The 123,535-nt window shown below is 43.6% G+C and overlaps 1 protein-coding gene and 1 long non-coding RNA gene across 2 annotated transcripts; one reads left to right on the top strand and one right to left on the bottom strand.

Moving 5' to 3' along the window:
- The first annotated feature begins 43,300 nt into the window (after positions 1–43,300).
- PGBD5 (piggyBac transposable element derived 5) lies at positions 43,301–117,076 on the top strand. The gene is made up of 7 exons (XM_055810857.1): positions 43,301–43,978; positions 73,231–73,658; positions 82,590–82,724; positions 94,447–94,627; positions 101,465–101,662; positions 107,512–107,617; positions 109,092–117,076. Exons 1-7 carry the CDS (start codon positions 43,312–43,314, stop codon positions 109,285–109,287), a joined length of 1,911 nt encoding a protein of 636 aa, XP_055666832.1. The 5' UTR covers positions 43,301–43,311; the 3' UTR covers positions 109,288–117,076.
- Positions 117,077–117,182: 106 nt separating this feature from the next.
- LOC114012643 (uncharacterized) lies at positions 117,183–120,844 on the bottom strand. Its single transcript, XR_003555237.2, has 3 exons — positions 119,129–120,844; positions 117,781–117,884; positions 117,183–117,629 (listed from the first exon to the last, which is right to left on the bottom strand). It is a non-coding gene; the product is annotated as an uncharacterized LOC114012643 (long non-coding RNA).
- Positions 120,845–123,535: the final 2,691 nt, after the last annotated feature.

The following is a 123,535-nucleotide window of genomic DNA, read 5'->3' as shown; positions in this document are numbered from 1 at the left end:
CCTGCACCGCAACAAGGTCACTTTAAAAGAGAATGGTCTGGTTTTTCCATTATTTTATACGGTGCCTGACTGGCACTCTGTTGGTAATGTCCACAAGGTCTTGACCAGATTCGGGCAGCTGTTAATTCAAGTAATGTGCACATCACAGAGTCACATGCACACTCAGAAGACAGAATTCTTCAGAAGTCATTTAAAGCATCTTTCTGATGCAGCTATATAAGGAAATGTTATCTGTGCCCTGAAATCACCAAAAATACACTTGTAGACAAAGGACTTGAAGTTGACTCACTGCCAGGGGAAAGGTCTCTCTGCTTTTTATTCAAATATGTGTGAAAAAATAGGCACATCTTGACAGTTTCGAGAACTCCTGATAGAAATGTTGTATGTGTCATTCCTTTTTCATATTTGTCATGCTACAGTTTCCAGTTTATGCACTGGTAGGGGAGCATTGGCATGATTAGTCACTGGAAACCAACCTTTTCAATCTGCTCAGGAAATGTTACTGCCTCTGTATTGAATTTGTTAAATTAACACGTGATGCTCCATAAGTGAGACTCAGCTAATTGCAGTGAGCTGTATAGAGTATGCTTCTAGGATATGTCGCACTCAACTGTGTACACACGTGCTAATCAGCTGATGCTCCTGAGAAGGGTAGGGTTTATAAGCACATGTGCTAAATCATCCACGTGTTCATGTGTTGGTCCTGCAGGTCAAGCACTGTACATCTGATCTATTAATGCTCAGAGGAAATATTCCAGCTTTCCAGACATACAATAGCCTGGTCGGAGCTAGTGAGAAATAATGCCAGCTGCCCAGAAATGATAGGCAAATGTGGAAGATCCTCTTATTCTGCCCAGGCAAAATTTTTGAGTGGAAAGAGATTATATTTGAGACATACGTTTGCCTGAACTACACATAAGGTTGTGAGTCACTGTCATTGTCTAGTACAATTAGAGCTGGAGAAAAAACACAAAGCTATGATTTGCAATCCTCATTCTGTCCTTAGGCTAGCTTTGTCAGATTCTCACTTAGGCTACCAGTTAATTTACACGTGGCAGTAAGCGATTGTGTAAATGGCAAGATGGCAGTAAGTGATGAGCTTATATTTTCTGTTGATTCCACTATTTTCTGCTTGTCCTCTGCCTTGTAAACTTAATGAATGGCTCTTGTCAGGACACTTGTGCAGCCAAGTGCCTTTGTTAAAAAAAAATCTCCCCTGACCTCAGCTACAGTATGGGAATATACTATAATTGCAGATGAAATTTTCAGTCAACTAGTTTTATGGTGCTTTTGGTTTAGATATAGTTTATAACACTTCAAAGGGACCACATATTCAAAAGTCATGTTTGAGGATTCTTAAGAATCAGATCCCTACAAGGTGGATCACATTTAGCATCTGAAAAGCAAGGCAAGCAAAATCATGTGTCGTTTATTAAAAAAGTAGAATGTATCTGTGCTTTACTAGTGGTGTAATTATGTGCACTAGGTTAAGAAAGCTCTTTTTATTAAAAAGAATTTTTAGCATGCACTCTCCTAGGATATAAGCAAAGAAATTAACAATAGAAATTACCTATTCGGTCATTAAGTACATCCCTTCACAGCAGGATAATTGCTGCGCAATAAAGAACACAAATAGCTCAGATAAGCTTAAATTTCTCATGGAGAAGACTGAAGGCAAGATAAGACTTTTTTATACAGATTAAAAGGACTTGCCTTGATGAAGTGGTCAGCGTTTGTTATAAAAAGAAAAGAATCATTGTTTGTTATAAAAATAAAAGAATCATTGTGCCAAGAAGACAATATCCAGCCTGACCCAGTTTCTGAAAAGCAAAAACAGTCTTTTCTGCCGTCTTTTGAGTATATGGTTCCTGTGAGATATGGGAAAGATGTGCTATGGAGGCTGATTAGAAACAGGAGTGCTAAATATCATTTGCTGTTAGGAACTTCTCCTGTTTCTCCCTTACTGATCGATCGGAGTGACTGGCTGTTCTCCACTTTCTGAGCAAATAGACGTGGACCTGTTCTGTAAACCTTGCATGAATGGCATTGGATATATGGTGTACTCTGCTGGGGTTCCCCACACCCATGTTAAATGTAAAGGTGGAAGGCAGGGTGCTGGGGTACACACAACATTACTTGTGGCCCTACTTGCTAAACTACCGGAGCTGACTACCCCTGAGTCACTCTGCTGTGGGGGATCCACCAGTACGAGGGAGGCATTTATGTCAGCTGCTCCCAGTGCTCCCACATGTGCTGCTCGCTGGTAATTTTTATTGCAAGTCTCACAATACAGCACTTGTTTCCTTCAGTTCCTATCGCACTTCTCTTTGCCCTAGCCAAACGGCAGAATGGACAACAGCTGTTCTTCAGTAGCTGGATGAATCCTTGAGGGCACATACAGGGGACAAGGCATAGACATCTGATGGACAATTAGAGAAGTTAGGAGCACTTCCCAGCCTGAGGTCAGAGTCTTACACCTCCCAGATATGAGTGCAGCCGAGAGTTGGGCTGATAGGTGTTTTTGAGAGTGCTGCTGGATGGCTTTCTTTAAAGGATTGTGGCACTGGAGAAGCCTCAGAGCGTACTGTGAACTGCATTCTAGCACGTTTGCATCAGTTAAGAAGAGCAAGAGAGGAAAAACAGAGGAAGAAAGATAATGAAGAAGTCAGAGCAGTCTGAACTTACCCAGTAAATCTATATACAGGTGCTGCGAAGATGCCCAAGAATGCCATGTGAAGCATTTGAAGTAAAAGAAACCACAGGAAAATTAACCTGGAAGAGTTACAGGTCATCCAGGAATGCTGAAGAAAGTGGACGGAATTCAAGTGAAGGTGTCTGAGTCATGGGAGAGACTCACAAGAACACTGAGGCTGTAATACTCTTAAGCCTTTCTGAAGCCCACCTCTAAGTTGTTGCCTTTGAAATTCTTGGCAGTTCTGAGTCATCTGGTGCTCTGCGATTACTATGTCCCTTGCTGTTCACAGCTTGATTCCACTTGACCAGGTACCTCTAGATCTATCTCCATTGCCTGATTGGTTTCATATCCATCTGAAGTTTCATAAGCTGTATTTCACATGGCTATAATAAGTGATTTGCAACTGGATATGTTGTCATCCACAACAATGACATTGTTTGGAAAAGAGAGAATAGAGCCTGGGAGAATTTTCAAGGTTGAGGTACATTTTGGGTAGATATAAATAGACTAAAACTATCATCACACCTGCTTCTCTTCTCTAACAGTCCTCCAGATCACAGGCTTTAAGTGTCACACTCAGCAAGGACAGGAGAATACAAAAGAAAGAAAGAAGTACTGCTGGCAGTGTAAAAAATACAAGGTTTAAATTTATTTCTGGCTCACAGGCCCTAAACCATGACAATTTTGGGCAAGTTGTGAGTTCAACCGTGAAAGCACTGTGGGTCACCTTGCTACCAATATAACTCACTGCTATTTTCTCTCATTGTCTTATAAAGCATGGCAGGTGAGGTTTCATTTCTGCTTTACTGTTCCAGCTCTCCGCAGTTCTGCAACATCCCTCTCCTAAATTTTTTTTTTCTAGTCCCCTCTGTAAATTAAAAATGTTTCCAATTCAGCTTTTGGGTTCTTCTGTTTTTTTTAAGAAGATAGCAGTTGCTACAGAAAGTCTGACTGACAGCTCAGCTGGCCCCACATTCTGTCCTTGGTTTCTAAAAACAAGGAAATTTACTGAATCCCTGAAAGATACTCTGCTAGCTCCCTAGCTAATAGTCAAAAGGACTCGGATGCCTCAAAGCAAATTAATAAGCTGAGATGTCAAAAAAAATCTCTTCTTATCCCAAACAGTGATTGCAACATCCCCATTAATAAAACAAAAGGCCAAGAGTTAGGCTTACAATTAGATCCAGCTTCAGGCGCAAATACTCCAGTGACTGCTGTCACCATGCGCTTACAAGGACCTCGCCATGTGCCACCCTGCCTGGACCTGCATCGCATTAAGCCAGCCCTCTGCAGCAACTGCAGACATGGAGGCTTTAATTCAAGAAAATTGAAGTCCTCTTTCCCTTTGCAGGCAAGGCAGCTTGATGTGCACTGTGGCACAGGATAGTAGTGATGCTGGAGTGACAGATGCGGTGTTGTGGGAGGTGCTGGATTTGCAGCTCCCAGATCTCTTCTGCAGCACCCTGTGCAAAGACTGAGCCCTGCCCTGTAAAAGCACTGGTGAGGCTTGGGAAGCAGGGTATGGCATGGGGTGAAGCACGGGAGGTGAGCAGGTAGAACATGGGATAGGTGGAAAGGATGAAGACAGCCATGGGATGGGCTTTCAGCCTGTGGGGAAAGGTAGATGTGCTTATTTCAGAACAACTTCGAGCCCTGAATCCAAGTTTGGCAGGTGGCCTGGTTTTATTTCAAGCCAGTCTTTATAGTACACGTTCACTCCTCACCAGAGAAGGGGGAGAATTTTCTTCACAACATCTGAGCTGACAGGACCAGCTGGAAGCAGACAGTGTGGGAAAAAGAAGGGAGACTTTGAATAGGTCTTCAACCAGCCTGGTGGATGGCAACAATTTAATTTGTTCCTTCAGCTCAGAGGCTCTGCAGAGAGCAGTGTCTCATCAGCATCCCAATTTGTCTTTATGACCCTAAGGCAGGAATCTCTGTTCACATTTTTTGCATTGACCCCTCAGATTTTTATTTTTTAATTATTTTTTTTTTTTAAGAGAGGGCACAGGAAGTTCCACGTGCTCTAACATTTGCTGTTTGTTATCCTCCATCTCATTCAGATTATGGCTTGCAACTTCTGCAGGCTGGGAAGTCTGCACGATAGTTTCAGTTCACTTGTTAACAGTAATTATTTTTTCCAGCCTCTCTTCTGATGTAAGCTGAATAGCTTGGCCTCTAAGAGATGTAATTAGTGATTCCTGCAGTTTGCTATGGAATGGGGCAATTGCGTCATTAAATTCAAGATAAGTCTTAACTTCGTGTTTCAAGCACTCTTGTAATGTGTTATGCAACAAGGGAATAAATGCTACACAATCCTGTCCTTAAGAACTTTGCCCCAGTTTTTTTCTGCCTCTCCACAGCTTTAATGCAAAGAAAGAAAACACGATTGATTTACCATTGCAGATGAAGGGATTTCAGCTGCCCAGACAGCGTCAGCTGGCATGTAGTCGGCTTGTGTGACATGGGATGAAGCAGCGTAGCTCCCCCTGCTCCCCTCACCCTTTTGGCTATGCAGCAAACAGTATGGACATCATGTGTGCAGCAGCAAAGACGAGACATGATACTCACTCAAGAGAAACAAAAAAAAAACCGCAGTCCCAACTTGCTTGGAAGAAATTGTATCTGGGGAAGTCAGGTCAATCATTCAAGGGTGTTAAGATTTACGGTTTCCTCTCCGCTTGTTTATTGTCTTTTGTGGAAACCCAGTTAGTGCAATAGCAACCCTTGAAAATTTTTAGCATTTACTATCAGTGGATCTGAAATCTCCTAATGTTATTTAAGCCTCATGACACTCCTGTAAAGTAATCATGATGTTATTAATAGGAATACCCATTCCCTACCTCATAGGGAAACGAAGGCACAGAAACTGTAGTGTTATCTGTGTATGGCTGTGCATAGCATAGGTGGTAGAGTGAAGAACTGATCGCTAGTATCATGCAGCTTTACCAGTTCCCTACCTTCCCATTTTATCCCAGGAACAAACTAATTAAAAAAAAATAATAACCAATCACAGGGAGGGAAAAAGAATTTAGTAATATTGAAATTACTGTTTCAAATATTTACTATTTTCATGTTATTAATTCCTCTTCTTTGCAGATAACTAGGGTTGATTTTAAGGTAACAGTTCTTGAAGTTTATGTACAATCCCCTTAAAAATGTCCCTGCTTTGGGACTGTCCTTTCCTCAAAGTCATATGGCAACCCTGTGACAAGGCAGTTGTACCTGCACACAGAAATCCTAACACTGCCGCGATGATTGATAGGACACTGCCACACTGGAGACAGGAGCACATTTTTAACAAATTGCAGTCCCATCTTAGGGGCAGAACTGCATGACACTCAGAAGAAGTGGCAACTACACCAAAACTCATCACTTTTATTTCTGTCTCCTCTGACCTGCAGGCTAATACATAGCTGGATGGGTGTCTCCAGTATTTCTTATCAAACCGTCAGTTGTTCAAACCATATGTTTGCATAACCAGCAAAACACATATAGTCATTCTTGGACTATTCTTTGAAGTGCACTAACATACTTCCATTTTACAGCCCTAAGAATGTTTTACTAGGGCTAGTGCTTTGTCCCTCTGACGTTATCAGAAAGCAGAGAGAGGTGAAAAGAAATTTTCTCTTCTTTCATTAGGTTGCCTTTTCCCACTTACTTTTGTGTAGTGTATCTCTTGCCTACGTACATATTCTGAGGTTGCCTAATTGTCTCTTTTTCCACCCTCTCTTACCTGTTTTCCAACAGTTTTTGCTCCCTTTTCTCCCCGCTCTGCTATTCCAACTCTTCATTTTAACCTTCCAAGAAGAATATCCCAAATATCACAATGGATCCTGTGAATACTGGGCCAGATTTAAAATCCATTTTAACCAAGGGAAATCTGTTAATTTCAGCTATAGACAAAAATAACATAGCAGGAACTGGAGTTTGGCATTTCTGGTGTGTCCTTCCAAAACACAGATCACACATCGGAATTTGGCAGCTCTGTCCCATATGTTGTTTTTTAACTTTACAGGGATATAGTCCATTAGTAGGGCTTGTGCATGTTTCCCCATTTCTGAATTAGCCAGAATTATTTTAATTTTAACATCCAGACTCTCTCAGGAATGTGTCTTATTACGGCAGTATCAGTATTGCCTTGAAGGTAATATCCATTGCATTTTTGGCTTTCTTGGACAAGCTACGTCTTGCCTAAAACCTGGAATCAATTTTTGAAGATGTCCTTTTACACTCCATTAATTTGTTTATCACATTTCATGTATCAGGCATTTAATTCCTCGTTCTTGCTGTGGCCAATAGGCAAGAGAAACACATCATTCCTCTAAAAATTGCTACCATGGGGACCAAGCCCAGCTTCTTACTATGATTTATGGGATATGCATGACTGTACTCAGGTGGCTGATCCTTTGTTTCTCTTCCCCACCACTGCCTGTCCTATTGATGGATGCACATTCTTGGGATCTGTGATGTGAGAAGGACTGTGTGGTGTATCTTTTACCAGCTTTGGTTCACATGATCCTTCTATTCCATCAAGGTTTGCCAAAGAGAAGAAAACAACAGGTGGAAATCTCTGATTGAGCTGGGAGCAGAGGCTGTCCTAGTGACAGCCATGTGAAGAGCAGCTCCTTTTGCATTCCCAGGAAGCTCAGCTACCAGTAAATGTAAATTAGTTCATTAGCATCCCCATTAGTGTTTGACAGTGTGTGATAAAGCTGCACAGAGCACAATTGGGAAGTCAGTCAACAAGCTGGGAGAAATTCAAGTCACTCTGAAGAAGTCTTCCAACAACAGAGCATTGGAGGATACTGCTCCATGGTGTCAACACAAGTTAGTACAACTTTTGCAGGAATGAAAGCGAATGGAGGTCCTACCATGTGTGAAGGAACATGAGGCAAGTATTGCTTGCTTTGGAAAGGTTAGTTGGGGTGCTTTCTTCTTTCTCAATCTCTTCTTTCACCATGTTCCTCAAAGCCACAAACCTCTCATTGATTCCCAACATGAGGCAGTTCCATGGAGAGCACTGATAAAGGCCATGGCCCATCTCTGGCCTTTCCCTCTCTCTTCTTCTTAAGCTAAGGCTTAAGTGAGCAGAGTAGAGTGGTGAGGCATGAATGCAGAGAGATGGTCAGCAGAGCTGGCCCACAGCAGAGCTGGCCCAAGAAGATTATCACAGGGAATGGAAGCATGACTGCCCTGTTTTGGTGGGTTTTGGTCCTGTGGCTGTTGTAAGTTGTCATTTTTCCCTAGGATCAGACATCACTCAGCACAGGTTTCTATGTTCTTATAAAGTCTTCTGTAAAACGACTGGGTAGGGAGTTTTTGAAAGCACAGCTGTAGGGATTATTCAACCATTCATTGCTAATACAGCACTTTCTTACACCTGTATCTTTTATTGCATTAGCATAATTTTGTTACTACAGTAAGTCACTACCCAGTAATATTTCTTCTATTTTTTGTTCTCTTTTATGTGATGGACTGTGTTGCTGATGGAAAAAGCATGTCTCCTTATCTACAATACATAATCTGTGGATTAGCGATCAGTCCTTACAGGCGATATCCTTGGCCACCAGACTAGAAAACAGTCTGGACTTCATTCTTTTCCACAGGGAGGGAAAAGCGTATGATTGCCTTATAGTTCCTCTGTTTCCTAGTACCTGCAAGGCTCCTCTTCTTGCATGGGAGGTGGGCAGGAGCATCGCTTTTGCGTGTGCAGGTGGTTCCACCTTGGACAGATGCTCCATGCCCAGGACGTGGCAGTGAAGATGTGCAGAGGTTGCAGATGACGCCAGCCACTGGCTGGACAGAGCCAGCTTGCACAGGCACTTACAGAAGCCACGCGCCGCCCTCTCTAGTCCAGTAATTCCTCACAAAGCCACCAGGAAAAAGAGCTTAAGAAATACCTGAACCCCGTTCTGGTTGTCACCATTTCCCACTCCTCAAAGGCAGAGGGCATCCCCTTCCAGGTCTTTGCACACATAAACCCAAATCCAAAGGGTGGCGTGCCAAAATCCAGAACTCTTTGGTGTCCCTTTAGGAAAATACAGCTGCTAAAAACACCTCCTCCACAATAGCTACAGATTATTTTGTAGAAGTTATTTTACAGTCATCTAGGGAAATAACTTCTCCATTCATTGACTATTCCAATGACTTTGCAGTTTGTGAGAAGCCTAGGCTGTACTGATTTGAATGATTTGTTACAGTATCCTCACCTCTTTACTTTTAATGAAGTGGCTTGAGAAATTTCTGGTAGGTGTGTTATGGCCATTTTTCCCCAGCGTGGCTTAGGCACTATTTTTCCTGCAGTTTCCTTACTCTGATGAGGAGCATAAATCAACAGCTGGATAGTACTGCACTGGGGATACATCCTTCAAAAATGTGAGAAAGAAGCCAATTACTGTAGAAATTATTTTGGAGAGCCAAAGAAAGCTGCGTTCACATGCCAGGCTTAGCTGTCTTGACAAGTCATTAATATTATGTTGGCAAACCCCTTCTTTTTAATCTATATTTTTTAGTTCAGTGTTCCCATTGATTTTACAGAAGACTAATCTTGGACTAATACAACCTGTGTAAAATCAGGGCACAAAGTGACACAGAAGAAACAATAAAAAGGAGAAGAAACATGAAAGAGCATATTGTGGTAGGGACTGGGTTCCTCTCACTGCCTGTAAGTAAGCCTGCCTGACACTTCCCAGCTAAGACTGCTTTCTGTTGACTGTGATTATAGAACTCTTTAGCTGTTTAGGATGAAACTTGCCTTGCTGGGTGTCTGCCACAAATAGACATCCTCATTATTTTTTTTTTCATTGTTTAATGCCAGCTAAATACTTAATGACAGAAAAGAAACCCTAGGAAGATTTCCCTGATATTCACCATCTGGAACAGAAAAATCCAGAGTGGCATCCTATGAACAAGGACTGTCTAGAAAAGCCTCCTTAATGGATTATGATATATGTGGCTATTGGCATAAGCAAATAGAAAAGCTGTTTCTTTAACGTAAGTAGCAATGCCCTGGTCTTGGAAACCTCAGCCTCATTTAGTCACCCATCCATTTTAAGAGACCTTTTTTTCTCTGATAGTATGTGAGAACTTCTCAGTTTCATAAGGCAGTGCAGTACATCAAATCTATTTTTCTGAAACTGAGGAGAGCAAAGGTGAGCAGCTTTGCCAGTCACGAGGAGGAGAGGCTAAACCTCTATATGTATTTTGACCCTTGCAAGAGGCGGCTGTAGTCAATGTTAGGAGCTGCAAATGCAGCAACATATTTGATTGAGGAGGCAGCCAGTCTTTGCATGCTAACTTTACAAGGTGACTGTTTCTTTGTGCTTTGAGACCAGTGCTCTAAAAGTGCTTTCTGACTTCACCTGTTGATGGTTCAGACCCCATCTCTCCTGTGCAGAAAGATGAATTCCATGAAGACTGCCACCCTAGCCTGAGCCTCTCCATCCCTTTCCTCAGCTGTCACCCCCACTTATGCTTAAGTTCATTAAGGCTCCTGCTCACCCTTCAGTTCAGTCATGTCCACTCTTGGTTCATTGTGAAGGATGAATCCTTCCTGCTTCTGTAAATGCTGCCCACATCTCTTAGCTTTGGCTTCCTCCGTGGAAAGCAAATAACAAAAATTCTTGACCCAGGGATCTGTGATTCATGACCTGCTTTGGCAAAGTGCCTTCAGCTCTGCAACATATGAGAGACCCAGACCTCATTTCCAGTGAGCAGAGAGTAGCTGACGGACCGGTCTGAGGCATGCAACCCAGCAGTAAGCCACAGCCGCTTTAGGGACTGGCCCTCACTTGTCTGAAGTGTTTATGGGTTATAGAAGTGCATAAAGGACATGCTGCTGTAGGAAGAGACGCTCACATCTCAATTTTATTAAAAGCTGAGGAAATTAGCCATGACACAAACAAACTCACTAAAGCACTCGTTTTTCTAAGCATGACTTCTGAAGCTGAAGAGATGCTGAGCTTTTCTCTCTTTTTGCATCCTCAAGGAATTCTTCTGCAACAATTGGAAGTCAAAAAACATCAGGTTTGTCCTTGTATGATGTAGAAAACATTTCCTTTTTGAGTTCTGACGTCCTGGTCAAAGTCACATTTTTCATATGACATACAGTGAGGTAACTTTGCTTGTTTACATACCATTGCCAGTTCTACCAAATCAGCTAAGTAAAGCTGAAAAATCAGTCAGTCATAGCTGGATTCAGAATGCTGGTCTATAAATACACCCTGAGCTGAAATTTCTGTTACTGATAGGAGTGGTAAGAGTTGCCAGATCTTGAATAATTCTATAGCTCTTGCCTTCAAATCTTGATTTGCTATTGAACTTTGGGAAATAAAATCTTTGGAATAGATGGCTTAAAAATATCCATCTGTTACTTTGATTATCTGAATTTACATGTCACCTACTTTTGCATTTTCTTAGGTTTTTTTTGTATTATGGGGTGCCTAGAAGCCTCATCAATTTCCAAGCTTCTGATAGCATTACTTCCAGAAATAGCTGTGGCTTCTTAACGATTTGGGTGAATGGAAGTGAACTGAATGTTGTTTTCATAACAGAGTAGTTGATGAAATTTCCAGACTTCGCAGTACTTCAGAGAGATTGTTCCGCAATTCAGTGATTCAGTAGCAAAGGGGAAGATTAACTTTTCCATCCGATATGACCTGCTCCACCATTCAAAGTCTCATTTCATGATCTTTCACTGCACCCTTTCAAAACACGCTGTACCAGATAGCTTTGGAAAGTAGAGCCAATGCCTTCACACAGACAGTTCCTCTCATTGGATTAAAGATGTGCCTGCCTGATGCTGTGACTAACACTTCCCACCTTATGTTCTGAAATGTAGCATCCTGTTTGGATAATTTCTTGCTTCCTTTTTCTTTCCCCTGTAGTTATGTAAACAGCTTTTGGCCTGTCTCTTACAGTGCTTTTGGCTTGTTGCATTCAGAGCATACCCGTGGCAACAAATACATGTAGCTCATATTTCCTTCTGGTGCCGTCTGCTTTCTACACCCAACACAAAGCCTGGCCTATTAGCAAAATCGTCATTGGGCACGCTCTATTTTTCCTCCACGAGAAGTTGTTGTTCCTCCTAATAGCTAATCTCAATCACATCCATCATGTGACTTGTTTATTTAATGTCTTTCAGTTTATTTATAGCTCATTTGAAATCACCATCAGCTCCTCCCTCATGCCGCAGAAGTGGGTTCACAAAATCACCCTGAGCAGGATGGCTTGCACAGGTGCATATGTTAACCCTGTGTCTAAATATCTGGGCAACGCAAGACCTGAACAAGACTTTTCCTTGGTTAGAATTTGCCTTGGATGGCTCTGCACTGGAAATGCACTTTTTACACTTCCAAATATCATTGCTGTCCGTGTCATCTCTTTGGAGGCTGTACTGATTGCATATTGGAAGTACCTGAGCTGGATGTTGTGTTTACTTCTCTTCATTCAATGTATAAAGGTGCTTTTGGTCAACAGTTTCTGTATATAGCCTTTTTTCCTTAATTCCAGGAGGCTGTCCATACTGAATCAGAACAATGACTCCTCTAACTCGGCACTGTGTCTCTGATACTGGCCAATAGCAGATGCTTAGAAGAAAAAACAAAAAAGGGGCAAATATAAAACAATCTTCCTTCTGTTTCTTGATGCCTCAGCCATTGAAGCATCAACAGCTGGAGTTTTTTTGATCAGGAGGTTTTCTTCACCTCAGAGACTTAACTGGAATGTATGTTAAATAACCCTTGGTCAAATTCTGATTCAATGAATATGCCTAGCATGTTTTCTAACTCATTCATGTTTTAGTCTCCTCAACACCTGTGGCAAAGAGTTCCATGGTTTAACCACCTGCTAGGGGAAAAAGCACTTCTTTTTGTTTTATTTATATTTGCTGCCCCCTGTTTTGTTTTGGTGCACTTTCATTCTTCCAGTATGAGAAACAGTGAAGATCTATTGGCCTCTTCCAAACCATTATAATTTCATAAACCTTAATCATATTTTTGCTCAGTCATCTCTTTTCCAAGTTAAAATTTCTAGGCTATTTCCATAGCTTTGAATGGACTTACTTCCTTTGTCCATATCTTTTCTGAAAAATAAAAAGAAAGAAAATGTTTTTCTCTGAAAAAATAGGGTCACACAGTGTTTTTATCTAATTAATGATGGTTTCTATTTGTGATTCCTGTTCTTTTTTCTCCCAATGTTAATAGCTAAATTAGGCCCCATTCACTTTTATGTCTATTTAGAAGTGTTTTTCCTGTATCTGATACAATGATCTTAACTTTACGTTTCATCTGCCATTTTGCCATGCAGCTATTCAGTATTGTGAAATCCCTCAGCCACTTTTTGCAGTTAGCTTTTGAACTGATTTTACTAAATAATTTTCTATCATCACAAAAAGTTTGTCACCTATGCATGCACCTACTTTTCCTATAATCTCTAACTGTTTCACAAGTTCCAGCACATAACTTTTGGGATTCTTGGTGGTAATTTCTCTTCATTATGAAAAGTAGCCATTTGTTCCTACCCTCTTTCCCCTGCGTCATAAGCAGATTTTAATGACAAGAGCTCCTTCTTTTCCATGTCATGATAACTATATTCCTTTAAGATCTTCCTGTGAGAGCTTACTGCAAGCTCAGAAAGGAGAAGCAGAGCAGGGGTGACCTCTGAGAGCTGGGGATTCAGATTACAGCACCAAAGCATCTGGGTCAACTGGAGGGAGCTAGAGCTGCTGAAGGTCATGACAAAACAGCTGGAGAAAATATTAAGGAAACCTAAAATTAGGTCTGGCTGAGAAAAAAAGGTTAGAGAGGCTAAATGATCAGCTTGCACAGCAAGTTAATTCAGATTAAGCCATGCTATGTGAATGCAAAGGATTATACTAAAATCATGTCACAGAAAAAGCATTAGATGGCTTGAGGGAGAGGCTGTATGTCTTATTCCTATTTGACTGTCAGTTTAAATCCAGATCAGGGCTTTGTTGCTCGAGACCTATTAGCATCTCGTGGCCCATCTGAGTGCAGTATGAATCTATTTGCAAGTGCTAGTCATTCAAACGGGGACAACGCAGAATTTCCTGTGGATGCCTGCTCCATCCCTGGGCCAGTTCTCACGACCAAGCCTGTTAGTGTGTACAGATGGCACTTTGTCCTAAAATGCAATATTAGAAACTGTTCCTCTTTGGGTGGCAATTAATTTAGAGGGGGAATAGCTCTTCAGAGAGATAATGGAGGTGGGTATTTAGTTTGTCCCACAATAAATATTGAAGAGTCAGAGCCCAAAGCTGGTTTTCTCCTCAGTCCGTTACAATGAAGGGTGCCAGCAGAGAAGCCAAAGACTGATTGGGTGGGAGGAAAAAGCTCGTTCCCAGCCCACCAGCAAATCCGTTGCCAATGGCCTTGTACTGGTGACTGAAGATACACAATTTTTGGTTGGTGAGATCTTTCACTCAGCCTACTCTATTTTCTCTTTATGCCATGGCTTACTTCTGACCCAGTCAATTTATACATGTTGTGTCATTTTGAGAGAGGTTGAAAACTGGTTTTGGAAAATATTTGGAGTTGCCTTTTCATTCCCCAATCCTGGCTTTTTGGATGTGCTGTGTGCCCAATCCATCTTTGTAAGGCTGCATGGAGCCTGCTGCCACCAAATTGTCCTTATCAGTAATAAAAGTGTGGTATCTAATCAAATGTATTGTTATTCCCCAGACTTCCATTCACTCAAACTGCTGCTTCTGCAGTGTTTATATATATTTCAAAAAGGCAAGGAAACTAAAATACCACTTGATCTATTTGAAGCAAAGTAATAGCTGACAGGGAACTGGAGTTTATTATAAAAATATGTTTTAGTTGCCTGAGACAGGGCTTTAACCACATATCAGAAAATTCCTTCTTTGCGTGTTGTTATGTGACCAACAGAATTACAGAAAAAAGAGCTAGCATTTGTTTGTAGGGTCTTCTCATGTTTCATCACAGACGTACACCTGGTTCATCACTGAAGGAATGTTTTTGCTGCATGGAAAGACAGAGTTCATTACGGTATGTTGCTGTGCTAGTGTTGACTTTTGTAATGCTGTGCGCACAACCGAAAACTCTTCCAGTTTGGATTATTTTAATTTAAATTTCAGATAACAATGAAAGAAGAAGACTTCCATGTCAGAGGGGGGAGAGAGAGAGAGAGAGAGAGAGTTATTAGCTTGAAAAGTTAAACACACAGAGCCATGAATCTCAGCAGTTGTCTCCATTGCCTGTGTCTAAATTAACAATTTGGACAAGTAGTGAGGTTTTTAAGAGAATTCTGTGATTGTCTCCACTTGGTGGTTTGCTTCACCAAGTGGCATCTGTGGACAGGAACTGGATGTCTTTCAGTGAAAGCAAAATGGGAAGCTCTGCTCCAGCTGTGCACCAAATGGCCTCCCATCATTACTGGGAAACATGAAGGTCTGGAACAGTTATTGGTCCTTGAAACAGCTTTGAACCACACACATGATAGGATCATTGAGTCCAAGATTCCATTGAGTAAAGGTAATTCAAAGTAAACCCTCTCATTTGGGTATAGTGTAGATACAGGAACCTCATCTGATCTGCTCCAATCAGGGCATGAATGAAGTCGGCTGTGGTGCCAATTAGTTTCTGAGGGCTTATAACTTGTCCTCATTTTTCACTGCATTTTTCCTCTTGTCTCAGCTGCGGTTTCATTTCATGAGCACAGCTGTAAGTCTCTTCTGCCTTAGTGGAGTTCTGGGAACTGTGACCTGCCATGCCACCAGTGTCTCACTGAACATGCATGGAAAGCCACAGGACCATCGAAAGCAGGACAGACGGTGACTGTTTTAGAGCTTCTTCAGCACCTGTGCGTGTTCCTCGGTTTAAAAACCAAACTGGTCAGAGTCCGGCTTCATCCTTGCAACTGCTGACAGGTTCTCAAATGGCAGTACTGCAGTCTGGGGCTTCAGAAATTATTAATCTGAGGGATTGTTTGTTCTTGCTGTCCAGCCCTTTAAGATGGAAATATACTATTTTTCAGAGGAGTAATGCTTTCTGTATCACTTTAGAATTCTGGGGAAGGCGTCATTTTTCACTGAAAGTTTTGGGCATTTTAAGATGAATTTCAGTTGAACTCCATTTTGACTCCTGAGCACTCTGTTGTTGCTAGAGGTCACTCAGAGGAGAGGTCTTTGTAAAGCCACAGGATGTTGTTCAGAAGGACAACAGGAGCAGCAGTTCTGAAAACATTTTTTGGCATGAGGAATAAACCCAAAGTTTTAACGAAAGGAAAGTGAAATCTCTCACATTTCCAGCTGCACAGAGCATAATGGCCCATGTCCAGAGCTCCCTGAGAGAAGCAGCGAGCTTTACTTTTACTCAGTGTGTGCCGCGGTGCTCTCAGCTCTCCTTTTAATCTGAAAGTAAGGTACCCTATGACTAATAAGTTTAGCATTGCAAAACACCTTAATTCCTCCTATGCTGTAAAACATAGACATATGTGGTGGGACAACAGTGCAAGAAGTTTTGTTAAAAAAAAAATAAAAATTGGACAAAAGTGTAGTAGTTTCTTTGTGCATGAATGCTCCAGCAAGAAACTAACTGGAGAGAATTTTAACAACAACAGTAGTAATAGTAATACTAATGATGATGGCAAAAACTAAGAAATAGATTTTGCATTTATACAAAGGAAAACTTTATCTAGAAATTTGCTTCCAAAAGTGATATTCTTCCAGTCCAGGGACATGCACTTACTATGTTATATGTATATCTAATTAAATCTAGGCAACAATCATCTAGTTTCAGGTATCTCACATTTTTAATAAACTGTACAAGAATAAAACCCATCTGATAATAGCATAAAGATCTTTCAGGGGCAGGCTTTATTAATCTTTATTCCGTTCAATGAACACTTAGTCACATGAAGAACCCTACTTAAATGAATGAGAGAATAGTGTGGAACTTCTATACCTCCATAGATCATTACGCATAACCAGGAACACATTTTACCAATGTTGTCTCTGTCCCTTCTCTAACCAAAGGCGATGGCTGACTAAGACATTTATAAGGCACATATCCAGATTTGTAAACAATGTCCGAAATGAAGATTTTAAAGTCATTTTCTATTGTTTTTGATCCAATTTTGGAGTGTGCATGGTGAACATGCCTGTTAATTTAAACTTTGTGTTGGTTCCAGCTCTAACATGGAATGCATTCTGCTTATCAATAATGAAATGCTTTCCCTTGCATTAGTGGGAAACTGCCATGTAGTATCAGATTTGCATGGTATAATCCCGAGTCTGTATTTTCTCTCTGACTTTAAGCCCCTCAGAGTTCCCTTAATGACTCAAATGGTCAATATACATTATAGGTTCTGCATTCCTTCATTTAAATAAAAAAAAATATTGTCATTGTTATTGTTATTACATACCATGCTTCCTTCTTCAATATGTTTCCTCATTGACAAGAAGAATGGATGAGGCAGGTTTAACAGAAAATTTCTATAGTCCACAGTTATACAATTATTTGCATCTCTGTTCAGTCCCTGTTGCCCTTGGTATTTTAGATTCAGGGAAGGTAAATGATTAATCATTATGTTGATTACCAAAAAAACCTCAAAAACATAAAAATCCTTTGATTATTTTTAGCATGTCGTAAATTCTTATATTTTGATATTTTTTTCAGCAGAAGTCAAATTCTGCTCAGTACTAACTGCCAATTTCTTTTTTGATTGTAACCATGCAGTTGTTACACTAGTTGTTTGGGGTTTCTTTTTTTGATTCTGGAGAAGTTTATTTACCTGCCTTTTCCTTCATTGATTTGCCTCTGGCATTTCAGGTACTTATCTCAGCAGAATTATTGACTTAAGCTAAGTCAACCACAACAAATATACACAAGGCTGCATACCCACACAGCTATTTCTGCCTGGCATCATACAGAAATGACAAATACTTTTGCCTACTTATGCCAATCACCTGAATTATTCTCACCAATTTGAAGGCTATCATAATTTTTCCTTTCATCAGGTAACTCTAACAACCTCTCCATTGCTGCAACCACAATTTAAACAAGCACACTCACCCTTCTGTGCTCAGACTCAGTTTGAGTGGGTGCTTCTGCTCAGGTGGAGATGTGGGTGGGTGTAAGACTCAAAGATGATTTTTCTGGTAGTCAGTTCTCCTATGTGAGTCAGATTCTACATGGGCCTTGAGAACACAGATTGAAAGGGCCTCCTCTAAATTGATTCTGTACATTTTCTCTACTTTTCCAGCCTGAGGTTGTAGGCAGGTATCTGCAGTGTCTGAGGATGTCATCACTCCAAATGATGCAAAAGTCAGTAGTTAGGAAGGACATTTGAAAGTCTGTGAACTATTATCTCTAAAGAGAGGATTCAAATTTTGTGGCATCCACTCATCAGCACCTACAAAGGACTGCAAATTAATATTAGATATTAATTTTAAAAACTAGCTCAAAATTTGCCCCGAATATCTGTTCCTTAACCATATTTGTGTGCTTTTTTTTTAAACATCCCTGGCAAGAAAAGGAAATCTGATGAAAATGATGATTTTGCCTTCTTGTTTGACTAGCGCATTACCCGTGTTCAAGCCTGGGGGCTGTTCACCATCCGAATTCTGTTGCTCAAAGCCATCTTGATTTTGTGTTTGAAAAACATTTGCAGATGGAGGAAAGAAGCACTTTTCCTGCAGCGAACACCCTTCTCTCTATGCCACTGTCTTGTTTTCTTCACAGTGATTTTTCCTTTTTTTCAGGGACAGACAACATTTCGTGCTGAGCATTACCGTAATGTTTTCTAATAGCACTTTCCATGATTGAAGAGACCGCTGCTGGATTCCTCACAGGCCTGCTTGGTAGCCTTGCAACAAGCTAAAAAAACCCCCTAAATGTAGGGTAAGGAGAGAAATCTGCAAATTGACATAATTCCCCACATTAATAAATATTTCAAGTCATCCCACCAATGCTGTGATTTTCTAAGAATACCCAGAACCTTTCATTAATGACCTCTGCTAATGCCTTTTACTAGCTAGAGTCGTTCCTCTCAGTCACACTAATAGCAACGTGACAGACAGGCCAGTAATGGCGTCGCGGGGACTGCAGCGGCCACAGCCCAGCCGCGGCCTGGCACTGGGGAAAGCGGGCTGGGGAAGCTGCGCCCTTCGCCTTGCAGTGGCCGGGGGGTTGCCGTCAGCCTGGGATGCCTCTGCCAGGGTCGGTCGGCGAGGGAGCGGTGCCCATGGGAGAACAGGGGTAACCCAAGGAAATGGGAAGGCAGGGCAGCCCATCAGCTGCTCTGAATTGTGTGGGGGACCGAGCTCACCCACCGCTGCTTCAGCAGCCAGGAAACTGTGGGAGAAGGTTGTGAAAGCTTCTTTTTCCCCACCTTAGCTGCTGCACTCAGGAATATCATCTGACATTTATACCCAGTGTTTACCTTTGATGCTAATATTTCTGCAGCAACATTTCCCAACAGTACAAGGAACTAGGAGCAAATGTTACCTATGTAACAAAGGTAGAAAACCATCCAGATTTCGGTAATTATCATGCATTCATAATTTCATTCTCTATATACAGACAAGTGTTCTAAACTCTTCTCGTGGAATATTTCTCATACATTTTTCTGGTATCTGTTGAAAATTAAGTAGAACTCCAGGGAGGAAAACACTGCTGCTCTGTTGGATGCTCTGGGACATGTTCATGTGGAGCAGAGAGGGTGGAAGAGGCTGAGGGCTACAACAGCACCCTGAATAGGTTCGTGCAGGGGGCCCTTTGGGACCCCTTTTACTCTTGAGGAGCTCACGCTGCCACTGGCACAGAACTCGCTGCTGGACCCAGCCTCCTCTGTGCACCTGGGAACACAACTCACCCTCATTTCTTTTGGAAGTGCTCCATTTTCAATAGCAAACTGACCAGGGGAGACTTGGGGACCGGTGCTGACACCAGGACCAACAGGTCCACCAACAAGCACACCTATTATCAGCCATTCCCCAAACTACTGTTCCCTCAAGAGAGGCTCTCAGTTAGGTTGTATGCTGTATTCCCCATGCGTGGCCGTTACAGGAGGGTGCTGGTTATTTACTGTCCTTGAGCTGATCCCAAGCGTAATCATATTAGGTCAGCAGTCTGACAGGGACCAACAGTGATCGCCAAGTCCTTGCTTGCAGCAGAAACGTCTCAGCTGCCTGTGCATGCAGGAGACAAACATGATGCTGCTTCTAACATTTTCCAGTACTATCTCTGTCATGCAGGAAAACATTGACAAACAGCTCCAAGTTATGCAATACAAATGCACCTGGTGTGCACCTCATGCTGTAATGCCTTTCATCCATTCACCATACCAGTATCTTTTCAGATGGATGCCAAACAGTGGTTGCAGGGGTGTTTTTTCAAAGAGGATTCTGGTGTGAACATCTTTTCTTGGTTCTCCAAATGAAAAAACATAGATCTATAGCGCAGCATGATCGATTTCCTTCCCCAGCTTACAGTCCTCCAAATAGCTTAGAAGCAAAGAACTTAAAAAACCTAGTAAACTGAGTTTTTCCTCAAACATGCAGTGTTAAGAGAGAAGCTGAAGGAGCAAAGTTTAGTCAAAAGTAATGCAGTACGACAGGTGCTTTTGACAGAGATGTCAGGAATGCCTAACATCAAACCAAGGTGAAGTCAGCTTTGCCTCTGTGTTGCATCTTAAAGGGAGAAAGAGATTTCTAATAGTAAACTGACTGAAGGACATATTTTTCTGCTTTCTCCATACTGAAAAACTTTGGTGCTTTAACGTGTTTTGGGTATAGGCAGGACAGCAGCCAACTCCAGCAAATGACAAGGAACATTAAGGAAGGGTGAGCAATCAGAAACACGGAGCTCACTCTCTTTACTAGCCTGTGGTTCAAAACAGTGGGCCACATCTGCAGCTGATAAAACTAATTTCATTGTAACCCAAGGACAACAGTGGTCCATTTGCTTACAGAATATGCCCAGCACTCCCTCCCAAACATTCTTGAGCAATGCACTAGAGAGTACCACAGACCATCACGTTCATTGCGGCTTTGACTTAATACTTTGTAGTATGCAACATGGACCTCTCAGGCAACAAAAAAGCCAATACAGGACAAATTTTAGAGTTTCAAATGTTCCACTTTCAGTTATATAATCTGACAAAGGTTCTACCTGGAAAACCCACCAAGGTACTAAACGAAAGCAATTTTCTTCTTGATTTTGGGATCAAAAATATTAATGAATTGTTTTTCTTTAAATACTGCCCTTGTTGAAGATTATGTTACCTTGCAGCAGCCTTAATCTGGAGGCTTTATAAAACATTGAGCTGTAGTAGTCCCTCCACTGGGTGAACTCTAAATGTTTAATAAATGTTCATAAACAAACCTCAGCACTTACTCAAGGAACAGAAAAATCATGCTGCTTTCCCAGTTTTACAAACAAGTATGGGATCCTGGATGTGCCAGAGTCAGTGGAAGGACCAGCTCTGGCTGTGAGTCCTGACTGCCTCCACCCCTGCCAGAGGCCAGGTTCCTTACCATTCGTCTTCCTTCATGCTGCTGTGAACCCAGGGGCATTTTGCATCAAAAGAGGGAATCATTTTCACGTGTAGCATTTCACAGAGCAGCGTGCATGATCAGTCCAAATTTGGGTCAGCCTAAACCCATCAACAAACAGTTCTTCACGAATAGGAACATTTCCACTGAAAACTACTGGTATTTTCAAAAAGCTGATCTAATTCCCCTCCAAGTAGATTTAGTGCTTTAGCCCTTGAAAGAGATATTTGCACTCAACCAAGTACAAAAAAGAAAGTTCTTTGCTAGCCACTGCTGAGTAATCCATGCATCTAATTTCTAAAATGATTTATCTTAAATTACACATAGCTGAAGGACTCAGACAGCCGAAGAAATTGTGTTTAAGCTTAAAAACAGAAAGTCAAATTGGGCTGAGACTGAGAAATCAGTTTTCAAAACCCCTCAAAATTAGTCGATCAAAATTGCGCTTGCATGAATTAAATAAGAAAAATAATTTCCTACCGTATAATGGAGTTCCTTGGAGAGTTTCTGATTGGTCAAAATTCATATATTTAGGAAAGGGATTACGTGGAAGTAAACTCTCCTGAAGAGTTCTCAGGCCAAATTTACTCTTGGTAAAAGATGATACAACTCTTTTGCATCAAGGATTTACAGTGGAATGCACCTGTGATGCGTTTGGCCCTTTGAATGAAGCTTTGGACCACCGAGGTAATTTTAAGCAAGCTGATTTCCTATGGAATAATGCTGATTCATTCAAGCTGAAACTGCTTGCAGAAAAGTGCCGGTTCTGACAATTTTTTTGTCATCAAAAATATTTAAAAGTGACTGAAAAAAATTTCAACATAACTAATTTTCTGGTTTCAGCCTATTTCCGTGGTGTTTAGAGTGTTTCCCTATGTTGAAATACAATATATCATTCTTTGAGATAATTGTAAACATTGGGTGGAACTATTTCAAACTTTTTGAAACAAAAAAATTTACACAAATCAAGTTTATCTCTTAATTTGCTCAAAAAAACCTCCCCAAATCCCAGGATTTCACCTCTTCATCTATAGAAAAAAAATGATATTTTTTATTTGCTATGTTTTTCCTAAGAAATGTCTGGGTGAATGTATGTACATCTAGTAACTAAGTTAGCCAGAAACAACAGTTTCAAAACACCAACTAATATATTCATTTATATCTTTCTTTTCTTCCCGAAAGAGCCTGATTAAGTTATGAAAGAAACCAATGTCTTAAAGTTCAGCACCATAAGGAAATTACAGATGGTGAATCAAACCCATGAGAGACTCTCTAACAGAAGGGAATGGGCCTGTAGCTTATAAAAACACAATAAAGGTTAAAAATTCCAGTGTGAATTCTATAAGCTGTTCTCAGCCCTCCAGCAAAAATTAGCAACATGGAAGTTTCTGCAGTTGAAAGCTTCAAGAACAGTCTCAATTTCCACTATTAAATATTAGTATCTGTGGTCATACTGTTCGGTAGCTCCAAAAGGCCTCTCACTGATTAAACATGACCCGTTAATAACAAGTTATTTTTAATGTTGACATGCATCCTCATCTTGGCAATCAGATCGGTTTGTGTCATTCAGCCATCTTCTGTTCCAGGTAGCATCAGGTCACTTCCACCCCCTCATGCACATTGGTGCATTAACCCCCGCTTAAGAACTAGTTATCATAGTTTGCATCTGTCTTCTAGAGGGAAACGGCAGCCTGGAGCGTGTTCTTGCGTTGCAGGTTCAGCATCAATCGGTCCTGAGAACACTAGCTCTAAAATACAGACACCTATATGACAGGCATGTATGACAGTCACGTGTGTGTTCCTGCCATGGCCCACAAGGCAGTACTCATTTCTCTTGACTTAAAAACTAATTTTAGTCACAACTGAGCAACTCCACTAGTATCGCAGAGGTAAGAAAGGAAAGGCATGAATTAATTTCCATTTGTAATTGCCTTCTCACCCTGGCACCTTATGCTACTATATTTTGTATTATGAGTCCATTTGTATACTTGCATTCTCAGCACCTTTAACAAACAGTGACTGCATTCAGCTGTTTGCCTTGTTAGAAACAGCAAGAGGGCAAACAGACAGCACGAGACCATCCCTGCAGGTGGAAAGGACTCCTTCCTGAAGGACCTTGATCCAGCTCCAGTATCCTGTTAAACGTATTGATCAGTGAGCTGCTACCTGAGTTTCAATGCGATCAGATACGATCCTTCCACGGCAGCCTTGTGCCAAGGCTTGATTCGGTTTCCTGAGAGTACAGGTATTTCCCCACCTCCCTGGACTGTCCTCAGCAAGACGGACGATCAGTACTTGCACACTGACAACGCAGTGACAAAATGGCCTCTCGACTCCCTCACTTTCCTTTCCGTAATTTGTTACTGTCCTTGTCTGTTTAGCAATGCATTTTATAGTGGCAGCTGATTCATTCGAGCTTAATAATGCAGCCAAGCTGCCTTCTGGCATTATCCCAGTATAATCACTATAATTCCTTCAGTTTCCAATATAGGTCAAGTTATGCTCGATTCAATAAAATATCATTTTTAAGTAAGCATCATTCATCGTAGGGTGCATTAGTCAGTTTCATTTTGGTAATTGGTCTCTATCATTATTGTTTGGGTTTTTTTCAGATTTTCTTTGCTCTTTAATTCTCTAATCACACAATGGATTATTAAAAAGCTGAATCCCTGTGAAGTAAGATGACCATATACAGCAATTTCTTTGCAGTTCAATTTCCATGCTTTCAGGCTTTAGCATTCATGCTGTCTTGGAGCTGAGCAAAGAAGTGAGGGGTTCCAATTTTCAATTATAGATGGAAAAGGAGCAAGAAAGGGTCTGATTGTAGTCAAATCTGAAATTGAATAGAAGTGGAAATAATTTTAAAAGTACCTGGACTAGCTGAGAAGGTTTAGGGGGTCGAGGGACTGGAAAAATGATATTTTCTTCTGTGGTGTATGATAACTTTTGGAATGTGGCCAACATCACAGATGTTGAAGATGGAGAGAGATAGCTGTAGGTGTATGGGATTATACTTCTCTTATTATTAGATGCGTCTGAGCCCAGACTCCAAAATGACAGACACGCAAGTCAAAGAGATCAGTAATCAACGCATTAAAAAGAAACACTAACAGCTTTTGTTCTTATAAAAGCCTTCATCCTAAAAGGGGCAGCTCTGCCACAGGCAGAGGCTCCTCAGCTGGTGAGGGTCCTAAATGTAAAGACTTCTATTCAGAGGAAGAAGTTTTTCAGAAAGTTCCCAACATCCATAAAACGGATGCACGATAAAAATTGGCTAGAACTTCAGTTTCTTTTGGCACACAATATAAAGTTACAAAAAGAGGTTATATTTTGTATAAAAATTACATTTAATTAAAATAATAAAAACTTAAATTCAGAATTTAAATGAATTTAAATGCTAAGTACTTTATTCTGATATTACTGAAACACTTCAATAATCTGGAAACATTACAAAATATAAATATATTTAGTACATATACTGATAAATGTAATATTCTATGTAGCATAGTATTAATATAAGTGAATGAAAACAAGGCAATCTGAATGACATTATGAAAACAAGACAAACCCAAGCTATTTATGACTGTTCCCTCTTGAACATGTGAAAGAAATTGGCATATTTATATGCAATTTTTAAGGGGGAAATCACATTTTTAGGGGAAATGGTTATATGGATGTTTTTTCAACTAGCTGTGTTTCCAGCAGGCATTTTTAAATAACACTTTGCTCTCTGATGACAGTTGAGAGTTTAGCTTATTCTAAGCAAAGAAATGATTGCTGAAAGTAATTGCGAGTAATTATTACGTATCTTTTATTCTTACTCGTATGTCTGGTGCTCTTTCAGCTCCATAGAGCCAGCAGAAGGAGCGGTGCCTTCCCAGGACAGCAGGTGAAAGATTTTGATCTATGACAACCTTCCTGCTCCTTCCAATAAAATGAACGTTGAGGGGAGGTATCCCTCCTTCTTATGTTCTGCAGGGAAACAACAGTGCATTCTGCCTGTTTTAAAAGTCTCAATCCAAATTGCCATTAATAGGCACAAAAGAAGAAGAAAAAATGAACACATCACAGGTACTCTGCAGCTAAACCTTCACTGTCTTGGGTGCACTGCAGCTGTGGGGCCAAGGTGATCTGAATGACACCAAACCCACCACAAGCACAGATGGAGAATATAGATTAGGCAGTCTTTTATATATGTGTATGTATATATAGGACATCACTGGTATGCTTGGTGAAGCAGACTGATAGTGGTTAGGAGAATATTTTCAGCAGACCAGTTCCATAATTATCTTTTGTAGCTACCTCTTGTCCTGGGCACCATCTCTGGTTAGGTGGAACCCAGTGAGCAGGGAGTGTGCGTGCCTGGGGAGCTCAGAGCTGCGAGCAGTGGTCCCCCCTGACACCAGCACCACTGCTCAGCCTGCCTTTGGCTGTAACGCTTGCCAGGAAGGGAGACATCCTTGCTGTGCCCAGAGGCACATTACATGGTGCAGCAAGACCATGGTCTTCGCTGAGCCAAGGAGGTGCTGGATGGTGTTGGTGAGCATCACATACCTGAGACTGGCTCAGTGGAGTACTGGATCCCACCTGGTAGTGGCTGGGTCTGCAGCCCAACTCTTAATCAGCTTGCTGAGTTGCCGCTCTTAATCTATGGTGGCCAAAATATGGCTGATGGCTGGCTGTAGCTTCACCTCAATTGGCACAGCATGGCAAGGTGAGAGTGACCAGGACCAGACCAGCAGGCAGGGGGGAAGCAGAACTGAATGGTGGGGTGGGAAATGGAGAGCCCAGCTCTGTGGCTGTACGCTGCACCGCTGGCAGAACTGTGCCTGCTGAGAGCAGGGTCTGCTCAGTACAGAGGTGTTTTAGCCAAGCGTGAATTACTGGCCCCTTGGCTCCCAGCATCTCTTCTCCAGATCTGCAGAAGGGACAGGGCTTGTCCGGGTGACCTGGGGGTCTGCAGGGCACTGCTACACTCCGAAGCTGCCTGGTCATCTGAGGGAGGGGAGCGCAGTTCAGCAGGGCTGCTTTCCGAGGAGCAGTGTAACCCTACAGATGTGTAAGGCAAAGTGTACAATAAAGGAACGTATGCTGCCCTGGCTGGGAGGGAGCAAGAAGGGGCTGGCATATCATATCCCCTTCCCACTGACCCCTTCCTCCTCCCTTTACAAGCCAAGGCTGTTTACTGACGTCTTACATGAAAGGAGCAGAGTCCTTCTTCCAAGTCCTACCAATATCTAGGGCAGTAGAAAGAGCTGTCAAGTACAATCGCTCTCCTGAGCCACCACGTCTTCTTGCCTGTATCTGAAAAATAACCCAGCCTGTCAGCATGGCTAGCAAGCCTGCGGATCCGAGCCCTTCCTCCCTTCCCGTGGTGCTCCTGCGGCTCCTGCCTGCCTGCTCTGCATTGCTATCAACAGCTAAGGAGGAAAGGAGTGCGGTGGCAGTGAGGGGGACAAGAAGGAATGGGGACAGAGCAAAGAAGTCATGCAAAGAAATGGGGGTGGATATTTCTGAGCATTAATGATCTCAGCCAGCTCCTGCAGGGGTCTCCTCATAGTATTCTGTCCTTTTTTTTATGGGTATTTCTCACAGTTAGGAAAGAAAGGGTAGTTGGTCATATAAGACATGTGGAGGGCTTTGAACTCTCACAATTCTTCACAAGGAGCAAGGATATAGGCTTTTTCTTAGGACAGGACATGTAACATATCTGGGAGTTGATCTCTTTCAGACTGAAGACGCTGTAGTAAACGCAAGTTGTCTCAGCTCAGCCACCTGCTGAGCTCAAGTCTCCTGCTCTAAGAGAGCTCTTGCAATTTTTCAGGTAAGACTTAGGTTAAGAAGGGGCTGCCTGTTTTTACAGTGGATCACCTCTTCCTTTGTGGGTAGGGCAAGGAGACTAAGGTAGGACAAGTCCTGCATTATGCAGCTGTCTCTGTGCTTGATCCTGTCCCTCTGAGCACAGGAACCCCTGAACAGAGCTGCAGACCTTGTCCTTTTGGCTTTGCTGTTGGGAAAGCATCATTCCTGGCAGTAAAAAGACTGCCAGCATCACCGGGCTGGCACAGAATATGGAGGCTGCCTAGGAGCCTTTGGCACCCATTCTCTAGGGCTTGCACATTGTAAACCCAGGGACCTATTGGTTAGCAATTGAAATCCCAGGGCAGACTGCTTCTCTAACTCTTCCCTACGTTACCCAGGTTATAATTTTCACCATACTTGGATGCTCCTTTGATCCTTTTGTTCAGCCAAATAAGCCTAATAAGATTCTGGGTTCATAGGCCAGAAACATTTGTGTTCATTTCTATGGCGTCACTTGAAATCACTGCTCAGATTTTCTCCAGAAGTCATCCTGTCCCCTAAAATCCCAAAAGACTGTCCACGGTATATTGATCATTGCAAAAAAATGGATGAGAAAAATATTTTAAATTAATGAATTGTCAGACTGTCATAGATGATTCATCCTGGTTTAATTCCATTTACTTCAGTGGACTAACATCAGTGATCATTTGGCCCATACCTTTTGGATCTGTGAAGTAAATAGCTATTAAATTCCATATATGAAGCCAGAGCTGTCAGTGTGCCAAATAAAATTAATACAACTCTTGTCTGATTTGACGTTTTTTCCTGGGTTAGTTTAGAAGACACTTTTGCCACACTGAAGACCAATTCAAGATGATGTGATTTCTTACACTGTTTAAGTCTTTGACATGACTTGAGAGATCTACTCTTCTGGAGTTAATAACTGTTTTATGTAAGTGTGCTGTGATTTCCAAGTGCATCCATGTGGAAGGAAAAAAAAAAAAAGCAAATTCCTCTCTTATCAGAGACAGCAATTAGGGTTGTGAGCTCCTGAACCAGCAGCCACTAGCTTTTAGTTACCTCAGAGGATGACTGAAATCAGAATATGAGAAGGGGTTGCTGTGCAAGAGGTGATTTTAGAAGTAGTCAGGGCATGATTCAAATAAGTGATGTGGAAACAGAGCTGTCTTAAGGAAAAGAAAGCCTTGAACTTCAGACTTGCCCTAGCATTTTATTTTATGCACTCCAATTCATGGAGGCCCAAGAGACTTCATAATTTCTCCAGTATTGTGTAGTGGAGCTTCTGTAAGGGCCAACAGCTTGTTCTGGACTCAGTCAGAGTCCAGGCAGTGCAGGAGATGAAGGCAGAGTTTTTTTGGCTGTTTCACTGCCATTCGTAATAGTATGCATGAGACTAGTACTCCAAGGTATCAGAAAGTTTGTCTATGTATATATATGGTGAAAATGCCTCCTCTGGCAGGGTGACAGGGCACTCCGAAAGGGAAGGAGAAATACCCAGGCTTGCTGGATGCTTTAGCCTGTACCCAACATTTCTTTTGGGTGGACCGTGTGGCCTCAGCACTGTTGCACACTGAGCACACGCCAGCCAGTCCACCCACCCTGAGCAGAGCTCTGCTGAAGCCTGAGGAGCTCCTAGCCACAGCCAGCTACAGGGGCTGCTACACTGGTGCAGTGCTAGTGTTTCTCAGTGCTTAGGGGCAACAAGATCCACCACGTTGCCTTTGTTGTTTCACCAGAGGGAAAGAGGGAAAACTGCTAGCGAGGCACAACAGGTTTTTCTCTTCTGAGGTTTTCTGTCCCTGGTTCTCAGGGGATGCCACCAGCAGACTACAAGGGCCATTTATTATCTCTGTGTGAGACCTCGAGTGAGGTAGTGGGACAAGTCAGATACTCTCCAAACCCTGGGGAAACCTGCTCTAATTCTGCATCATTTCTGGATAACAGCAGGGTGTTTGTTTTTGTATGGAAGAAGCTGCCTCTTTCCACTCTGACCTGTTTATATAAAGGGACAGAATAAACTAGTTTCCAAAGACGCTATTACTACCTAGATTTCTTCAGTGCTGGCTTCTTTCCTCCATTGAAGTCTGCCTTTAATATGCTTTTAAAATCTGCTAAAGAGTACACTAATCACAATTCCCAAATTTTTATTTTTTTTTATAATTCACTGAGTTGGCCATTCTGGAAATTGCTGCATTATGCTAAACAATTATTTTAAAGCAAAGATAGATGGAAAAAAAAAAGATTCATTTCCATAAACCTGTCCATTTTTCTTCAGCCTTTCCAGATATTTTTTTTTTCTTTAGACTTCAAAGTAACCAAGGGTAACTAACTGAATCCAAATCAGTTAGTCAGTGAAAAATAATAAATGAGACAAAGTCAGATCTATAACTAAATTGGGAGAAACTGTCTGGTCTCCATCCTGTTCCTAGTCTAGTAACACTTTTTACTAGTGTAATTGGGAGAAAAACAGGTTAATATAGTCATTTAGGCATTCATGGGGTCAACAGAGAAGTATAAAAATCACTTTGACTGATGGACATCTCCTTGCAAGGGACTGAAATGATTAAACTATTCCGATAGTATAAAGCCAACAGACGTGCACCATAATCCCCTAGGTGCAATAAAGAGTAATAACACTTGGAGCACAGGAATTTTCATATGAAATATTCTAAGACAGAACTGCTGGAAGACTCTTAAGGCAATAATGGCTGTAAATTCATACGTCATTCATTAACAGAGCCAATATATTACATGTAAAGAACCTTCCTGTCACTAAACGTAGAAAAAAATTATTCTTTTCATTCATTTCATCTTTTCACAATTAAAAAAATAACAGGAAAAGGAACTTGGGATTAGTCTTCTAGTTTTGCATTTATTGTTAGCGGTACTCTGTGCTTCGTACAGGCAGCAGTGCAATAATTGAAATGAGGCTGTTTATTCTACCAGCTGCTGACATTCACCCCCTTGCTTCCCCTGCTTCCGAGACTGCACCTGGGCCCCTCTGACAAGTGGTCCCTGGTGCAGCTGTGTGCTGAATAGCTACATCATTTCTTCTTTCACCTTTCCATCTCCTCCTGTCTCCACTGAAACGCCACCATTTGATTATTTTCTGTCCTCATCAGGAATTACACTAAATGCTGTTATTTCTTGTTGATAATGTCTACTTCATCCAAATGTGAAAAGAGAGGTTGTATGGTCCACGTCTTGGTCATCTCTTACCTCTCACACTGCAACTTGCTTCTCTGCAGCTTCCTGTCGTCCAGCTACCTGTTCTGAAGATGGGCTGAGGGAAAAAAAGTCTGTATCATTTATCTTCATATGAATTTATGCATCCTTTTGCCCCTGTTTTTACATTAGATCAAAGCACCTTGGTTCTGAAGTTCTGCATCTCATTATGTTCTAATCAGCAACTATTATTCATCAAAGAGAAATTGGATTTTTTTTCTGGGTAATTCCTGAAGACATCAGTTCAATATTCAGCATCCATGAAAAAGGAAAATAGAAAATAGGAAATTTAAAAAATAATTGGAAATAAAGCCTACCAAGGCCATTAGAGAGATATAGCTACATCCATCTCTGAAAGTTCCTAAGCAGGTGAGAGCTCAAGGCTGGTAGCATGGACAACACTGTCCCTTTAGGTTTTCCTCTAAACTTCTGCTACTAGCCCTCGACAGAGAGAGAATGTAGGCAAGAGACCTTCGATCTGCCCCATCATTATCATTCTTATTTTCTTTCCTTCCCTCTTGCTAGGACCCTGTGTCTTTTGGTCTTCCCCTCCAGCCAGTCACCCTTCCTACCATAAACCTCCCACAGTCTCCACCTCTTTCACAGGAATTCCTGCGTATTCAGTCATCCTGAAAACACACCATGATTAGCCTTATATCTTTAGTGTATGTGTCATAACCTGAACTGAAACATCAACTAATTTTGGAAGGTGTCATCCTTTTCTAACATTTGCAGATTGCTGAGAATGCCATCAGGGATGAAGAATTGTCACTGTATCTCCCAGCTGCATAATGTCATGCCCACATCTCACAGACTTTCTTGTGGCAGCACAGATCAATAGGAAAACAGAAATAGGAGAAAGAAAAAAGAGATGGATGGGTGCACTCTGCATTCAGCATTGATCAAGGGAATGAGTTTTGCTTCTAAATTAATGCAGAAAAACTTAATACAGCGCTGGAGACATCTGAAATCCTGCCCAGCAGAGCCTTCATGGAAAGGAGGCTCCGTGCTCAGGCCAGAGAGTGATGCTCCCGAATGAGGGCATGCCAGTGTGGCCCATCTCCTGTCCTGTGACAGGACATTCATGTGGCATCTGAGCATAAGCACCCTGACACATACCCATCACCCAGTGACAGCACCAATCTCTTAATTAATGTGATGGGCATACATCCAGTCACTGGGAGCCGACTGTCACTGCTGGAACAACTCGTCCAGCCAGCAGCCGGCTCTCCGCTGTGTCTGGAGCCTTTCCGAAAGAACATGGCAGAGCCTTTGTGAAGGAGAAAGTGGCACAGATGAAGTGGATCTTGTCAGTGTCTCACAGGGTCCAGGCTGTGAGCCTGGCAAGCCTGCATTTCTGCGCTGCTCCCTGTGCCGCGCACAAGGTGGAGGAGGGGAAAAACTGCAAACACAAGCACTGACAAATAGGAGCTCCCTCAACACGATCAGCATACATCTCACAGCCTGATAAGGCTAATAGGGCCAGATATTATTGAATCAGTTAGTTACAGCCCCAGATTATCTGACCTAACCTATTGATTGATCTCACTTAGCACCTGCTACGAGCACATATCCGCCTGAACAAGCCCCCATTCACTGATACGGCAAATGATAAATACAGGATGTTTATGTGATGAAGGAGTAGACAGACTTTCCTTAAAACATGAGCACATTTTCCACAACGATGTAAGCACAAGTATATGCCCTTATTCCTCAAGAAGTGCAGATACACAGCCAGCTGTTTTGTCAGTAGCCTTTACTTGCCGTTTTCTCTCAGTGGAATCAATGTCTCTTTACTTAAACCACCAGCCACCAGGTGCCCAGTACTGAGCAGATCTGTTTAACAAGCTTTGCAAAATAAACCTTGCAGAATATATATTTGGAAATACATTTCCAAGACAGCTAAATGCTCAGGTTTTTCTTTTAGCTTTCTGTGTGCATTTGTGTATTTCAAGATCAAGGAGATTTATGGGCTTTGAGCTCACTGAACTAGGAGAAAGGCGACAGTGTTAAAGCCAACAACTGATGATTTGACCTCTGCTCATCTTTGTCGAGTCTGCTTGGAAAAGGGAGTTGAAATTAAACAAAGCTGACTTAAAAGTATAAATCCAGCTACATTCATCATACAGTGCATTTAAGGCTGTGAAATGACTGAACATTCAAAAATAACCCTAGTGAGTGTCCTTGGAAAATAATTGTATCAAATTATTAATCTACACTAAATAAATTGGTTTGACTTGTACTGCAGCTGCCTGCAGCAAATGTCTATTTCACTAAGAAGTTCAAGACTCCAGAGAAATGTGATTTACATACTGATCTTTAAGTACTGCTAAGACTAATTGTCTTTGGGAGGGGGTTATAATTCTGGTGGCATGTTTCTGAGGTACCACCTTGCCAGTAAGTGTTGAAGCTGTTGAAAATGTCTGGGATGCAAAAGTGGTTGAGAAGTTTTCCTGGAGAAGACAGAGGTCCGAGAAGTTACCTAGCAGCAGTACCTGAGGATGGGAAGAAATCATGAACTAGATTTTGCCTTCTGTCTGGAAGGCAAGGACATCATGGGTTATGTAGGGAAACAGAGCCCCAGGAAAGGCAAATTTACCCAGGGGTGGAAAAAGAAGAGAGAAGCTACAAGGACTATAGCCACAGCATAGCCATGGCATTTCTTGATGGCCTGGTGGTTGTTCAGTCCATCTCTGCAAGAAGGGTAAGCTATTACACAGTACAGCTTGTGGAGGAAGGCTGCGTCTACAGAGCAGCGTGACTTCCCCTTTTTAATGGGTAAGGAACTGTAGTCAGAAAAGAATGTCCCTTCTGTAATTGTAGCAATCCACTAATAAGGATGATCAGGGTGAAAATCAGGCCATGCAATCTTTTCTTAAGAGTAATGACTATAAACCCCACGAGGTATTTTTTATGTCTGTCAAGTCAGTTAAACATAATGCACTGATTCCTCATTGCTGCCCAAATAGATACCAGGCTGTGATATTAATTTGTAATTTCTTTTCTATATCTTGAGCAGGAAATTAAGCAGACTGGGACATAACACATGAAGCACTGTCAGATTTACAGCGGTAGCTGGATTTCTGTGAACATTCTGCTAAAAGAGCATGAAAAAAAGTTGGGTTTTCTTTGTCCCTTTTTTGAGAAGGCAGAGAAGGCTGATACCCTGCTGTCAGAGAAGGTACCTGTTCAAATCCAGGCCAATGTGCTGGTGCCTGATCATTGTAGAGTTCTGGCAGCCAGTCGATGCTCTGACCAAAACACAGTGGTGGTACTCCAGACAAACTACAAGTGTCTGACCAGGGACAGAATGAGTACGAAGACTGAAGTGATACCTACAAGCAGTCTCTGCCAATTTAAGAAAAGTAATCCCCGAGCAAAGCCACTAGGAAATGTTCCGAGGTCTGAGGACAGGACTGCTCTGCCACAAAGACCCAGTGAGTAGCGAGTAGCTCCATACCATGGGACAACGCGCTGCAATAAACTGAGATACAAGAAGAAGCGGCTTGTAACTCATATATGTTGGATTTAATGCATAGGTTGGTACTGTCAGGAAGAAGACATGCGATAGCTGGGGCGCTGCTGGCAGCTATGTGCAATGGCGATTTATTCAGTGATTCGCTGTGCGGCGGTGATACGGCACAGATGGGAGAGCGGGGTTCTGGTTTGAGTTAGCTGCAGCTGGTCACCAGCACCGCTTTAATGCCTCTTAGGCCACATCACCTCCATGCAAAAAAAGGTTGGAGCAGGATTCTATCACGTAAGAATGTTTTCACATGTTTTCTTAAGCTAGTGGGGATAGGCTTTTTAAAGAAAATTTTAAGCTTCTCTTGAAAGGTAATCAACCCAGCAAACAACAAGGTTGCCAAACTGTGAAAAAGCAGGGGAGTTTGTTAGGGCATGCCCATCTGAATGAAAGTAACAGGCATTAGCCAAATTACCTAAGCTACATAAAAGCAAAAAGCCAAAGGGAGAATGTAAATCTGACATAAAAGCTGATTTGTATTATTTTTTCATTTTCATAAAATTATTTTCAGCATCACATAGAAGGAACTTCTAAAAATGCATTTCAGTTAATAGTTTTCTCCATCTTGCAGTACCAAGAAATTTGATTTTTGTCTTGACAATGCTTTTTGGAAATGTTCCTCTTTCGAATCCTGACTGCATATCTGGAGAAGAACTGGCATGCAAATGAACCATTTCTGACAGAGGATCGCAAACATTTCTTCCACACGTCTCTTAAATACCCTATTTCTAACAACATTACAAGTTATTTAGAGACTACAGCTTCTGGAATTGATAGCTTCCAGTGGTGCATCTCAGAACAGAAATTCAGAGTGTGCCGAGCCAGCAGTCGCTGATGTGCCCTGAAAAGCCCACTTGATGGGCCAAATCCTGAGAGCTGGGAAGTGTTTGTATGTTTCATTCACTGCTGCAGATGTTCAATTACCCTCAAGAGCAAAGCCCACTTATTTTGTGATATTTGAATTTTCAGCCTTTGCTTGGAAAAAGAAATTATCTCCTACGGGGTAACAGATGTCAAACACAAGGTATTTTTGAGATTAACAATTATTTTTGTTAATGAAAATAGTCTCTCTGGCTTTCTTCTTCCTTGTCCCCTCACACATTTTCAATATTGCTCCCTTTTATGATCAGATTTTGACTTCTGAAGACTTCTTTTGCAGGAGCTAATCAGGAACTGGTCTCTCTCATGGCTGTTATGATTGAACAGAGTGGGTAAACTCCCTGAATTCAATGGTGACTAACAGCCATCTGCCATGCTCTAGGACTAACATTATTCTGTTTTTGTGGGAAGATGTGATTCCAATTCAGATCCTTCAGCAATTCAAATCACCCTATACAGAAGACACTTTTTCTTTTCAGCCTCTTTTTTTTTCTCCTCTGGAGAGAAGTTGAATCACCTAAAAAACGCCATCGAGGGGGCTGCTTTTGACCAAAACATGAATGAATCTGTCTAGTGTCTGATGAAATGCAACAGTGTCAGCCTAAACTTACTTAGTTAACCTGTATGGCTTTGCAAAGACCGACCATCTCAATAGGACTGTAATTGTCTGACAAGTTACTAGCACAAAAAATAGAGGTAAACTCTGATGAGAAGGTTTATCATAGGTTGTTGATGGATTGGAACCTATTTAGATAACACTAATCAATGCATCTTGTCAATTGCCAGATGGGATTCTGTATATCCTGGTGGCTTCAAAGGGCATTTTGGGAAAAGATGCTAAAAACCATTTCAGCATAGAAAAGGAATGTGGTGGTAGATGACAGGGATAAACAACTTGAGGAACTGATTTTGGGCATTGTGGCTCTTCTACCCACTTATGGGCTATGTTTTCTGTCCCCAAGAAGAGGTATTCATAATGTTAGTTTATCTCGGGGGCTGCTTTTCAATAGCATCTTATTTTATGATACTATTATTCTGAAGTTTAATGATTTATTGATAATATTGATAAGGTAATTATTAACTAATCATTAATTACCCAATATTTATTATCAATTATTAATGTTGGTAATATTTAATGATATTACCACTGTACCTCCGTGTTGGAAAGGTGAATTTACAAGCTGATACACAAAAATAATGAGCAAATTCTGCAGCTGAAGAACCCTCTGGTTTGAGCTGCAGTGGGAAGAACGGGAAGACACTGTCGCAGCCTGTAAAACAAATAGCCAGAATATGGCTCTGCCCATGCACCCAGGCAGGCAGGCAGGCGGGTACCTGACTCGGCAGGTGAAGCATCCTTCTAGGAAGGTCTCAAGAATGTGAACTTGGAAATCTGCAGACCAGTGGTAATAAACCAAGGATAGCCATGGCAAAGCAAATGCTATGCAAGACAGCAAACTAGAGGCCAGCCTGGATGGGATCCTGTTCCCTAGTCACCTCCTTCATGTGTTGCCACAACATGGCTTTCTCTGAAAAGGCTTTTATGTTTTTACTGAGCTAATGAACAAATAGGTTAAGACCTGAAACTGTCGGTTACAGCAAACAGGGTTGTAGATGATAGAAATGTGTTTCAATTTTTCATGTTTCAGTGTGTTATTTGCATAGTAAGGCATAAACGTTCTCACAGACCTAACTGTAAGTTGTAGGTCCTGAGGAGCAAAGTTCGTATCACTAGCTTTGGGCAGCATGCCCTGCAAACTTAATGATCCTATAGTGTGTTTTAACAGAATAACTGGCTAAACAAAGAGCCTCCAGATGCTACCACACTCCCAACCAATGCCAGGGACTTTCTACGTTCTACTCTGACGTTTATCAAAAGCTGAACATGGTTTACACTGTGGGGGGCATGGGCTGTTGCAGAGCATTGGCTTAATGACCACAGCCTTTACCAGTGCTCCCACGAGGCTCTGCCTTACTGGATCAGATCTTACTGTGAAGTGTGTGCATGGGGTCAGCCTTTCAAAAAATGCATTTCGAAACCGCATGGTTTTCAATGGAAAAATAAGTGTAGCATTAGAGCACTCTGATTTTTAAGAGACAGCACAGTTCCGTGCTTTTGACCTACTGCACACAGCTTCTGCTCCATGCATGCACCAGAAAGGAAGACGGGGCTTTTGCAGACCGTTGCAGCATACTCTAAGGACCCGCCATAAATTATTGATGAAGTAGTTAATCTTCCATGCATGCATGAACAACACACCTTATCTTTCCCTTTGGAGCTTAGGTGAGACTTGTTCATAATACAGCTTTTGCTAAAAATGTACCATGCATGCACAAAACATGGTTTTCAAAGGCTCTGAAGCCAAGCAAATCAAAAGTCTTCGTCACTGAAACACTCAATTTTTTCTGCTAAATTTTAAATTTCAGCCCACAGCTGTTTCAGCGTTAAAAGTGTCAAAAATCACCTCTTCCATTTATATTATGAGAAAAATATATTTTTTCCCTTTCACTTGAAAACAGCAACTTGCTTTTTCCTTTGAGCTTTGAGTTAACATGATATTTAGGCAATGAAAAATATCAATCCAAGAAATAGAGGGTTCAAACACTATGAAGAAGGTGAAAACAAGAAAGCAAAAAGGAGATATCTAGACAAACGTTGTTATTACTGCCCATGTCCCATGTGATGTAAATATCTGATGAGATTAAAAAGAACCCAGACACACACATATTATCAATGTTACTTCCAACAGGAGAATTATAGTGAAGAGGAGAAAAAGTTCACAACTCCCTGCGTGGAGGGAGTGTATTATGCAGGGCAGTACAGTGACAAATCCAGCCCTACAGAGCTGCTTTTTCCTGTGCTATGCAGCCAGGCACATATAGAAGCCTTTATTGTAAAGCGTGGAGAGCAACGATACACGACTGATTGTGGTTGCATGGAATTCTTCCCTGCAAGGCAGGGACATCACATGGTGATGTGCTGAGAAACAGCCGGATCTGCAATTTCTCCCAGGGATGGGACAGCCCCTCCCCGCCTCTTCCCAGGGGCTTGGGAGGAAACCATACACTGGCTCCAAGTCATCGCTGTTTTCAGTCTTGGTGAAGCCTTTTTTCCCAAGTTTTCCTGTTCATCTGAGGCAGCACGATAATGGAAGAGGGAACTGGTGCCTATTGACCTCATGCTAGATGAACAAAATGACTCTGACTCTACAGACTCCTTATAGGAGGGCGTGGAGATGGAAGACAGTTTGAAATTCAGATTGCAGAACAGGGGATTAGAAAAGAATAATTTTGTAACCTGATTAAATATTATTCTATCTCGAGGTATTTGTGCTGCGAAAAGACCAGGCGCACACCAGGGTTTAGACTGACAAACTCTGCGAAATCGATAGGAAGCGAGGAAGCTGAGGTAGGGGATAGAAATGCCAATATTCTGTTGGATCTGGGCCAGGGTTTGACAGTGTAAATACTGTGCAAAGGTGGCACAAGACCCTTCCTCAAAGAGCGCGATGCCTGACTATGAAGGGTAAGTTACTGAGAAGTGAGAAATACTGGACTTCCCACTACAGGCACAAGGCTTCACTTTTCTTATGCCATTAAATATTCAGCCCCACGGTGTTACAGGGAGGTTCAGCAGACCTGCTCAAACCAGCCCACAATGTTGTGGAGTGGCTGGAAGACAACGGACATGTTATGAGCAATCCAGACCAAGTAACTTTGTTGTAATAGCAGGCCGAGCAGGCCAAAGCTGTAACAAGCTGCAGCTGTTGTGAAGGGAATATGCAGGGCCAAGGGAGACAAAGAAACTGTGTACTGGCAGAGAGGTAAGAGAGTTGGACTATTAAGGAACTGTACATGGGAAAGAGATAAAGGAGTTGGGCTGAAAAATAAGAAAATAGAATGTCGACACAGAATGTAGGTGAGGAGCATGGTTACCACGCTGTGACCAATGAGGGAGTGCAGGAGAGTGAATAGACAAGCAGCTTTAGCCTATTAGCAATCTAGAAACAATGTGTGTGCTTTGTGCTAGTGTATAAATAGCTGTGTATCCCTTAATAAAGTGGCAACAACTTGATCACATTGGTCATATAAGTTGTGTCCAAACCTTCCGCGTCAACACAATGTAGCACGTGTGTCTTCAGTGAGGGGTAACCACCTTCAGAAACACATGGAAGAGCAGCACTAGAAAACCCTTGACACATTGCTAGCTGTCTTTAAACACTGTAAAGGGAAGCAGTGAGAGGAGGAAAGTTAGAAACCTATGATTTGCCATCTTTCCATGGTTCGGTTTCTCAGGCAGAGCCCCTTAGACCATCCCCAGTGAATTTATGGGAGCTACAGAACCACCAAAGCAGGCAAACGTGAAACTGGAGCAGTCTTCCTTAGCAGCCTAACCCAGAAATGAAGCAAGGTCCAGTCGGGCGCCCAGCAGAGGCCACGCTGATCAGGCAGGATCAGGATCAGGGTGCCTTTGGCTGCAGCAGAAGCAGGATGAGGGTTGAAACTGTGCAAAGTGACCACAAAGGACCATCTGACCACTAGTGCTGACACTGCTCAGCATGCTCTGCTGTGCATGATGTGATCGAAAATGCACCTTCCTCAAAATATTTTATCACTTGGTTGAAAAATAATTAAGGAATTGGCCATTGACAGTTGGCCATTGGGGCTGCAAGGGAAGTGTTAAGGACTTTAATGACCTCTCACACAGGATGAGAAGCTCAAGCCTATCATGCTCTTAATCTTGAAGGTTGGCAGGGTCAGAAGGAGCATACAGAAGTGTGGTGAAAATTTATTAAATTGATTACTGTTTATGAAAAAGTCTTTGTTTTTAATTAGGTATCGTTTAACTTGGACAAGTAGCTCTGGGAGCTCAAGGACAACTTTAATGAGGAGGTAGGGTTTGTCCTGAGTCCCCTGAACAAGCAAGATAGGAGCAGGACCATCCAGGCAATGAACACTGTCTGCAGCCGTGTCATGACGGTAACTCCACTGCGCTCGGGCATCTGGCCAATGTCCCTGGCATGTGTTGGCATGTGTGAACCTTACAAATCACAAGATAGTGCACACCTGCTCTTAGCCTGAAAATAAAAGTTTACATACACTAGGTGAGTAAACTATTTTTGTTTTTCGCCGAGTATAAAGGTGGGCAAGCTGCGGGACTGGCCCAGAAGCCTCACCTACAGGTGGATGCACCACATAGGAATTTTCCCAGTTACCGAGAGATTCCTGGCACTGGCTGCAATGGTGCTTCCCAGCTGAAGTGTGGGCCTGGATGATGTTAAGGTGGTAATTGGCGATGTATCTTTTCTTGTCTCTGTAGCACTTTGCAGTAATGATTTTATGCTTCGCTCCCATTGCTCTTTTATCATATTGTGCATAATAACAAATACTGTTTCCTTTTATCGTATTGCATGGTATTTTCCTTTATTATATTGTAATATAATAAACTGCATTTATTCTTATATTTGATTTGGAATTCATTTTTGTTTGGCATCCAGTCAATCAGCAAAACAAGAAGGCACCATTGCTATTGCAATAAAACCAGAAAACTTCAAGGAAAAATAACCCCAAACATTTTATCTGTAGGCAAATTAAAAGTGGATCCACAGATTGCCATGGATACAAAAGTCTGTTTACTCTAGTAGTGTTTTCTAGCAGCTAAACACAAGTATAAGTGATTAAGGAGAAAAACCATCTATGTTTACCTTCTTCCATTAGGTTTATATAATTAGTTCTTTAAGCTGCAAACCACCACTGGTGACCTTTTTCTCAACTGTTCATAAAACCCCAGTGGGCTGATGAGACCATTTTTAGAACCACTTGTTCTGTCTCTGCCTCTCCACAATCATTTGGGATCAAATGACTGCTAGCATGTCATACAGGGCAATTTTCACAACCCAGAACCCTCATTTTGGGTTACAGTAATCCAACCGGTAGTTTGTATGGCTGGTCTGAGAGGAACACATGAACAGCTACATCTTAGACCATAAGGCAAGCCAAAACTGTTGGCACACAGCCCTGTGTGGGACCCTCTACGGTCTTGTCTCAGAAAAGTGATCTTATCTTCCCATGCACGCATGAGAGACTAAAGCAGCCTCTCTGCTTGTGGGACAGGCAGAAGAGCAACTTGTCTTTGATTAGACTAGGCTGAAAGAGGTGAAATTCCATCAACAAAAGGTGTATGGCAGGAGACTCCATCTATAAAATGTCACATTGGATTGGTAACTGCAAGCGTCAGTCCTGCCTCTCTCTCAGTGTAGTGGTGTCTTCCCAGAGCTCTTGTGTCCAACATTCTCTTCCAAAAAGGAAAGCTGAAGCTCTGACATCTGGCATGCCATTAGGAAGGAAGGTCCTGGCAGTGTGCCTTGGCCAGCTGTGATGGGAGCCTGTTTCTGGAGCGAAGCACGCAAGTGTGGGGAGAAAATGTTCTTGATGCAACCAGCAGTAGAGAGGGCTGTATGGGTTTCTTCAGACTCTGAGCTGTTCCCATTTTTACCAGGCACCCATTCTGATAAACCTTTTTCTGTCCTGGACTTCAGAGAAGTCCTTCCTGCTGTGGGTTTTATTGAAAATTAGCAAATTTAAAGACATCTGAGTGTCCATGGACACTTTCATAGAACCTGGATGCTGAGGTGAATTCTGTTTCACCTGGACGGACACCTCCATTCATCCACAAATCAAGTTTATTTCAATGTTTCTAGTACAAAGAACTTGTCAACATCTTTAAAGTTTTGGGGTTTTTTTCAGTCTTAAAAATCATTGTGTGAGAAAGTTGTCACAGAGCATGACTATTTTTTGTTTCATGGGAACAGCATATAAAACAGACAACATTTGAGAAGAATAATCTGTGGGTTTCTACATGCCAATCCAGCAAACAGGACTCATGAAGTTCAAGCTGGTTGCTCATCGTTACCAGCAAGAAAAATTCTGCAACTCCAGTTATGTCTTCCTGTCAGAATATTCTGAAGACACAGGGTGGCATGGATGTGATTAAAGGGATAGCTTGGCATACAGAGCTATGATTTCTGGTGACCAGTGAGGTGAAATGAACTTAGTGTGATGCCCAAGTTACAGGCTACGTTGGCAGAGCTTGCAGTAAAAAATAAAATAAATTTGTACATAAACAGTAATTTTTTAATATAATCAATAAGACACTTAAAAGATTTTTCAAAGTAGAAATACAGCCTAGATCTCACCCCTCAAATTATGCTGAGCTTTTCTGTTTGCTTAAGGATGCACAGGAGATGGATCCTTTTCTCTGGAGCTGGCTGTATGCACTACACAGAACTTGAAAGTTTTAAGGAAGCCATTGCAATTTGAAAATATCTGAATAGAACATAAGATTGGTCTTTTAAATACCTACACGGTCTAGCCTTTATCATATTCCAAGCTGTGGAGTCTTTGAGAATCATCAGAAGGACGTTAATCTTGATTTTTCAAAGACAGAAACATTCAGTATTATAAGATTTGTAAAATCTGTAGCACTAACAAATCTTCAGATCGACCTACACTGAAAGTTTGCATCAAAAAATGCAAATAATATGCCCCCACACAATTGCAATCGAAATTACCGTTTACTTTGAAAGCAGCGCTGTGAAAGGGTAGGCTCGATAGCTGGTATCACTGTCAGCAAGGAGGGAGGCAGGGACTGTCTCCCTAATGAGTGTTTGTACAGTAACCAGCACAGCGGGATGCCAATAGCAATATTAATAAACCTTGATCAGAGATTTCAAACATTCCTGTAACATCAGACAGACCATTCTGACGGCAGCACAATCAGGGGCTTCCGCTGCTCTATGAAATCCTTAGATTACTCCCGGGACACTTCTGAATCACGTTTAACTAACCCAGTCAGGGCACCGCTATTTTCACTTCCCTCATTTTCCTTGTGCCACCATATTGCTTTTAAACCAGCGGCGATTTTGCAGGAACAGTTACTTCACACCACCCTCACCCGAGAAACCCACACACGGCAGGAACTCAGCCCCACAAGCTGCAGGGAGCTCAGCACCGGGTCCAGCGGTGGGACTGAGCCCCACAAGCTGCAGGGCGCTCAGCACCGGGTCCAGCGACGGGCAGGGGCACCACGTCACCCCAGGCCCACGCAAAGCCTCCTTGAAACCCGAGCCTTTGCTTCGGGGGCCGCCCCAGCGCTGGAGCTCGGTGTCCCGCTTTGGGGCAGCGACACCCGGGCTCGCACTGCCGTGCCCCTGCTCACGCTCCCCCACCAGCCGCACGCCACCACGGGCTGCGGTGGCCCTGGCCGCGCCGTCGAGGCGCTGATCCACCCGGCCCCTGCCCCGGCGCTTCTCCTCCCTGGGGAGGCTCGGGGCGGGGGGGCTGCAGCGGGAGCCTGTCCCCCCGTGCTCGGGCGCTGCCGGCGGGCTCGCAAGCACCGAGGTCAGCGCTCCAGCCGCTGCCGCGCTCCAGCGCCGCGGGCGGGGGACCGGGACCCCCCTTCCAGCAGCGGCGCGCAGCGCGCCCCCGCCGCAGCCGGCCGCTGTGGTTTTAAATGGGCGGGGCGGCGGCGGGCGGCGGCGGGCGGCGGGGCGGGCGGTGGGCGGCCCGCGCTGCCCATATAACCCCACCTCCCGGGCGCGGGCCGCCGCCGTAATTGGCTGGATGTGGTACTTGGAGATGTTGAGCTGGCTCCTTCCCCCCATGTCCCTGCACACACACAGGGGCGGGTGGTGCGGGCGGGAGCGGGAGGCAGGGTTCAGCCCCGGCGCTGGCGGGGGTCCCCCCGCTGCCTGCCTGCCCGCCGCCGTGCCCGAGCCGCTCCTGCTGCTGGGCTGCTGCCTGCGGCCGCAGGACCCGGCCGAGCCGGCCCGAGAGGAGCGCGGGCGGCTGCTGGCGGCGGCCGAGATGATGGCGGAGGGCGGCGGCGGGCCGGCGCGGAGGAAGGCGCTGTCGCTGCTGGAGGCGGCCCGCTCCCGCTACGAGAGCCTGCAGATCTCCGACGACGTCTTCGGGGAGTCGGGCCAGGACAGCAGCGGGAACCCCTTCTACAGCACCTCGGCCGACTCCCGCTCCGCCGCCTCTTCCCAGGACGAGGAGGACGACGAGGAGGACGAGGGGCCGGGCCCGCGGGGCAGGGCGGCCCGGCGCCGCGCCCCCAGGGCGGCGGCCACCCCGGCGGAGCGGCGGCGGCAGCGGCAGGGCAGCGGCGGCGGCAGCGCCGTCCCGGGCGGCCCCGGCCCTATGGAGGAGGAGGAGGAGGAAGCGGAGAAGGGGGGCTGGACCCGGTCGCTGCGAGACGTCCCACCCCCTCACTTCAAGGATGGCAGCGGTACGCGGCGGGCGGGCTGCCGGGGCAGGGGCGGCGGGGCCGGCCGGCCCCCGGGAGCGGGGGTGCCCGGAGCGCGGCGCCGAGGCCTGGGTCGCGGCGTGGCCGTGCCCAGCGGCGCCAGGGTTGGGCAGCCGCTGCGGGCCCGGCTTCGGGCTGGGCTGGCGCCCGGCCCCTGGCCTCGGGGCGGGAGGCACCACCCGCCCGGCGCCCTCCCGGGGCGGCCCTGCTGTCGGGCCGCCGGTGCCCAGGGCCGGGCGCGCCGGGGCGGTGAGCGGAGGGCGAGGGGAGGCCGCGCCTGCTTAGTCACAGGCGTCCCCTCCCCGGCGCCGCAGCCGTGCCCCGAGCGCCCGCGGCTACGGGCATCCCTGCGGGAAGCGGGCAGGCGCGCCCCGGAGCGGGGGGTGCTGCTCGGGCCCCCTCTCTGGCTGAGCTCAGGTGTGGTGGGGGGCTCCTCTTCCCTGCTCACAGGTGGGGAAAGCCGCCTGCACTGTGCTGGAGAGCCCTGGGATTCCCTCTGGCTGCAAGGCTTGCAGTGCAGCTGTCCCGAACCTTAACCCTTCTTGCGCGGCTTTTGGCCAGGGTGAATGCCAAGAGCGGTGAGATGCTGTGATGTGACGTACAGCAGCACTGAGACATCCGTGGACTGGCTTGTGTAGCCAGGTGCACCTCTGGTTTGCCTAGGGAGCCATTACACCGTATCTGTCTGCAGGCCTCCGCAACCAAGTTGACTGTACAGCAGGCAAGGCTTTGCAAAAAAAATTAAAAAAAAATAATTAATAGTTATGAAGAGCTGGGATGTGAAATAAAACACTTGCATCGCAGAACAGGGTGTGATGACTGCTGTCATCCTCAACTGAGCTGACAGCTTGCCTGTCATAAGGTTGCTTGTCTTCACTGTTTTGTTCTGGTTTTTGTTAGTGTTTAATTACTTCGTTTTGCTGTTAAAATGTAAATGTAGAAGAGTGCTGCTACACTTGGTGTAGTGTGCTGAAATCTGTACAGTGGGACAGGCAGAAACCTATCTAAGGAAGCAGCTTGGGATTGAGGGAATAAAGGTGGAGCTAGCACTGGAGCCCAGAGAAAGTTCTGTCATGCCTTTGACAGATGTGCAAATAGAACTTGCATCTATCTCTAGAAATAGCTAGACGCTGTAAAATGTTTAAATATCAAGCTGATGTGCCTCTTTAAAGGACTCTTAAGTTTTATTCATGATTCTTATTCATAAGCATATCTAAGATCAGTTTCTGGATCATAGGCTTCATGATGTGATGCTATTTCGGCATCAATTATCACTTAATTTCTCTGCTGACTTATTTCTTCGTGTCATTACTTTATAGTAATATCCATTTTAATGTCGACAGAGCTGGGATTAGTGTTTTAATTCTGGTTTGGAAAAGAATTAAGTTGATGACCTATTAATTCAGGGAATTCATATTTCTTTTGAAATAAAGGAGTCTCTTTAATGGTTGTCAGTCATAGATGCAGGTGTCTCATGAGGAAGGTATATGGGTATTCTTGTGAATATTTCCCCCTAGTAATAGATGGGGAAGAGGCTGCTGCTGCCCTTTCGTTCTGTTGATCATGATAATAGATGCTGCATGCTGTTCATAGCATGCTGATTTGGCTTGGCGGACGTTCAGTTGGTATCATGATTTGATATGTGTGAAACGTGTACCCTCTGTGATATTTTTATTTTCATGACTCAAATTCCAAGCTATGGAAACTACTGCACTGTATATAACTAAGCTCTTATAATTCTAGTTTGTAGAATCAACTGGTTTTAGACCATGCATATACTGTACAAGTATACTTGTACAGGCACCATTGTCACTTCATTGGATGCTGTTCTGACCCAAGAGTTTGATCCATACCTGCTAAGTACCTTCACTGAGGTGAAGACAGCTGTCCCTTGCAGTGACAGCACATGTCTCAGTCACTAATGGAGTACAAGCAAGAGATGCAGGGTCAGACACAGAGCACTAACAAAACTGTATTCTCTGTTCCAGTGTCTTGGATGTAGGAATCCTTTCTTCCTAGGTTCTGAGCTTAACATGAAGAGGTTTTCATGAGACTGAGATGAAACTTATCTCTGGTTAGCATCAAAACTTCAGAGTTTGAGCCTTTTGCTCAAAATCTCAAGAGAAGAATCCTAGTGGCAAGTACTTGACATCATCTGATGCCAGAAGACAAATGTCCTTGTGGACTGAGTCTCATGAGACGTCAATGCTAGAAATACATTCTTGAGTCAGACTGGGATCAAACCTAGTGTCAGGCGGTTTGGTCTGGGAGACTGCCCCTTTATGAAAAGGAAGGTGAGGAGGAGGAAAAGGTTTAGGTCAGTTAATGAGCTAAAGCTCCCAAAAAGGGAATGAAGAGCCACTTAAACTCTTGTGGTCTTTTTAACTACAAGTAGAAAATACTATGTCTTCCTTTTTTATTTTTTTTTTAGTAGATTACTTAATACTGCCTTTCCCTCCCCAGCCTCAATATTCAACTGATGTCTTCAAGTACTGTATCCATCCCTAACTGAAGCTAACTGATACTTCATCTCAAAAAAACACACTGGAGGCCCAGATATGCTGGGAGCTGCTGGCAGTGTTGGATGGTTCAGAATGTCCTCAATCTGCAGTCAGTCACTGTGTGTGTTTGTGGTGACACCTGCCTTGCATGTACGGCAGGTTCTGACAAACTGGGAAAGATCTGGATTGAATTCTGTGTCAGGAGAGAAGTGACAGGATGGCATCACTATGCAACACTGCTGTTTGTGTCACTGCTTTTTATTTTCTGCCCCATCTTCAGGGATCTCCAGTTACTGTTGTTCTGATTCCGTTTAATAAAAATAGTGGGTGCTTAGATTCCCTGGGGGAAAAAAAACCCAGGTTAATAGCTTTAGCTAACTTCCTTTGTGAAAATCCAAAATAGGTGTTAACTTTAACACAGAGGTTAGAACATATGGCTTGCTGGCACTTCGTGTTATTTCCAGTTAAGCTACCCTGCAAAATCATTCTCTTTAGTTGCTGAGAAAAATCCCACCCACATTGTGATGCCCTGATTTTTAAGCTGCTAACTAATGGTGCTGTGTAGTTCTGATTAAAATAGGTTGAGGAAACGAGTGACTGTTGCAAATATCAAAGCAGTAACGTGAGTTCTGAGGTACTGGGATATAAGTAGTGGATGGGAGGTTTTGAAGGCAGTTGCTGAAATGCCTTCCCTTCACAAACCGTGCCTGGCTACAGCAGGTCCATGGGTAGGTCAACACGCATGTTTAAAAGGATGATGGCATCCATGATCAAATGTTGGATCCAGGCATGTTTTGGCATCTCTCTTCTCATGCTCCCCAAACCTCACTGTGAAGGTGAAGCACAACTCATTTGTTGGGAAGTGAACCTACAAATAGATAGGCTTTCTAGGAAAGGGGGTCTGACCTCTGCCCAAACAGTACTTTAATTCTGAAAGAAGGGACAGCTGGCACTCCTCTGGCTTCCCTTCCTCTGAGGGCAGGACAGAGCTAGCTTTGGAAGTGCAGAAAGAATAGGAGAACACACTGCTGCTAGGGTAGGGAAAGCATAACTGAAATGGAGAGAGAGAGTGAGCAACTATTATTAATTCAGTGACAAGATAGTTACGAGTCATAACTCAATGTAAAGCCTTCATTTCTGGTGGCTCCTGCCTCAGACTTAATTGGTATGCTTTTCTTCCATCAAGAGTGGGGTGGCTCTTTCCCTCGTTAGGTCAGCAATTTGGCCAGGAAATGTTCTGTAACAGAAGCCCTGTTGGTTCTGGTCTTTCTTCATGGAGGATCTTAGAAGGTGCAAATACCCTGGTATCGCTGCAGCTTGATGTTCCTGAACTGGGGTAGCTGGTGTTCCCTTCCTAGAGTTCAGTGCTTCCTGTGCCCATACAGTTTAGTGACCAGAAAATTGGATCTTGCATGTAAGATCACTTCTTATTGTTAGGGATAATGTTTTAGGGTGGCAGCAATAGCAGGGAAGCCTGAACAAAAGTAATGCTGAAGTTCTCAAAGTTACAGACAGTCGGTGCTACTGTTGTCTCTATTTTCTGTGCCCTCCAAACCCTGTTCTTCAGCCTAGACACAAGGACAAGATGTTGAGTGTTCTTTGCTTGAAAGAGCATAGCAGCTCTTAAAGTTGCATTTAGAGAGTGTAACTAGCTTTTTATGGATTTCCAGAGTATTTCTCTGAAACACTAAATGTGCTGTAAGTTACCATCTTTGAAGGTAGAACAGCATGCTCTCAGGGAGAAGTTGCATGACCATGTCTAGCAATCAGGCTCTCCTTGTCACCTTGAAAAGGTTTAAATGAATATTTAAATAGGGTTTTTTGGGTGGTTTTCTTTTTAATGAGAATGTTCTTTTCCAGAAAGATGAGGTTATGGGAAACAGTCATTTCTTCTGTCATGACTGCCACATGAGAGATGGTCTGCACAAGGCAGGGTATGTTATGAGAGATGAAATGAGCCTGCATGTTCCAGCTAAAGTCAAGGAAGCAAGGCACAGCTTTTTACATTCCAGGTTGTGACCACCCTCACAGTAAAAAAGGTTTTTCTTATATTTCATCAGAAGTGTCTGTTTGCATGTCATCTGATAAGACTTCACTCTTGACTGGATTTTTTTCAGTAGTATTGTTTTGTTTGTGAATGTTAAATAAGGAAAATGAGTTAATTCCTTCAAATTCGTATGTAGTGAATCATACAATACAATATATATTGATAAAACATGGAGTTGTTCATTTGACCAGTGTTCTAAATAGTTTTAGCAGAGCTAAACAATGCAGTTAAATAGTCAAAGGAGAGGAAAGTGATAAAGATAAGGGGAGAAAGGCTTTTAGCTGTTATTTGAATGGCTGTAATTGTAACTGGGCAGAAAGTTTTGGAAAGTCTTTGCAGGTTGTAGGGGGAGATCCAATGCATATACTGTTCCCAAGAGTGTGGACAGGCAGGTGTGAAGGCAGCATCCCAGCAGCAAGGACCCTGAGGAAGAGCTCTTGGGTTGGCCTGGGCCATGAGAGAGGGCCATAAACATGCCACCATCTAACAGCAGTGGTGATCTTGGTTCAGGTCCTGAACAGAATCTGAAGGCATTAATCATATTACATTGAGATAAGTACTTAAAGATTCCAGAGGTGGAAGAAAAGCTATGAAAGCTACTGAATTGCTTATGGCAGATTCTGCTTCAGAAATATGTTGGCCGAGTTCACTGACTCTGATCAGTGCCACTGATGTGAGTTGTTCTTTCTTAGTTACGTCATCAAAGAACTTAGCTGCTTTTGACTTGCATAACCATGGAAAATACTGGAGGGTGGGGGAGGGAATGCGTATCTATATAATCTGTTCTTGCATTCCAAGCAGACATTACTTACAATGACAGTATCGCTACACTTCTAAGATAGATAAATACATCACAAATGTGTACACTACTACTTTGCAGAGCCTTTATAGGATGACTTTAAGGTTCGAAGCTTTGCTAAATAAGTGAATTATGCAAAGGCTTAATATCTCATACATATTACGAAATCTAAATGTGCTTTTCAGGTGGTCTTACTGGGTTTAGAGCACACTGTCCTGCTTCCGTCATCACTGCAGTGGCTCAAGTGCATCACATGACAACCTTATTGATTCTAACATGTAGTGCAACTTGGCTATCTTCTTTCTTCGGTTGCCCATACCTCTGCTATTAAACATGTGTTTGGGGAATAACCTAGTGTTAATAAGCCTCATGGAAAAAGCTGTTCTTTGCTTTTATACAGAGAACCAGTTTTGGTCAGTACTGGGGACACGGAAGTCTGTAAGCACTGCAGATCAAGGTCTTCTCCATAGACGCTATCTAACCTTTTCAGAGAAAAAGCATACTTGCTCCTAGGTCTGTTGCTCCATAAAATTAGTCTTTTCCCCTTGCTTTGATGGGTTATTTAAAAGAAGTAGATTAGCTCCTACAGCTACTCATGTCCTTTTTGTCAACATCACAGAAAGAGTACAGCAGTTTCTATGTCTGCACACCTTTAAGTCAACCTGGAGAGGAAATTAATCTCTCAGCTGAGTCTAATGAGGATGCTAATAGTGGAGTTGACTTGCTGATTCTCTATAGACTTCTAGGTCACAGGAAACTGTCCTGGATGCCATAGACTTAAATTGGAAATTTCTCTTAGGTGTGCTTGTTCATGCAGGTGTTTTGTTTTCCTCCCACGCTCAAGCTTCCCAAATTTTGGAGTAGATGGATTTAGCAGTTTGGAAGTGCAAGGTGCTTCCCAAAGGGAAGGTAGTCATGGATACAGCTAGACATCTTATCTAGAGATCAGTGGAATATAATCCCTAAAATACCTTATTCTTCTGAATACTGCCAAAATTTGGCCATGTTATTAGAAAACAGGACAGATGGATTCAAAAGGAATGCATGGCTAAGACAAATGCATGAGAATACTAGCATTTGACATTACATTTCCTTATGGCAAGGCATCCTTCCTAGGAGCTTATCCAAGCTCCCACTTCATATTCCTTAAAGAACAGGGTGTTAATTGGTCCCTGGTTCCATCTGAAAATGAATGGACATGTAACTGAATAGGTCTTCTAAAAATGAAACCAGAGCTCCTTGATTGAGGAAGTGCAGGGAAGTAGGCTAGGAAGGCTCCTTAGCTTATTTTGACTTTTTATAAATTACTGCTAGATTATCTCGTGATTTTCTGTAATGACAACTGGTATTAATGGCACATAATAGAAAACATGCTTTCGATTCTGCTTTCTTGGACAGCATGAGGGATTTATATGGCCTGTATTGACAAACTATAATTGCCATTAAGAAGGACAAAGAACAAAACCAAGCAGCTTCTATTCAGCAAGCAACACAAAGCTGTAGCTGCTTAGTTGAAAACTGGGCAAACTGAAGTGTAGTTGATGAGGCACACTGTAAGGATGCAAAAATATGTCAGAGGGATACAGAGGAGAGACAGAAGCAAACAATATCGTGTATGTCTGTATGGATGGGGGGAATTAGCTGTGCATTGGACAGGAAGATTACCGAACTGAGATAAAAGCAAGTCCATCAGCAGGCACAAATGGAAGTGTTATTTCTAGTGAAGAAAAAGCAGCAGAAAGATTTAAAGCAGCTGCTGCTATAACTAAATCATTTCTGATTACGTATGGCAGAGAGGTGGGTGTGTATGAAAGATGAAACTGGAGCAAAAAATGAGAGTATCTTTCTTTTTTTAAGCTACTTATGAAATTCACTGTTGTGGAAAGTCTGACTATCCAGTGTGTATAGTCATCTCTGCTTTTTTTGAAAGGTAGATACTGGCTAACTTCCCAGTGGGTAGCACTTGTAGGTGCGCAGTCTGGGGTCAGCATGTAGCTGTGGGCATGTGGCTGTTCCCATTGATGTCATGGTGCTGTCTGCTGCTGGATGTACCCTGCTAATACATGGCTTGGGCAGTGGTCATCTTGTCAGTTCATGCCCAGAAAAACTACTTTGAAGAGGTTATATGTGTTAAAACTCATCCATGTATGCACTTAATGCTTATGGCTTTTGGGAGGGGGATCTAGTTTTACTTTGCTCCAGTAGAGGGAAAACAGTTCAACTGGACTGCAAGGCAAGAGGTGGCCAGCCTTCCCCAGAGGGCAGTGGGGGAGTTCATAAACCTTCACGTGCTGCGGTGGCCTAGCAAAAACCAAGGACCTTTGGTTTGGGATGAGAGATTCCCAGGATGATCTTGAAAAATGTTAAGATGCTCTTATATTTGCCATGCTGTATATATTGCATTATGGATATTAATACATATGTGCATATACATTCTTATCTGGCCTTTCAAAGGGCTTCTTGCTTGCTGGACTGTGTTCCTGAATGGGATCACTACATGAGAAGACCTCCTAAAACCGAAGACTTTTCCTTATCTCTTAGCCATCATAGTTATTCCTCACTTAGAAACTTGTCCTCTTATGTAGTTATTGGTTGGTTTGAGATGAAATAAAATACAGTGTCTGAAGGTTTATACCTGTGAGATCTGCATTAATTTCTTCTTGTCTTTGGCTTTGAGATTAAAAGAACTTAAGCACTAAGACCTGGAGTGCATCTGAGTGATCTGTAGCTATTTGTATGGTGCTAACACTGCTGCAGCCGGTCTCAGCCCCTTCTTTTAAGGGTAGGGAAAGGAGGCAGCTTTGAGCATGTCACGAATCTCCCCCATTGAGAAATGAAGAATGATGGATTTTGGAGTAAATGACATCCTGCTTTTTCCACTTGACAGGGTTGTGCTTGGTAAATAAGGAATGACCTTCTCAAAAAAGACCTTTCTTCATCTGCTTCTGTACTACTGGGTAATGACTCACACTTAAACTGACATCAGAGATGGTCTAAAGCAGCTTGTCAAACCTGTGCCCTGTGGGGTCCGGGGCTCCCTGTGGGCTGGGTGTCATGGGGACTCCCCGTGGGGGTCTGTCAGAGCCAGGCTTGGCAGCCAGGGCCTGTCCAACCGCCAGAGCCAGGACAGTTGTGGCCGAGGGTGGTGAGGCAGCCCTGGTCACCGCACACCTCCTGAAGGACAGGCTGAGGCCAGGTCAGGATGCGGCCCGCAGCTGGGCAGGGCCTGGCAGTCAGCTAGCCAGCCGTGGTGGTGCCCCTGGGGCACTGGCAGCAGGTCCTTGACACAAACTCTCTGGCAAAGGCCATGACTTTCTGTAATGTCTTTTCCACAAAAAAAAAAGGTGTTGAGAAGGAATTTGGCAGTGCTCAATGGGGCTGCTTTTCGGGCCCACTTCCCAGTGGCTCTTGTCTCTCTTTACCCTGTCCCTACAGCCTGGGCTGTTGGTAGCCAGCCCTCTCGTCAGCCATGGAGAGCCTGACTGCCTCCGGGAGTGACTGGGAGAGGGTGCTGTCATCTTGATACCTTTCTTTCTCTAGTACCTAAAGGAGGCCTGCAAGCAGGCTGGAGAGGTGCTTTTTGCAATGGTGTGTAGCGATGGGACAAAGGGTAATGTCTTTAAACTGTAAGAGGGTAGATTAAGATTGGGCATTAGGAAGAAGTTCTTCACTGTGAGGGTGGTGAGGCGCTGGAACAGGCTGCCCAGAGCAGCTGTGGATGATGCCCCATCCCTGGAAGTGTCCAAAGCCAGGTTGGACAGGGCTTTGAGCAACCTGCTGGAGTTGCCATGGGAGGATAGTTGGAAGTAGATGGTCTTTAAGGTACCTTCCAACCCGAACCATTCTATGATCCTATTTCATAGGTGCCCTGCAAGTTCTTTTCGGTTCAAATTACTTTGGCTGTTTATTTCGTGTGTATGAAACAAGGTACCAGCTTGTGGTGGTTTTGGTCCCTGGAGTGGTTATGCATAGTAAGGAGCTATCTGAGCCTTGCGGCAGCCAGCCATGGTCCAGGTGTTGCCTGTCAGGCTTATCTCATTGCTTTCTATTCTGAATCGGAAACAAATTCTTGAGGCAGGAACCATCCCTGCATTACTAGCTCTGAGTTTCACATGCTTTGCATTACACTACTTCTTTTGCAACAAACAATGCAGAGGTTAAAATATATAGGGGGGAGAAGCAGCCAGATGCAGAAACATCTGACTGAATAAATGCCATCTAGTCCCTGTCAGGTATTATCACTAAAATCATCATTATGGCAAATGTCTATTTCTGGTCTCTGTTTGAATTCGATAAAACCTGGCCCAGTATCTCCAAAAACATGTTGCATAAAGATCTGGCAAAAGCTTAAATGTTCTGATGGAAGAATTTTACTTTTTTTTTAATTTAATGAGAATTTGAAACCGCCTTCCTAAATGGAGGTGGACTTACTGAATTTGTTTAAGTTTTAGATAACATCAAGTTCGGAGTGACTTTATGTACACTGGAGGACAGCTGAGAATTTGCAAGGTTCTTGACAGCCTGAAATAGCCCAAGGCAGAAAAACAGCATGGTGCAAGAGAAATGCTTAGTATGAAGGCAGCAGTGACTAACAGCAGAAGTGGAAAATGGAGGGGAAAGGGAAGAACTTGTTTAGGTGGAAAAGGAACTGGAGGTTGAAGCTGAACACCAGACAAATGTGACTCAGTACCGTGTTCTTCTGAAAAGGCAAATATCCTCTGCAGATATTTAAACAGAGTGTACTAGACTTGCAATGAGACTGGCTCACCATTTAGGAGAGAGACTCTGGGTCACCAATCCAGGTGAGAAGCAAATAGTCAAATGCGAAGAGAAAGACTGAGAAACAGAAAACCTACTAGTTGGACCACCTTTCAGTACTCTGTTTTTAAGCTAAGTGGCCATATGAATGTGTGGGCTATTACAGGCAAGTGTATTGTCTGCCGTACCTGCTCTGAAAACTGAATATAAGAAATAGCAGGTATACATTGATGGCTAATTAAATCAAACAGAAAAAAAAAAAGAAACTCAGTGCAGTGCTACAGAAGACATGAGGTATGTTACTGGAAACCTAAGAACAAGTGGCACTAACCTATTGTAATGGACTGACACGCAGTATGCATGCTGAATGGGGGGGGGATAGAGGCCTGGACTAAAGGACTTCCTGAGGTCCCTTCCAGCACTTTTCTCCTCTGTTTTAGATTGGTTAAGATAAACTCTAGGGAAGCTGCTTAGTGGCAAGTTGTGTATTGGAGCGTTATGCAAAAGACTGGCTACTTGCATCTCCTGCGTTGGTTTTGGGAGCAGGGAGAAAGCTGTGTTAGCTTGTGGGGAAGAGCTGTGTGCTTGTAGAAGGCCTCTTAATCCATTAAGGTGAAGCTCCCTGCTTCCCTTTGCCCCATTAAAGTGGCCTAGGCACACCTGACAGTCACTTAGGGTATCCTTCTCGCCCTCACTTCTATGATAATGAGTTGTGTGTCCATGAATCTTGTATCTCTACTGAAACAACTCATTCTGAGGCTTCTTCTGTATGTTAAAAATCTTATGCCAGGGATGCCTGATACAATGCTGCCCAAATACTTGTGAGATTAGCAATGCTACACTTTGGAGGCACTTAGTTACTGCATCATCCAGTGGTGCCTAGGGTCATACTTGCCTTTGTCCATGACTCTTTTTGAGGTATGAAGAGCCTCCTTGCAGCTGAATCTCAACACAAATATCTGTAGACCATGAGGATAGATACATGGAGGAAGACCAGTGCAGGTCTGGAATAGGCCCAGCTAAGTCATAGTCCAGGCTATCTCCACTAAAGATAACTAAAACCCATCCTAATGCTACCTAGAAAACCACTGGCTTAGAGGTCTGTTGTGCATCACTGTTCTGCAGAATAAAGAGACTGTCTCTGATTTGAGCAGATAATTGGAGGAAAAAAACTTCTGTTATTGATCTGTAAGATTTATTTTGGCCAACAAATCCAGCTACTATCTAGTAGGATGATCAGTCCAGCATTGCCCAGTGTCTTGATAATACACTCAGTTCTAGTCAAAAATGAAACAATCGCTTCCCTAAAGTCACCTACTTTCATCCAGACAACTCCTCTCTCAGTCAAGGATCTGGCTAAAGAGGAGACATTAGTACTCTTACTCATCCCTGTTGCTACCAATTAACAAGTACCTAGCTAGAAAAATAACAGATAAATTCAGTGAGCCTGCAAGTAGTATCTTAGAAGCTTACCCAGTAAAAATGATTCTAAGGTCACCTGTCTGTGATACAAATGCTCTACATTTGTCTTGATGTCCTTGGTTAGTCCTTTCTCCAAAATCTGTTCAGTCTTTGAGGAGTGCTGAGATCAGAGTAACAAGTTTAAAGTTGCCAAGCCTGTTAGTTCTCTTTGAAAGTCTTTGTTTTCTCAGCTTAACATGTTACCTTGAACTTGGATTCACATAGATTCTTGTTATGGGACTCCTAGTATACGAGGATTAGAAACGGAAATATAAACCGCAAGATTTGAAGTTTTTGTTGTCTTTGCCACAGGTATTGCAGCTTCTGGTGTTCTGCCCTCAGACTCATGAAACTTATTCCCTTATGAATCCCACTAGTGGCCTTGAAAATGAAGGCAAAATCCTTGCCCTGGCAGCTGAAGCGTGCCTAGGTCATGAGTCTGTGTCCTGAAAATTTCACTTGCCTCGCTTCCTTCTCCTTCCCCTTCATCCCCGTTGTATTTGCTTAAAGAGCATTTTGGGTGTTTCTGGACAAGGCGCAGCTGTTTCTGGTTAAGAGGAGTGGGAGTATAGCCAGAAGTACCCAATCCTACAGTCCCACTAGACTGGGGTATATACAAACCGTGCTGAGCTCTATTAAGTGCAAATTATAATCCAAGCACCTACTTTCTTTTTGGGACAGATGGTGGGTGTAAAATATTCAGCTATGGGTATTTTTGAATTGATACTGTCAAAGTGGGTACTGAATATGAAATTGTTCTGGGAATATGAAATGGACTTGACACTGTTCATGTGTTGTTGAGATTGTACCAGTTCTTTTCTTTTTGGCTGTTGGCTATCACTCTCTGAATCAATGAAAAGATACTAAGTGAGCATTAGTTTCTTTGTAAAAGCACCCATTTGTATGCTGAAGCAGAAACATTTGATGGGCAGATACTGCAGTTGAGTGAGTGAAATGTTAAAATACAAACTGTGTCTTTTCAGGTCTTTTGCGGAAAGGTTGACTCAAAAAGGGGTCTGAATATTGACCTGGAGCGGCTTGACATTGAGCAGCGCACTACCAATTGTTCTAATGTCAGCTTTCTTCCTTAAGATAAAAGGGAGATGGGATTCTTTCTTTTTAAGTTGAAATGGGCAGCTAAAGGGAGAATGCTTCAGCAGAATACTTTCATCAGGAAAGGAGCAAGAAACAAGTATAACAAAAGCTGTTCAAAACTACTTTGAAGCTTTCCATTTCTGCTGAATCCTTTTAATCTGTACTATAACCTTTTCCTAACCTGCTCTTCTCTGCTTCAGCATTTAGTTTCTCTAATTGTATTTTGCTTCCTAGAATTCTTTGCTGTTATAAAAATGAATGTTTCTCTAATGTCTTAATATAGATCCTACCGATACTTCACATTTTAACGTCATGTTCTCAGTCATTATGAAACTTCCTTTTTTGATTCTTCTGGGCTCTGCTGGACACCATGTATCCACTGTCCTGTTAAAATTGCAGGTAGTCTCGGGCAGGGGTTCATTGTTCAAATGTTGCTGCTTAGTAAGCCAGGCTTTTTACAATTTTGCTCTGCCCCGTGTGCTCAGGTTTGTTCCTGTGGGAGGAGAAGGTAAAGGTCTTACAGGTACTGAGTTCTCACCTACCTTATGCAAAAATAGCTGATGGGGGTGACAGCTTTTTGAATTGCCCTTGCTGAAACATGGTTTGCTTGAGTTCAGTCCTTTTTAGACAGCACACTTGTAGTGAGAAGAGCCTGCAGGCTCTAACAGCACCTCCTGCAATGAAAAAGCTAGTTGATTTTGAAAGGCAGGATCACATGAAGCCATAATCTGCCTGTTGTTGCATTCGTGGTGTCACATAAAGATGACAGCTGGTACTTCCAACATACCAAAATGATGGCCAGATGCCCCTGACCATGCTGCTCACCCACACCCGCTACGGTTGATGTTCCAGATCTGCTTGTGTGGGAGATGCAATATGTGAACAACTGTCACACCCGCCACAACATCAAACTTGGCATTAAAAAGGTGGAAGGAATGCAGTGTGCAGCTCAACAAAATTTGTTTCAGGTCTAATAGGAGTGGTGCGTATCTATGGGTTTGGTTGCCCATGGTTAATCAACCTTCTGTTTGGATGAAGGTTGCACTTCAGGGGTATCAGCTGCGCCTGCATAGAGTTTTGAGGTTTTTACTTAATTTTTACCATTTTATGGGACTGAGGTGTGAATGCATCTGTGGTCCTGTTGCCTAGTAGAAGAGAGCAGTGGAAGTTTAGAGGCTAATGGACTGAGTAATCGGCCCAATTATTTGTGGCAAGCATTTAAGGAATATTGTCCCTTCTCCTCCCCGACCTTTATTGATGGAGGTAGGGATTTGGTCTCCTATGTCTGGTTCTTCCCTCAATTGCAGAGTGTACCCTGGAGCCCCATATTCGCCAGACATTGGTTCTAGAGGCAGAAATCTGGCCAAAATCGGGTGATGGTCTCTATTAAAGAAAACAAAATGTTACATTTGTTTAAGCAGTTTTGGTCTGGCTGTTGCTTTTCTTTGAGAATAGCTGAACTCTGTTCTTCATACAGGTGGAGCTTGAATGCTTCCTAAAGCAAGGAGACACATACACAGATTTCAAGTATTGCTTTCTGTGACTGTTGCTGTAGACAGCCACTGTAAATTGCCTTGTCTGTAATTTAGAATGTGGAAAAGGAAATAAGCAAGATTTTAAACTTTTTAAATGTTTCTTTTTTATTTATTTAACTTTACTTCTAAAAAGTAAGAAAAGTTAGGGTTTTTTTCTAAGCAGAGTATTTAAGCACCTCTTTTGCTGTGTCTGTACTTTTCCCTACTCATTCTTTTCCAGTTATTCCTGTATTTTTTACAGCCTGCATCACTTGACCACAAAGTCATTTGTTTGGAGCAGCCCTGGACTATAAGAAACATGCATAATGTCGCTTCAGAAGCACTCATTTCAGCATAGTGTTGCACTGGTACCTAAGAATAATTTGATCGCTGTAGCTTAAGATTAAGCATCTGTCTCATGCTTTCTGTTGGACTGGAGCCTAAGATACCCTAAGAAGAGATTACTGTTGTCAGCTAACTCCTAGACTGTAGCCTCAAAAATTTCTTAAGAGATCCCTTTTGATGTTTATTGAAAGCACAACCTGTTTGCTTTGACTATACAAGTAACTTAAATACCTGACATTGTTAAATACCTAAAATTCAATGGCAAGTTCTGGACTGGATTGCTTCCTAAAACATTTTATATACTTACATCTGTTGGAAGTTTGGTATCAGGTCTGATTATAAGTGGTAGAAACTAACATTAAGACCTGTGATGAAAAGGAAAAACCTATGTTCCCCGAAGAACCCACTGGTTTCAATTTGCTTGCCAAGTTTTGAGAAGAGCAACCAGATCTATGGAGCAGTGGTCATAAGGCCCTGGAGGGAGGACAGCAGGGCTGCAGGATAGACTGTAGAGCATTTTTATAGTAAAAAGACATTTCCATCCTTTCCTGCCCCTATGCATATTGCAGTCCCAGTCTTTCTTATAGAATTAATGATTTGCATGGCTGACTGCACAATGAGTGTGCACTCTGGAAACTTCCACTAGAGAACACAAGGCTGTTAAACCACCTTTTGATTTGTGAGTGATGCAAATTAAAATTCAAAGGTGAATGTCGAGGCATGTTAATATAGTACATTATCCTTTGAATCTAGAGAAGCATATAAGCACATAATTAAACAAATGCATATGTGGTACTACTTTAATGCTACAGTATAGCAATATGCTAAAAGCAGAGTGACATGAAAACTGTTATACCAATGCCAAAATACCTCTGATTGATACCACCACTCCTCTGTTCTTACAAGAACAGTTTTCTAAGGGAGCAAAGAAGTGACAGCTTTTCAAAGCAAACTGTTTATACTGGTATAAAACCTGTACAGATAGATCAGCTGAATCTTACAGGATTTGAGTGTGTACTCGGCTCTCTGCTAAAGTGAGGGTGAACTGTCTGTTGAGCTGCTTTAGTCCTGAATGCAATTACTGAAAAACTTTAGGGCAGCGTTCTCCAAACATTTTTGGTCATGCACACCTAACAATAGTTGTTTGAGCAGCTACCCCTATCTGTGTATATTTATTTATAAATTATATACATGCACTACTGTATTAATATGCTACATACATTATAAAGCATACACAAAAATAGAAATTAAACCAGGATGACATAAAGATGAAATAAACACTATTTAAGTTTTTTATATTTGTTAACAATCAAATATTTTCTTCCAGCACTGCAATGGTTTGTCTTGTACATTCCCCTGGCAGCCTGTGTTGGAAACCACTGTGCTAAGGCCTGTGAAAGTATCTTGCTATGCAGTTCCTATATGGGCAAGCAGGCAGTGCCGGGCAAGCAGGAACTGTGGTCATTTGTATCCAGCTCTGCTAGACTGCATCAGTCCAGGCCCAGAGATAGAATTTCTGTAAAGTGCCTTGGCTTTTTCTGCCAGGAGTACTACCAGACCCTGATCAAATATTTAGCTATGATGAAAAGCAGTATGTTCACCTGCTTTCTCAGTCTTCTCTTTCCTCCCCAAATAAATAACATTCTAGCTTGCCTGGCAGGCTTGAGGTTTTGATCACACAAGGTTATAAAAACTCCAGGCCCAGCCTTGCTAATGATCTGAAGGTTGCTTTTTTTTCCTCCCACTAAAACATCAATGGAGGTTATAGCACTTAGGACCTAGTAGAATCTGGCCCTAAGGGAGGAATCTTATCAATTCTTGATGTGGAAGGGAAAATGCTACCTATTCAGGTCCATTCACAGTTAGTGAGGAGGAAAGGAGCTGCATCAGAGATGATGGAAGAAGCTGATGGTGTTGAATGAGACTCAGTAGGTCTCTTTTCTTAATTTTATTTTATGAGGCAGTCAACATAAATAAAGAATGAATGGAGAGAAATGTTGCTTAAATAAGACCTTTGTGAACATAGCAACAAGAGCTGAGGAAGTGGAAGGGCAATGCAAGAGAGCAAATCCGTCTACAATATAAAACCAGCTTTAGAAGTTAAGTCTGGAAGGCTTAGGAAGCAGGAGGCTCCCTGTGGAGATATATCTTCTTCTTCTGTATTTGCCTTGCTGTTTCCACACACAGAGCCAAGAGAGGTGGGGGGAGGCTTACCAATCAGAACTTGAGGTTCTCGGATAATCCTTTTCCTGGGGGATTCTGTATTCAAAGAGCACTTAAAAAACAAGTTGGAAAATGAAAGAAGGTTTGGAAACAGATGAGCATTCTTGACGCCAGAGCTGTGGTACTTTATCCTGACTGGAGCAGTAGCATAGGTTGATCTTTCCTGGAGAGCAAGTTGACACTGGGCTTTCTGATAAATGAACACTGACTGATGCAGTGGCTCAGTGAGGGCATGAAGAGAGAGATGTCTCAGCTTCCTAGAAGACACAGTGGTAAAGAGGCAGAGATGCTTTGATGTCAATAGCAATAAAAGGCAGAAGAGTTTTGTCATGTGAGAGTAGTGGCTTACTTAAATAACCCTCAAATGTTATTTAAGTGGAGGCTATGAGGCATCTAGAGAATTGAGTTTTTCTTGTGGAAAATATGGTGCTAGATAAACACTGATGTGCTCAACACAGATGTTGGGCACTTGCTTGCCAGCAGGGACTGGCCAAGGCAAGAAAGGGACTCGCAACAGCAGCTCTGTGTGAGTTGTTTCACATCTGCTATGAAATTAGATTGATTTTGGTGGGCTGGCTGGGCTCTACAGAAGAACACATTTCTGCCTTTGCTCACTTGCAGAAATATGTATGTCACCTTTTTGGTGTTTTAAGCCCCCAAGAATCTGAATCCACACTTGAAGGTTTTTAACTCGTCTTCCTTTATGCTGAGAATGATTGACGAGGGTGTAGATGTGGCACGCTCATACCTGTGGATTGTAGGAAAAGAGGCAGAGAATACAATTTTCAACACTTTCAAGTAACATTACACTTGTCTTTGAAACAAAAGAGAAAAGTCTTCAGTAGCAGACCTCTTTCACCAGTAATTATGGTGTTTGGTCTGTGCTTACTGGCTAATTAGATATTCCTTGCCAGAAAGAGTTTAATGGAAAAATGGTGTATGAAAGTATGACTTCAGACATCAATACTGTGTTAATTCACATGGGCCAGTGCTTGGGAGCAAGGGAGAGAAGTGGAACAGGAACCAGAGAGGGTCGGGACATCTGAGCAGCCACAGACTGGTCAGGCCCAGATGCAGATCTTTATTCTATGGCTTATGACTGAATACCGTCCAGTTGGACGTGCCCCTAACCGGTGCTGACCCAGCTGACCACCTTTAACACCTGACAGCAAATCCTTGTCTCAAAGCAGGTCACCTTAGAAACAGCAGTTTTAGACTTGAAGAATTCATAAGCCTCGTCTCATCGCTGAAGTGAAATACCAAGAGAACGGGAAAGTTGGAGATATGGCAGCATCTCAGAAACGCAGGAGGAAGGGTGGGCAGAACAGCAGAGAAGTAGAGCCTGGGGAAGCTCAGGGTCAGATAACAGCAAGCAACCAGGGAAGGCTGAGAATGTGCAGAGTGGAGCAAAGGAAAACAGGACATAAGTCCCAGTGCCAGCCTGAGACATGGTTAAGCTAGAAGCACAGATGGTGTGATTCACCTAAGAGAGCAGAGCATAGCAGTCATGGAGTAGAACATGCAGGGAGGCTGACTCCTGGTTCCTGAACTCAGGAAATATTTGCTCTTGCTCAATGGGCAGGCACTTTGGAAGGGAAGCACCACTTCAGTCCTTGAGCAGCCGTCAAAATTCACAGTCTTTATTTAAATGGGAACTTTTCCAGTTATTTGCCACTGAGTAAATATATTTATTCATCATATCATGAACTCATAAGCCAGCCTGATATGAAAACAGTAGCTTACATATTTCCCCTTTAAGAAAACTGATCTGTGAGTAGGTAAGAGCATGCAGGACAGGGCATGGGGCCAGCCCATGTTTACAGCGCAAAAACATACTGAGAAGCATCCTTATTACTATTAGTTAAAACATTGCCTTAAGCATGCTATTGACTCTGCTTATAGCCTCTAATCAGTCACAGGCTGATTATCCTGGCCAGATTTTTGCAGATCGTGGAGGATTTAGCTCTGGCATAGTAATCCGAAGATCTGTTATGAACCCTAATATGAAGACTGCAGCTTCTATAAGAGGAAGAATATAACTAGGAAACGTGAAGCTGCAGTCACTGAGGTCTTGAGCTATAAATGTCCTAATCTGTGGTTACAGAATGGGAAGCTATTATTTCTGTTGTGATAATGCCCAGAAGCCTCTGTTGGAATCCTTAATGTTGAAGTGCTTGGCGCTTTGCAAATGGGACACACTTTGCAGTGGTTACTAATGTGAATTTACCTTGCAGGTGCATCCTGTATAAATTATACCTGCAGATTCAAGGAACTGTTGTTTGGGCCTGGGTTTTATATAGCAGAAATATTTATTTGCTTTGCCTTCCATTCCATTACTTAATATGACCCAGATTTCATCAGCAACAACTTTTTTTTATATTTTATTTTTAGTGAGCACACTATGAAATTCTTTGAAAATCTCTGCTGAATGAAATCTGTGTTGAATCTCTGTTGCTGCTAGGTCCAAAATGAGAAGTACAAGGTACTTTCTCCTTTTTTAAGCTGAGGGTATGTTCTTACAGTGATTAAATCCCATGAGGTCTTTCAGCTTTTATTGGTTCATCTGTTAGCAACCCCCAAGAAGCATGAAGAAGATGACCTCCAGGTGTAGCTGTGATCTGGTGCGATGGATGGCTACCAGTAAGCAGCGCCTGTCTAGTCACCTTAAATCTTTTACCTGCCAGATCTCAGACTACAGTATACTAAGACTGTGAGGAGGTGGACTTTGGCTCCAAAGTAACAAAGCGTCTCTCCTGAAAGGCCATGGGGGAAGACATATGATGGTGTTCTTTGCAAACTTAGTTCCCTGGCCCAGTCCCCGCTCTGCTTGCGCCCCGGCAGCGGTGCAGCATGGTGCAGTTGTGAGGGCAATTGGGCATGGAGCTGGGCAGAGGCTGCAGGGTCAGTGCTGTGTTGCTGAGGGATTCCTGAGGGGCTGCTATTGCTGAGGATGAGCGGTGCTGTGTTGCTGAGGATCCTGCTTATGCACTGTTTAGCTCCAAGTTGTGCTTCTGGCTCGCTCTGCAGATACAACTCCCCGAAAGCCTCCCCTGGGGGTACAGAGGTTTGGAAACACATCTGCATCACTCTGGAGTTAACCCAGGTGGTACAAGTAATAAATCCACCTTTTTGCACAGATGACTGCTTTTTTTTTTTTTTACACTTCATTGTTGAAGGAAGGCTGTGGTTTCTTAAAACTGAGTAGTTGTGGGTTTATAAGTTATTAGGAAGCCTAAGCTGTTGAAGTGCTGTGGAATGTGTCATGTATCCTGCATGTGGCAAGAGGATTAGGGATGTTGTTCGTGGTATATAGAAGTAATTTATTGAACTTTCCAGTCACTTGACTATTTTGAATTCAGATGTTCATACAGCCTGTGGCACTGGTCATTTCCAAGGGCAGGCAGAACAAGGATGGAAAAAGGCAGTCTAACAACAGGGGCAGGCATAAAAGAGGAAAAATCAAACTGTGCACAAAGTGATAGCGTGCTTGTGTAAAGGAGCCCAGGCCCTAGCAAGGATTGCAAATACATGACCCACACTTGCATCTCAGGTGTCCTAAGAAAATGTTTAGACTTTCATCTGCCTCTAAGCCTAATGCACCAACGAGGAATGTGTGGCTTGTAACTGCTTGTCCCAAGGTTTTTGAGGATTTTGGGGAGGAACATGGAGAATATAAAGTAGGGAAATTACAAGTTTAAAAGCAGCTGTGTAAATGCAGATGCATCATGAGCTTCTCTGATAGAGGTGGTGTAACCTTCAAACAAGGGTATCTGTGCCTGAAGTGTTGATATATTTTATTATTACAATCTCTAAAGTGATGAGAGCTCCTTTGCCTCCCAGTCTGGGGTGATCACAGCAGAGAAACTTTTGTCTTACTGGGCAGTTTGTGAAGCTCACCTGAAAGCATATGTGCATGCTTTCCTACAGAGAGCAGTAAAAGTCAAAGGAGGCTGATACAACCCAAAGGAAGGATATTTGGAAAAAGAGCCTGAATATCATCCCATGGAGCACCTGGTACCAACCTTCTTGGGCAGATTCTGTTTTTTGAGCTCTGCTAGCTGGCCTGCAGCAAGAGCACCCTGCTCATCACCCTCTCTCAAGTGGGTGCAGCAGTAGGTGCTTAGTTATGTTCACAGGAAGTAGCATCAAATGTTTTGGGGACTATGTGCTTATCCTAACAACTATTCTCTGCCTTCTTCAGGAAGAGGCGGTAGCTCTTGGGAAGCAATTGTAGAGACCAGTACTGTAGCAATGTTAGCTCATGTGGGATGGAGATGAATCATGAGGAGGTTCTGTACTGAAATGAATGTACTTGTATGAAAAGGTTGTCTCTAATGCTTTACTGAACTGTCTGGATTTCCAGTTGATGTATTCTTTCTTTTTTTTAATAATTTTTGAACAAAGCGGAAAACCATTTCCTCATGAGACTTGCTCAAAACAAAGAGGTTCATTTTTCAGTGGCATATGTGTGTTGCATGTAAATGCAGAAGTTGGTGTGAAGGCTTTCAGCATCTCATTAGTTGGGTCACTTGCTTATTGACTTTTATTTACAAAAGATAAATTAAATGTCATGATGATTTGCCTGGAAAACATACTAGGCTATTTTCCCTTCTTCAAATGCAGAATCCCTCCTTTTGGAGGCAGGTTCCTGACATCAAATATTGCTATTGCTTGTACAGATGAATTTTTATTTTAAATTGCTGGAAAGGAGCAAGTTGCATGCAGGTCATGGTATTTGTGAACAGTGTGCACTAGAACAGACCAGGGACCCGGGAGAGAAAGACGTGATGGTGGATTGCATCTGCAAGAGTTGCCGGTGCAGCGGGGTGTTCTCCCATGGGTACATCCCAAAGCAGCCTTCTGGGATTTAGTTATCAGGGTCACCTTGCCTAGTAATGGAAGTTGTGCTGACATAAAACTGTCCATGCTGCTTCATAGGGTTATTTCATAAATGTGCACAGCTGTGCCTACAGCCAGATGTGTAACTGCTCTGTGATCTACAAAAAGCTGTATTACTGATGATATATGAAGTCAGAATGTTGATGGTTGTCTCTAACCTGCTAGATATGCTCAGTGTCAGCTGGGCTGCCAGGAACAGCCAATCTGCTCTGATGGTTGAGTGCAGTAAAATGTTAATAGAAAACTGCAGTGGCAAAAGAAAGTGCAGTTGACTATTGCTGTGGAAGCTGCTGCAGCAGGAATTCCTCTAAAGAGGGACAAGTGTATTCAGTCCCACAGCCAGATGAGTAATATGCAAAGGATTATGTAAACTGACACAATATGGTACTGTTCCAGCATTGACTCTGCTGTTTTAAGGTGTTTGGCTTTTTAAAATTATTTTAACCATAAGACCTTGCACCAGTGTTCGGGAGGTTCCTTTGGATTGGGAGGTTCTCTTGGATGTTGATAACGGTGATCGGTAGGTTGTAAGATCTCACCACAGAAATGAAGTAAGTATATAATTAAAGGTGTAAACACTATCCGCAGTGGGCTTTTCATTCTTTCTACTTCACTTGTCGCAGCTTGAAGGCTTTGTAGCTTTAAACATGATGGTAAACACAAAGAAGTACTCGCTTAATTAAATGTTTTTTTTGACTGTGGCTTAAATCTACAAGCTGCACTTCAACAGAAGGCTGCCACAGCGTCGCTCCTGTGCTCATTCCCAGACCAGTGCTGTTGGTGGCAGAGCGTACATTTGGTCAGTGGGAAAGGCATAAGACCTGCCTGCTTGGTCCTCTGAAAATGGCCAGAAATTTAACTATTTTTCATACAGTGTCTTGTCACACATAGTAACCTGCTGAGTGACAGCAGCACGGGGCAGGACGCATGGGCAGGGCGCCTTGGTTATCACCCAGGGCCTCTCGTCACACTGGGTGGGAAGGCTGTCTGGTGTTGGGTGGGAATGGGTGCATTACTCGTCTCTGACCTATGCCAGGTTGATGTGCTAGACCTGACTCTCAAGGGTTTTGCTATAACGCTGAAGAAAATGAGATGAGAATCTGTATCCAATGCAGAGCAGTGAAAAAAGCTGAATTGCAGGAAGTTCCTTAGTTTACTAGATACTTTGCTAAATTTTACCATTTAATATAAATTTTACTGTTTGGTTCACTAAATAAGTTCTTTATTTAACTTGTCATAACTCAGCGCTGTCTGGTGTGGAGGCCAGGGACTCTTGACCAGGCAGCAAGGAGTGGATGTGCACTGGGTTTTAGTCCTTTTTAATTTGTCCTTGGATTGCTTTTAGACCCAGCTCTTAATCTCTCTATGGATAGAAGTCAGACTGCAATGTGTGGATCACTTTATTGCTGACACTGTGAGAAAAACAATCCTTTTTAGTGCTGGGGAGGGAAGAGAAAGTACCCTTTCATGGAAACTGAAACAATTTTTATGACTACAGTTATGTGCAATCCTGGAGGCATTGTCAAAGGCATGCTTATAGAGGTTGGAAAAGTGCAGTCAAATCACACTTTGCTAAATAGCTCAGAATAAACTTAACGGAAACCAAATGTAGAGCAGAAATGTGTGCAACTGAGTGCCCAGGCAAGGGTGCAAAGTAAGTTTCTGGGGGAAGGGTCCTGTTAAATCCTACCCAGAAGCCTGGACTGCTGAGAGTGCCCTTGTGCTCTAAGAAAAGAACCATCTTTGGAAGAAGGACAATATCTAGTTTCTTCTTTCTCACTTAAGAAAGCCAATATAGTGTCTGTTCGGGAGTTGTTGGGGTTTTTTATTGCATCCTCGTAGGTTGCCTCTGAGCTCCCAGCAACTCCACGGTACAGATCATGTTTTGATCATTTATATATAGAATTCTTGTGTCGGGCAGTCCTAAGGGAAACCAGAATTCATCTGTCAGAATAACAAATGCTAACATCTACTTGCCCTCAAATATTGGTCAGAACCACAGCTGGTATAAATTAGGATGACTCCTTTAATTTAAAGTAGACTTGTCCCTGAAACTTTGGTTGCTTTTTTTAATGAAGGTGAGCGAAATACATGCAGCGTAATATCCTGCATTAAAGACCTGGATACTTGCTGCCCAGTTGCTACAGGAGAGCAGTATCTGAAATAAACTGGAATAAAACTCGGAAGAGAACTGTTACATGCACTTACTTCAAGCTGTCTTGACAGGCTGCTCATAAGGCTGTCAAACTGGCTATGGTTTGAGAGTGGTCTGATGGACATTTCTTCCAGACCATTAAGAATAGGGCCGATATGAAAACTGATTTTCTGGCAAGCCAGATAAGGTCCAGTGCTTCCAAAGCTTTACATGCGGGAACTTTATGTGAAATGGAAGTTCTGAAAAATCTCACTTGGGAAATATTAAAACATCGGTTTTTATTTTGTTGCTGTTTTGTCAGCTCTTAGTATTGGTCTCTACTCATTGAGAAAGATGAATTGTTTAAACTGTCTGTCATATTTTATCAGTTGACACTTTCCACGAAAACATCATGATTTTTTTGATGAATCTATGTTTTCTGACAGAAATCTTCTGTCAGCATTTTTTTTATGTTCTCTGAATAAGACCCCAAAATCATGTTGTGTACTTTTGGAAAGTGTATAATTGCTTACACTTAAGAAGAAGGAATTAATTGTCTTTTCAAACCCTAGTCTTTGAAAGCTGTGCCATATGTCAGAGGAGAAAATACTTGCAAATTGACCAAAAATAACAGGTTCTGCATAGACTTTTCTTAGGTATGTATCTGTGTATAATACACCTAAATGTGCTATCGTCATGCATGACTATAAATTGTTAGATTTTTGCTCAAAGAGGACAATGAAATGGCCTCTAAATTCTTAAACAGATGCTTCTATCACTCCTGTATCTGATTCAGGAGTATTTGGGTCTGCCCAGTTGCCAGTAAAGTTAAATTAATTTCAAAGTCAACCCTGGCTTAGCTTTGCACAAGGTTTGGTTCCAGCCCGTGCAATTTGGATTGGCATACATATGGTAATACCTGGGCCTATTAATGTAATGACATGTTTTATCATGAACCTCAGTTAAACTTTGAATGAGAGCACTAGGTCTTTTGCACAGCAGAGCAAAAGGAGAATTTTCTTCTTCTTACACCTTGCATTTTCTTCTTACACATCTGATTTATCCTGCCCATAATGACAATGCTTTTGACCTCATTAAGATTTGTATGTTATGTGCGAGCACTGATAGATTACAGTAGGCTTTTAAACTTTCCATCTTTTAGTCTGAGTCTGTGAAGGTTGGTAATTGGAACTGGAAAAATGGAAAAGGGTAAATTAACTTATAAAAATGTGCTCAGATTACTTAGTTCTGCAAACCAGTGAAGTAAGGAAAAAGCAGTTAATTCACTTGGAGTTCTTACTTTTTTCTGAATGTGCTGCTCAGTAAGGAAGACTAGAAACACTGGTGGGATCAAAGCAGGGGGAAGAATGACTGGTTGGGACCCAGCGACAGAGAAGACCGGAGATTGCAGGAGGATGCACAGGGGCTGCCAGAGGGATGGTGACATAGAAGTTTCACATGACCTTTTTCTTAAATCTTTCTGTTTTTTCTGTAATGTTTGTATTTGCTGAGAAGTTGAGCGTGCAGCCTGCTCTCTAGCTAGGCGTTGGACCTAGTGAGGCTGCTGCAGTTTGCTCTGAGCTGAGTTGAGCCAAAACAGGCTCTGCAATGTGCGCAGTCTGAGGGCGAGGTGCCAGCCTCCTCTGCACAGTCATATATCCAGTATGGAAACACAAATGGCTTTCCCTGCTTATCTTCTTCATTTATTTTGAATCTATTCTTATAGAATCTATACCTATAGCTCTGGGGGAGAATTCCTTCTGAGTGCAAAACAGAAAATAGAACCAACCTGGTCAAAATAGGATCTAGTCGCAGTAATGACTTGCAAGGTGATTGCTGCTAATTGCACATGCAAATTTTTGCTGGTAGACAAGGCAAGAAGGAAGAAGAGTTTGCGTGTGCATGTTGTGTGATAACAGAGAAAGTTTATGTTCATTTCCATGTTCTGCAAAGTCACTTAAAGCAAGCCCCAAATGCTTGTGCTGGTGCATGTGCTGCCCAGCCAGAGGTTACTCCTTAGAGCCCTGTCCCTGCCACGGGTGTGCAGAGAACACTGGGTCTAGCTGCATGTTTGGGAACTCCTAGAGTGCTTTTGTTCTCTGACTCTAACATATATTGGAAATCCTGATTGGTTCTTAAAGCAAAAAACCCTATGTAAATAAATACATTCTCCATGCACACGCTTCAGCGCAGAGGAGAGAGATAATTGTGTATTCATTTTGAGAACGGAAGACTAGGCAAATCCAGTATTTTATTTGACTGAGTAAAGCTTTGAAAGGTAAATGGTGCGTGTATGGAACACTGAACTCTTTTCATATCAGTATTTTCTGGGTAAGTGCTATTTAAGTCAATGTAAAAATCTTTAAAGAGCACAAATTCACTATTTAAGTTTCTTATGCAGTTGGCTTTATATACGGGATATATTTGTGTACTTGGAAAGTCATATTTAAATAATGTATTTTAGACCAGTAATTAACTATGCAAAACCCAATTCATGTTAAAAATTCAGTTTTCTACCTACAGAAATTCAGTATCATTCTTGTTTTATTGCATATCAGTGAATTATGAATCAGTTGTACTCACTGCCAATAAAGGCTGTTTTTTAAGAAAATGAGATTATACAGGGCTTTTCAGAATTATATTTAGTCAACAATTAGGTTGATGCTTGAGTCAGAAAGTGATTCAGTTCACTTTTTTTAGAGCTGTGTGGGTTCTGCATAGCCAATGGGATATAAATCTTGGAATATTTATTTCAGGAAGGAGAGCAAATAGGAGATTCTGTGCAGCTGGTGCAGGACTGCTGGGTAAAAAGGAATTGTCTTATCCAGTATACCTGGCAGTCTTCCATATTCGCTTTTCAAGTTAAACTTGTGCAGCTACTGAAAACTTATTTATACATCAAAGGTACCTTTTTGTGCTTCTTACTGCTCTTGACTTCCTAAAGATGGAGTCCAGCACGTACCTATTGTCCATACCCACCTGTCTCAAGACGAATATTTTTCACTTCATAAGACTTAATGCGTTATGAATGCATCTTGTTTGCTGTAGGCAAGATTTAAAAAATTACCCCCCACTCCCAGCATCTGCTTCTAAAGGCAAGAGTTTAAAAAATATCTCTATGCTGTACCTGGGAGGTTGCCTGGGCACTGGAGTTCAATAGCTACTTAAGACTTCGTGTATAACTAGGAATACACTCTGTGCAGTGTGTTTTTATAATGAAGCCATATCTACTGTAGAATGTAAAAACTTAAGATTAAGTTGTGGGGAAGAAGAAAGTGATGTACTCTAAGTCATTCGTACAGAATCATTTGTAGAGCGTTTTATGTCAGCTATAACAGTCTAGCGGGTGCTACTAGAATATAAATCTCCTGATCAAAAGAAGAGACTTCTTTGTTAAGAGGCTTTATTATTGCAATAGCAGCTAAGGTTAAGTAAGTATATCTCTTCTAGCCCCATAGTTTTCACTTGATAATGAAAATCTTTTATCGTTTAAGCTGCAATGTTCTGCTCTGTTCTTACCAGAACATGGTCTGTGTGGAGCTCTTTGCTCTGGTCTTGCTGTATAGAGGAATGTGCTTTCAACTGAACTGTTTCACTTCCAGTTTCTCAGTCTCACAAATTAAAATTGGAAAGTAATCTTCAAATATATGTTTATTTCCCCATGACACTTGGGAAAAGAAATACTCACTTTTGCTTGCTTTTTTTGGCATTCTTTGCAGTCTGAAGGTTCACTGGTTCAGTGTCTTGGTGCTGTTTTTACTGTCCTTCTAATTGCCCGAGTGCACCCAAACGTTAAGGCTGAAGTCCAGTCACAGTATTTGTGTAGTTCCTCATAGCACTGTTTCATGCAAAATTCCTGCAAGCTATAGTTGTTGCTGTAACTAAGGATGTGAGCTGAGATACAGGGGTACTGGAGAACGTCACCTGACCAGCATGGTAGTGGATCTTTGCAGAGCCAGATTGTAGAAGGGCAGATCTCGTGCTCAGATTCAGCTGTGAGAGCCGATGCTGAGACCCCCAGCAGCCACGTAGTGCAAGGAAGACTCATTCTTGTTAGGCAGAACTTCAAATGAGCAGCTGTGTGCTGCCTGCTTTTGTTCAGGAAGTTTCCAACAGTCCCAAGGCTGAAGGCTGTTAAACTAAGGTGCAGTATTTATTGGATCCAACTCTGAGTTTGGGGTTATAAGCATGACACTATTTTTGCCCAGGGATGTAGAACTACTCTTAAGCACTGCCCTGTCCACTGGCTTTGTCCATGCTGCTCCTCTCAGGTGTATTGATTTTCACGGCTTCTGTAGGAGAATAGAGAATGTCCCTGGCTCCATAGCCTTTACCTGGTGGCTAAAGCACTGCCATGGGGTGGGAGCATGAAAAGCACTACTTTTAAAATGGATCTTAATCAGCTTATGGAAGGGATCAGAGGAGAAAGGGCTGTATGCATCCCTGGTATTGCAGGCTTGATGTTCCTAATTCGGCTTAATGTAATCTGGTGTCTGACTGGATAACCTTGTTATACTGATACAGTGCTGCCAACCCTTAGAGCTTCCTCCCCCCCCCCCCCCCCTTCCCCTCTGCTTCTTATGGAATAGTTGAAATGGGCAGACAATGTGCAGGAACAGTGAAAAGCTGGAGTAATGACAGCATGGGACTGTAAGGCTTATTACATTTTGGGAGGAAGACCACCAACGTATGCCTTGTAATGCTAAAAATATTTGCTGTGACATAGGACCGCAACACTAGCTACGTGGTGTCTTTGACTTGTTCTGGTAACCTGCTCTCTTGGGGATGTCACAGTGCAGGATAAGGCTCCAATGTGGCGGCAGAGGCACATAGCTCGGTAGTGTGTGGACATGATCTACATGGCTCTGTGTGTGGAGCAGAGGCAGACTTGAAAGTCACAGGATTAATGACAATGAACTGGGCAGGAATTTGAGGTGCAAAAGGAAAGGTAGGATCGGGTTCTAGTGCCCAGGAGTCATGTCATCTGGGATGGGGACAGTGTGCAGTCTCTGGAGGGCTTGGACACCTTCCTGCTGGGCTGTTCTGAGGAAGGCACTGCTTTGACACGCGTATGGACAAATCAAAGATTATCCAGAAAAAGGCCAAAACAGCTGCTGAGGGTAAAAGTTACAGATAGTCTGTAGATGGAAAAAATAGATGCATGCTGCTTCACAGACCTGCATGCTACAACCTAATGACTGTGCAGACCAGAGGAAGAGACTATTCAGAGTGTGTTGTATTCATATCATATAGGAGGAAGACAGAGAGTATAGGGGGGAAGTTTCCTGATGAGATCTGTCAGACAGCAGGTCTGTTTTCAAAGGAATTAACTGACGTGCCATCACTTTGGCCCTGTTTTCCTGCTATAGGAAAGTTAACCTTGCTTTAGATTGCTGGCGTTGGACATACCTTGTGATGATCAGGGATGAGCTTATCTTCCCTCTTGCTTTTGCCCTAGGTCCAACACGAAAAATGCCCCTGACTGCCAGTGCCATGGACTTTTTTCAGCTCTTTGTCCCTGACAATGTACTAAAGAATATGGTGGTCCAAACCAACATGTATGCCAAGAAGTACCAGGAGAGGTTCGGTAGTGATGATGCCTGGATTGACGTCACCCTGACGGAAATGAAGGCCTTCTTAGGCTACATGATATCAACCAGCATCCACCACTGTGAGTCCGTTCTCAGCATCTGGAGCAGCGGCTTCTACAGCAACAAGAGCATTGCACTTATCATGACACAATCACGGTTTGAGAAGATCCTGAAGTACTTCCACATTGTGGCCTTCCGCTCGAGCCAGACAACGCATGGCCTCTACAAAATCCAGCCTTTTCTGGACTCTCTGCAGAATGGCTTTGACTCTGCTTTTAAACCTTCACAAGCCCAGGTAAGAGTTAACCTGTTGGCAGGGAACTTCTAACCTATGTGCTCCAGATTGTCCCACTGTGACGGAAAGTGCAGAGCACAGCTACCTGAAGAAAGAGCTGGGGCTTCACAGTGTGAAGCCATGCTGCGATGCCTCCATGAAACATGAGAGAAAGCAGCACTGTCCTGTACAACTTCTCAGCAATGTCTGACCTGGAGCTCTGCAGTGCAGGTATCTGGCATGTTTCAATAGGAATGATGCTCTCTGAGCTGGGGCTGTCCGCTTTTGTGGTTGAAACAAGCCAGGAGACTTCTCAGTGAGGTTGGCACTGGTAGGTTTTGCTATTCTGATGATGAGAGGTTGCAGGCCGCTCCTGTGAGGGGGAGCGGAGGGAGCAGATCTGGTACAGCTGGGCTGGAGGGAAAACCTTTAGCTGCCTCTGCTACAGCAGTAGGAGCTTGCTGTATGGTCCAGCAGCACAGCTGCCTCCTCATGACTGAGCAAAGGGAAAACAGGCAGGGGGACAGGTGCCTTTGCTTGCTGTGCGGTTGTCAGCTGCCCTCAACAGCACCGCCTGTGCCTTGTGCCAGTCCTGGTTTTTAATGATGGGTGATGCGCCTATGGAAAAATATATTGATGTGTGGATTTGCAACCAAAGTGAACTTGAAATAGTTCTAGACTACCAGGAATAAAAGTAAACAGGATCCAATGAATTTTCATTTCCAGATACAATTATGGGTAGAGCAGAATGCCATTCTGTAGGGAAACTGCTCTGTAGACTGGGACAGACACTGGAAGCAACTAAATATAGAAACTTATGTAGCTGATGGTTGTCTGACTACAGCTGTACATGTGAACTTTTTTTTAAAGTGCAAAGAAATCTTTTCTTAATATTCATCATGCACTGTTTAAACTTTGTTCCAGTGTAAGTGATCTCCTTTTGGACCTGTTTCTATCAGAAATTGGGAAAGAAAAAAAAAAAAAAAGCATGAAATATGTTACTGCTTGAAATGACTTCTCAATCAACTCTGTGTTTTCAGAGTATAAAGATTTCACCTATACATTTGGAAAGGGTGTTGTGTCCATCGTCCTCTTTTTCTTCCTGTTTCCCCTCTGAAGTATCACATTTTTGCCCACTGCACAAAATTAGTGGAAGTCATAGATGCATCACATCCATTGAAGTGTGCCTACAATACATTGGGAGTGATTACAGGGTTTTTCTATTTTATAGACAACAAAAATCATACCTGTATAATTCAGGACAACACTGCTGTCTAACAAGCTGTTGCGGTAGAAGAGGGAGGAGTGTTCTCCCTAAGCCATGCCAGCAAGGTGCATTTCCATCAGGAGAAAAGAGGCAGTGAGAGACATGGTATTGTTGGGACCGAGCTCTCATTAAGATATGAAATCTAATCCTTATGACCACTGACTTAAATGGGCAGAAGATAAAGGCTTCAGAAATGTGATCACTGTGTCTAATGTAAAATGCTTATAATGGTGTGCTGTGGGACATGCTGTGAGTGCAAATGCATTAAAAGATAAAATTTGATTTGCATGTATATCCCTTCTCCCTGCCCCCCTCCCGAGCAAGGTTTGAGAACTGAACTGGCAAAATCATAGCATCCTGTCTGCAGTGGCAAAACATTTAAACTCCACAAGCAAAGTCTAGGCTTGTGCTGAGCTTGGTAAAGGACATGCTACTTGGAAAAAAAATACAGAGGGGAAGAAGCAGTGAAAGCCCAGTTCCATTCCTTCTCCCTCCTCTTCTCTGCTTCCTCGTCTGTGTTTGTCAGTGATTTCTATACAGCATGTTTCAGTGGTATTGAGTGGAACAAAAACCATTAAATACAGCTTCAGAAATAACTCCGTGAGAAAGAAAAAGGTTTTGAATCTGTTGTTATAATATGCTAGTGTAGTGCCAGTAGCCTACTGGGGGATGTTCCAGGCCTCCTCCTGAAAGGAACCTTCTGCCTAATGTCCTCCTGGGTGCCATCAGGCAGGGCTGCACACTATGTGTCTCAAGAGACGTGAACCCCATCTGCTCAAAACAGCAGGAAAGACCTCTCCTTGGAAATTGCCTTGAGTGCAGATTAGCAGACTGCAATAATCATCAAACGCAGAATGTCAGGCCCAGTGAGAAATAATAGGAATAATTAAAAATAATGACCCAGTTGCACAGAAACAAGGGAAAAATCAAGGGGAAAGATCCATTCAGATGGGTTTGGGGACGTGCTGCCTCATGAAAATGTTTTGGGAAGAAAGGCCCAAGTTTCTGCTATCAGTGATATCTGGTGCTATTTCTGTGATCAGTGATAAGTTCAAAATGGATTTTTTTGCTTAAGGTACACCTCAAGGTGCATCTTAAACGTGAGATTTGTGGTATTGGGGTGGCTTGTGCCTGAGCAGCAATCTATGCTCAAGCTTTAGGCTAACATTTTGTAAGTGGCATCAAGCAGAGGAATGACTTGCTTGGGCTCCTTGCTGTTGAGTGCAGCAGCGCCGCTGGGGCTTGTAGGTAGACTTCTGACTGACTTTCTTCCTCTGGCAGGTGGACTTACAGAACATGGGTTAGAAAGATGACATATTTAACTCAACCCTATAGACAGAGCAGGCAGTCTGCATCCAGCAGGCAGTGCAACATCTGCTTTCACTGTTACTACTTCTATAGACTTGATCTTTTCTTTTTGGAGAGCTAGAGAATATTCTTCAAATGGAATTTCTGACAGAAGATATTTAGAGGTTTTTTTTCTCATGCGTAACTCCCCCCAAAAATGTGCATGCAACACATGACAACATGCAACACCACAGTTTCTATGAAAGGCAACAGAGGGAGAGAGAGAGAACTATGCCAATATACTGAAACGAAGAAAACAATCTGGTGAATTAGAATTATTTTGCTAAATATACTGAGCAAACAAAAGGAAATAATTACTCTCCAGCTTATGAAGGTATTGAAAGCCCAGAACATTATAATTGTGATCAGCATTGCTAGCTTCTATTTCCGAAGTAAAAATAAAATGGTGTTCTGACCTTGATTGGATAGGAATGACAGGAATATTCTCTGTGTTCTATCCCTCCCAAAGATCTTCTGCATAAATAACTGCTGCCTCTGCCTGAGCAACAAGAGGTGGAGTTTTGGGTCTGTTCCTGGACTCAGTGTTGTCTGTTTGCTGCTTAGCTTTGTAGCTGTGCTACTGTCTACAAGTGGAAGCCTGAAGACAGGGGGGATGCCCTGCCTGAGCTCAGAAGGTACACTGCAACAAATTCAAGGGTACTTACCTGCCAAGGATATAACGCTGAATTCCAGAAACCAGAGGAGCTCGGGAAAATAACATCACTGCTCAAATATCCTTCTGTGCCTGCTGTGTGTTTATATGCTTATCAGCAGGATGCGGCTAGACAGGATTGCTGTCTTTGGCTGCCCCTGACTAGCATGGCAGAGGTCAGGAGCATAACTCCAGGCACTCTCCTCTTCCATTTCCCTCCAAAGTACCTTCTCTTTGGCATCTTGGAACCAAACAGTTCTGTGTCTGCCCAGTGAAATGTCAGCTGGGAACAGTCAGATTAAGTCCATAGCTCAGGCAGGAGTGAACTCCCTGTCAAAAAAGAGAGACCTAACTCCAACCTCTTGCTTCAAGGGCGGGGTGCTAAAGTTTGGCCAGTTAATAGGAGGTTTGTGTTTGTTTTGATCTTGGTGGTATCACAGGGTGCAGCTAAGTGGTTTCAGAATAGTTCTTCCAAACCAACTCACAGCATCAGACAACAGCTTCTCTGACAGTACAGAGGGGCAAAACCAGGCTGATCAACTCATAGCTCTTTTGAGTCCTCATAATTAAATGTTGATTTGATATTGGGCATTTCCAAATTATAAGATGTTGCTCAAGTCACACCTCTATATCTCAGTTTTCCTGTTTTCAGAGTGATTCTGTGTGAGTAAGGGTGCTGATCCTAACCAGGACCGTTCTGTCTTAGGGCTTCTATGAGTGTAATGCAAAGACATAAGTATTCAGAGGATGTTGGCCAACTATAAGACACAGAGCAAGAGAAAGACAAGAGGAGCGGTAAGGGTGTTGAATAGCAAGGTAAATTTCTGATGTCCTGTAGCTCTTGGCCAGTTGATCCTCTGGTGAAGCCAGATTTTAGGGAGAGTTTGACAGTGGAAAATGATGAACCTTTATGGCTACTTTTAAGTTACCTCATGGTAATGCAGCGCTGTAAGAGCTGACAGGATTTATTCTTTAACGAGTCAATTGAAGACTGAACAAATGGGCAGAGGAGCATGAAATCATGGTTCCATCGGAGGTGGGAGTTGACCTTTGAATGATGGCAAAGAGGATCAGTAAAACGTGGTTAGGCCAAATAGGACTTTGAAAGTGAAGGAATCTGTCTGATATATTGGAGAAGAGCAGCTATCAGAGAGAAATGATGTGGCCAGTGTGATGGACTAAGAGTTTTCCAGCAGCAATTGCATGATTGCCTTATGGTGAGGCCAAAAAGAAAACTGTTGCAGTATGACTGTGGGCTTGCATGAAAACTTGACTGGGTGGGTTGTTACTCTAAAATGAGTAACATTTTAGAGCTCTTTACTCAGAAAGCATGGAAAATGCAGACAGTGCCTGGCTCAGAAGTCCTTGCAAAGAGTTGGTGAAGACTGATGTTCAGATTTACTGGCCAGTGAGGAGGAGCAACAGGAGGCGACTGATGTCTGCAGTTACCAAAAAGGGAGAGAGTAAGATGTTATCTTAAGGGAAGGGAGATGCTCTCAGATGCAGCGTAACAAAATTGGAGCCGACAACTAGATATTCAAGCAGAGATGTCAGACACCAGCAGAGAATTTAATTTAGACAGGAGGAGTTTTGGAGCAAAGAAGCAGAAGCACAAGCTACTGTTGCAGAAGCTATGGCTGAATCCGTCCATACAGCTGAAGTTAACCAAGCAACTCTGCAACTGGATGGTACCCAGCAAAAGCCAGAGACAAGGTGAGATGAGGCAGTTTCTGCAGGAGACAGCCTGTGTTGGGAATGACTATAGAGCTAAGAGAAAATGAGCTGTCTCAAGGACATGTTAGTTCACTGTCTAAGTCAACAGAGTCCAGGAAGTCCCAAGTACAAAAACATTAGTGGCTCTGGGCTTTTCCTACAAGCCTGTTTGGGCTGTGGTGAAAGCAGGATGGGTGGAACTGTGGAATGGAAAGAGCTTTGGAAAGAAGCTAAAATGGAGAAGAAAGAAGGGCACTTCTGAGAGTAGCTAGCTGTTTTGTTCAGTGAATGAAAGATGTTGTGAGATGGAGCAATTGCTGGAGTCCCGTTTTGCAGTCTTGCCTCTGCAACACTTGGAGTACAGGTACATATTGAGGGGGAAACAAAGTGAAAGCTTGGCAAGAAGATCTAGCAGGGATGAGGATGGCTATAAAGAAGGGGGGGGGGGGGGGGAACCCCCACCAACTAATGGAATAGCTGTGAGTGAAGCAACTAGATAAGATGCTTCTTAGACCTGAAAAAAACCTGAGGATTTGAGAGAAGAAAATAAGGACAATTTCTATGAAGAAATCCAAGATGCCTTGCATCAAAGGAAGTCAGAATAGGAAGAAGGGAGGAATTGGGGAGTGAGTCAAAGATGGTGAAGAGGCGGCCAAGAATATGTGTAGGAGTCAATTAAGCCTGAAAGTAGAGTTTTCTCTAGGAAGATGAGAAGCAGGAAAGATTATTCTATGGGGGCAGGAAGCTCACTCCTGGAAAAGCGGGTATTGCAGCGACAGCAAGAATGAGGAATGGGGAAGGAGCGAATACCACTTTGCATGGGGATTTGGCAAAGAGATGGATTACAGGAGGAGCAAAGGGACTGACAATGGAGGAGGGTGAACAAACTAATAGGACTGGCCAGTGACAATGGGGCTAACTTTTGTCATAAGAAAGCCATGTCAGTGCCAGAAGCAACAGATTGCCCACTTTGAAAATCGGATGGGGATCAGCTGTTCTAGCAGCAGGCAGAGCCCGTACAGTGCCTTGCTTACAAAGTCCTTTACAGTTGTTGAAGCAGTGGTTGCATATGGAGAGGTGACAACACTTGTCTCCCCACCCTCTCTGAAGGAAGCAAGAAGAGCAAGCTCCAGGGTTTTAATTTCAGCCTCCCTGCCTGTCCACGTTCCCTCTTTGCAACAACAGCAGATCTTGCCCTACTCGTTTCCACTTTTGTTCCCACTTCCCAGCAGTGCAGCAGGGACTACAGTGGAGCCATAGTCGTCTTATGGAGAAATGGGAATGATTTAAACATTCTGGATCAGGGAGAGGGGAAGCTCTGGGTCCTAGGGGAAGGCAGGGCTGAGCATGGACCAGGAGAAGAGGAAGATGATGAGAGGTTTTCAAAATTCAGATTTGCTTTCTAAATTTAAGGCTGACAGGCCTTGCTGTGTCTTAGAAGGCAGAAAGAGCACAAAGGATAAGCAGGACGTAGGAGAGCTGATGCTGTGCTGCAGAAGAGGGATCTAAGCTAATATCCAAGGGTAAAAAAGTGTCCTGAAGTGATGCTTAATACAACCTTTTCTTTCTGCTGCTCTCCATCCTACAGTGCGGCAGTTGAACCACGCCACTCAGTGGGATCTGGCAGGTAAAGGAGGCCTTTCCAGAAGCTGAGGAATTCTTAATGGTGTATCCAACCCCATCCCAAGGGATGTGGTGCTCCCCTCTGCATGGAGGAGGCAGAAAGGCAAAAGCAAATGAGAGCACATTTAATATTTGCAAAAAGCTGTCAGAATTCCCCGAGATGGAAGTGTGAAATGCCCCAGGTGGCCTTAGGAAAGGAAGAGTGCTGTTTCATGTAGATCTTGAGAGAAGAGGAGGATTTGGCTCCAGCAGGGAAATGGGACAGCTGCAGCTTTAAGAACAAATAGCTTTGTGTACAGCTCTCCTTGCTCGCATCTGCATTTTAGTGTATAATTTGAACATTTCACAAGAGTGCTTTCAGATGGTCCTGTGAATGTTTTATGAGCCGTTAAGAAGTGGAGTGCCTATAAATGAAAGTGTGCAGCCGCCACTATGTGGGGAGGGCATGGGTGCCTATTTTGGGCTGACAGAGTGATGTTCAACAAACATCTTGTATTCAGGAGGCCAGCAGCTGCTCATCACTGGCGCTTAACTGCTTACCCACCACATGTCTCCTATGAGCATCGCTCCCAGGTTTAATGCAGTTTTGTTCTCATTTCCACCACTGGCTGTATGCAGATGTGCACAAAAGTAGCACGCATGCAGATGTGGAAAGGCTGGTCTGAGGGTGAGAGCCTCTGCATTGTGGATACCTGTGTCTAAGTCTGTCTCCTGGGGTGACAGTCATTTGAAAATAACAGCCTGCTTTAGGTCATAACCCATCTGACATATTTTACACATCTTCAAAAGGTTTTGTAGGCTGCTGGGACTGTTTTCCCCTTGTGTACTTAGGAGGGGAACCTGCAGTGACTTGCTCTGATTTAGATGCAGATGTCAGAATTTGGTCAGCATTCATCAGCTGAGACCTTTCAGCAGTTTCCAAGTATTTGTGCTCTCACAAGTGACTTGCTAGCCAACTCACACCCCATGCGATCAGGGATGTGTATATTGGGCACAGCTACCTATGAGCTTGTCATGGTTTGACCCTGGCTGGTAATTAAGCACCACACAACCGCTCCCTCACTCCTCCCTCACCCAGAAGCGTGGGGAGGAGAGTTAAAAAGGAATGTAAAACTCAGAAGTTGAGATAAGAACAATTTATTAGTTGAAATAGAATAAAAATGAAAGAACAATAGTCACAATGATGACCATAAGTAATAATGAAAAGAGGGAAGGGAAAGAATAACATCCAGAGGGAAAGGAAGAAAGGAAGACGAGGTGCACAGGGTAACTGCTCACCACCCACTGACTGATGCCCAGCTAGTCCCTGAGCGACAACCTGCCCACCCAGCCAACCCCCCAGGTGTATATACCAGGCGTGAAATCCCATGGTATGGAATACCACTCTGGCTAGTTTGGGTCAGCTGCCCTGGATGTGTCCTGGCTTGTGCCCCTCCAGCCTTTTTGCTAGCAAGGCCTGAGGAACTGAAAAGTCTCACATAGCCAAAACACAGCACTGTACTCGCTCCTAAGAAGATAATTAACTCCATCCCAGCTGACACCAGAACAGAGCTGCAAGGTGGTAGTAGTGCTTTTCTATAGGTGGGTTCTGTAGTATAAAACCTAACAACTTTGCTGCAGAATCAGTGGAGACACGTGTAACAAAACAGCTGTAAGGAACAGGAAAACACTTACATCATCTGGTTGAGGAATGCAGAAATTTCTTCACTTGCACAGATTTTCATTACTTGCTCCAGTCTGCCTTGTCTTTTTCTATTTCTGCCTCTGGTCATGTATCTTTCTGTTTCCTTTTGTCAAATTTTTCAGCTCCTGAGGCAGGAGAGTCTTCCCTGAAGCTGCTGCCACCACGAAAAATGCTTTCTGTCTCCTCACCACCTCCTGAAGTGGCAGCATTGTGCTGCCTTCTCTCCTTCTTTCCTGTCTGTTTTCCTTTGCTGTGACCAAGGAGTGTACCTTGCAGCATATCGTAGGGGATGTTTACATGGAAAGCATTCTGCCAAACAATGAAGGTGTTGATGACGCTTGGAGAAGCATGCTGCTAACAATCCCCACCACCCCCATCCCCACCTCATTTTGGAGGGATGTTGAACTGTAGCTGAGAGTGAGAAGTGAAAGCCGTGCCTTGCAACATTTGCAAACCACATGTAGATGGAATGTGCTTGGCCAGGCTTCGTTTTTTGTTGGATGATAGCATTGAACAAAAGTGGGTTTGCTCCTTTGTGTGAAGGGATGCACACAAGCACAATGCAAGGATTGTATTTCCTTGGAAGAAGTTAAAGCACCAATTTTTTCAGCGATCATATACTCTTCTGTTTCTTACCTGCACCCCCTCTTTTCTGGCCAACTGCAGGTACTACATGAGCCCCTGATTGACGAGGATCCTGTTTTCATTGCCACATGCACAGAGAGGGAGCTGCGCAAGAGGAAAAAGAGGAAATTCAGTCTCTGGGTTCGGCAGTGCTCATCCACTGGTTTCATCTGCCAGGTGGGTTTTACTTCTTCAGATGTCTTGATTCAGTTCCAGTGGGCCCTTAAACGTATTGCAGGACCAAAGGTGACAGTTACTTCTCTTCATTGCCTTGCTGGGAGCTACAATCTGAATGTAGCAGGCCTCTGACTCCCACATACTAGATCTGATGGGCAGTGATGACGAGTTCCTGATGCTCTGTTTGCTGTATGATTTAATCAAGGGTGTCTGTCTCTGATACTGTCTATCTGGCTGCCAGCCCAAAGCTAATTAAATTGAAACGGAGTTAAAAGTCTGTCTGTTTGTACATGCTAAGTTTATCTGTATGTCTAGGTATTGTGACTTCTGTAATTTTTAACAAATCAGCTTCTCTCCCTTAAATATAACACTGCATCTGTGATAGCTAGCGTTGTCCAGTAGACTAAATCAATACGGTATCAAGATGTCCATTTTTCTGTGAGAAATGTATCAACGGGGTTTCCTATTACATCTCTTTTCACACCTCTACTTCTCTACCAAAGAAATAAAATCTGATGTGACTTCAAGGTGAGATATGAGCTTCAGTGGGAGATGTGTTAAAGGGTTTGTTTTTACTGCTGTAAAGCATTAGGGACGACTTTTCAAATTCTCTGATTCCCCAATTGCTGATGTATTTTGAGAGCTCTTGAAAAATCTGGCCATTTATTTTGATACCTAGAGGTGAGGGGGCAGATATTTTCTGGCATTCCTTTTTCCCAAGAGCTTCTGTGAAAATGTGGTGTCCTGCATGTTCCAGAGCAGTGGTTCAGAGGTGCAGGTAGGACGTGCACACTGCCTGCTCAGGCTGAATGTATGTCAAAACCACAGGGCAGGAACTGCTGCAGTTGAACATTTGTTCACAGTAAAATTTGATCCGTGAATCACTACAGATGTTTGAGTAGCTATGCAAGAAAAGAGGCTTCACTGTAAACAGCGGTTTGCGTTTTCATCAATGCTGTTCACTCCAAGAAGAAAATTAGGATCATATATCTTCCATCCAGGTTTTAAAGCAGTTATTTTGTCTGATACAAAATAGATTCACCTTGTGAAGCATCCTTGGAAGTTTCTGCTCTCAAGGCTTTTGGAAAGTCATTTGCTACACAGAGGCAGTGTCCTTAATCTCCAAGGTGAATTCCACCAGCCCCGCACACAGCTTATTACTGAAGTGTAATGGGTACAATGAGCACAAAGTCTGCTGATCTCTCTTGCCGTGCTCCCCCCCGCCAACTGCTGCCAAACTAATATGTCTTCAGACATGCCAGAGGTTTCAGATTCTGAGCTATAATTAGTTGCACCTCCTGTCCTGTCCATTGAGAGAGTAAATTAATGGAATGTCAAATTAAACAGAATAGATGCTCAGTACCACCCTAATCCTCCTGCTCCCTTAATGAAGATACTCATGCTTCACTTGCATCCAGATGACGTCCAGGATCATCTTACCAGATCTTACCAGCTGCCTTCTATTTTCATTCCATGACTTGGCTGTAATTATCATCATGCTAAAATGACTGGGTAAGAGGGACCTTAGGGAAGGGTGAAAAAGAATATACAGGAACATGAACATTTATACTAAAATGGAAAAACCTAGTCTGGGGATGATGGGGATCTTCAACTGTGGTATGCTTGAAATGCTACATTCAGTTATGTGTCACACTTAGGAGGAATCTTGCAGCATCTAAAGCAATTAGTTGGTGGTTGTCTGGTTATTACTATATAATATATTAGAGGGGCTTTTTTTCCTGTGTTTAACATATAGAGATAATTGATCTAAACGAGAAGGAAATCTTTTCCCCCTTCATATGCACACCTTCCCCTCCATCTCTGCCATCATTAAGGAAAAACGTACTGCCTGATAGTTAAGGGCTGACTGGTCTTTCACCTGTCTGCTGTCCGAAAAACCTTACAGCACCCACTCAGAAATATGTAGAAATTCTGTAATCCTGCCTGGATGAATTCCCTCACTCTTTCCACATGATGACACTTGAGGTCACTTTATTCAGGATAAAATATGACTATAAACACTCCATAAACCAGGATAATTCAGTTTCAAAAGTCTGAATAACTTATGTCTATAAAAAGGTGAGGCAGCCCAGGCAGAAGAGGGAAGCGAGCAATGTGTCTCTGGTTCTCAGGAGTGGAAGGAACATCAAGAGGTCTGTGATGCTCCTGGCCAAAAGGAAGGTCCTCTAATGAATGATGAGCCTGGTATTAAAAAACATGCATTTGAGGACATCCCAGTTTTCCCAGTGATCTGCTTTTTCAGCAATGAAAAAGGGTTGGTTGGTTTGTTTTCCTAATGTAAAACTGGTATCAGTGTTTTGAAGCCACATGCTGAGCTGCTCTGTGAACAGTTCCTGGCTGGCAGCTCACAGGGCAGTTAACGTTAGGAGTTTTAGCTGTTTGACTCCCCAGATTTCTCTTGCTGCTTGTTCTCATAAACAAAATTGAATCCTGTTTTTTGGGTGTGAGTAAATACTTCTGTTTGATGTCTCATTGTCAGCTTTTTTAAGCAAATGGAGTTTGGTTAAAAATCCAACCCAATAAGCCATTCATGGAACAGAAGTGGCACAAAACCTAAATGTTGCTTGTGGATGTAAGAAGGTACATAGGCTTGTTAGTACCTGATACAATGTCTATATATTAGACTACTTTTCTGTCTTCTGTAATTTAGATAATCTGACTCCGCCCTGACAGTTAAATCTGTGTTTTAAGATGGATGCACAATATCAGCTCATATGTCTGCCTCAGAATTTCTCAAGTAAAACACTTTGTTGCAGTGAATAGCTTTGCTGAATATCTTTTCATGGTCTCAGCTGGCCAAGTGGGAACATGCAGGAAGGACACGCATCATTCAAACAAAGTAAATATACATCTACAGCAGCTGGGATCACGAACAGAACCTTTCAGAGGGTTAGAAGGGCTCCAGGAGAGCTGACTTTTTGACAAAGTAGGTGGCAAAACTGCCTTGATACTCTTGCCTTTTTCACCCATCCTTGATGCTGGACATCAAGGAGGCAGTAGCTGCTGCTGCAGGAGAGGGCTTGGGCTTTCTTGTTTCTTTCTGTCTAATTCAGTGAGAACAGCAAACTCAGCTTGCAGGACCTCAGGTGTCCTCTCTACTCCATCTTCACTAGACACTTTTCAAAGCAGTATTTTAATATCTTGATTGTGGTTAAAATAATCACAGTAGCTTAGAAGTGTTTCTTAGAATATTTGCTGAGTAAGTCAGCCCATTTAAATCAAAACTCTAGTTGTGTCTATTTATTTCTCTTTCTTTCTCAAAAAGCCTGGAACACTTGTAAAAGATGTTCATACATACGATTGGTATGACTCTTCATTTTAGATACAGCAGTAGAGCTCATGAAAAACTGCTGAGAGTTCCCAAATATCTGATCAAGGCTGGTTATTTTGTCCTGGTATGACACTCATGCTCTCTCTTTTCTTTTCTTGTGTGGCTCATAAGGAATGAACGTGGTCATGAGTAACTGTTACTAAGTGATGCATGTTCCTTGCATAGCTCCTCCTCCATAAGAAGGTTTTCTGGTCATTTTTCAGAAGAAGGAAGCCCAGGAAGCTGATGCCATGCACTAAACCCCAGGCAGGATGAGCTTATTCCCATAGTGCCTTGTCCTGAACCACAGGCCCATGGCACAAACATAACCCTAAAGACAGTCCCTGATCCAAAGAGCCATCAATCAACAAAATGGAAGGCAGTAGATGTAGATGGTAGAGGGTCCTGCAAAGGGACGGTCAGGCAGTATTAATCATTATGATAGGTGGTAATGGAATTAGCTCATCAGCCTAATTATTCGCTTAAAAACCCTGTGCTATCATGGTGGAGAAGAGATGATTTTTATGGATGTGTGTATCGTTTTGTATTCCTTGGGATTATATTTGTTCTCTGAGGCTATTCTAGACACTCTTCCCTTCCCACACACCCTCCCCGCCCCCAACTATGAGCTCTGCACTTGCTTTTATTCACTGGCAGAAAGTTCTTGCAATAAAGCACTTCATTTTCACTAATATCCCTGTGAAATGTGTTGCTCAGATTTATGAAGCTCTTCAGATCCTTGTGCTGGGACTGACTTTGAATTTCCACCTTCCACTGCTTACCCTGAAGAAGTGATGAGTCAGAACAGATTAAGGAAAAGGACTGTGTCTCTGCAGCTTGAGTCTTCCCACACTGAGTGATCAATGACTTGCACTAGAGCAGCATTCAAAGAGTGCAACCTGGTTCAGGGTGGCTGCTGCATGGGAGGGTAAGAAATGGCTCTCTCCCCGTAGAGCAACAGTCTCGGTGAAGGGAGGGATGTCTGAGTCGCTTCAGAGATCAGTGACAGAGCTCTCAGTTGCAGCAAAAACCCCCAAACAATTTATAAACAATACGCTTTCATAGTAAATGCTGTAGTTCATTCTTGATTTCAAATGTAAGTACACTCAGCTGCAACACTTCATAACCCTGTTGGTTTTGCAGAGTAAGAACTTACTTCCAGAATTTAGGGAAACTGAGATGGTGCCCCAAAGAATTTATAATCTCACAACACACCACATAAGTGCATTTGGTCACTGGGAAAGGGAGGGGTAAATAAGCCTGGAGTGAGTTTTGTTTTCAAGGTCAGAGTTGCAGGAGAGTTTGCCATCTGTGCATTTGTTTAATAAAGCTGCTTGGAAATGTTGGTGTTTCAGCCGGTTTTAAGTTCTGTTTAGAGATTAGTTTGAGCCCTTGGGTTTCTTTAACCAGTGCCCTGATAATTTCTCAGTTGCTGGAACAGTTGCATCTGGAATGCACAGATGTAGCGGCTGCTTTGAGGAGGTTCTCAAGGTCAGGCTTTGGCTGGGAGGGGATCCCAGGAAATCTGATCCCCTTCATTTCTCGGTCACTGGCAGCTGGAAAATCCTATCTGCTTTCTTCCTCTGGCTCCCACCAGGCTCTGGCTTCTTAATGCATGCAGTTCTGTACTGTCAGCATCTGAGAACCTCAGATCTCAATTAAAAGTCAATTATCCTCTTGCTCACTGGTATTAAGTGGGAAGGTAGTTTTGCAGATGTGCGATGGGCCAGCCGCATTCATTTCTATGGAGTTTACTGTCTTACCGTGTTTCTAGATGAATGGGGAAAGCAAACATGTAAATGTGGCCTAATGCAGAGATGTCTCCTAGAGTTTACATGCAGTCCTAGTGTCTATTTTTGGGTGGGAATTAAGGTTATTTTTTAGTTCTTGTCTGCAGTGTTCAGAGTTTCTGATGATAAAACTACCAGTGTAGTGGTGTCCTTTCTGCAGCTGTTCTCGCTCAGTGCAGCGCTGCCTGGGGAAGGAGGCTAAAAGCACCAGAGGCTCCTCTCTTCCTCACTTTATAGTTTTGCTATGGCAAGGGAATCTCTGCTCCAGCACCTCCTGCCCCTCTTTCTCCACTGACCTTGGTGTCTACACAGTTGTTGCTGTCACATATTCTCACTCCTCTCTTCTGCTGGCACAGAAGCTTTTTTTCCTCACTTCTTAATATGTTATCCCAGAGGCGCTACCACTGTCACTGATTAGCTTGGCCTTGGCCAGCAGCGGTTCCATCTTGGTGGTGGTTGGCTCCATCAGACATGGGAGAAGCTTCTGACATCTTACAGAAGCCACCCCTGTATACTGCCCCCCCCCCCCCCCCCAACCTTGCCATGCAATCCCACTACGCAGTTACACAGAGGGAGCCTGGCGAAGCAGCATTGAGAGGCAGCAGCACCAATGTATAGATTAGAGTTGCATTATGGGGGTTGTATCCTTTCTAAGAAAGGTATTGAAGAGCAAAATGAAAGAGCTTTGCAGAGGTTAGCAGTGGTTTCCAATCAGGCAGGAGAAGGGCAACGTGGAAAGAAGCAAATGTGGCCTTGTTTTGACTTCAGTGGTTAGATACCTGGCTTCTCAGGGCAAACACAGGCAGGAATCAGTATACTGAAAAAGTATGGGAAGAACTCAATAGGGAAGGCTAAACTACAAAGGTCTGTCTCCGTTTTCCAGCCCTACTTCCATTTGGTGCTGCAAAGAAGAGGGAACTGGCAGAAGGCTGACACGGTCAAAGCAAAGGGTTAGGCAAGCGATCTCTGGGGCAGAGCACTGTCTGGCTGTCAAGATACATTTAAGTAAGGCCAAAGGAAAGAAGGATGATAGCAGTAATTGGGAGCAGAGCCAGGAAGTTCTTAGGTATTTGGAAGAATAAGAAATTCTTTATCATGGAGGTGTTACAGGTAATGAATCTGTGGCTGGCCTGGAAGAAGCTACAGAGAGAGATCTGCATTTGGCAATCCGCAGGTTGTTGGTCTGCCATAGAGTTAAGATGTCGTAGTGCCCTCAGTGATAAAAAAGTCACATGGGGGAGGGATATCATGGAAAGGAAAACAAAGAGCTTTATTTTAGGCCATATGGGCTTGCATTGTCAACTTTACCAGCATCTTTCGGCCAGTCTCACAAAGATCTTGTTAGAAACTTTGAAGAACATACGCAGGCAAAACAGGCATTTACCAGTGTTTAGCAGTGTTTACCAGTTACAAAGATATTGGCTGCATCTGTATGTTAATGCAGATTGAAATCACTCAGAATAGGAGGCAGAAGAAAAAGAGAGGGGGACCAAGGAAAGAGCTTTGTAGAGAACCCCAAGAGCTAGCTGGCAACAGATTGGGAAAGCTGCATGTCCCTTGCATGCTATTTTGAAAGTAGCCTTTAAAGGACTAGGAGGAGAATGAAGAAAGGCTTAGACAAATGAAAAGATCTGGCCTTGGTAGGAGCACCATCAGTGATGCCAACAGCTGCTGAGGAAGAGCTAGACCTAAGAACTGGCTGGAAAGAGGGCGTTAAAGAAGGGGGGAATATAAGCTGCAGCAGGTTTAGGGTGAGACTGGAGGTGGATCTCTCAACAGCATTGGTAATGACAGGAGCTAGAGATGAGGTTTAGGATGAGAAGGGAAGACAGAGTGAGGCAGGATCTAGCAAGTGGTGCTAGGATGAGCACTTGGGTATATGACTGTGAAGCCTATAGAAAAATTAAGTTATTTTTTCAATAGCTATTTAGGATCCAAAAAGTATGACAGTACCTTTCTTTGTTCTTTTGCTTTTATAACTGTGTCATCTAAAAACTTGGTTTCTGTTTTGTGGTTGTTTAGGGTCTGCCCTTTGTGAGATATTTTGCACAATGTAGCTCTCAAAATCTTCCTCCTGTTTATTACTACCTCCCCCTTTACTACTTTATTTTTTTCCTTCCAAATGTCATCTGTTTCATTTAAATTTGCACCCTGGGGTGCTTCAATTATGTATGAATGTGGAGTATTTGGGATGTGCTATTCACAGGCACTTTCAGTTTGCCATCTGAGCTTTGAATATGAGCAGAATCACCAATATTTTAGTTTCTAGGACACTCTTCAATGTGCAGTCAAGATGCAGGTTTTGTTCTGAAGAGCTCAGGTTTTTTACTCAGTTTCTAGGGAGACATTATGAACCTTCCATTTTCCATAGAATAATTTGCCACCATAGAGCAAGGAAAAAAATTCTGTTGGCTTGTAGCATAGACATCTACTTGGAGACCTTCCTTCCTCTGGTAGCACTCTCTTCAGCAGTCTGCCTCTGTAGCCAAACATACTTGGTTTGAGTTTCTGAACAACGGGTGATTGACTTACCTCTCATCTGTCAACACGTGAAATCTCCCACTCAGAAATGTGATGTCTTTTCTGATTGCTTCTGTGCAGGCGAACAGTCCTTCCAGAACAGTTTTCACTCTTGTTGTTGATTTGGAAGAGCTCAGCACAGTCTTCACCCATACCTTGTCGCTCAGGCATTCAGGTATTTTGATTGATACCTACTTCTGCCTTTGTGATGGGAGCAGGCAGAAGCGGTTGTAGGTGGAAGGAAAGATAAGCCAGAGGCTGTGAAGGTCTTTTCTTACTGTCAGACTTCTAAAGGGAAGGGACTGTTAGCAAGCTGCATGGAGACTGAAGGCAGAAGAGAGGAGGGTTTGAGGGATGAGTCAAACAGTGTGAGAAGAGAGAGCTGGTGTTGTGCACCAGGATTAAGGCATGTTGGATTGAAAGTATCTGGTGCAGTAGGGCTGCAGTAGATAGAGAGATGGTGGAACTGAATGTATTTCTGATAAGAAACAAATAATTGAGGGATGATTAGAGAAAGCTCCATTTCTGTCCCAGCACTGCAGGATAAAGAGCCTCAGCCCGTAGTTGCCTCCCAAGGCATGGTATCTGCTAAGATGGTGTCACATCTGTAGAAGTTATCCCATTTGGTTCTGTAGGTCGAATGGATCAGTAGCCACTAGAAAAAGATACACAGCAGATGTGATGTCTGCAGATATTCAAGAAGCATTGCTTTTTCTGTCACCTGCAGAAGCAGAGGATGTTGCTGTCAACATCTCCATCTGTTGTCCAGCAACAGTTGTCGAGCCTGTACTTCAGGTGACAGTTTACTGTTGGAGCACATGGAAGGGACACAAAGCTTTGAAGCTGTCACAGGGCAACCCAGCAGCTCTGGTGAATGGTTTAACAAGTGTTTTGGGTGGCTCTGCTTCTGACTATGCCTGTGAAGGTCTTGCAGCCAGTTTCTGACAGTTCTGTTCTTTTTCTACAGACTGCTAACTGTTAAGTACCACTTCTAACGCATTACAGAATGGGAGGGAATGCTCTGGGCTTCAGTAGGGCAGGATCTTAATGATTTGAGGTAGAATGAAATAAGCTGGATGAGAGGATGTGGAGCAGGAAAATAAAGTCCATATGGGATCCTAGGCACCTGAAAGATATTTGAAGCTATGCCTTTGCCTGTTGTCTGTACCAGCCACTGTTTCACAGCAGCCTTTATGCCTTCTAACATTATGCTGCCATCACCCATCTTCCCAACAGAGCTGAGCATGCTAAAGCTTTGAATGTTGCTTTTCCAAAACAAGAAAAATTGTGCCAAGAACAAAGGCTGTGCTTGGATAGGCAAGGAAATGCCCCAGGAGAAAAAAGGGGGATAAATTTGACATTGGAGGAGGAGGAAAAGTTCAGCAGTGGGTATGGATGTTTGATTAAAGGGCGCTGCGGAGGTGAACAGAGCAAGGGGGGATGAGAATCACAAGGTGGCCATTACAAAGACCCTCAAAATAGGGGAGGGTGCAAAGGAAGGCTGCCAGGTGCACAGGGAACTCTGCTAACAAAACCTATAGAATATGTAGCATCCCAGCGTGAAAATAGTGGTACCTCAGTGGACAGTTGCATGGTGGGCCTGCTCTTCAAAGTAACTGCTTGCAGACCCAAACCAACCCACAGTGAGGGATCAATTTGCACACCAGCAGTGACCCCAGACTGTCTCATCTCTTGGAAGGTTGGTACTCTACAAGGAACACGAAATGAGCATGGGGCAGGAGAGACTTGGTTGGCTAAGGCTTACCGCAATAGGGGAGGGAAGGTGTGGGACATTTGTATAGACGTAGAGATTCCTGCTTTGTTTTCATCTCAACTGTTAATCCAAGGTCAAAACTAATCTGTCTGCATCTTCTGTCTCCACTGCTTTGTCTGTAGATTTTAAGAGCTTGATGTGTGGTCTCTGTGCTGGCATACTAGTAACCTAATCTTAATTTTGATGCCAATAATCATAAAATGGCTTTACTGTAAATTTGGAACAGTCTGCCCTTTGTAGGCATTTCACTGTTAAGCTGTTCTCTGGAGCCCTGATTAATAACCTAAATGACTTATCTTAATTAGCTAGTCCTCAGCCTTAGCATTGGGGAAAGCACAAATCTGACAGCTTTTAGAAGTGAGTGGAGCATGATCAGGGAGTCTGCAAACATTCCTGCCTTTGTTCTCATTTAGAAACCGTTTCTACCAAAAGAGGGATTTATTTATTTTTTAAAAAAACTTAAATAATGGATATTGAAGACTGCCTTTTAATATATGCTGTGCTTCTTGTTGAAATTAGTGCGCATTTGTCCTTGCGCCAGCTTTGTGCTTTAGCACGTCAATTACTTCAAAATACAAATTAAGTCTCATTTCTCAGAGATTTTATACATAACACACTCCTCTGGGGGCTGTTCCACGGTGCATGAATTGCTAGGGAATATTACGTCAGTATGTCTAGAATACCAGTGCTGGGAGATACGCCATCTAAAATAGGGAGAAGCGGTTTAATCGAATTTTGTTCCTTTCTAAGATCATTGAGATATAAGCTACTGGGAGCACTACTGCAAGCGTGATCATTTTTGTTCTCTGAGCATTGTAATGAATTTTCCTTCATGAAGGAGTGTGGTGGTAAGAGAAACAGATGCATATACAGGAAAGCAATGCTGCGTGTTCTGGATGGTTGAAGTCTCAAGCAAGTTTAACAAAAGCTTGTTGTGGATACATCACTCCAATAAAGAAGGCAAAATTCCTTTTCCCTGCCCCTAAATACTGAGCAGTTTTCAGCTTTTTCCCTGATGGGTAAATTTTTCTGGAATTCCAACAAGATTTGAGTATTCCAGAACCAAAGTCACAAAGACAGGCCTGGGCAAATTTTTCAGAAAATTTGCATTTGTGTGTGCTTCTAAATCTTTGCAAGCTCTGTGGTGTTACAGTACTGTTTGAGTGACTGAGCACAGTGTCTGCTGCTTCTCATTTCTCTTTCCAGCAGGTTATTTCTGCTGACTTTTAGAACAAGATGAAGGTCAGATGCCTAGTTGGTTTTAAGAGGTGTTCAACTGTGGTGGAAGTTATGCTTGTAACATACTGTCAGTGAAATAAAATCGAAGGCTTGTGTACAAAAGGAAGGGTTATGTGTTTTGCCTTCTGCGTGACAATGCAGAAGACTCCTTTTCTAGAGGGATCACTTGTAGGAAGGAAGCAGTAGCTTTACTTCAGTGCTCTTTCAGTTGGTGGGACTGTGTTCTGTTAATTATAGTCACCTTACTAAGGGATAAAAGTTCCTGCACTCTTAACACAAACATGTATGTACACCTACAGATGATGGTGACAGCTCTCTTGAAATGCATAGCGATGTGGACTGCACTGTAGCAAGATAATACGCTAAAGCTACTGCAGCCTGCTACAAATGCGCCAGGCATTTCCCCGTTTGCAGCAGCATGTTCCTGGGTCGGTCTGTTTTGTTGGGTTGTCTCCAATTCATGATCTAAGTAAAGGATCTAAGAATTAGTGCTGTGCCTGGGGAGTTTGATGAGGATGTTCTGACTGGTTGGGTGTGTGTATTGCTGGCTCCTCTCATTTATGGGGGTGCACGCACACTTGCATTGCAGCCTAATGGTTGCTGCCAGCAGAAATAAATCAGAATGTTGCTGCAGTGAAGCTACTGGGCCGTTTCCTTCTGGTCGTCTTGTAGTAGCCTTTCTTGAAACTGAAGTTCCCATGCTCTCCTTTTGCTGGCAGCACTGAAGCCTATGCAGATTCAGTAGGACACGCAATCTCAGTTATGACTAGAGTCTTTTCCTGCCAAGCAAACAATCTTCAAACTGCACAACAGTGACAAGAACCTCAGGAAGCCCTTAAGCTGAGGCAAAGGACGCTGTATTTATCAGTAGCTGTGCCAGCTAACCTGAGGTGGTTTTAAAGCAACAGCCTCTTGAAAGGGACTTGAGATTAATTAGCAGTTTATAAAAGGTATCTGCTGCCTTGATTCTCAGCTTGTCTCCAGTTGAGCTGAGCAGGTATGTTAGCAATTGCATCTGCTCCCGCTGGATTCCTTATAACCTGACTTTCTTACCATTTCTCATTTAAGATTTATGTCCATCTCAAAGAAGGGAGTGGTGCTGACGGGCTGGATGCTTTGAAGAACAAACCGCAGCTTCACAGTATGGTGGCCAAAAGCCTTTGTCAGAACGCTTCTGGGAAGAACTACATCATCTTCACTGGCCCAAGCATTACCAGCCTGAATCTCTTTGAAGAATTTGAGAAGCAAGGTCTGTATTGGGTGACTCACTGGGTTTTAATGATGACCTAGGGGCCTTCTGTCACTGAATTTAAAAAAAAAACTCCCAAAAGGCTACACTGATATTTCAGTTCCTTGTATAGATAAGTTGGTCATCTCTAAGAAAAGTTCTTATTCATTAAAAGGTACTATACGGAGAGGACTTTCTAAGTTGCTCTTTAAATCTTCCTCTTTAAATCTTCTTAAAGTTCAAAATAAGGATGTAAAAGCATCATAAATAAGGTCATTTAAAGCCCTTGCTTGTGTTCTTTGCCTTAGAAATGTGAGGACTACTCTCCTATATGGCCTGGGGACTTACCAAGGGATTTCCTAGCTGCTTGTGGTTTTTCTGTTCCTGTTATGAAAGACCAGAAAGGGGATGATTCCTTAAAAGTGTGCCTTGGAAGTCCTTGCAGGTTTAATATCTGTTAAAGATGAGACTTCTCTAGATGACTTTTTATGACATTGCAAAAGCCCTAGCACAGTTTCAGGGGTTTTCGCTGGTATCAACGTGCCTTGGCAGGACAGTTCTTACTTTTGAAAGCATAATCAACTCTACATTAGCAAAAGCACTCCTGCCAGCAGAATGTCTGTCAGTATGGCTCTCCCAGCCAGTTTCTTGCTAGTGCAGAGGGTAATCCCAGGTCGTCCTCTCTCTCAAACTCCCCCTCACCTTGGGTGTGGAAAAGCCACATGTTACGTTGCTTTCAGAAATGCTGGAGGCTTGTGACTCCCCGTAACTTACAGGCTCCTGCACTCCTGACAGCCAGTTTTAAGTCATCTCAATGTAACTCTTGGCTCATCCTTCAGTCAGCCTGGCCTTTCAGAGTCGGGGTGGTGCACAGAATGGATCCTTCCCATTAATAAGGCTGGAGGCTGCCACTGTGCGTCACGTATGAGGAGGCTATAGGGCCGTTTCCCTTTTCAGCACACCACCGATGACTGAGTTTTGCTTTTGGCATGTTTTCTGGCATTGCAGAAAATTAAACCCGCTTAGAGCTTTATATTGATGAAACTTGACCCAAAGCAGGGGGAAAACCTGGGAATTGAGACAATGTGTTGATTCTCATTTAAAATGAGAATGCCAGTGAGCTGCGCCAGTGCTGTAGCTGAGTGCTTCAGACTGCGCTGGCACTGAGGGCTGTCTCTGTTGAGCTCCGTGCAGGACTTTGCTCCTGCATTATTCCAGGTAAGCTGGAAGCTCACAGAGCACAGTGCAATAGCAGCATATTCTCACAAAAGAGTCATGGTTTCCCAAACACTGCGAATAACCAAATGGGAAAGAAGTCAAGCATATTTATAGTGCACTGGAATTTTTCCTCTGAGCAGACTGGTCTTTAGTGAATTCACAGCTGATTATAAGCATTACATTTTTAAGACTTCCAAAGCAATGAGGAAAATGTGGGTTCAAAAAAAAATGTAGAGAACTCACAGGTATTTGAGTTAAAAAAAAAAAAAAAGTAGAGAACAGTACCTGAGGTGTGTTAGGTTTAAATGTGTCCACTGACAGACTTGACTGCTGAGTCATACCCTTTATGCTCTACTAGGGAAGGATAAAGACAATATGGCATGACACAGCTGGTCCGTAACCCTGGTGAAAAAAATGCATGGCTACTAAACCAGTTGAGTGTTTATTGCTTAAAGATAATTCAGATTGTTCACAGGGGTGAATTATTCATGGGCTTTACACTGAAGAGATCATTTAAATTAAGAGTTTCTAGCAGGTAGCAAATTCGCTAATGTCTTTTTAAAGCATGTAATTTTGACTTACTATCTGATCAAATATGCTAATGCTATACTGAGATTTCAGTTTGTTTCGTGATTTGTTATTTGGCTTCATGAGACATTTTATGATATTTGACAGCTGCTTCCAGAATTAAATTTCAGATCTGGTACATGCTGTCAGCTTCCTAGGGGTGAAGCTGTGGGGTGGGTGGGTGGGGTGGACACTAAGATAGCAGGTTTATTGGCTTTGCAAAATAGTGTGCCATCCTGTATAGAGAAGATCATGGGGAGAATGTGAAAATATTTCTGTTTAGTAAGGTCATGGCATTGTCTGCATTTGCCATGAGTTACTAGGGGCTAGCTTAAAGGTTTTTCAGGGGGATGTTGAACTGGAAGGACTGTGAGAGACTGGCAGAGGTAAGATTCTAGAAGTGTCAAGCAGTGGTGAAGTCAGTAGGAGCCCGGGAGGAGGTGGTGTTTACTGACTCTACTGCAAAGCAGCTAATGTATTGCCAGCACCTGCTGGGATCCTACTGCATCAGCAGTACATTTGGGGAGAGGCAGGCAGAGGAGCCTGAACTCGGCAGAGACATCTCTCCTAATGTATCACACAATCACCCTCAGCAATGACCTTAATGCTTTTTGTGGTATGTGGCTTAGCCAGCTAAATCCAAACAGGCCCACACCATGACCAAGAAGTGTCATGAGAGCCTGCTGAAAAGCATCTATACTTTGATGCTTATGACAGTTCAAGACCCGTTCTTAAACTGATGAATTTATTTTTCTTGTTCAAGACAACTGAGTTTCTGAGCTAGAGCAGAATCAGTGGTAGAAAGATCCCACTAAGAACTGAAAATAAAAAATTGGTACTGATCTTAACTGCTTTACATTGTTGGGGGGGGGGGGGGGGGGCTAGTGTGTGACTATCAACAGAGAAATGGGGAAGATTTCAATAAGCTGATGTTTAGAAACTAAACATTTTGGGAACCTAAACTGACATTTAAGGGAACTAAAGAGATTTCTGGAAAATCTAGAAAGAGGCACCCAGTAAAAATGTATTATTTCCTTTCAAAATTCTTGATGAAAAGCACCTGGGGTCTTGGTAGCCCAGCAAGTTGGGCATGAGTCAGCACCATGCCCTGGCTGAGCAAAGGTGGTCAGCACTATCCCGGGCGGCGTTAACAGGAGTGTAGCCTGAGGGAGGTGATTGTTGCCTCCTACTCAGTGCAGTTTTGGGCAGCATGCCCCCCAGTACAAGAAGGGCATTGCTAAACGGGAGTAAGTTCATCAGAGGGCCACCAACCTGACCAGAGCTGGACCACATGCTTCGCTATGGTGAGGCAGCTGTGCTTGTTCAGCCCGAGAAGAGAAGGCTTCGGGGGGAGGACCCAACAGTAGCCTTATGCTACCCTAAGGAGGTTATTGAGAGAATGGAGCTGGCTTTTCATAGTGGTGCATCGTGGAAGGATGAAAAACAACAGACACAAGCTGAAACAAAAGAAGTAGTTCAGACTAGAGGTAAGGTTTTTCCTGAGGGCAGTGGAGCAGGATGCCCAGACAGGTTGTGCAGTCTCTGTCCTTGGAGGTTTTCAAGCCCAAACAAGATAAAGCCCTGAGCAGTGCTGTCTGATCTCAGTGCTGACCCTGCTCTGAGCAGGGGATGGATGGGACTAGAGACCTCCCAAGTTGCCTTCCAACCTGAATTATCCTTTAATCCATAGGACCCCGTGATCCTATGAAGATTTTTGTGGAACCTTAACAGTCATTTGCTTTTCCTAACCCAAACCCACACATGCATCACTGCAAAACCGACAGTGTTTATTGAAAGCCCGCTGTGTAGTGCTTTCACTGTATCACAGTAGATATGTGACTAGTAATATAAAGGGATGCCGGCAAACATAATTCTAAGATCTATGAAGATACCAGGAGCTGAGAAAACTTCAGAAAATAACACAGGGCACTTTGATCTTCTGCAAAATCAAAACCCTGAATAGACCTCTTTTTTTATTTTTCAGGGGACATGCAAAGCATTTCTTTCTCTGGCCTCTGAATAAAGGTGGAAACCCTGCACTGAAATGCCCCAAATTCTCTGTTCTGCGAGCAGACAGCTGTCATTATTTGCTGTGACATTCATTCATAGTGCACATCCCTTTGTCCCCCTCTAAGCATTAGTGTTATCCGTTGCAGAGGACAGAATCTCCTAAAGCCCTTTGTCCCACGCTTCCCTTAAACGTATGATCCCTGAAGGTCTCTTTTGCCCTTTGTGAACCAGCAGGAGCAGCTGGCTCTGCCCCACAGAGTGGCTGGGGTTGGCAAAGCTGCAGGAGTTGCCAGCCTGGGTGACCATGGCACTCCCACAAGCTTTGCAGGATCCTGCAGCTCCAGCACATGGACTAAAGCAAGCTCTCAGCTCCTTCCCACAACAGGCCCCCCAGCTGCTCTAGCTCTGATTTGACCCAGCATTGCGTGCAAGGATAAATGATTACAGAATGTGTATTTTTACCTGAACTAGCTTGAGCCTGGCTGCCTTTGCAAATGATACTAATGAAGGTTGTGGTGAAACAGGCTTCAGCACGAGCTCTCCAGGGCCTGGAGACCCTGGGAATAAATCTTGGGTGACTACATCACATTTCCTCCTCTTCGCTAAGCTAGCTTAGGTATATGCATTTATCTTGCAGTTACAGTTTAAGATGACCAGGGGAGGACGGCCTGTCTCCACTGACTCCCGTGTATGTGGCAAACACTTGTGATTCTGATTTAATTATACACAAAAACTTCATTGAGCCAGATGGGCATAATTTTTATTGCTTCTATTGCTATAGTAACTGGGCGGTTTTAAAAAACTCTACAGATTAAAGGTGTCATCCATGATGAGAGATGCTAGTAAATCTGCAGAAGTGCTGCACTTTTCTAGGCTACGTCGCAGGAAGGTTACACAGCGTGTTCCTGAGAGAAGAAATGGTTCCCATTATTCTGTGTAAGGAATGAAACATCTGCTGGAAGCTTTCTGCAGGCTTACTGCCTGAGCTGAAGAAAAGGCTGCAATTAATTATTATGGGAACTCAGAGATGGCTGTTGCTATTTTGAAGCTCTAGCAGAATAATGTAGTTATTAGCTTGGTTTTACACCGTTGCAGTCTCCTGGAGAGAGTATCACCCTTCAGTGAGTCGTAAACTTTTGGCAGCTAAGGAAATTCTTCTCAGGCTTGTTTGTTATCAGGGCAGAAAGATCTTAATATTGGCTAGAAGAAAGCTTTCTAAAAGTTTCCTACGTTAATGTCAGTTTGCAGGTACATGACTTGTGTACCTCTTAGCAAGACAAGAAATTAAAAAAAAATAAATAAAGCCTTCCACTGGAGGTGCAGTTCCTCCTATATTGTTTGTAAGCCTGTTGCCACCAGGCTTTTCTTGTTGTCTTTTGTGGAAGGAACTTACAGATTTCCAGGGACTGATTTACTTGTTAGGAATAATCAATGGAGCGCAGGTTTCCACTTTTAGAATGAAGTTGCCCTGTTGCTGTGTTGGTTGACTTTCTTCTGACATGAGTGCCTTACATTTCTGATGGAAGAGCCTTCGCTCCTTGTAGACCTGCCCACAGCAACTGAACCAATTCATGAGTATTACCAATTATTATATTAGTGTTCCTATAGTATCTGGGAGCTGTCGAGGGAATGCTCAGCACGCCGGGCACTATATGAACCATGGACAAAGGCTGCACCTGCACTCAGGGGTTAGGTCATTCCAGACAGAGGCAGAAAGGCCACATAAATGGAAGCCCAGGAACAGAGGAAACGTGCTCAGGGGAAGCCAGGCGCTGTAGTTCTGACTTAGCATTTCCCCTGTAAGAGTAGCCAGTTATCCAACTTGCAAAATTCAGCACAATGAAAACTTTGATCAAGCAGACTTAGCTGACAGATGAGCTTTAAACTACTACAAGCCTCTGCTGCCATATGAAAGATGTGCGCAGATGTCACCTGCTTCCATGCCCGTTGGTTTTTTTCCACTGAGGTGGGTTAATAGAAAACCTAGGGACGCTGAGGAAATTTCCATCCAAGTTTTCCTTGGATTCAATTAATTTGATCAAGAAGATCTGCTTCTCTTGGAGTAATAGAAACAAACTGTTATTATTTCACAGCCTTATGACATATTCAAGCATTGTTATTAATGTTGTTTCCAAATCTTGTTTGTGGCTGCATTGAGATGTGTTTTGTGGTGTTAGATTTTAGTCACTGCTTCTTTCACATCTCAAAAGGCCAAGAGGCTGTGAGCAGCAGAATGTCACCTGTGGAGCGTCTGATGTCTGTGCAGGACAAGATCAGTGCTTACTCAGCTGGGGCACTCTTTGCTTTATCTCCTTACTCTAAATGCAGTTTTCATTGAACTTGTATTTCCATCTTCTCCATTCTTCTGGCACATGCATTTTTATAAATCAACCAGTGATTTCAGTGGTTCTTAATTGCTTAAGCAGCATTTCCTTAATAAGCCAGATGATGCAGATGCAAAGAGTAGTCAGCTAAAAATGAAGAACTGGGCAGCACAGTGAAGTAGTAGATTAAGCCAGTTTGTCAGCTATGTATATTGTGATTAAAAGTGTGTTGGGAGTCAAGTAGGAGAATTTATTTCAGTTAACATCTAAGATGCTATGGCTTTCCCTATCTCCCTGCTCCCTCCACAATTTATTCTCTTACTTAAACATCAAAGACTATCTTGGATCGTAAATTCTGATTTTTTTTCCATAATGCATATCACCACTGGGGCTTTTTTCAGTCCAATTTTAAACGTGTTGTGAAGACTATTGCACAGATTATAGATGTTATTGTGGGGAAGATACCCTGAATTCTTCTCCTTGTCATTTCATCATGCCTGTGCAGGAGGTGTCAATACATTTCATCAGACTTTCTGCACTTGCCTCAGTTTCCAGAGACACGTACAACACAAATCTTTAGTATTACAGGAGAAAGCCAGTTGGCTAACAGATCTGTTGGACTAAAAAGTTCTAGGACACGCTTTTTCTCTAGTCAGGTCATTCAGACTTACTCCACTGCTCTTGCTTTTTGGGTTCATACAATGGTTTGCTGATAAGAAGTGGTTTTGTTCACATGCAGAGATTTACTGCTGTGGGTTGCTGAGCACGAGGAAGAGTGACTGCACAGGCCTACCTCCGTCCATGCTGAACAACCCTGAAACTCCCCAGTCCAGAGGACAGTACAGAATAAGAATGAAGGGAAATATGTCCTTGATCTGCTGGTACAATAAAGGGCACTTTCGTTTTTTGACCAACGCCTATTCACCGGTTCAACAAGGTAAGCAATATTCCTACTGCTCTTCTCAAAACTTCACATGCTTTATGTGACAAGGCAAAGTGAGTCACTGAGTTTGATAATAAGCCTAGACGAAGAGCTTGATCATCATAACATCCCAGATAAACGGTAGCAGTCATGATTATTTCCCTTCTGCGTCTTGCTACAGCTATTCTTTTTCCCGAAAGGTTAAAAACCTACTGCTAATGTAGCCTCCTTTGCCTGAGCTGGTGGAGGCAGTATCCTTTTAGACATAAAGATTGTATCTTTGCTGATGGTCAGAGAAGGGAAGATGTTTGTTTCATAGCACTATACTAGCCCCATTTGCAAAGCATCTTGTAGGATTGCTACTACAGAAAAAATAATAAATGTCATAATGTACTTAGATCTCTGAGCATATCCTACAATTGATTTATTTTATCCAGTAAAAACTTAGTCATAAACAAATGTCTTTTTGCCAGAAGTAAATATGATTAAGACTTCCTGTTGTATGTTGAATTGATTTTAGCAGTTGATGAAAAGACACCAAAACAGATAACTTGGATAGTTCAAATAATTGCAAAGGGTTTCTTGATACTGAAATGTTGGGGGGGTTTTGTAAGTATACAGATGGTTTTAAGAAGGTTTGGAAACTTCTGTAAGATGCAATATGATACCAACTTTTGAAATCTGTCTTTGAGTGAAAATATTGTTTCAGTTTCTTTTCATTTTTATTATTCAGGTTTATGTATAACTGCCTAAGACAAATAAGAATAACATAAACCTTTAAATGTAAAGCCACCAAATCGAAGGCATCTTGTATACTCATGTTCTGAATCCTGAGTGACTCTCATGTGTGTACAGGCTACAGAAGCAAAGTTAAGGCCCTGAGCTACTGTATGGTATGCTGAGAAGTTGACTTAGTGTGTTGGTCAGTGCCTTGCCAGAGGACTCATTACCTTAGCAAAGCATGGCTGATGCCAAGGAATTCTGCTGAGCACCCCTGCGGAGGACTTGGTGACTCAAATGGACTGTTGTCTCAGCACAGATGCTGAAAATATGTACATGAAGGAAATAATATGGTTTGGGGACCCTGCTGAAGTGCAGTGTTGATCCTCACGAGGGGCTTTCACCATTAGGATTTGTGCTGTTTCTCTTGTGCGCTTTGCTGTCTGGAGATTATTCAGCTGCACTAACCTGACAAGAGTTATCACTGCGTGTCACCTGGTTTTCACAGGCTAGCACAGAGCATTTGGTTATAATTCATAAATATTACTAGAAAAATACCCTGTTTGTAAACATCAGTGTTAACTGCCTTATTAAAAGAGGGAGCAAAAGCAGACTCTGCGCTGGCAGCATCCTTTAGAAGCAGCACATGGGAGTGCGAGCTGTTGTGCTTGTGACTGACCTTGGGTCTGTTTTGGCAAAGATGGGATTGTAGGTTGTGTGTGTGAGGTAGTTTAACATCCACTGGTTTGGACTTGCACGTGTGATGGGCAAGACCTACCCGGCACATTGCTCACCAAATGCTGGCTGGGACAGTTGACATAGTTCACAGTGAATCAGAGCAGAAAACAAAGGCTGGCTTTTTAAAGAGTGGTGCTGGGAGGAAGAGAGTCTCTAGTGCAGAGCTGGGAACAGATGGAGACTCGGTAGGAAGGCAGGAGACCAGATTGCCTGCCTCTAATTTGGCATCTCTCAAGTCAGTGCAGCAAAGCTAGTTTAAACCAACTTGGAGCCCGACCACCGAAGTCTCCTCTAAGGCGTGTAAATATAGAGGAGGAGGAAGAAGAGGAATCCATGCTCCTTGAGGCAAACCTGTAGCACAGACCTGCTGAGCACGTGTGTTCGACGGGAGAGGAAGTAAGGACAAAAGGAAATAAAACCTACACAGGGTAGTTGGACAGAGACTGATGCCAGTGGGATCGCCGGCCACATGGTGCGTGTTTGCGCTTGGTTGAGTGTAAATGTTGGCAGGGGTGGAGGAGGCCCTGAAGAGAACCTTAAAAACAGAAGGCAAGAGATGGTCAAAACAAAATTTAGGATGAAAAAAGAGGTGGGTGTAGCTAATAATGAGCTATTTATTGCAATTTAAAGGCAAGTCGAGAAGGTAAATCTTGCCTGTACTTGGAATGGAAATCCCAACCAAGCCAGAGGCACCAGGAGGGCAGTACACTTGTCAGAGCTGATCTATGAATACTATTCTTAGATGCAGCAGGTTATTTCTTATGGATGTTTTGAACCAATGTGTCATAATACATCATCTCAGATGTAAAGGATGAGTCCTCTTCCTTTAGTCTTGCAAAAATTATTCTGCTTACTCTTACTATCAAGTATGAAGCTTCTGCCTAGAACAAACTTCAGTGGGGTTTTTAATTTCTGTTAAGCTTTAACTTAAGTTTAATTTTTCCTTGTGCCTGTATTACAGAAAAACTGAGATGCCAAAAGAGATTGAGACCCCCAGAGACTAAAGTAACCTTTATTCTGAAGCAGATGAAGTATGTGCTGGCCCAGACCTCCCCGTCTGTGGGACAAGGCTGCATTTTTGTTTTTTCCACTCTAGATCTGGTGCCCAGTTTTTCCCAGCATCTCCGTTACTGTATTCTAGAAATAACTACAATGTTTTCTGTGTTTCATATGAAGCAGAATGGAGCAGGCAGCAACCTCACTTGCTGCACAGCAGGGTGACTAGAATGACATCTTTAGCAAAAGCTTGTTGAACCCAAGATGAATTAGCTTTTTTTCAAGAAGAGCTTTCACAGCTGCTCTTCACCAACCAGCTCTACTTAAAAGCTAAACAGATAATAGCTAAGGATAGAAAACAAAGCTCAGGACACATACACAAGGACTAAAGAGCTGCAAATGTCATGCTGACATCTCACAAGTGACTTGTGAGAAGTGGAAGATGGTGTGGTGGCATTGCAATTGCATGAAGCAGTTGTGTAAGACCCTGTGTGGCTCTTAGCTCAGGAGAAGCTGGAGTGAGGAATCTGGTGACTATCTAGTTTCCTGAAATTCCTGAATCCTGAGAAAAAGCTTGCAAGACCTCATTCAGGGACTTGTGTTCAAGTATGGTGAGAGTGAGGATGGGACCAGAGGACTCCAATGGGAAGTCCTTGAACATTAGACCTTGTAGAATGCTGAGTGCCTGCAGTTCTCATTAAAACTGTAACCAATCTAAGTCCTGATAAAAGACCATATAGCACCGGGTACATGCAGTGCACCCTCTGTTACGTTATGCCATCTCAGTGTTTGCCAGGGTGGGTGCAAGTGGTAGTATTACTGAGCCTCTGTTTTTTATGAACATGGTTCTAGCTCCTAAAATCACAGGCTGACTGAGAATAAGTGCTTTGAGGAAGCAACATATGTACACCTTTGTCTTTCTGCTTGTTTCGTTTGGGGCAGTATTTTCCAGGCTTCGCTTGATGAGCTTACAGCTTAAAAACTTTAAATTAAAAATAAAAAAAAGATTAAAAAAAAAAAAACCCCAAACCCGTAAGCTGATGCCTGTCTGCGGTAGCAGCCGGGAGCCCGGCAGCCTGCACCCCATCCAGCACGCTGGCAAAGGCAGGCTGCGGCTGCAGCGCAGGTGGTGTGTTCCCTGGAGGGATGGGAACACGGCGCTGCTGGGGGAGGACCAGGAGGGGAAATATCTCATCAGATGCGCGGGTGAGTCAGCTGGCTTGGGACCGCTTGCCACGGAGACCTGCAGCTAGGAGCAACCAAGCTCCGGCGGTTGTCTTCCCTGGAGAGGTGGCCTGTGGCTATGAAACGAACCGAGGAAAGGCTATAAAAGTAATGTGCCTATGAAGCTATTTATATTCTCAAAACAGAAACGTTACATGGAACATAATAAAAAAGTGAGAGGGTGTATATGGTACCCCTATAGCTGCCACGGCAATGCATTTGTTTAAGAATTGTGAATACGAAGCAAATTACAAAGGAAATATAAATCATCCAAACTAAGAGAGGGAGAGGAAAGCGAAGAGGCGAGCAAGAGGAGAAAGGAGAGGGGGTTTTGTAAAACACTGGCACCAGGAACATACTTAACCTTTCCTGACCTGCCTAGATGGGATGGCAAGTGACTCTGCAGCACTGATGGCTCATGCTGGTGGTATATCCTCCCTTTTACCTCACACTGGCCAGATTTTTGTAGGACTCCATAAAAGGACCAAAAAAAGCAGCATAATAAATATGTGAATGTAACGAAGGATTTATTTATTAGATTGTGGGGTTTTGTCCTCTCTTTGGGGTAATTTTACGCCCAGCTTGGTGAGGCAGAGGTGAAAGGAGAGGGTGTTGAACAATTTAGAGGTGATATCATTTTGGATTCTTGAAAAATCAGACTTTAAAGACACCAAATAAATTGCTGCATGGCTCAGCTGTAACATGACATTTAGTATGTGTCATAAGTCTTGCTTCAAAATAGAGTGTGCCAGCTAGGACAGCACAGGGGGCTTGACAGAGATAATGGATGGAGTGAGACTTCCAGCTGAAGGAATGGAATGGTGAAGTCTGTAATGAAAACGTGAGGAGCATTTTAGGGATGATTGTAAAAGAGTTGATAGAAGGAAAGCAATGTGAGTTTGAAGGCTTGAGAAATGAGAAAACCCAGGATTGCACCTGTACTGAAACAATGCTGCGAAAGGATGCAACCAAGCCTGTGCTTCTCTAGACCTGGAGAAATAGTGTTGTGCCTGGGAAAGAGAAGGGGTGTCTGCCACAGACATGGAGCAGGAGGTGGTCTGTACCCTGGAAAGGTGACCTTCACACTCTGTGGGGACATAAAGTCTCCAAGTTAGGGAACATACTCCTGTACTGTAAGTTTATTTTACTCATTCTTCCCTCCTAGAAGGAGCTTCCCATAGACAGGGAAAACACTGAGGACAGGAGAAATAAATCAAAGAAGAGCTGGAGGAGTTTCTTGGAAGAGCGTTTGACTCATAAATACACCTTAGTGGTGGAGAAGGCCAGGTCAAAGATGCACCATGTGAGGGAACAGGGCCTGTTGGTGGAGTAACCTGCTCTAGGCACCACATCTTTGTCTAAGCGCAGCGGCTGGCAGGTAGCTGTAGGGGCCCAGGACTCGTCGCCTTGCCACAGGTCTGTGCAATGGGCAGGATAATCCTCCCTGTGATGAGCTGAATTGCCTAGTCAGCTGACCAGGCAGCGCAGGAAGCATTGCTCGCAGGCAGAGTAACGTGTGCTTAGCTCCACCGAGCAACCTAAGCGTATGTCTGAGCTCTGGCTCCCCACAGCAGCGTATCGGGCTGCTTCTCATTTCAGTTACTGTGGTTGTGGCTCCTTCAACTCACCCATCAGCATCACCTCTTACGTGGACTGAGTTTAGCCCCTTGGCTCCTTCTTACTGTATTTTCTTTTGTCAGTTAGCACCCAGTGGAGTGGAGATAATGTCGTTCTTGGGCCCCAGGGCTGGAGATAAGCAAAGGATTTATCAAATGACTCATCTGGGTCCTTCAGAACTCAAAGCACAAAATAGCAAGTCACAGCTCTGGAGGTGACCACAACTAATTGTGACCCAACAGAAGAGGGACTAATACTGTCTGTAGGGGGCTGCTGTGGGACTATGGCAATGTGTGTTTTTTCCTGAGCATATGTTAAAAGTGTTTGTGTCTAACATCTTTTGATTTCCGACTGAAAACTGATCCCTTTTCTTCCCCTTTCACTCACTCGGTGTGCTTCCAATGGAAAAAAGAATTCAAATTAGCATCTCTGTTACAGATAACTTTCCAGTTTTAGGGCAGAAACTGTCAATAAGGTTTATTTGACAATAAACTGTATAAGAAACCATATCTTTTAATTGCTAGACCTGTGATACGGATTTAAAATGGTTATGTTTCTAATTGATGCAGGAGTTATAATCAAGAGAAAAAGCGGAGAAATTCCATGCCCGTTGGCAGTTGAAGCCTTTGCTGCTCACCTTAGCTATATCTGCAAATATGACGACAAATACAGCAAGTAAGAATATGTGCATGTGTGTGTTTTTATGTCTTTCACTCCTTTTCTGTTGCTGCAATGTTTGAGCTGCAGCTGGGGGTTCGATTCTGCTTTCATGGAATTAATCTCTGACAAAACTCCGGTCAGAAGCTGGCTCTGCCCAAGGGCAAGAGCTGCATTGCTAGTGTTGTTTTGGCTCTATCTACCCATCCACTAGTCAAAAGAAAATTGGAGACTTACATTCTTAGCATCTTGTAAATGACTTTTAAGAAGTGCTATGAGCCAGCAGGCTGATGATTTTTGCCACATCAAATTGAAAGCTAAATAGAGAATTCAATCAGGGTCTACCAGCCCTACAAGTGTCTCTGGCTACCTCAGCTCTCCACCGCTATCAGCAGATGGTGTTTAGGTGATTATCTGGTGATAATTTGTGTCACCTGGAGCCAGAAGAAAAGGATGTTCAGTTGTGGCTGTAAAGGTGATCTAGATGATCTGGGAAAGCAGAATGCAGATGTTTTGGCTTCTAGATTTGGGCTCCTCAGTGTTAGCCCTTAATGTAGCAGGGAGAAACAGAGATGAGTAAGAATAGCAGTGGTGAAGCTTGGCTGTGGGAATAGCGATGAGGTGCAGAAGATTTCAAGAGCTAAAAATTGAGGAGAGTGAAAAAGCAGCAGGGGTTTTCCAAACCAGTTCTGGGCAAGGCAGCAAGAATTCAGCAGAGGAGATAAGAGGAGAGGAGGTGGTTGCTGGAGACCGATGCTGTGATCGGATCTCTGGAAATCAATACAAAAAAGAGGTGAATTAGTAGATTTAAATGGTTAATGAAAAAATGAAGGTAGGAAAGTGGGAAATCTTATGACCAAAGAGTGAATATTCTGGCAGTCCTAGAATTAGTCAGAACCTAAATATAAGGATGTCAGTCTTTTCTAGTTCTGCCTTATGGAGAGGTGTTCCACATACCAGCACTGCATGCTCCGGCTCTACCCCCACATCCTCCCACCTACTGTTGACAGCAGCAGCAATCACTCTTTGCTAGCAATAGAGATAAACAAGAGGAGAAGCACCAGTAGTCTTCCCTACACTGTAATGTAATGTGCCTGAGGCTTTTTTTCTTCTTAGTATCAAATTAAAGGGATTCAGACCCACAGCTCCCATCACATGGGTGTTTGTCACGGTAAGGTCGAGGAGTCCGTATCTGTACTTTTGCTTACATGGAGTGGTGCAGAGGTAAGTGTTGCTGAGGTTTGGCTTCTGAGAGCGAGGAAGTCTGTTTGTTTAAAGACCACTAGATATTTCCAAAATTGTGCAACTTAACTGTAAATGACTGTCAAATACATTGTACAAAATTTCTTTAGATGATACTTGCACTAGGTGTTAAGTCCTGGGCCTGGCTCCCCTTTGGGACTGCAGAGTTGTGGGGGTTATTTCTTGCATCCCAGCTGCAAGTGTTTGGCTGAACGGTGTTTTTCCCTCCCCTTCTCTCTTGGCTTTTTAGGTATTTCATTTCCCACAAACCAAACAAGACCTGGCAACAAGTATTCTGGTTTGCCATCAGCATCGCTATAAACAATGCCTACATCCTCTACAAAATGTCGGAGGCCTACCATGTGTCAAGGTATAGCCGCGCACAGTTTGGTGAGAGACTTGTAAAGGAGCTTCTGGGCTTGGAAGACACCTCACCGTCCCATTGATGCATTGTTCTTGGTGGCACAGGCAGGGGGTGGAGGGTAAGCAGAAGAAGATACCACACCTGGAACGGCAAAGCAAGGAACTTGTGACACCACCAGTGCTGTCATCCAAAAATGCCAAGGGATGCCACTAGAGAGGTGGAAACTTTGTTCCTAGTAGCAGCTGGATGTAAACATGTCCCGCAGAAAGTGCCACTGGAAAAGCTGAAACAAAATTGCGTATGTGAATGCCCTGTGGGAATCTGTACACCAGAAACAGACTTATATTAGTCGTCATCTCAGTACTATTTGTTGAACAGGGTCATCTTGTAAAGTTCCTCTTGGGCTAAGAGCTTGTCATAAGCTGACACAGCTCAGCAGTCCTAGGCGGGTATTACAGAAAACTCTGTACCTTACTTGGAGTTACTCAATTCTGGGACAAGCAACGTGAGTCTGCACCATGGGCTGTGGCTGGGAGTGCCTGCCATCCTGTACGGCATCGCTGCTGTCCTCCCGGTGTGCTAAATGAAGCAGTTCAGATACACAAACACTGAAGCAAATGTATTGACAAACAAAACCTTCACAGGCACGCAGCCAGGGATCGAGGACCAGTTCAGACTTTTTCTTTCTGTCCTTTTTTTTTTTCTTTTTCTTTCTTTGTTTTTATTAATGTAAGGCAATTTGATTTCAGTTAGTACACAGCAAAATTAGGAGAAATCAAATATGCTAGTGAATTTAAAATGGAAATACATTACATTGATTTTCTTTTTTAACGAGGATGAAACATTTTATACACAAACAAACAGTGAGTAATACTGTGAGTATTAACAGTGAGTAAACCAGTAAGTAATACTGCCTCACATCTTAACTGCCACGGTTGGTGTATAGGTGAGAAGTCAGAATATAACAATTCTAGTTTTTTCTTGATTTCAACTGTATCTTAAATGTTGCTTAAAAATCTAGTGTAATGGACTGTTAAGTTTTTAGGAACAACAGTATCTTTCTTTTCTTTTTGTAACTGTCAAGACTTTTTTGGCACACGGTTGGCAGGAAAAAAATAAGTCACTAATAGCAGTGTGTTTCCCATTATCACTGCAGGGTGTTCGGTAGGAATTCTTCTTGTTGGAATTCAGGGCTTGTCACAGTAGTTGTAGTTAAGCAGATTACATGTTTAGCAAAATAACATAGCGTTGTGTTTTACAAAAGGAAAGAAGTCCAGTTGCAGCCAGACCTTAAACCTCACTAAAATAGAGCAAGCCCAAAGCGTTCTGTTCTGAGTAACACTGTAGAGGACAAGCATTGTCATGAATTGGTGTCCAAGGCTGAAATGCCACATTTTGGTGCTCGTGGAATCTGAAGGCTGGTGAAGCTTTGGAAAACAGTGCTGAGAGAGAGAGGAGTCTGATTGAAATGGGAAGAATTGATGCTGAGGTGAAATACTGCCCTGTCCTCTACACATTATTGATTTCAGCCCACAACTCAATCAGCAAAAAACTCTGTATTCTAAAGGTTAGCAGTGATGGACACAAAGAGAATTGCATTAACTTACAGGGCAGAAACATGTTGCTCAGAGGACCAGCTGGTTTTAAGTCCCCGAGCCTGAAAACTTTTACCAAAGAGTGACTTGGGTTGATTCAAGAGGGATGGAGTGAGTGGGTGAGTTACTACTTTATCAGTGTAAACTTCACCAGGTTCTGGTGTATCTATCTGGCGAGAGACGGTAGAAGGGTAGCTAACATGAATTTGAGGACTCCCCAAGTTTCATCATTATGTGATGTGCAAACGCATAGCATGTAAATTGTAACAGAAGAAGGATCCAGCAGGGGTTAGTAAATTACTGACTAGCCCAAGGAGCATCCTCACACTGACATCTTTCTATTTCCACCAAAGTCTTATTTTTTTGGAGTAGACTTAGAGGCAGATCTCACCTGGTTGCAGGGAGAGCAAGGGGTGGTGACCTCCATGGTGGTTCTGCTTGCAATACAGCCTGGCTGCTGTCCCACCCGTCCTGCTCTGCCTGCCAGCTGCACGATGTACAGCAGTGGGCTTCCCAAGCATCCCTTGTCACTTCTCAGTCCACAAGGTCTCCACCCAGGAAATGTGGGAGAAAGGACAAAGCCTTGTGCACCGAGGCCTCCTAGCCTCAAAAGGAAGGGAGGAGGTTTGTGCCACTCCAGTCCTTGGCAATGCAAAGCTGTGTAGGAGCCCAAAAATGAGGTCAAAACTTCTTGGCCCTGCAGAGAACTGAGACCACCCCTCTTCAGATGGAGTGTGTGTGGTAGCTGGTTCTTGTTAGTCTTGTAAGTATTCAAAGGGGAGAGGAGCTAGTGTGAGTCAGGAAAAACAAATGCTCAGCAATATAAGCCCACAGTGTCCTTTTATTTGAGAATTCCACAGGGGTACCTAAAGGCAAATGGTGTTCTCGTTGCTCCCTCTCTCAGGCAATGCCAGCCTCTATTGCAACAGGAAGAGCAGCTACAAGTTCATGATGTCCTGTAAATTTATGCGGCAGTCAAAATTGAGGCAGCAAGGAAACGTCTAGGCTAGAACTTTGCTGATGGGACAGCTCGAATGAACAGTAGCTCCTGGGAGCCCGGGTTCCTGGCAGTCCCCTGCAATGTCAGAGCATTGGCAAGGTGCGCAGGCCCTGAGCAGAGACGGGGAGGTTTGCAGGACTGCCTGGGACTCACCTGGCACGTCTGAGGAGCAAGCACAGCGCTCTCCAGCTCTGTCAGAGCCCCCTGAGATAGATCTGGAGCCCTTGGCCAATTGTTACGTTACTCTACGTATGCTTAAAGGCTTAGATCTAGGCCATCCCATACAGAAAATGCCTTTTCTTTTTTCAGGTGACAGTCCAAGAACTTGGAATGTTTAATTTTCCACTGATATATGCTGTTAATGATATAGATTACTTGAGCTAAAATGATGAGGTCCTAGCTTTTTGCCTCAGGGACTGGGTCCTGAGTAGTTTTCCCTAGAATTGGTGTTGATGGGGGATTACGCAGTGGCTGACTATTACAGGGAAGATGCTTTAGTCTCCTTTGTAGAGGAGAAAAATGAAGAGAAAATTATAGCTTTGCAATTAATTTCATTTTCTTAGCCTTAACCATCCCTCATCATTTTGAACTGGTGCCCTAAACATGCACAAACATTCCATAAATAAGCAAAAATATTTATATATATTTATATGTACGAAATGCCTGAATTTTGGCTCTTGAAGCCAACAAGCAAAAGCCACCAAAGCATAGTCTATATCCACAGATGACTATTCCACCTCACCTTCTCCATTTATTGGCTGGGAGGGGATAGGGTTGGGGAAAGTTAAGATTTCTCCTTGTTGGAAAAGCATCTTGCACTTTCTCTATGTTAGTACAAATGAGGCAAAGTAACTAAGGAAGAAACTGAATCGTTTTTTAAAAGGCAGAAGTTTTTTAACTGCAGCTCAGCTTCTGTAGCGTTTCCTTTACTGCAGACTGGCTTACTCAGATTTGGTTCCCCACCTGCTTGTAACATTAAAACTTCTCCCTAGTTAAAGGGGGGGAAAAAAAGAGGGGGTTAATCTCAAAGTAGTGCAAGGATGCTAGTTTTAGTGTGCATGTGTGTGTTAATTGTGCAATGGCTTGTGAAATGATAGCAAGTTTGGGTTGTTTGGGGTGGGGTGTAGCCTTGAGACAATCTGGTAAGAGATCCTAAAGCTTAGCAGTAGCTAAGATGCAGTGGAAGTGCTCATGTCACAGAGGACCGTCTCTAAATTTTTCCAGGGATAAAAAAAGTTTGAAGCTGAAGTAGACAAGGGAGCAGCAGGGCACCTTTCTTTTCTGCTGAATCGAGTTTTCATTCACATGTACTTCTGAAAACTGAAAATTACTTACTTATGGTATGCAAACATTTTTTCAAAGAACTGAGACCATCAGTAAGACATATTGACCACCTTCTATGCACAATACTTCTTTCAAGAAATACCTGCTATGCCACAATCCTTTCTTGGAAAACACTTCCCAGTGTGTAATGTAACACTGACTGCGAAGTGGTTTCCGTTGCTGTTATCTCCGTTGAAAAACGCTTCAAGGGCTTGCAGAAACTCTGCCACTTTTTTACTTCAGCCCGTTTGTGCACTTGATACTAGTGCGCAATGTAAAGGAATCTCATCTCCCTTTTCCATTTCTGTTCTCTAGCCCCAGCCCTTCTGCATTTACAAGGTGGTCCAGGAATCCCCACTTAGAGCAGTCTCAGTGTCCCTAATAGGTACAACTTTATTTTTTCTCTAGGAACTGTCTGAAGAAAACAATTTAGCTGCTTCCAGACTTACATTAAGGACGACAACTCAAAACAGCATTCCCATCCTTTACCTCCAGCTACACTTCGGTGGCTTTATTTTTATGTCTGTCTTTATTGGCTGAAGAGGTTTGTTTCCTTCTAACATTCATTTAGTAGTGTGTCTTGAGCTGGTGAATAGTGAAAGAGGCCTCCAGCATCTCCGTTCTCAGTCTTACATGTCTTAGTTCCCTAGTCCTGGAACTGATTTTAGTAATGAGCAGGGAATTACGCTGCAGTGATAATTCTGCGCATCTGTGCTACCTTCCACACAAGGATTGCAAAGTGCTATAACAACCTCAGCACTCATGAGACATCATTAGCTTCTCTTACACGAGCTTACCCTTCCCTGATCAGACACTGAGGCACAGCACAGGTAAGGGGGTGATGAAACTATAGTGGAGTTCACACTCCTGCTGAGTAAAGTCCATGTTCTGCATTTTCAGTGACTTGGTTCTTGTTCAAATGCTCTTTTCCAAATTAGAAACAAGAGCATGTGGAACATCACTCAACCCTAAAGTAAGGACCGTGGGGCTTTGTCAGCACAGAGTCCTTACACCATATAGGCCAGTATGAGTCAAAACCAAGTTGGCACTGAAGGTAAGAGAGAACTGAACAAAACATAGCAGCCCAGCCTGCCTTGAGCTTAGAGGAGATAAATGAAGAATCTGAAGCTCTGCTATAGTCCCGTAATCAATGTGAAATGCAGACAAACAGTTACTAAGACTGACTTGAGAAAAGTCACTGAGGTTTAAATGGAATATGAAGTCTTCCATCCATCTCTGTTGTGGAGTTTGCCTTGGCACTTTCTTGTTGCTATGACTGATGTAAGATCAGTTGTTTGTAAAAAAAGAGCTCATCTCAATCTGGTTGAGAAAACCATTCAAGTGTCAAAGGACTGTTAGCAACATTTTACAAAGGCGAGGAACTCCTGAGCTCAAAACATGTATATATTTGGCCTGTCATTAACTAGGATATCTTGCACAGATAGATCACGTCATTGTCTGCCCAAATGCAAGCCTGTCACCAGTGCTGCTTGATATATATTCCTTCTTGTAACTGTTCTTCCCTAACCTACCTTTGTTTCCAGAAGCATTATGAACTGGAAAAGCCCCTGCGTCATCATCTCACTGCTGGGGAGCAGTTGAGAATGTCTGTGCTTTGTATAAAAAGATTCTCTTCCTCTTTTTTTTGAGAGACAGCTCTGTGTCTTCAGAAATCTAGCCCTGGAGAAGTTTCCTGCCCTACGCTTTCCTTTGCTTCCCTCGTTCCATGCATTTAGCGCACATCCAAATCATCCCACGGGTTCTTGATCAGTCTTGGAAGAGGTGACAACACAGAGTTGGCCTTTCAGCTTACCTTTATCCTATGATTTTGCTGGTCCTTTCTGCTATTTTGCAGCTCTCCAATGAAACAGGGTATTGTTTCTGAAGCCCATACTGATTGCAATCACTGTGAAGGTGTTGCCTGTTTGCCGCAGTAGTGCTGTCCTGTCAGGTTCGGAGGGACCCAAACCAGGGATCAGCATCACCACGCTCACTGTTCTGCTCCCATTGGAATGGCTGTGACATTCCTCAGCTCGAGCTTGCTGTCAAAGAGGGGCCTTTGACATGGTCTGGGGAGTTCTTTGGTGTGTTTGGGGGATTATTTTTGTTTGTTTGTTTGTTTTTGAACTCTTCCACACTGATGGGTCTGGTGAACAGGTGTTAGGTATCACAAAAAGGCCTTAAGTGGTGAATCCCTTTTGTATCGCTCTTCTGAAGTAATAATTGCTTGCATTAGATGTCAAGGTGGTCCACATGATGTGTAGTGCAAAAATCTTACCCATGAAAACATCACTCTGCAAAAGTGCTCGTTTGATTTAACTGCAACATCCCTCGAATGCATGGGGGACCTGGTTGGAGAACCTAGTGGGAAAGGACTGTAATGCCATGTTTTAGGCCCGATTGGGTAAACAAAGAGGGGAGAGACGAGGGCAATTTGGGATCCAGGCTCTTTGGGTCAAGCTAGTCTTGTATGTTTTGCTAGGGAAGGGAAAATGCCAGGCCCATACAGTTTGCTCCCAGCCCTGGCGACTCAATCTCTAAAATAAAGCAGCTGGCAAATGCTTTCACTCTTCAAGTATTCACTAGTTACCAAAAAAACCCCCACCATTTTTGCACCAAAAAGCAAGGCCAAATACACTAGGTTCATCTGTCCAGAACCCCAACCCGCTTGGTGTCAAACTGACTTTGTGGTCTTGTTCTCCGGTTAATCTGTGTATGCAAAACATGAGTGCTGAACGACTCGCACCTCTCTATGAAACAGTTACTCATTTGATGGAAAAAAAATTGCAGGTCTCTTGGACTTACTTTTGCCACCGGGATTTTTGTAATAGTTATAAGCCAAATTTTTGCCTGGCATTTCAGTACTGAAATTAAAAATAACTTGACCCCCGCGGTCTGGGGTGAGATTAGAGATAGCAAAACTCACGTTTATGCCAGAGATTAATCTGATCCGTGTAGGTGAGGCTAATCGGCTCAGTCTGACACAAAGAGGAGTTTAAGGAGAACAGCAGGTTTGAGGAGGCAGAGGGGAGCTCAGAGGTTGGGCATGCAGAGGGAGAGGAGCCAGGTGCTCCCTTCCAACTTTCATCTTTCCAGCATGTGGACACCCCCATCCCCTGATGCCTTTGTATTAAAAAGGCTGACGTTTAATACAACCAGTCCACATAGCTGCTTTAGCAACATAACCCCTGCTTTAGCTGCATGGCTGGCCTCACTCCATGCCTTTCCTTATGCTCTACGCGTTCAGTAGTCGCCAACCTTGGAGTCAAAGCACTGCTGCCTGTCCGCACGGCGGGGGAGCGACAGTCAGGGGAAGCGCCACAGTAGAAACGGGAATTATGGGAATTCTCGAGAAGGAATCTCCCCCTCTATGTCTCATTTTCATTTCAGTATGTGCAACGTGCATTCCATCAAATGCAGTGACAGTTCCAAACACGAAGATGGGCTTTAGCTGGCTCAGTACTTTCAAGACGACTCCATCGGGCTGTGCTCACAGCATCAGCGACTGCAGTTCTGTTGCAAAGTTCCATATTCTTTAGAATTAAAAAAAAATTTCCATTGAAAGTGTAAATTCCAGAGGTAAAGCATACACTGCAATTGCTTTTTTTTTTTTTTTTTTTAACTTCTCAGAGCAATTTTGTAACAGCCAAGTCTTTCAAGAAACGCAGGTGTGTGACCCTCTTTGTGGCAAGAGATACACAACTGTGTTTCTGCATGGGACAGGGAACTACTTTTGTGACACCGGTTTTGTTCTACACAAAGGCACGCTTGCAATAAATTTTTACAAGTTTTGTACACCATGAGCTAAATTCTGAGTTCCAAAAAATGTGAAGTGTGGCAACAATAACAAAATGGATTTATAGTATCACTCTGATATCTTGTCATGTGATTTTATTTCTTCAACAAAGTTTGTTTACAATCAACAACTTTGAAATACAGTCAGATATATTACCGATTGCTTTTCTGTCTCGTTCTTTTCTGGAATAAGCGGGGAAGATGTTTGGTAGTCCCCTGGGTGTGTAGCTGAAAGGATATGGAGGAAATACTGCTAGAGAAATTACAGGTGCTCACTGTAATACCATTAGAGGCAAAAGCCTGACATCTTAATCTAGCCATTGAGCACAAAGGCATTTTCTTTAGGAAGAACTGAGTTTATAAAAAGCGTTTCAACATGGTCAACACAGTTATAGGAAGGGGGACTGCTCCCCTCCCTTGCCCTCCCAACACCCACAAGCGATGCTTCCCAGCCACCTCAGGGCAGTGTGGGGTGGACACAGGCAGCTGCAAAGGGTACCAGCCCTGTGTCCTTAATGCTCTGACCCTTCCTGGCAAGGTTCGTCTGTACCACCAGCGGTACCCACCAAACCCGTGCCCTGCATGCCAAGTAAACAGCATTTGCAGGCAAAACCAGACATGCGTCATCTGTGGGCAACCGCTGTTTCGCAGCTCCGAGTCAACAACGACTACGACCTGGTTTAAACCTCGATCCACAAAGGGAGCAGAAACCTTGCAAAAGAACACGTAAGTGGGGTTACAGTGGGTCTTTGCCAACAACCACAATGAAGATGCTCCACACACCTTGCGGCCACAGGGCCACCTCCGAGGACCAGGCTGCAGAGCATCCTCCAGGTAGGTGCTCGTGTGGCTCAACACTGACCTCGTGCTGTGATCTGCCAAGTGGCTGCCGTGTCTAATGTGCTCAGGATCTTTCTTCACAGTAACTTGTGTTTTCCACAGGAAGAAATTGAGTTGGCATCTTAGCTGTCCAAAGAAAAAACATTCAGATTTTCAGGGAAAATCAAACATTAACAGAAGCAACCAGCGGTGAGCCCCTTGACCTATTTAATATCTCTATGGACCCAGTCTCTAAGGGGGTGACTTTTTCTTGGAGGGCAGGAGCCACTGGCATGTTTGACAAAGCCAAGCTCTCAAAAATCTTTTCAACATACAGGTGGCTGAATTGACAACCCTTAATGTGCTGGTCTGAAAGGCAGCCTGGACCTTTCACACAACTTGCTCCTCCAACAAACAGGTTCCTTTTCTCCCTTGCCTTGTATTTTTTGCACCACAATGGTCACTGCCGAGTAACTGGGGAGGAACCCACAGGTTTCTACTTTGAGACATCACGTGCAAGATGAAGGAATTAACTGCACCATGCGTGCCTGCAGCATGCAGTGGGGGCTGGAAACATGCAGGTGCATCATCAGCATGATGGATTGGCACAAACACAGCCCGACGGGTGGCAGGGCTCCCCGAGGTGCAAACAGCCATGCACAGCATGGCACCTGCACCCACAGGTGGTTCCGTACATCGCTCCATAGGCATGCAGCGGCAGGAGGGACCTAAGGAGACTGATGATGAGCCCTTGCAGTGAGACCAGCCACGCACCAGTCAGGATGCTCAGCTGTGTGATAAACCGAATGAGAATTTCTCTGAGTTCACTGTCACGGTCGGGGGGCCACCCCCAGCAGCACATCGCTTTGCTCTCTGCTCCCTGGACATGCCACGAGCAGAGCTAATGCTGTGTGTAATCAGGCTGTATGATCAGAGTTGCAAGAAGCAATGTGATTCATCTTTAACACACTAATTGAATAAAACAAGGGATTTAATTTGTGAAATTATGAAATCCAGGATCTGATCAACACAGAGACATACACACACACACATAACCTCAGCGCTGTCATTTAAAACAATGCCAGCCTTTCAGATCAGGCCAGGCCTGCAGTAACTCAATCTCCCATGAAATTATTCTCCAGAAAATTTGCAACTAATAATTCTAACAACGTAGTCTTTCTTAAGCAAGCCAAACTTAACGATCCGTTTTGCAGTGCTTTCTAATATCCTCTTCCACTTGCCCCTCCGTCCCCAGAGAGGAGCAGAGAGGAAAGTACCACGTCAGAGATGCGGAGGAGGAGGAGGAGGAGGAGGACACCCGCAGCCATCACTAAGTCAAAGCACAGGCACTCTTAAAGCACCTTCATCCAAGACTCGAAAAAGTGCTTTACATGCGGTAACGAACGGCATCTCATTAGATCCCAGCAAAGCAAAGCCACCTCAACACTCTCCAGAAAGTCTCCCCACACTCCAGTTTCCTTAGATGACAGCACAGGTCAGATGCGCAGCCAGCCACTGTTCTGTCTGGGAACGAGAGTTTAGGAAAACAAAAGGCAGAAGCTGATGAGAACCGAGGAGCCAGAGACCTTCCCTCTTCTGCTGTTCCCACTTCCCCAGGCGAGGGCTTGGACCCGATTCCCCCCAGCAACACCTGCACCAGGGATACTAGCACAGGATTTGGGTACTTTATCAGCTTGATTTTTTTTTTGGTTTTTTTTTCAGAAGCTGTTTTCCATTACAGGTTTTGCCTGTGAACCTGCAGTCCTCCCCTCATCCAAGAAGCAAGAGCAGCAGCAAAGCAGGTTCTCAGGCTCACGGGGAATTCGCGATCCACAAACCTGGATGAGAATAACCTCCCCCAGCAGCCAGGCTCGCCCACCGCAGCGCAGCCCGGACCCCGCACTGGCCCGGGGGCAGCGGGTACCAACCATGACGTGACCATGACAAGATGCAACAAGCCAAAACATGCTCTTTCTTCTGTGACTCAGGGCTGGATTGCAATCTTAAAATAAGGGTTAGCTATCCCTTCTGCCAGATCCAGACACGCCAGGAACAAGGCGGGATTTAAGATCGCAGCACTGTCTCGTGCCCTTTGGGGAAAGAGCAAAGCAAACCACTTCAATCTCTCCTGGACAGACACAAAATTTAAAAACAAGCAGCCAGGTACAATGATGCCAAATAATAATCTACAAAAATGGAAGGTTGTGAGGGGAAGGGGGGGATGGGAGAGATTTCTTTAATTTGCTGTGAATAAGATTAGCATCTGCAGCCAGCCACACCAGAATGAATTGCAAATCACTCCCAGGAACCGGAAAAGTTCATTGCCTGTTAGTCTATCTGTATCCCAAAGCCTTTTAACATTTAAACTAAAGACACATATATGAATTAATGTACATGTGTATCTCTTGAACATTTGAAAAATGAAAAAGCTGGTCTCCAAATATAAGCAACTCTATCTCCACCCAGCCACAGCAGAAAGTCCCCATACAACACTCACAAAGAAAAAAAATGTAATTCAGTACCTGTCAGCTTTCCTGCAGTTCGTGCATCCTGTCCTTCTTCTTGTCGTCTCTCCAATTCATCTTTTTTTCAGTCCTCCCCATTACTGTCCCCAATAACCCACGACCACCTGGTACAGAGCTGCTTCTGTTTGTGTTCAGATAATCACTCTTTTTTTTTGTTCCCATCCCACGATTAATACAGAGCGAGTAGAGCACTCCTCTGTTCAGAAAAACTCTGCCACTGCGGAGTTCCACCGTTTCTATCTTTTCAGACACCAGACAACATCAAGTATTCACTAACGTGAGCACAGCTGATGGCCCGTGCAGCCTGCAGCCAGGCCGAGCAATGGGTGCTGTTACATCCTGCAGGTAAGGTTTGGGGAGATACCGGCACTCTTCATGTAAGAAAAAATTGTCACTGCAGCCAGGAGCTTGGGGTGTGTGACCCCAGACTAGAGGAGCTCTGATGTGTCTGAAAGGTACTTCAGTAAGACTCAGACCAGCTGCTGAGCATCTGTATTCCTTACAGGGGTCTTAGCCAATGCAATAAACAGACATTAGATGGTTTTAAACAAATCATCCGTAGTCAACAGCACCCTTGCTGGGGATGACAGCAGCCAATTTCAAGGCTTGTGCGCTACAGTGATTTCAGAAGCTGCTTTTACATTGCATAAAATATATCTGCCTTCTGCCTGGCCTGGGGCGGGTGCACACACCCCAAGTGCAGGCACTCGAGTGGATTCCGTGGGTGCCAGTAACAGCTTTCTGTTGCTCACGCAATAAGCAAAAGAGGTTCCTGAGCTTTTGTTCCCACAGGCCACCACAAACAATTTGTTTCCTAGGATTTTTCTAGTAACATCACCAAATTTCAGCGGAAACATGTACAGAGGCAGGGTGGATCAGCAGACCGGTTGTAAATCACACCTCATGAGCAGCTTGCAAGGCACTGGGATGAACGTTTCTCCCATTACTTCCCAGAAGAGCAGCCTGCAGGCGTGATGGCCGGGCACCCTCTGAGCCAGGGGGACCAGGTACCTGACAAAACCGGGCTGCAAGGAGCTTCCCGCTGCAGCCTGACTCAGTGGCGCTGGAAATCCCGTCCCCATGCCGTGTAGGTGAGCACCCAACCTCACGCCTGTGCGTCAGGTTTAACCACCAGCTACACCAGTCCCTGCTCCCCCTCCACGTGCTCGCCCTACCTGCTGTCTCCCTGCTCGCCACCGGCTCTGCTTTCACAATCGCTTTGACGCTACCCAAAAGGGATAAAACTAGAACAGAAAGAGAGAAGGAAAGGTTTGCCTCTTACTGTTTCTTTCGGAGCAACGGAGAGTTATTTATAACATGGTTAGGTTCCTCGTCGCACGGCAGCAGCGCCCTTTCCCAGCGGACAGAGCCTCGCAGCAGCCTGCAGGATTTTTTTGCCTGAGGTAGCTTAACCCAGTTTCTCATGTGGTTAATGAAGATCAGCACTGGATGATGAGACTTGCTGTTGCTGCTCTTCTTCGGGACTCTACGCAAAGGCTGAAGCACCCGGTAACGCATGAGCAGCTCTCTCTTCTCAAGACAGATTTACTTTAAAATGGGTGGCTGCCAAGTTATCTTCCCCTGTCGAAAACACAGCGTAACACCTCAGCTGGAGCCTGGGGGATTTACAGTCCACTTCAAAAGTTGCTGTTCCCTCCTGCCAGCACCTCAGGGCTGTGTAACAGAGGTGCCCAGCACCCGGCACACCCCTCCCTAGGCAGGGGACCTAAATCCTGCATCGCCCATCGATGCTGCAGGGCAGTGAAGGGGGTTGTGTGCTGCCTCCCACCCCTCCCCCACTGTTAGATGCTCTGGGATGCTTTCACCCCTGGCAGGTGCCACAGGACAACCTGGGGGCATCCTCTCAGTCTGGACCAACACAACCGCCCCATAGTCCTCAGGGCTGAGAAGTGTCCCCCGCAGAGGGACAGCCTTCAGAGGTACCGGGGCCAGCATCACCCAGGCCAGCCCTTATCCACACGGGTGCAGGTCAGCACAGCACGGCACGCATCCAGCAGGAGCAACTCTGGCCGAACAGCACTTGGGCGTCCCAAAAAAGTGGCAAGAACAGCAGATTTGTAGGTCTCTGAGCTGTTCAGAGCGGTGGAGAGAAAACAGAGCAGGAGGATTTTAGGAAAGGTGATAAAGGGTCACTATCATGGGATGTTCTGGACCTTTGGCACCTTCACACAGGCCTTTGAGTTTCAGCAGGTGCTCCCTGGGTGGACCCCGGCTTCCTGAGTAGAGCTATGGCCACCAAAGAGCTTCGTTGCAATTTTGCAGCAGCGGTTGGAAAAAGACGCAGGATTTGTGCTTGGCATGACTGCCAAAAGTTAATTAAAACAACAGAAACAAACTCAGGAGAGGGCTCTGCATATGACAGGGTTCATCAGGCAAATCAGGTAGAGCTTGTGCTTATCACACGTACCAGACCAACTCCCCGCAGCGAGCTTTCTCTGCCTTCCCACCTCCCCAGGGCTAATTTAAGAGCTGTTCTTCGCAGCCCATAATAACAGTGAGGGGAAAAAAAAAATCAAATTCTCTTCTGCTAAAAGGAGGAAACTGGAACACGGGCACCAGCAGGAAAGTTGTGTTCCAGGGCAGCCAGCTGAAGAGAACAGAGCTGCCAGTGGGATGCAGGGCTCAAGCCCTCCCCACGACAGATGCCGGGCTCAGCCGCTGGGAAAGGGAAGGCTGCGTCCCACAGGTAAAGAAGCAGGGGCTGCCATGTATAGGGGAACACAGAAACAGCCATACTGTACAGAGCAGCAGACAATCGTTCTCTCTGCGGATACTTTACGCTCAGACAGCCCCTTTTGTACACCCCCCCCCCCCAGTTTTTTCCTGTGAGGGGCAAGAGTGGTAAGCCCCTTGCCCTGAAAGGCAGTCCCTGCTGAAACAGAAAACACCATCTCACTAACAGAGCTCTTCCCACACAACAACCCCACCTCAACAAAATGCTTAAAACATGTTTGTGGCTACTCTTGCTCCAGCCTTTGCAGGTGCAAGGAATGAGGCTGACGTGGCTGCCACCTCCAGCACAAATATTCAGGCACAGCCAGCATGGAGTGAGCAGGCTCGAATGTCACGTTCAGCTTTTCCTTTCAATGGTAAAGTGAATGTTTGGGGGTTTGGGTTTTTTTTGGTTGGTTGGTTTGGTGTTTGGGTTTTTTTGTTGTTTGGTTGGTTGGTTTGGGTTTGGGTTTTTTGTGTGGTTTGGGGTAGGGGGTGAGGTTTTTGTTTGTTCTTTTTTTCCTCAGTCTTTTCGGAAAG

Source organism: Falco peregrinus, chromosome 7 (assembly GCF_023634155.1).
Source record: "Falco peregrinus isolate bFalPer1 chromosome 7, bFalPer1.pri, whole genome shotgun sequence".
NCBI lineage: Eukaryota > Metazoa > Chordata > Aves > Falconiformes > Falconidae > Falco > Falco peregrinus.
Note: the sequence above shows the minus strand (reverse complement) of the source record. Positions and strands in the feature narration are given on the sequence as shown.

What these genes read in the sequence shown, in the direction of transcription:
- PGBD5 (XM_055810857.1), top strand. Translation starts at nt 43,312, where the DNA reads ATGTGGTACTTGGAGATGTTGAGCTGGCTCCTTCCCCCCATGTCCCTG. An exon ending in TCACTTCAAGGATGGCAGCG is followed by an intron (nt 43,979 to 73,230) that starts GTACGCGGCGGG and finishes CTTTTGCCCTAG; the next exon opens with GTCCAACACGAAAAATGCCC. An exon ending in TGAAGAATTTGAGAAGCAAG is followed by an intron (nt 94,628 to 101,464) that starts GTCTGTATTGGG and finishes GTTCACATGCAG; the next exon opens with AGATTTACTGCTGTGGGTTG.